Source organism: Alnus glutinosa, chromosome 8 (genome assembly GCF_958979055.1).
Source record: "Alnus glutinosa chromosome 8, dhAlnGlut1.1, whole genome shotgun sequence".
Lineage (NCBI taxonomy): Eukaryota > Viridiplantae > Streptophyta > Magnoliopsida > Fagales > Betulaceae > Alnus > Alnus glutinosa.
In genome coordinates, this window is record NC_084893.1 from 25,304,739 (window position 1) to 25,418,623 (window position 113,885).

The following is a 113,885-nucleotide window of genomic DNA, read 5'->3' on the forward strand; positions in this document are numbered from 1 at the left end:
GACCAAATTACATAAATTTTATCACTTTTTTCTCTCTTACTTCTGCTACTATTCCACTTTTATTTTATTTTAAATTTATACACAAATCTCAACATGGTATTCGAGCCACTTTCTTGTGGACTCTTGGTGTGTGTGTTTTTTTTTTTTTTTTTCCTGTGCATGCAGTTTTTCACAATTTTTTAGTCCTTCATGTGGATTCCAGTGTTTTTTCTGTTTTCAACCCCAACGTATTTTTGGGTTGATTCTTTTGTGAAAAAAAGAAAAGAAAAAAAAGAAAGAGAAAAGCACCCATCGGCCACTGATTGCAAAGAGCTCACACCAGAAACCACCAGATCCAGCCTTGCACCATTGCGCAACTGGCACCCGAGCCATCGGCCACCACCACCACCACCACCACCAACAAGAGAAAAGCACCCATCGGCCATCGGTTGCAAGGAGCTCACACCGGAAGCCACCAGATCTAGCCTTGCACCACCGCACAACTGACACCAGAGCCACCGGCCACCACCACCAAAGCTCCATATCGCAGACGCATCGTCGTTCACACTTCCATCCAGCCTAGACAACGCCGCTCAACCGCTTAGCCTATTGTGCCACCAACCAGTCCTCTGGCAATCTGCATCGCCAACAGTCCATACATGGGGTTATCTAATTCAGCCTAAGCCATCCAATCCAGGCGGATCAGTCCACGGCCAGCATGTCTTCCACCACATTGCTGTTCTTTGGCTTCTAAGCCGCCACTACTCATGACCAGTTGCTCAGAACCGGCCTTGGCCTAACAGTTGTGCCAAAACCAGAATCAGCTCACTGTTTGCCTCAACCGCGCCGCCACACACCGCCGAGGCTCCCTGCCCCTTTAGCCAAGCGTCATCCAACCGAATTAAGATCCCCTCAAATTTTTTGTCCGAATTTGATAAAATTCGGGCAGGTAGTTGTGAGTGAGCATTTATGAGACCCATCTGACCAAATAAAAGTTGGGCTGCCCAACTGCTTATCCGGTCAGGTGAATCTCATAAATGCTTACTCACAACAACCTGCCCGAATTGTATCAAATTCGAGCAAAGAATTTGAGGGAATCCTGATCCTATCCAACCGCCCAAATTACTCCATAGGATTTCTTTCATGCGCGTCATACCTGATTGCAACCCACGGCTCCATTGTCCTTCTCCTGTGCGTGCCACACTGGATCACAGCTCTGAGGTCCTAATCTCCTTTTGATATACTGTCCCACACCATATCATATTCTTCAGCCAAGCTCACAAGCTTAGAGTGCTTCTGCATGCTCCAGATCTGAACCTATCCAGTGGGTTCCGAAGAAAAAAAAAAAGAGCTGATCACATCATGCGTGCCCTGCGCAAGTTGAGTTCAATGTGCCAACTTGACATCTTTCTTTCTTTTTTTCTTTTTTTCTTTTTAATCTTTGGCCCACAGTCTGCCCTTTTTCAGTACTTGGCCCCAGTCGGCCCTATTCGAGACTGATTCAGATCAGCCAATTTGTTAATCGCCCAATTGGGCAAGCTCACACGCTTCAGGTGTGTCCGATTCAAGTGAGTCAACTCAATAACCATCCAAGTGGGCTCATCTTTTTTTTTTCTTGGCCCGTAGTTGATTCTAGGCCCACAGCACTTACCGATAACTGCTCAAGTGGGTTCATCATTTCTCTTTTTGTTTGTTCATGGCTCGTAATCGGCTCCATTTAAGTTTTTTTACCTGTAGTACGCCTCCTCTTTTTTTTTTTTTCAAAAAAAAAATAAAGAAAAAAGAAAGAAAGGAAGAAGAAGTGAATCATTCCTTTTTCAGTTTCAAGCTCAAGCCGGTGTTCATTAGTCTTCACCACTGGCTGTCACTTGCCGCTTGCCAACCTCTTGTCTTCTCCAGCAACATTCATTAGTCTTCACAACCGGCCTCCATTTTCTATTTTCAAATTCAAGCTTCTAAAATTTTATACCTTAAATTTAAGGGGATGTTAGAATATATTTAGAATATAATATTATTGATTTATATTTTCTAGTCTAAATCGATTTGTGTTTCATCGGATAAGTCGATTTAGGTTTACTTCTATAGGTCGACTTATTCAATTATAACTAGGGACCTACGAATTGTAAATAATCAAGTCATTGAGCACAATGTAGTCCTTTAAACTTTACCCTATGAACATAAGTTATAAATCAAACCATATAAATTCCATTTCTTTTATCTTTATTGTTCCTACTATTATTTCACTTTTATTTTATTTTAAATTTATACACAAATTTCAACCACCTGTAACGATGGAGAGCTGGACACTTTTTGTGAGGCAGATTTGACTGACTTCCTGGTCAATGGTCATTATCCTTATTTCCAATAAAAATCAATGTAATTTATTTACCCTTAATTTGGTGTACACTGCATCTATTTCTCTAACTGGGTTCCCAAAATTGATGGATCACGATTTTTTGTAAATTTTTTTTAACTGTTTAGATTTAATTTTATAATTTTTTTTAATAAAAAACTTCAAATAAAATCTCAATCTACAGAATATCACATGATTTTTTTTTAATTTTTTTTTTATTCTATTTTTTTTTTATCATAGATAAGAGTGCATGTATAGAAGAGAAATGTTATATGTATTTAAACTTTTACAAATGAAATTTTATTAAGATGATGTTGAGCTTATTCTTTAGTACTCGTAGTATTTTTTTTTAATTGTTTTGATAATTTCTAATTAATAAACTTCATATTATCTTAATAAAACACTCTTTGTAAAAATTAATAAGCTTCACCTCATCTAATTTTTATTGTACTTTTGTACCGATTTCATAATTGTGATGATGGCATGTTTGGATGTAAATATAATACAAAACAGCGTTTGAATTTTTTTAAAATTCGGATATATAATGCAACCGTATTAAATTCGAACTCGCTTCAAATTTCAAGCATATTTTTAATTGAGTAGTGATTCACTACCACTTAAATATACAACTTTTCACCACCTTGTCTATGTGGCAAAGTGGTCCCCCACTTTAATTTATTTTAAAAAAATAAAAAAACTCAAAAAGTTGTGGGGGACACCTTGCCAATATGGCAAGGTGGTGAAAAGTTGTATATTTAAGTGGCATTGGATCATTATTCTTTTTAATTTCAATGCATATTTTCAACTCCAACGCATGTCTACGTCTGCTTCTTACTTGTCCAAGGCGTCGGACGCGTAAATATACAGCTGGGTGTTAAACGCTCGGCCATCAGCAACGGTTTGCTACTGTCCACCATTGAAATCCTCGAGATCGCAACGACGACCTTCTCTTTCATCTCCATGGAACTCGAATCGTGCAGGCGAGTGAGCACGGGGACTGTTCCCTGCGCCACAACGAGTTCTATTTTCTTATTGTCCGCTTCGAGAAGCCTCAGCAATGAGTCCATCACCGAGCTCTTGGAATCGGTGGTCCCAATCTGCAACCGGGTTATAAGATTCCTTGGCTTGGCTCTCACGGCCTCTCTCTTCGACGAGGACGAGCTCGTACTCGGAACGCCACCGTCTTGGAGAACCCCGCTCCTGATCAAAATATCGTCGTCCTTAATTGACGCGACGATCGAGCTTGGCCAGGACAGAGTCGATGTTGCTCTGGGTCTTGAGCTTGCCTTCTAAGCAATCACGGGTCTGACATTTGTTGCAGAGTGAGATGGCGTTGTTCAGGGTGTGGGAAATTGAGTGAAGTAGGTCAAAAGAGAGAGAGGGTTGGTAGAGGAGGAGTCGGGGAAGTCGGCAAACTCGGTGAGCTGGGCTTGGAGCTCGGTAATCTTAGCTCTGATTAGAGACCATTTCCCTTTGAAGGCCTCTACGTGTGGGATACCATCTAGGAGGGACGAGAGGAGGTAGTTCGAGACGCTAATAGGGTGGCTTTCTGGTGCTTTCATGGCTGCCGAGCTCTGTTTTGAGCACACAGAGAAAGCCAGAAAAAGAAAGGGATACAAGAGTCAGTACATTTGTAGGGTTTAGAAAGAGAAAGAGATATGTGCGTGTTGTCGGTTGTGTTTGGGAAACGATGACGGAGCAGCAAGGAAATAGTGCAAAATGCCAAAAAAAAATAAAATAAAAAAAAAAAAATTCCGGATATTATTAGATGGTAGATTCATATTTATCTACGTTAATAAGTGTTTACTTATTTATAATTGACTCATATTTATTTATATTAAATAATAATTATTTTACAATAATTTTTGTAACTCCAATCATTGTACAGAAATTTTCATACTTTCAATTATTTTTTATTATGATTTTTCGTAAAAAAATACTCTCATATAATTATCACTTAAATATAATTTTAAATACAATTTAAATTTTATTAATTATTCAAACATCTTTATTTGACTTAAAATTACATAATAAATTATAATTAAATTCAAATTTTAAAAAATCGAAGCGCCAAACATAACATCATTCTTCCTTCTTCTTCTATATAATTCCAAATTTACAATCTCATGCCATTTCTCTTCCCGTAAATCTGGCCGGTGTCTATGGCCCTCAAGCTGTTGCAGTTTGAGCACAATGATTACAGAAGCTGACAAACTCGGACGGATGTCTATCAATTTACGTGACTTCCCAATATGTGGCCTGTATCACTTCTCCATCTTTCACGTAGTCCACATGAGTTGACATAAAAAGGCCACCACAAACACTTTCGCCATTTCTTCGACTTCTTGGACTGAAGGGGTACTCGATCGTGGACGCCAGGAAAGATCCTTCTTCTTCTTGGGTGGTCCTACTTGGGATCGAGTGGCTGTTAATCGTTTATCAAGTTTCCAACATTTTCTTACGAACGTATGTAAAAGTCACGCAGCAGAAGCGACTAATTATTAAAAGAAAAGAAGTTGGACCATTTCAATCCTAGAAAGCTAACATGCTAATTTTTGCCAATTTTCAAAATTCATTATTCAACTCCTCTTACATATAATCAACGCGTACTCTTTTTATAATTGTAAATACAATTTAAAAAGAGAGCTAGTATGGGTGTGTGATTTTTTATTTATTTTTTTTATATTGTTTTTAAAATTGTGAATACTGGAAAAAAAAAAAAAAAAAAGAAGAAAAAGAAAGAGATTTTGAAATTATATTTGGATGAGTAAAAAAATAAAATTGAAAAAAAGATGTTTTTGGAAAATAATTTGTGCGACTGATAAGGGGTTCAATCTCCTAAAGCTGAGACCACTATGAGCTCGTTCAACATGGCCTACCTGCATCAAACTGAATCATCATAATGGCATTTGCTATCATCCCACGGACAAAAGGGCCCCTTATCCCATTCCAGTTTAACCAATTCACAACAGCCAATGCAAACCAATACTTCGAATTTTGGGAAGAGAAACGATATTTTGTCATTCAAAGATATAATTATTGACTTTTTCTTTTTTATTATTGTTTATTATTTTTTTTATTTCCATTTATTTTTTTGAATTGTTTTTACAAAATTAGACCTCAACCCATTTACATGATGTTGTATTTTTTGTTTAATAAAAGAATAAAAAAATTAATAATTATGTCAATAATTATGTGATGGAGTGGTAACATATCATATCTATTTGAGAAAAAGCATACTAGTGCCAAAAATTCATGTGATAGCTACATATTCACAATTCTCTACTCAGCACAACTTGTGGCTTAAATCTAGCAACGGTCCAGATTTCACAATGAATCAAAAGTCAACACATCTATGGCACCGATTGATTGAAAATCTTTCAAAGCATCACCAGCTACAAAAAGACTGGAACACACAATATTTTCATATGTAGATTGTTTTAGATTTGGGAAAAGACGAAAAATATCACCTATTTTTTAACACACTGAGTTGGGTTGAGTAGCAAAATTCGGCTTTTAAATACAGGTTGGGTAAACCAGAATATAATTGAGTTAATTAGAAAATGGGCCCAAACATATTTTTAAAAAACTATTAAAAAATAGTTGAATATAATTTGACACCCAAACAAGCCATTTAAAGGAAAAGAAATTACTAATTATTAGAATCAATCTAAATATGGGCAATTTCTCAACTATAAAAAGTTTGTAAGCTTAGAGAATAATGGAATTCCTCCTTACTAATCTTAAGGAGATTTGATATGTATTTATAGGCAGCCATACAAACTTGTGATAATTACAATAAAGTGCTAATCAACTACGCTATCTTTACAATCATTATTTGCAAGGGATAATTACACCAATGGTTATTGGGGTTGGCCTAAATTACAAATCACTCTTTGTAGTACAGAAAGTTCATGAAGGGTTCTTGTGGTAAACTATAATTACGAATCATTCCCTAAACCCATTTTTCGTCCACCAAGTAAACATATTCCGTTAGTTTGCAACGTCACACCCAATACGAAATCGACACGTGTCCATAACAATAAAAAAGTTAAAAAAATTAAAAATATAAATAAATAAAACCTAAAAATTATTATTATTATTATTATTATTATTATTTTAAAAAAAGAAAATAGTGAATGGGTGGTTGCCAGTTTTGGGGGTGGCGCGCATATTTTTTATTGTAATGGATACGTGTCGATTTCCTATTGGGTTAACTTGGTGGACGGAAAACGAGTTTAGTGAATGATTCGTAATTATAGTTTATCACAAGGACCCTTCATGAACTTTTTGTACCATATAGAGTGATTTGTAATTTATGCCAACCCCAAGGACAACGATGCAATTATTCCAATTTTGCAGGAAGTTTATCTACATGAAGTGATAGTGTTTGATCTTGTATAGACTTCTATGCAGAGTTCTGTTTTGATTGGGAAATATGTTCAATACATCTCCTTAAATTCAACGATACGTAAAGGATGAACATAGAGTATTTGGATTGCAATGTGATAAAATGAGTAGAGACAAGAGGCTTAGTGAAAATTTATGCGATCTGGTCTTTGCTTGAGAGAAAACAAACCTTTAATTTTCGTGTAGCAACCTTGTCATGAACAAAATGAAAATCTATCTCAGTATGCTTTGTTCATACATGGAAAACCGAATTAGCCGATAGATAAGTGGCTCTTATGTTATTACACCAAAGAGCAATGCACAAAGGGTAGGGAACACCAAGTTCAGGAAGAAAAGAAGATAACCATATGAGTTTTGTCCTAGTGGAAGCAAGCACGGTACTCAGCCTCAAAGTTCGACCTACAGACCATGATTTGCTTCTTAGCAGACTAAGAGATCAAATTGAAGCCAAAATAAATACAATAACCACCTATAGATTTCCTATCATAAGGGAGACTTGCCCAATTCGCATCAAAATATCCGGAGAGAGTGGTGTGAGGTGACCATTGAATAAGAAGACCGTAAGCAACCGTTTCCTTTAAATAGGGAAGAAGGTTTTTTAACTACAGCCTAATGAGTATATACCATATGCTCAATTAAATTGATCAGTGAATAGTTAATTTATTCATTACAAATTAGAATGTCATTCATAAAACATGAGATTTGGAGCATAATCTCCAACAGTAACCACGTTTCAATCCATTCTAACGAACGACCCTGACGGAGTGACCTTTTTGTCATAAAATGAAAATTTGGTGTATTTTAATTAATGTCACACTTGATAGTTCATGGGGCCAACTCGAACTCAAAAACAAGTGGTAGTTTAGACGGTTAAAATATATTTACCCTACTCTTCTTCTTTTTTATTTTTATTTTATATATATATATTTTAATTTTTCTAATTGAATAAGGAAAGGGTTACAGGGTAGGATCCTTCCCACTTCTGATTTGAAGGGAATGAGTGGACGATCCTATAAATAAAAAGGGGGCGGGCTCTCCAACAATAAACCTAAAACAAATTAAAACAGTGCTAAAATAATTATAAATTAAGGGTAGGAAATGGGTCAAACAAATGACCCGGTCTTCTTAAAGGACTACACAAGGCGGTTACAGAAACTAAAGGGGTACAAATTAAAGTAAACCTATTTGAACCCTCACTTGGGAACAACAAAAACCACTAGAAGAAGGCTGAAGTGATAGAAGCGTATTGTTAGAGTCTGAATTTGGGACTGCAGAAGAGAGCGACACCAACAAAAAATCCAGTTACAAAAGTCTCCATTAATAGATAAAACCACATAAGAACTGGGGAAAAGTAACCCAAACAACACAAAAGCAGCAAAAACACATAAGAAATCCACTAAAAAACCAAGCAATAGAAAAAGCAACAAGAAAAAAAAAAAAAAAAAAAAAAAAAAAAAAAAAAGAACCCAAACTATAGCAGCACAGGTGGGAGGTACAATATTGAGGAGGCATAACACTGTCGAGTGCGTGGGATTTTAGTGTTACTCCAGACTGGAATCGACTATAGTCATCAACTATAGTTAAGAAATAATGATGACCATTCATTGAACCAACCGAGAATGGACCCTAGATATCACAATGAATAAGATCAAAAATAGAAGTTGAAACAGTAATACTATGGGAAAAAGATAAACGTTTCTGTTTAGCCAAAGGGCAAATGGTACAAGGAGTTGACATCAAATCACATGAAATGTGAGGATTATTTGAATGTAAAAGTTGAAGCCTAGAGGGAGACAAATGTCCCAACCTATAGTGCCAAATGTCTGTGGATACAGATTTAACAGTAGCAGAAAATTGAAAAGGTACAGGAAATTTACAAGAAAAAAATCATCCTTTGAAAGCACATCAGGATTTTCCAGCAAGTAGAACAGTCCATTTGCTTCTCTACCTACTCCAATCATCATCCATGTTGTTAGATTCTGTATGAAGCAGTAGTTAGCAAAGAAAAGAAAACAATAGTTAAAAGATCGGATTAGCTTGCTAACTGAAAGAAGATTGAATGAAAAGGAAGGAACACATAAAACATTGGTAAGTGTTAAATGTGTTGAGATTCTGACAGTACCAATATGAGTAACAAGGGCAAATTGACTATTGGGCAGTTTAACTTTGGTAGAAATAGTAGATGTGATGGAAGTGAATAAAGAAATGGAGTTGATCATATGATCAGTGGTTCCAGTGTCGATTATCCAAGTATGAGGTGTAGAAACAATAGAAGTATGACAAGAAGAAAAAACTGAATGCTTAGGGTCTAAGTATAATGAGGTACAATGAGCAAAAGGATTACCTTCAGTTGAAGGGATCAAACAGTCAGAGATAGTATTGGAAAGACTACCTGCTTGAAGGGCAGATGAGGAAGAAGAAGCTTGCATATTATGCATGAATGCCATCATTTGCTGAACTTGAGCTTGAGAAAATGGCATACTTGAATTATCTGCAGTTTGAACTTAATTAGCAAATGAAGTCCCAACAGACTTGTCTTTAGTGAACTTGAACCCGGGAGGAAAACCATGAATTCGATAGCACCACAGTGACTACAAACTGGTTTAGGCTTGCGGAAAGCCTGTTTAGCATTCTTAACATTGATAGCAGGAGAAGTAGATTTGCTTGTCATCAAAGCAGAACTCTCTCCAAACTGAGAAACTCCTGCAAATAACTCCTTTTGTCTCTCTTCTTGTAATACCAAAGAGAAGACCTTATTGATTCGGGGAAGTGGCTCAAGCAACAGAATTTGGCCACAAATATTAGAAAATGAATCATTTAAACCCATAAGAAAATGGAAAATGTATTCTTGATGATGAAAATCCATGATTGTTTTTGTATAACCACAAATACAGCGTCCGCAAGAACATTGAGGAATTGTTAGTTGTTAGTTGATAATGTAAACAGATTGTATAAAGATAGAGTCTCGTACAGATTATTATTCATTCAATACAAGAGAAAAGCTTTCTCCTCTGTTTTCTCTGTTCTTCTTCCATATTTGATATGATATCAGAGCAAAATCAATTCCCAAACACGGAAATCCCTAGTTTTTCTTCTCTCAATTCCGCTAAATTCTTTGATTCTTTGTTTCTTCATCATGGAGATAGTCCAAGTTCCATCCTTGTTTCTCAACCTTTGACGGGTGAGAATTTCAATTCTTGGAGTCGATCAATGTTGATGGCTCTGAGTGCCAAGAACAAACTTTGTCTGATTGATGGTTCACTGCGGAAACCTTTGGATTCATCAACAATTTTCAAGACTTGGACAAGATGCAATGACATGGTATTGAGTTGGATCATCAATTCGGTCTTGAAGGAGATTGCAGCAAGCATAATTTACATTGATAACGCTGAAGCTATGTGGAAAGACATAAAGGAACGATTTTCTCAAGGCAAAGGCCCTCGAATTTTCTAGCTTCAGAAGTCAATCGCTGCCATTACTCAAGGATCCAACTCGGTAAGCTTATACTATACCCAACTTAAGAGTGTTTGGGATGAGCTTTCAAATTACCGTCCAATTCCTCAGTGTTCTTGCGGACATTGTATTTGTGGTTATACTAAAACAATCATGGATTTCATCATCAATTATACATTTACCATTTTCTTATGGGTTTAAATGATTCATTTTTCTAATATTCATGGCCAAATTCTGTTGCTTGAGCCACTTCCCCCAATCAATAAGGTCTTCTCTTTGGTATTACAAGAAGAGAGACAAAATGAGTTATCTGTAGGAGTTTCTCTGTTTGGAGAGAGTTCTGCTTTGATGACAAGCAAATCTACTTCTCCTGCTGTCAATGTTAAGAATGCTAAACAAGCTTTCCGCAAGCCTAAACCAATTTGTAGTCATTGTGGTGTGACCAGGCATACCATTGAGAAATGCTATCGAAATCATGGTTTTCCTCCCCGGTTCAAGTTCACTAAAGACAAGTTTGTTGGGACTTCATTTGCTAATCAAGTTCAGACTACAGATAATTCAAGTATGCCATTTTCTCAAGCTCATGTTCAGAAAATGATGGCATTCATGCATAATATGCAAGCTTCTTCTTCCTCATCTGCCCTTTAAGCAGGTAGTCTTTCCAATACTATCTCTGACCGTTTGATCCCTTCAACTGAAGGTAATCCTTTTGCTCATTGTACCTCATTATTCTTAAACCCTAAGCATTCAGTTTTTTCTTCTTGTGATACTTCTATTGTTTCAACACCTCATACTTGGATAATCAAAACTGGAGCCACTGATCATATGATCAACTCCATTTCTTTATTCACTTCCATCACATCTACTATTTCTACCAAAGTTAAACTGCCCAATGGTCAATTTGCCCTTGTTACTCATATCAGTACTGTCAGAATCTCAGCACATTTAACACTTACCAATGTTTTATGTGTTCCTTCCTTTTTATTCAATCTTCTTTCAGTTAGCAAGTTAATCCGATCTTTTAACTATTGCTTTCTTTTCTTTGCTAACTACTGCTTCATACAGAATCTAACAACATGAATGACGATTGGAGTGGGTAGAGAAGTAAATGGACTGTTCTACTTGTTGGAAAATCCTGATGTGCTTTCAAAGGATGATTCTTTTTCTTGTAAATTTCCTATACCTTTTCAATTTTTCGCTACTGTTAAATCTGTATCCAAAGACATTTGGCACTATAGGTTGGGACATTTGTCTCTCTCTAGGCTTCAACTTTTACATTCAAATAATCCTCACATTTTATGTGATTTGATGTCAACTCCTTGTACCATTTGCCTTTTGGCTAAACAGAAACGTTTATCTTTTCCCCATAGTGTTACTGTTTCAACTTCTATTTTTGATCTTATTCATTGTGATATCTGGGGTGCTTTCTCGGTTGGTTCAAGGAATGGTCATCATTATTTCTTAACTATAGTTGATGACTATAGTCGATTTACATGGATTCGTTTATTACAATCCAAAGACCAGACCCGAAATTACTTTCAATCTTTCATTAATTTTTCTGAAACTCAGTTTAATTCAAGAATCAAAGTCCTACGTTCAGATCAGAATTCAACATGAGTGATTTCTATTCTGCTAAGGATATTCTACATCAACTTAGTTGTGTAGAATCTCCTCAGCAAAATTCTTTGGTTGAAAGAAAACGTCAACACCTTCTTCATGTAGCTCGTTCCCTTAGATTTCAAGCTAGTCTTCCTCTTAAATTTTGGGGAGATTGTCTTTTGACGGCTACTTATCTCATTAATCGTATTCCTAACCCAAACCTATCCAACAATTCTCCTTTTGAATTACTTCATGGTCTGTCTCCTACATATGATCATCTTAGAGTTTTTGGATGCCTTTGTTATGCATCTACTCTTTCTAGACACCGAACCAAATTTGATCCTAGAGCAAAACCTTTTGTCTTTCTTGGATATCCTTTTCAGCAAAAGGGTTACAAATTATTTGATATTCATACTCATTCTGTTTTGTTTCCCAAGATGTAATTTTTCATGAATCAATCTTTCCTTTTGCTGATGGTCTTCTCAACACTTCTTTTGATGGTGTTTTTCTTTCTCATCCTGTTTCTTCTGATCATATTTCTTTTGTTCTGCCACATGCTGTTCCAGATTTTCTAGATATTTCTTTCCTTCATTCTCCATCTACCTCCCCATCTGTACCTTCATCACAGCCTGCACCTCAATCATTACCTGAAACTCAAATTCAGCTTGTTCCTAGAAGATCATCTCGTATGAAACAAAAACCAGGTTATCTACAGCAGTACCATTGTCAGCTTGCTTCTCAATCTTCTTTATTTTTTGATTCTGTGTAGTTGGATTCAGGTAATTTGTACTCCCTTTCTTCATCTCTTTGTTATGATCAATTGTCTTCTTCTATTTGCAAGTTTCCTCCACCTATGAACCTCAATTTTTTCATCAAGCTAACAGATTTCAGCATTGGCGTGATGCCATGAATGTTGAAATTGCTGCTCTTGAGGACAATTAGACTTGGATTATAACTCCTTTGCCTCCTAATAAAGTTTCAATTGGATGTAAATGGGTTTATAAAGTGAAACTTAAAGCAGATGAGTCTATTGAATGTTATAAAGCCCAGTTAGTTGCCAAAGGATATACACAATGTGAAAGCTTAGACTATTATGAGACTTTCAACCCGGTTGCCAAACTCACCACAGTGAGAGTTCTCCTTGCTCTTGTTGCTTCTCACGGCTGGATCTTGCACCAGCTTGATGTTAATAACGCCTTTCTTCATGGTGAACTCAATGAGGAGGTTTACATGAAGTTACCACCGGGTTATGCTCTAAAGGGGGAGAACAAAGTGTGCAAACTCACTAAGTCATTGTATGGTCTCAAGCAAGCTTCACAGCAATGGTTTGCCAAATTCTCTACAACTTTACTTAATTATGGTTTTGTCCAGTCTAAATCTGATTATTCATTGTTTACTTGTTCTCAAGGCAGTACATTTCTTGTACTTCTTGTCTATGTGGACGACATTGTAATTGCTAGTAATAATGGTGATGCAATTACTCAGTTCATTTAGTTTCTGAATAATCAATTTAAGCTCAAAGATCTTGGTGCTTTGAAGTTCTTCCTTGGTTTGGAAATTGCTCGAACATCAAAGGGCATTTCCCTTTGCCAAAGAAAGTACACCTTAGAAATATTGGAGGATAGTGGTTTACTTGCAGCAAAACCCTACAAGTTTCCCATGGAAACTAATATGAAATTGTCTTGGCATAGTGGAGACCTTCTTGCGAATCCAGCTAGTTATCGAAGGCTTGTTGGAAGACTTCTTTATCTTACTATCACTCGCTCGGACATTTCATATTCAGTCTAGATTCTAAGTCAATTCATGGATACCCCTCGGCAGCCCCACATGGATGTAGCTACTCGAGTTCTTAGATACTTGAAATCTTCTCCTGGCCAAGGTCTGTTTTATCCATCTACTTCAGTCTCACATTTAAAAGCTTTTTGTGATTCAGATTGGGCTGGATGCTCTAATACTCGACGCTTAATCACTGGTTTATGTGTTTTTTTGGGAGATTCTTTGATTTCATGGAAGTCAAAGAAACAGCATACAGTCTCCCATTCTTCTGCAGCGAGTACCATTCTATGGCTGCCACAACTTGTGAGATTACTTGGTTGTTACACTTGCTTCATGATTTCCAGATTACTCATTCATAATTAGCTTTATTGTTTTGTGATAGCCAAGCAGCACTCCACATTGCTGCTAATCCAGTTTTCCATGAAAGAACCAAGCATATCGAACTGGATTGCCACTTGGTCTGAGATAAGATTCAAGAAAATATCATTCGGACACTTCATGTGAAATCTGTACATCAACTAGCTGATATATTTACTAAAGCTCTCGGTTCTCATTTCTTTCATCATTTGTTGTCCAAGATGAACATTATTAACATTTTTAATGATGTTTCATCTTGAGGGGGAGTTTTAGTGTTACTCAAGACTGGTATGTTAGTTAAATACCAGCTGGCAAGTTAGTTAAGATAGTTAAGCTAGTTGGTTAGTTGTTAGTTGATAATGTAAACAGATTGTACTCGAGTAGTTCATTATTTCTGTATAAAGATAGAGTCCTGTACAGATTATTATTCATTCAATACAAGAGAAACGCTTTCTCCTATGTTTTTCTTCTTTGTTTTCTCTGTTCTTCTTCCATATTTGATATGGGAAACACGCGTTGGCGAGTGAGATACAATTGCCGGCACGTGGGTGGCGCATCGACATTAGGCAGCGGCACAACGATTGGCTATAGGAAGTGAAGAGGTTGGGGAAGGATGCAGAGTGGAGCGTGTGAGGACGGGAGCGGCGAAACCGAGTAGATTTGGTTTGGAAGAAGGAGGTGATGCTGAGCTGGGCTATGTCATGGAAGAGACGACGACGAATGGAGGACTGGGATGATGGCATAGATCGTTTGTGGTGGAGGTGCGGAGGAGCAAGGCTAGATGGGCGGCACTGCTGGAGAGGGAGGATAAACACAAAAACAGTAGATGAAAAAGGAGAACAAATGAAGAAAAAAAAATAGAGGGAAGGGAGGTGGGAGGAAGAAAACTCCATCCCTTCCTCCAGGGGCGGAGCCAGGTTTCAAACATTGGGGGGGCCAAATTGAGAAAAAAAATTTTGGGGGGGCCAAAACTAAGAAAATAAAAAAAATAAGGGGTAAAATTTAATTTTTTTTTTTTTTTTTTTTTTTTTCAGATTTTTTTTTTTTGGGGGGAAATTCTTTGGCTTGGGGGGGCCCAGGCCCCCCCAAGCCAAAGAGTAGTTCCGCCCCTGCCTTCATCCGAAAAACCAGCAAGAAGCGGTGGAAAGCCTCACGATGGAGGTGGAAGTTTTCTCTACTAGAGGAAACGAGGAGCTTCTCTCTCTAGAAAGAGAGTTATGCTTTTTGTATATTTACCCCAATCAATTGAATTAATTTGTTGCCTAAATTGAAAATTAATTGTCAAAATCGGTCTACAGCTAATGGGTCCGCTCTCGCGCCACTCGAGCTAGCGGAGCATGGTTTTGCTCTGCTCCTTGAAGTGGCACTTGGGTGGAGCACACTGCTTCACTCTGCTCGAGCATCCACTTGAACGGTTGCTTAGGCAGAGCTCTTCGGGCTCCACTCAACATGACCGCTAGAGCACCCGTAAAGCGGTGCTTGAGCGGTGCCTTGTGTTTGCACCGAGAAAGGGGGTAGCTGTCTTACGTCATAAAGTTATAGAAAATGATATTTGGACACATACTTTATACATATATTGTACACACTCACAATAGGTGCGAGACCATATAGATAGGTCTCACACTTATTATGAACGTGTGTGTAATGTGCGTACAAGATATGTGTATATAAATATCACAACTCTAAAGTTATACCCTTTTCATATGAAATACATACATTAAAAGACAACACCGCGTCGTTCAGGTTTTGTCCTTTACCTTCTAAATCCCCAACTACTACTTGGTCTATGTTGAACATGTAACTTGGAAGCAGAGAGATCTAGAACTGGAAATCAATGAACACTCTTCCCTTTACGTTTATTGTTCTTAACTTAGTCTTTTTCTTCTTCCAAATCTCCTTAGCAGTAGACAGCATTACTCGATCAGAAACTATGACTGATGGCAGGACCTTAGTTTCCAAAGAAGGAAGCTTTGAACTTGGATTCTTTAGCCCTGGGAGTTCCACGAATCGTTACTTGGGAATTTGGTACAAGAACATCCCTGTCAGAGCTGTTGTTTGGGTTGCAAACCGGCGTAACCCAATCAATGACTCATCTGGGATTTTGATAATAAACGGCAGAGGCAATATTCTCCTCGTCAATCGCAGTAAGACGGTTGTTTGGAGTACAAACTCTTCGAAACAAGCTCAGAATCCAGTGTTGCAACTCTTAGATTCAGGAAATCTTGTCTTACGAGATGAGAAAGATGGAAATTCAGAAAACTATTTGTGGCAAAGCTTTGATTATCCATCGGATACATTGCTACCAGATATGAAGGTAGGATGGGACTCAAAGAGCGGTCTCAACAGGCGTCTATCGTCGTGGAAGAACTCAGACGATCCATCTCCGGGAAGCTTAGTTTGGGGGCTTGAACTGCATAACTACCCTGAGGCAGCTTTGTGGCGAGGCTCAGCAATACTATATCGCGCCGGCCCGTCGAACGGCATCGGAGTTAGTGGTTCACCAGATTTGAAGACAAATCCCGTTTTTGATTTCAAGATTGTCAACAATGCTGACGAGAGCTACTTCGTATACACTCTCAAAAATAAGACTGTTATCTCAAGACTAACTCTCAACGAAAGCCACGATGTCCTTCGACGCGAGACATGGATAGAAGCAGAGAAGATGTGGAAAACCTACGCGACATCGCCCAAAGACTACTGTGACGTCTATGGCCTTTGTGGTGCCTACGGAAATTGTATCATTAATGAATCTCCGGTCTGCCAATGTTTGAAAGGATTCAAGCCCAAGTCACAAGAAAAATGGGAATTAATGGACTGGTCTCAAGGATGTGTTCACAGTGAACCGTTGAGCTGCCAAGATAAACATAAACATGGGTTTGTCAAATTTGTTGGCTTGAAAGTCCCAGATACGACCCATTCATGGCTGAACGAAAGTATGAATCTCAAGGAATGCAGAGCAAAATGCTTGAACAACTGTTCATGTATGGCTTATACAAACTCAGATATAAGAGGAGGAGGCAGTGGCTGCGCCATGTGGTTTGGTGATCTAATTGATATTAGAGAATTTCCAGTGGCTGGGCAGGTTCTATACATTCGAATGCCCGCTTCAGAGATAGGTACGTATAATATCAATTTCATGTATTTTGATGGCATTTAAGTCAGATTATTATTTTAATTGATCAAGTATTTTAATAGCTGTGACTGAACTGTTTCTTATTTGATGTTTCAATACCTACCACGAAGAGAGGAAAGAGGATCCTAAGGTCAAGATAGCAGTGATAATTTTAGCCTCCGTTCTAGTAGTTTCTGCCATGATCTTCGTTGGCAATTACATTCTCAGAAGCAGGACAAAGTTAAAAGGTAAAATTACTTACTAATTAACCACAAAAAAAAAAAAAAAAAAAAAATTAACCACCTTTCTAGAACATGCATGTTGATATGTAAGTCTTTTAGTACTTAGAATGATCTTAATTTGTTCTCTGACTTTAATCTCCTTGTAATGCAATGGGTGTTATTCCAGGTGTGAGAGCCAAAAAAAATTAAGCCACATTGAAAACGTACATATCAGAAGAATGTGTGCTAAATGTAAAATAATTTCGGGGATTTGGGCAGAAATCTACTATCTTAAACTTTGAATAGTGTTATAATATTTTTTATTATGGTTGTATTGAAAAAATAACTCAGAATGTTACTTGTGAGGCCTGGGAATCATATACAAACTGAGGAGAAGCTTATTCAGAAAGTTAGTTGGGAAGTTAGAATGCGGATCATGTCTAAACGTACAGTCTAATGGCAGATTTTTTAGAAGCAGAGAAAACGAAGAGTAATGTTGTAATTGGGGTCTGTCGGATGGAATGTTTGGAGGGTTATTCATCGAAAAAAACAAAGAAAGAAAGAAAGATTTTTTGAAGGCCAGGGTAGCATTTCTTTTGGGTTTGTACACGTGAATACATGCATAAGCAATGGTACTTTGTGACACTTGTTTGTAGATAATAGTTGTTCAGTTTTGTTCGTTATTTGGATTTCAGAGTGTTTTTGTTTGTTTTCTGCTGTACGTTATGCAGCTGCCAAGTAGGAAAGTATTTTTTTGGGAAAAGAATATGCATTTTTTTTATATGACATGGGAGTTAAAAATTAGGGCCTTCTGATTGCAAAATGGGAGTCTGATAGGTTGCTTGTAACTGCGATTCAACTAATATGGATCAAGTCCAGGTGTATGAGCTTTGTTTCCCTTCTCATTTCTTATTCTTTAGTGAATTTTACTTTTTTTGGCCTATATTAGAGGAAATGGAGAGAAGTGGAATAATTGGTCAGAATGATGAAGGCCGAGATGAAGACATGGAGCTCCCATTTTTTGACCTTTCCACAATTACTAGAGCCACTGATGACTTTTCAATCGACAACAAGCTTGGAGAAGGTGGGTTTGGACCAGTATATAAGGTAAATATGCAATAATAAAACTGGGATACGAACAATAAGTACCAAGGAAGCACTTCTATTTATATTTTTTAAGTCTTTTTTGCAAATGGGAATTTTCAGGGTTTACTAGCAGATGGACAACAAATTGCTGTAAAGAGGCTTTCTATGTGTTCTGGACAAGGAGTGAACGAGTTCAAAAATGAAGTATTACTGATCGCCAAACTTCAGCACCGAAATCTAGTAAAGCTTCTTGGTTGTTGCATTCAGGGAGTAGAGAAAATGTTGGTCTATGAATACATGCCGAACAAGAGCTTGGACTTTTTCATTTTTGGTAGAATTTAACACATTTAACATATATGTAATCAGCTCATATACTTTTCTGCTTGTTGGTTGAGGACTTCGACAAAGTTTAATTAACTTGAATTGGAAACTTGCCAGATCAAACAAGAAGTCGACTACTAGATTGGCCTCGGCGCTTCCAAATTATTGGCGGGATTGCAAGGGGCCTTCTCTATCTTCACCAAGATTCCAGATTGAGGATCATACATAGAGATTTGAAGGCAAGTAATGTTTTACTTGATAGTGATATGAATCCCAAAATTTCAGACTTTGGCATGGCTAGAACTTTTGGAGGAGATCAGACCGAAGGAAACACAAATAAAGTGGTTGGAACTTAGTGAGTATAACTGACAAGTTATCTATATGGACCTACTATTCTTAATTCATTTGTCTCATTTTCTTAAAAATTAGTGATATTATGCAGTGGTTATATGGCACCAGAATATGCTTTTGATGGGCAATTTTCAACAAAATCTGACGTATTTAGCTTTGGTATCTTATTGCTGGAGATTGTGAGCGGAAAGAAAAATAGAGGGCTCTCTAATCAAGATCACAAACACAAACTAAACCTCGTCGCATATGTAAGTGTTCGACTTTTAGATTTCTCTTTTGGATGTTAGTTTTAGGATCTAAGATTACCATATTTGGTTTGATATATATTATCAATGTTATTATCATAATTGGTTGATTGTAATCAAATTTTTAGGATTTGATTAATTTGTTTGTATTCACTTCACCAATCACATTTTCCTTATAAATAAAAATTGGTCATTTGTATTGTAAAGACATCACAGACAATAAAAGCAAAATGTAGCCTTAAGAAAAAATTTCGAGTGGTGAGCGTAGGGCTCTAAGGCCGAACCATCTGAAAATCGTTGTGTTTTTTCTTCCTCTTCTTCAGCTATACTCTGTTCCATTTACATCTTACAAATTTCTACTACATTTCCCTATAGAAAAGAGTCATTTGTCTTGTACAAATATCCAGGTTAACAAGAGCAAAATGTAGCCCCAAGGACAATTCTCTTGTGGTGGATGTTAGTCTTTAAGGCTGAACCACCCAAATTAAAAATCAGTCTTTTCTTCCTCTTCTTGCGCTATAGTACTCTCTTCCATTTACATCTTCTTATAATTTCCTATATGGTATTGGAGCCTAAAACGACCAATGTTGCTCCTTCCTTTGTTTGCCATCTCTCTTTGACATTTTGGCGAACACATAAACCTCAGCCTCCCTTCTTCACACCGGTACGTCTGTCACAAACCAGCAAAATCAGCCATGTCCCAACAAAACAATAGCAAACGCTCAACCACCACCATCCATCCATTTGTTTCTGTCACAATCATACTACCCCATAATCACCTCACAAATCGTAGTAGCACCATTCAACCACAACAGCCGGTGAAAAAAAAAAGAAAAAAGAAAGAGAAAAAAGGTGGTCTATTGTTTCATGGGTTTGCTGACCGGATACGACCCCAATAACTGTCTTTCGGCCCATAATTGGCCTAGTTCGGCCTATAATTGGCTGAGTTTTGGCCTACATGTAACCCAATTTTAGCTCACAGTTGGCCTGGTTCGACCCATAGCTAGCATAATTTGTTTTTCATAGTTGGCTCAATTATGACCACAATTGGCCCAATTCGGCCATAGTTAGCTCAATTACGGCGGATAGTTGACCAAGTAGAAAATTGTAATATGATGTATGTCGAACAAAATGGTGGAAGCAAAAGGCAAAAAGAAGAACATAAGTATATTTGGAGCGGTTCGTCGTTAGAGGCCTACGCACACCACTGGGAAATTGTCCTAAGGATTACATTTTGCTTTTATTACCTTGGATGTCTTTACAATACAAATGATCCATTTTCATATGAAAAATGTGGTAGCTAGCTAGATTAAGTGAATACAAACAATTTAATCCAATCCTAGAAAGTTGATTACAATCAACCAATTATGGAAAATACATTCATAATGAAAATATCAAACCGAATATGGCCATCCTAAATTCTGACAGTTAGACCAATTATATACCGGCCGATGACAAATAGGTTTGACTACTTTTAGGCCTGGAGACTGTGGAAAGAAGGAAGACCTTTGGAAGTGATGGATGCATGCTTAGGGGACTCGGACTCTCAGCTGTCAGAAGTTTTGCGTTCCATCCATATTAGTCTCTTATGTGTGCAGCAACGTCCTGAAGATAGGCCAAGCATGTCTTCCGTAGTTCTGATGTTGGGTAGTGAGAGTTCATTGCCTCAACCCAAAGAACCTGGTTTTTTCATCGAGAATGATTCATATGAACCACATTCTTGTTCAAGTAAGCAAGAATCATCTACAACCAATGAAATAAGCATTACACTACTGGAGGCTCGATGAAGATTATTTATGTGGATAAGGTTATAGATATTGATGCAGGAAAAATGCTTGTTCTTGGTTGAAATGTGGAAATGTCATTGATAATGTTCCATCAATGTGTTGACACAGTTGCAGTTGCCCTTCTTCTTGTGGAATACAAATATTATATATTCAAGTCAACCGGCAAACGCCATAGTGTTCATATCATATGCCCTTCTAATTAATGCTCCATACTGGGAACTTGTGAGTGCTGAGCAAGGAGGACTGAAAATAGAAGTCAATAGGCATCATTTCTTTTATGTTTATGTTTTACTAATGTGATGGGGCTGTGGCTTTTAACATTTATCCTTACTTATTTACATTTTTACTTGTCCAAAATCTCATTTGAAGTTGATAGCATTCATCGAAAAAGTGAGAGATCGAACATGTTTTCTGTCTAGATGGTAAACGATCAAATGTAGAATAATGTTTTATGTTTGAATAACCCCGCTGAAATGTGGTTGCTTCCTTAGCATTCATATATAGATGTTTACAAGATAACTATATCATTTACAACTACAACACTTGATTTGCTGAACATTATCGGATCAGTTGAAGACTAGCTTCCTCTTGGATGCTGTCTGCAATCCTCGTGGAGGCTTCTCGATCTTCAAGGTTGCTGAGATGTCCTTCAATAGACCCTCGCAATCGCAACGGTAAAGAGACAACGTTTGATATACAGCTTTTAATATTTACCGGCACTTTACCATAAAATTATAAAAAGGGCCATAAAGCCATTAAGCAACAAAGGAAAGGTCCAAAAATACAATTCCAAATATTAACACTGTAATATATCCTTAGTCTTCGTCAACTTAGATGATTGCACATGGACTTTCCCATCAGTGAACGCTGATACCATTAACAGTGATTGAACACTTAACAACACAACAAGATTGATGTAAGGATGGTTTTCAATCAGACCTACTTTAATAAAAAAGTCATATCTCGTAATTTCAACAATGGATTGTGGCATACTTGGTGATGTTGAAAAGCTCATTTGAAGGGTTACGAGGTCATGTTTCATGAATTTTTGCTAAGTTTAATATTTACTGGGTTAAAACGAGCTATAAACAGTACACTGAAAAGCTGAATAGAATAACTCGTCCGTAGTTTATATTCGAACGAATTGGCTTAATAGTTTGTTCGATAACTCTTTGCAAAAACAAAAAACAATGAAAGTAAGATGGCAATCCCCAATTTTGGGGTTCGTATAGGAGGAAAGATTTTTCCATTTTATTTCAGGAATGCACTCGTCTGCAAAGCTAATTAGAACAAGGTTACAAACGAGCAAAAAGAAACACTCGCCTGCAAATCCCGTTCAAATGAGATTGCAAATGACCCATTCTATTGGGCTATTTTGGAAGCATAACCACTCTTCCGCAAACTCCTTTCAAATTAATGAGGTTACAGATAAGCAATTCTGCTTGGGCTAATTTTGAAAGCGGATTCCGAGGTTGTATACTTGTATGAGATTCCTTTAAGTTACATGCATATATATATATATACAATCTTCAGAAAAAAAGAATGTGTAATTTATGAGATTACAATCCGTGATCACCACACAAAAATCCCTCCAAAACTTGGAAAATCAATCTTGGATTCTTGTATTTAGTGCCCCTTTTTTTTTAAATTTTTTTTTTTTTTTTTTTTTTTTAAAATTTATTTCCTTTCCAAGTTTGCTTACCTATTATCTTCTATTTTATACTTTTCCTCCTGTAGAGTGTAGACATTAATTTCCTTTTCTTTTTAGTTCAATCATGTATAAATAGTAGGGTCACGTTTGTAAGAAAGAACTCGGACAATAAATCATTGAGACAAAAAAAAAAAAAAAAATAAATAAATAAATTTCACCATTATGTGACTTTTGGGCCAGGCCGTACGGTTGCAGGAAAAAAAAAAAAACCACTACCTGGCTGGCAATGTTGAAATTTCAGCAAAGTTCAGGAAGTCAATGCTAATTACTCACTCGTCAATGGTAGATTGCTTGTTCAGTGCATTTGTACAATCTAATTACTCCTTACCATGACTCTCAACTGTCTGTCGTGTAACCACAGAGCACGCTGACAAAAGAAAGCAATGAACATTTTTTCTTTATTGATTCCGATTACCAACTTACTTTTTTTCTTCAATGGATTCTCCCATGCCGTTGACACCATTTCTCAATCCCAATCCATCAGCGACGGCAGGACCTTGGTTTCCAAGGACGGAAGCTTCGAACTGGGGTTCTTCCGTCCAGGTAGTTCCACAAACCGTTATTTGGGAATTTGGTACAAAAATATCCCAGTTAAAACTGTTGTTTGGGTACAAACCGGCGCCACCCAATCAAGGACTTGTCCGGCGTGTTGATGGTAAACGGCTCAGGTAACCTCGTACTTCTCTACCAGAATAGGACTGTTGTTTGGTCGGCGAATTCAACGAAAGTGGCCCGGAATCCAATAGCACAGCTTTTAGACTCAGGAAATCTAGTTCTAAGAGATGAGGAAGAAGAGAATCCAGAAAACTCTCTGTGGCAAAGCTTTGACTATCCGTCTGATACATTGTTACAGGGGATGAAGCTCGGATGGGACTTAAGGACTGGTCTGGAAAGGCGCCTATCTGCATGGAAGATGGGACGATCCATCTCCTGGAGAACTTACCTGGGGTATCGAACTTCATAACTACCCTGAGACATTCATGAAGAAAGGCTCTCAGAAGTTCTTCCGAACCGGCCCGTGGAACGGCGTTCGTTACAGTGGTGCGCCGGAGTTGAAGGTCAACCCGGTTTTCGACTTCAATTTTGTCTCCAACAAAGACGAGGTGTACTACATATACCACATGATCAATAAGTCGGTAATCTCAAGACTAGTTTTGAACCAGACCCTTTCTTTGTATCAGCGCTACATATGGATCGAAGCAAATAAAACTTGGAGCCAGTATTTATCTGTGCCGAAAGACAGCTGCGACAGCTACAACCTTTGTGGTGCTTACGGAAATTGTATCATTAGTGAGTCGCCAATATGTCAATGTTTAGACGGATTCAAGCCCAAGTCACCAGATACATGGAATCCAGAGGACTGGTCTCAAGGATGTCAACGCAGTACCCAATTGAGCTGCCAGGGTAAACATAAAGACGGGTTCGTAAAACATGTTGGGCTCAAGTTGCCAGATACCACAAATTCTTGGGTGAATGGAAGTCTGGATCTCAAGGAATGCAGACAGAAGTGCTTGAGGAATTGTTCCTGTATGGCCTACACAGTCTTAGACATCAGAGGACGAGGTAGTGGTTGCGCCATCTGGTATGGTGATCTTGTTGATATTAGACAGTTTCCGGCTAATGGGCAGGATTTGTACATTAGAATGCCTGCTTCAGAGTCGGGTAAACCATTATTTCCACCATCTCTTGCTTGATTAAGTCGATTTATTGCAATTAAGATTGTAATCTAATGTTTTTCTTGCTATTTGAACAATCAATCATGAAGAGTTGAAGGAGAAGCAAAAGATGAAGGTGATAGTGATAATTGCAGCTGCCATTGGCGTAGTCTTTGGGGTGCTCTTAATCGCCTATTGCATTCGCAAAATCAGGACAAAGTACTTCAGAGGTAATAGTAAATATTTTTGCTGACCAGCTTCAGAAAAAATGATGTCAGACTGTTTAATTGAGCTTCTTATAAATGGACAGAGCCGCTAGTAAGATTATGAACATGTATTGAAGTTAAGATGGAAGGCCACTAGTCCTCTCTATATATAGACTTCTTATTGATAGAAGACTGGTGGTCGATAGAGAACTGGTGGTCTTCTATCTTATCTTCAATAACATGGAAATCTGTGATGTCCAGCCATTCGATCTGAATCAAAATTCATTGTGAGGTGGAAAAATCTCGGAAGCTTTTGGAAAGAGTAATGCAAATCAAACAGCGTCACTAGAAGCTCAATTAAACAGTCTGGCATGTGATTGTACGTCATTTCATCAAACTCATACAATGGTTCTGTTTCTTAGGAGAATCTGGTGTTTTTTTTTTTAAACTTAAAAAGAAGTATTTTGAGGTTACATAAACATAAAAAAACGTTTTTAGAGCTGTTTTCTAGTCGTGTCCATATTTAAGCATAAATTTTGTCAAAATATTGATACAAGAAATTTGGGGTGTATATGTCGGCGGGTATTCGGTATATATATACATGCGGATAAAGTTTGCAAAACTATTATACGCGTTTGTAGATTCGGATAGCGGTTTTAGGGTATGTGGATGCGGTTAATAATCATATCCGCATACCCTTTATATATAATATATGTATTTTATATATTACATTATATATTTGGGCAAAAAGAAAATAGAAATTTGAAATCTATATTTTTTCAAAAGATTAGGCTTTTTTTTTTTTTTTTTTTTTGCCTATTACCTAATATGTGGATAGCGGATAATAACTACATTTAATAACCGCAATAATTGTACATATGTAGTCAATAAAAACATGATACAAATGCGATATCTAAAAGTGATATATATCCGCATTATGCGGTTGCGGATGTTGTAAATAACTGCATCCGCAACTGCATGTATACCCCTACAAGAAACGTACATATCCCTTTGTTTTCGACTCCATAGTTTCCTTTGGTTTCAAAATGGTATATATTTTGTTTTGTTTGAGAGTAAGGAGTTTGCATAAGACCTCACACTTCCTTAGCTCACCGTGCTACTCTAGAAAAAAGGTTGTCAATAATGCTTTCCAACAGCACAAGTTTCACAAACCTCACTTTTTTCTTCAATAGCAGGAACAAATGTAAAATCTTCTATGCCACATATAAAATCACACCAATATACTTGTATTCACTTTGCACCGTACTCATCTATTGAGTTTGCATGTACTGATATTTATAAGGTTTTACAAGTGTAGTTTAACTACAATAGAACTCAAGAAAGCTATACATCAAAAGACTCGTAACTGTGATATAATTCAAACTGATCACTTGTTTTTCTAATCTCTTACCATTTGACTCTCGTATAGGTTTAGAATTGGTTTGGATATGTGTTGATTTGGATAACACGTGATATGCTTTAACACCACAACCATGATTTATAGAGCAAACTAGCTTTTAAAGCAAAATCTTTTTCATTCTTAAAAATGAGAGCAAAGCTTGTATAAATTGTAACTTCAACCACAACCATTCTTTGTTTTCCTTGGTCATAAATTGTACAATCATAATAACCATGCTTTAAGAGATGTCCAATACTAAGCATGTTTTAATCTAGTTCCAAAACAAATAGCATATATATATATATATATATATATCATGAATTCACTTTCTTCTTTTCTTTGTTTCAATTCCAATGCTATCTTTCCCTTTCACTTCTACCACTTCATCATTTCTCATATTTACTTTGGAATTGAAGGAAGTATACATGTCAAGAAAAATTTCTTTCTTCAGTGTCATATGGATATATGCTACATTAGTTGCTATCCAAAATCCATACACCATTCTTCTTTTTGAAAACATTTTGGCATGCATTTATAAGATAAGTTTCGTTCGCTTTTGATCCCTTCGATCAACTTCTTTCTCCTCACTGAAGTTTGTTTACCAATTATTTTTCAATTTACAATCTTTTTGCAAATAACCAAAATTCTTTTAAATAGTAACATGGAGGCTAGGCTTTTCCTTAAACCAATAATCATTCTCAATGGAATCGATCTTTTTACAAACATTACACCTTCATGAAGAGCCTTAAGCATTTGATTTTATGTCATAGTGAAATATCTGGATTCAGACCACAAGTTTAAAATAGTTCAATTCACCAAACAAATTGTTATCAAATTAATCACCAGAGATATTGTCACCACAATTAAAATAAACATAACATAAATTGATCAACACACAAATTTGTTGACGCATTAGAAACACTTTTGAAGACACACAATTTTGGAAGAAAAGAGGATTTGGTGTTAACAGCTTGATTCAAATAAGATTGTTCCTTCCCTTTCGGTGATAATTGCACTTATGAACATCCAGAGGAACTCAATTGCAAAGCCCCGTTTGGATGGGTCTACAACTGAGTCTCTCTAGAGGTCTCCCAATGTGACTCAGCCGCATTCCCGGCCGGAGAGGGTTGTAACCAAGCTTCTTGTGAGATCCCTTAATGAATCTTGGCAGTAACCCTGTCCGGACAGGAATGCGACTGAGGGTCTCGGTGGCTCAACCATTAATAGCGTTAGGCTACAACCGGTGTCCAGACGGTGTTGTGGTCGAGTCGTATTGTCCTCCAGTTTTGCCCTAGGGTTGTGCTAAATCACTCACCTAATGTTAACTCAAGTTAACCAAACCTAGCTCAATCTGACTAGAGTTGAGATCATATGAAAAACAGTGTTGTGACAATGCATTAACCATAACATAGTTTGAACATATTTGTTATAGTTGCCCTATTCTGATTTCTTATGTGAAACGTGAAGCACATTTTGGTTGTATCAGAGAAAGCGAAGAATGATGTGATCATAGGCCAGAACATTGAAGGCCAAAAAGAAGACCTGGAACTCCCCTTGTTCGACCTATCTACTATAACTAATGCCACTAACAACTTTTCAAGCAACAACAAGCTAGCTTGGTGAAGGTGGTTTTGGACCCGTATACAAGGTAAGTACTTTGCAACAAGTTGTATAAAGTCCTTAAGAAAAAGCAGCTCTTATCATATTCACTCTTAGTATAATCTATCTACAAATGTGAGTTTCTAGGGCACACTAGTAGATGGACAAGAAATTGCTGTGAAGAGGCTTTCACGGGGTTCTAAACAAGGACTAAATGAGTTCAAAAATGAAGTTATATTGTTCGCTAAACTGCAACACCGAAATCTTGTTAAGCTTTTGGTATGTTGCATTCAAGGAGAGGAGAAAATGCTAGTATATGAATACATGCCCAACATAAGCTTGGACTGCTTCATTTTTGGTTTGTACCCCTTCAATCTTCATTACCTAATTTTAACCAGGCTTCATGTTATGATTTCATGGTTAATCAAAGAAATTTTCGATTTCTTTCTCTCACTTTTTCCTGTTAAACATGTGATTAACATAAATGACATACTCGCCAGATCAAGCAAGAGCTAAAGTTTTAGGCTGGTCTATACGCTTCCATATTATTTGTGGAATTGCTCGGGGACTTCTTTATCTTCACGAAGATTCTAGACTTCGGATAATACATAGAGATCTTAAAGCAAGTAACATTTTACTTGATAGTAAGATGAATCCAAAAATTTCTGATTTCGGCTTGGCTAGAATTTGTGGAGGAGATCAAACTGAAGGAAGCACAAATAGAGTGATTGGAACTTAGTAAATATTCTAAACATGCTATATAAATGACTTTTTTTTATTTCTTTATTTTTTCTAATCATTTAGTCTCATTCTTGATGGTTTTTGATCTGCAGTGGTTATATGGCACCTGAATATGCCATTGATGGTCTATTCTCGGTAAAATCTGATGTTTTTAGCTTCGGGATATTGTTGCTCGAGATATTGAGTGGAAAAAGGAATAGAGGGGTTTTCCATTCAGACCAGAGTCTAAACCTTATTGGACGTGTGAGTGTTCAAAACAGTAAACAATTGATTTTACGTATAATGAAGTACTACTTATGAATGGTTTTCAAAATGTTTTAGGCATGGGAGTTGTGGAGAGAAGGCAGGCATTCCGAACTGATTGATGCGTGCTTGGGGGACTCGTGCACTTTTTCCGAGAGTTTACGTTGTCTCCATATCAGTCTCTTATGCGTGCAACAACATCCTGAGGAGAGGCCTAGCATGTTGTCTGTGGTTACGATGTTGAGCAGTAACAACTCATTACCTGAACCCAAAGAGCCTGGTTTCTACGCAGGAAAAAGTTCGCCTTGGGCATATTCTTCATCGGCCAACCAGCAATCATCTTCAACCAATTATATATCTGTAACACAGTTAGATGCTCGATAGAGGCTAGGATCATTTATTGCATGTATTATAAAACATATCCAGAATTAACTAGGAAAGTATCCAAAACATAACAAAAGTTATCCTTGATAAAAAAATTCAAAAAATTTAAAACTAAAAAGTTAGAGGAATTAAAAATTCAGAACTTAAAAATTACAAAAATTTAAAAACTAAATAAAAGAAAATTAAGAATCAAGAATGATTTTTTATTTTTAAAAATTAAACTTAATAAAAAGAAAAAGAAAAGAAAGGATAGTGGTCGAACCACTCCCATCTGTTTGGGGGTGGCTCAGAGACCTACAAAAGTCATCCATCCCCAAACGTTTTTTAGGTATCGATAAGCTACTCCTAAAACTCAAGGGCCACTCAAAAATTAAAAGCGTTTGGGGTTTTTTTAAAAATAAAATTGTAAAGTATTTATGTAAATTTAGTTTTAAAATTATAGTATTTTCATCATTTTATTATATATATATATATATATTAACGATTTTGACTAATAAAGATGGTTATTTGTAAAAGAAATGGCACTTTAATGCGGCTGGGTATTCAGTTGATAGGGCAACTTATAAGTGAGTGACTGAGTGGTAGTTCATAATTGGGAGAAACGATAATTAACCATTATTTTTTTTTAATAATTATATTTTGGGGAAAGTATGAAATTTCAAAGTAAAAATAGGTGTATCATGGGAAGAAAAATAGAAAAGTGGCCGTGTGCATTTAAATGCATGTTTGACGTAAATAGTGGGTTTTTGACCGGTGATTATAGTTTTTGACTTGTCTAAATGTCACTTTGGATAGTTTGGGGGTCTAAATGAAAAAGTGACGATAGTTTGATGGCATAAATGAGAAGTACTGGTCGTAATTTAGTAGGTCAAAAAGTGTATTTTTTTTTTTTTCCTAACTTTAGCTAACAAAGAGGCCATATAGTCGCATGTATTACCAAGTCAGTTTTTAAGAGATTTGTAATAAAATATATAGTATCTTTAGCAACACTCAAAGATACTAGTAAATTAAAATTTTATTACAAATTCTTTACGCATTGGCTTGTTGGTCCAAGTGACATTTTCCACGTCATCAAATTTAATTGTTGTTTAAATCAGGTTTCATGATTTCATTACCATGCTTATTTATACAAATTTTTTTACCAATAAAAATCTCTTGTATTGTAACATCATCAATTAATAAAGGCTTTGTTTGGCAAGAGAAATTTTTTTTTTCCCTTTCCCTTTTCACTTATCCCAAAAACAATCAACTTCAAAACATTCTAACTTTATATCATATTAATAATTTTTTATTATTATTTAAATATAAAAAATTTACTATAATACAAATTTTTTTAATTTTTTATACAAATTTTTTTATTTTATATCATATCTATCACTTTCAACTCTCCGGACAAATTTTTTCCCTTCCCTTGCTAAAGCTTTATGACTTAAGTCACCGACGACTGAACCACATAAAATCGTCAGACTCTCTTTTATTTTATTTTTGTATTTGGTTGTCTTTTCTTCACTAATTAAATTAAGGTTCACGAATGCGACAGTCTGCTTCAGTCTAAGAATGCGTGTTTACTTTCTAATTGATCCTTTGAATGAGCCTCAACTGTAAATTAAGCTCTGTGAACGCAAAGCCATGCAGATTTTTTCTCTTGTGATTGTGATTACCAACTTTCTTTTTTTCTGCTCTGGATCCTCCAATTTTGTTGACACCATTACTCGATCCCAGAACATCAGCGATGGCACGACCTTGGTTTCCAGGGATGGAAAAAGCTTTGAACTGGGGTTCTTCAGTCCAGGTAGTTCCACCAACCGTTATTTGGGGATTTGGTACAAGAATATCCCCGTTAAAACGGTTGTTTGGGTAGCAAATCGGCGAAACCCAATCAAGGACTTGTCCGGCGTGTTGATGGTAAACGGCTCAGGTAATCTTGTGCTTCTCTACCTGAACGGGAGTGTTGTGTGGTGGGCGAATTCAACGAAAGAGGCCCGGAATCCAATAGTACAGCTATTAGACTCGGGAAATCTAGTACTGAGAGATGAGAAAGAAGAAAATCCAGAAAACTGTCTGTGGCAGAGCTTTGACTATCCTTCTGATACAATTTTACCGGGGATGAAGCTCGGATGGGACTTTGGGACTGGTCTGAAACGGCGCCTGTCCGCATGGAAGAGTTCAGACGATCCATCTCCTGGAGACCTTTCTTTTGGTATTGAACCTTATAATTACCCTGAGTCTGTCATCAAGAAAGGCTCTAAGAACTACGTCCGGAACGGCCCATGGAATGGCCTTCATTGGAGTGGTTCAGCGGAGTTAGAGGGCACGCAGATTTTCAACTTCAGTTTTGTCTCCAATAAGGACGAGGTGTACTTCATGTACCACCCAATAAATAAGTCTCTGATCTCAAGAGGAGTTTTGAACCAAACTGTCAACTTGTATCAGCCCTACTTATGGATCGAAAAGGATCAAACTTGGGAGGGGTTTTCACCTATGCCAAGAGACAACGACTGTGACATGTATAACTATTGTGGCGCTTATGGAAATTGTGTCAGGGGTAAATTTCCTGTCTGTCAATGTTTACAAGGATTCAAGCCCAAGTCTAATGACAGCTCGAACCCAGAGAGCTGGTCTCAAGGATGTCTACGCAGTACGAAATTGAGCTGCCAGGATAAACATAGAGATGGGTTCCTAAAAGTTGGTGGGCTCAAATTGCCAGATACCATGCATTCTTGGTTGAATGCAAGTCTAAATCTCGAGCAATGTAGAGCCGCATGCTTGAGCAACTGTGCCTGTACGGCCTATACAAACTCAGACATCAGAGGAAGAGGTAGCGGCTGCGCCATCTGGTTTGGTGATTTACTTGATATTCGAAAGCTTACATATAATGAGCAGGATCTGTATATTCGAATGCCTGCTTCAGAGTTAGGTATGAGCCAATATATATGATGATCTTTACTCCTTATTTCCTCCCTTTTATTGCATTAAGTTCATTTAATTTCTTAGCCATATAGCTTTTCAATCTCTCTCTCTTTTTTTTTTTTTTTTTGCTTTGTGATTGTCAAATCAACCGTTGAAGAGGTGATAAACCACCAAAAGACGAAGGTGATAGTTATAGCTGTGGCTGCCATTGCCGTTGTCATTGGGGTGCTCTTAGTTGCCTATTGCATACGCAAAAGCAGGACAAACTTCAGAGGTAATTATATCACTTTCCTTCGACCACCTCCACAAAAGATGTTGCTAGATTTTTTAGTTGAACTTCTTAAAAATACTGTACAAGCGGCAGTTAATGAGAATATGAACAAAGAAATTAAGCTTTTAATGAAAATTTGTAGAAATTTTGTGGATGCTTTATGTTGTGCAAACAACAACATACACAATAAGACAAGAATTTGTGAGGTTCCCTCTATAAGAGGTACATCTAGACTCGAAACGTAGGCAATCACGAATAATATCACTAATCAAAGATAGACCCCGGCCATAATCAAGATTGTTTTAGCAGCATATGATAATAACATAAACTAAGATTTGAATATATAAAAAATAAAAAAAAAAATTCAAGAAGAGAGAAAATAACAAATATGGAAGAGAAAGATCGTAGTTGCTCTAAATAAGCAAACAAAGAAATAACTTTAGAAGACTGATATTTAATTTAAACTTCAAAACTTGATTGTTCCATTTAGTGTGTATCCCTTCTATAGGCTAAAATATGCTCCTAATTTAACAAGGAAAAAAAATAAATTCCTAATAGGAAAAGAAAAAACATAATCCCCATGAAAAAGGAAAAACTCAATTCTTATTGAAAAGGAAAACTAAAACATATATGCATAAATAAAATAAATTCACAATAAAGCCGGTCTTTGCCTGCATCAGTGTAACGACGCACCCCCAATGACACAATATTATCCGCTTTTGGCTCCCCAAACCAGACTTCCCAGGAGGTCACCCATCATGAAATTTCTCTCGCAGAAGCACGCTTAACTGCGGAGTTCTGATAGGTTCATGACCATCACGGCTTTAAAACGCGTTGTGTCATAAAGGGTGCATTTATACATATAAACACATCCTCATTCCCAGGCGATGTAGAACGTCACAATCACCCCCTCTTTGGACCTAGTGTCCCCGCTGGCGTCCCTCATTGGGCTTGTGCACACTCCCACCATCTCAGACTGGGCAATGGCTCTGATACCATTTGTAACGACCCACCCCTAATGACACAATATTGTCCGCTTTTGGCTCCCCAAACCAGACTTCCCAGGAGGTTACCCATCATGGGATTTCTCTCGCAGAAGCACGCTTAACTGCGGAGTTTTGATAGGTTCATGACCATCACGGCTTTAAAACGCGTTGTGTTATAAATGGTGTATTTATACATATAAACACATCCTCATTCTCAGGCGATGTGGGACGTCACAATTTTGTAACGACCCACCCCCAATGACACAATATTGTCCGCTTTTGGCTCCCCAAATCAGATTTTCCAGGAGGTCACCCATCATGGGATTGCTCTCGCAGAAGCACGCTTAACTGCGGAGTTCTGATAGGTTCATGACCATTACGGCTTTAAAACGCGTTGTGTCATAAATGTTGCATTTATACATATAAGCACATCTCCATTCTCAGGCGATGTGGGACGTCACAATCACCCTCTCTTAAGACCCAGCGTCCTCGCTGGCGACCCTCATGGGATCGCTCCATTCTTGGCGTCCCAGCGAGTGCTCGCCGGCGACCCTCATGGGCTTGTGCACGCTCCCACCATCTCAGGCTGGGCAATGGCTCTGATACCATTTGTAACGATCCACCCCCAATGACACAATATTGTTCGCTTTTAGCTCCCCAAATCAGACTTTCCAGGAGGTCACCCATCCTGGGATTGCTCTCACAGAAGCACGCTTAACTGCGGAGTTCTGATAGGTTCATGACCATCATGGCTTTAAAACACGTTGTGTCATAAATGATGCATTTATACATATAAGCACATCTCCATTCCCATGCGATGTGGGATGTCACAATCAGTCTCCCCAAGTTGGAAAGAACTCACCCTCGAGGTCAAGTCGTCTCTATCAGGATTAACAAAACATGGAGTCAAGTGCTTCGCGTTGAACACATCAGAGGTCTTTAAATGACTTAGAAGATGTAGATGGTATGCATTATCATTTATCTTATTCAGAATCTCACAAGGCCCAATCTTTCTCTCTCGTAACTTGTTATATTCACTGATGAGTTGTGAGGGCTCCCTTGGACCTCTATCAAATAAAGCATCATTTCACGAAATGTGCGACATCACTAGTTAGTTTGAGCCAACAATAGTCTGCTGATTGAGGCTAAAGTTTTGTCTCTCTCAAAAGTGACCTTGGGATGACGATGTCTTGGAAGAATTAATCTTCAAAGGGGCTACACAACATGTGAAAGAATTAATCTGCACTCCCTGGGTTAAAAGGGGTGTCGATCACAACTTGTGCAACAAAAACTTTTCTTATAGGACTCCTTTAATTACTTCTCAAACTTAGCTGCAAACCTACACACTTCATTAAAATTCCAAAAATGTTGTAATTATACCACATCACAATTTTTGTCAGGCATCGATCCCGCCAAGATAACGGCTATAGTTTCCTCATCAGGCTCCGCAACATCATACCTCAACATTAGATACTCAAATTCAATAATGTAATCCTCAACAGATAATTCCTTTTACTTAAAATAATGAAACTTAAGTAAACGATGTTGCCTGTAATTAGCTGGATGAAACTTCCTTTTGAGCACCTTTCGCGATCCCATGTCAGAATTCAATTCTCGCCTTTGCATGCTCTTTGCTTCATGTTTGCACTAAATTGAGTCATATTTCTTCAACTTGATTTGCCACAATTTCCAAACTTTCGCTCTACGATATGCATGCAACTAATCAATGAAATCTTCGGAATGTGCTCACCCTTTGAATTCTGAAATATCAAGTTTCATGCTGAATTCCCATTGAAATTCATAGTTTCTTTGAGAATGATTGGATGTCGGGTTATGATCACGATGAAAATGATTGATATCTTCTTCCTCATAATTTGAACCTTCCTCCTTTGATCCATGATTTAATGCATCATGTCTCAAAGGTTGAAGCAAGCCAACTGTTTTAAAAGTTGCTGCACTTGTCTTCGCAATTCTTCATTCTCAATGTTAAGTTACAAAGATCACACTCACAATTTGGCCTTTCAACTTCTAGCCCACATTGACCACAACCTCGATTGGTTATTACAACCAAAGCTCTGATATCGAAAAATATAGAGAAAAGCAAAACTAAAAGGATAGTACAAATTATCCAAACTTTGAGAATAATAATAATAAAGCCTCTCTTCCAACTAGTTTAAGATAATCCCCAAAATTACAAACAACGTACATCACAAATCATAATTATAATAACTCTCAAAATAACCCTTATTAACCTCAGCTCCGTGTCATCAGCCACGCATGGTTAAGTAGTGGCTGATGATTAGGTTGTGGTTGCGGATCCTAATTTGTATTTAATCCAAAGTTATCAGTTAATGTTGTCCTTTTTCTTATTTCTTATGTGAAATGTGAAGCCCATTTTGTTATATCAAAGAAAATGGAGAACGACGTAATCCTAGATCAGAACACTGAAGGCCAAACAGAAGACCTGGAACTCCCCTTGTATGACCTATCTACAGTAACCGATGCCACCAACAACTTTTCAGGCCACAACAAACTTGGTGAAGGTGGTTTTGGACCCGTATTCCGGGTAACTCTGCATCATCCTAGTATAATGATCACTAAAAGAGAAGAAGAAAAAAAATAGCTCTATTCATATTCAGCATTCATATAGATAATCTCTCTCTACAAATGTAAATTTTCAGGGTACACTGAAAGATGGGCGAGAAATTGCTATAAAAAGGCTTGCACGTAACTCTAGACAAGGATTGAATGAGTTTAAAAATGAAGTTATATTGATTGCCAAATTGCAACATCGAAATCTTGTTAGGCTTTTGGGATGCTGCATTCAAGGAGAGGAGAAAATGCTAATCTATGAATACATGCCCAATGGAAGCATGGACTTCTTCATTTTTGGTTGGAACTCCTCAATACCTTACAATTTAATTTAAGTAGACCTCATGCTATGTTTTTTATGGTAGTTTTAAAGAATTTTTTCAATTTCCAGTTTTACTCTTTATGCGAGATAGAGAATTAACATAAATGAGAAACTTGCTAGATCAAAAGAGAGCTAAAGTTTTAGGCTGGTCTATGCGCTTCCACATTATCTGTGGAATCGCTCGGGGGCTTCTTTATCTCCATGAAGATTCCAGACTAAGGATTATACACAGAGATCTCAAAGCAAGTAATGTCTTACTTGATAGTAATATGAATCCAAAAATTTCAGACTTCGGCATGGCTAGAATATGTGGAGAAGATCAGACAGAAGGAAACACAAACAGAGTGGTTGGAACTTAGTAAGTATAAACGTCATTAACATGCTTTGTAATTAACGTTTCTTTTTCTAATCAAGAAGTGTCAATCTTCATGATGTTCTGCAGTGGATATATGGCACCCGAATATGCCATTCATGGGTTATTCTCAATAAAATCCGATGTCTTTAGTTTTGGAATATTGTTGCTAGAGATATTAAGTGGAAAGAAGAGTCGAGGATTCTTCGATTCAAGCCAAAGTCTGAATCTTATCGGACACGTGAGTGTTCAAAAGAGTAGTTATCTTTCCATTTAACATTCAGTGAAGTCATGAAAGACGAATGACAGTACATTTTCCAATATGTTTTAGGCATGGAAACTATGGAGAGAAGGCAGGCCTTTAGAGCTGATCGATACGTGCCTAGGAGACGACTCATGCCCTCAGCTCCCACAGATTATACGCTGTGTCCATATCAGTCTCTTATGCGTGCAACAGCATCCTGAGGATAGGCCCAGCATGTCTTCTGTGGTTACGATGCTAAGCAGTGAGAGTACATTACCTGAACCTAAAGAGCCTGGTTTCCATGTTGGAAATAAATCACTTCCTGTGGAATATTCTTCATCCAGCAAGCAGCAATCATCTTCAACAAACGAGATATCTATTTCGCTGTTAGAGGCTCGATGAAGGATCATTTTATTATATGCATTATTTATACTTCGACATATCCTGGGATTGTCCAACATTAACTATCATTTCTGTTTCTACACAAACCAAGTATGTCCCTACTGCGTGCCAATTTGTTATCCCAACAATGAATGAAAATCTAAAAGGATAAAAGGAAATGGATATAACATCATAAGTTTGAAATTAGATGGCTATAATTTAGATAATTTTGAAAGTAGATTCACTCATCCGCAAATCACCTTCGAACGAGGTTGCATGAGATTCCTTGAAGTTACATATACGATCTTCAGCAAAAAAGAAAGAAAGTGTAATTTACGAGATTACAATCTGTCACCACACAAAAATCCCTCCAAAACTTGGGAAATCAATCTTGGATTCTTGTATTTATTGCCTTTTTTTTTAAAAAAAAAAAAATAAAAATAAAAATTTGATGAATCAAATCTCTTATAACGACCAAACAAAGAAACAAGATACACTTCCCAACAAAACACACTCGAAAAACAGAGCTACGCACAGTAGCTACAAACAACAGCAAAACCCAGCAACAAACTGGTCAAGCTTAGTTTCCCCACTAAGCAACAGAATCAGAAAAACAGAATTAAAGCTTCATAGAACAAAATCAGCTCCTGCAAAATGTACCCCCTGAACCAACAGAACCAACTAAACAAGAAGCAAGGATTGCAAACTCCATTTCTGAACCAGAAGAAAGCTGTTCACAATCTTCTTGGCCGAGCACCTAGCAAGCAACCTCGACCGAACCTCCCATTTCACTTGCTTAATCAGTGCCTCCTCAGAACGAGGGGAATTCCCATGTAATAGGTCATTCTGATGCCTCCAAAGGTGATAGATGGTGGCGCCAAAACAGAGCCTACAGATGGTAGCATATAAGCTTTTACCCTTCAAATGAGTTGCACACCAACTACCAACAGAGTCCCAGTCCACAGGAGGATCATACACTAAGCAATCAGCCATAATACTCCTCCAAACTCGACGGCTAAAGCTACAACTGAAGAAAAGGTGATCCCAGCTCTCCTGACAAGCAAACCAAGAAAGGCACAACGTGGAACCCGTGAACCCCCAAGTGCATATTTTCTCCTTGGTAATAAGGGCATCCCTAAACACCAACCACAAGATGAAAGCATGTTTAGGGATAGCCAGTGCATACAAAACAACATTATGCCATTCCACCTCTGCAAATCTGGGTTTAATCTGCTCCCATGTTTGAGAACAAGAATAAATCCCAGTAGAAGACTTCCAAATAGGAATATCCTCTCTCCCAATTCCAACTTCCGATAACCTACTCTGTATTTGCACCAAATTATCAGATATGGCACTAGACCAGTACCAAGTTCCATCACGAATAATAGAAGATACTCTAGGACCAACAGAACGACCAGCATCATATATGATTCGGTATCCATATTTATCAAAGAGACAACCTTCAGGATGCCGCACATCATATCACTGGAAAATCTTCCGGCAATACCCTACTTTGAATATTTTTATTTTTATTTTTGTATTTCCATTCCAAGTTTGAGTACAATTTACTTTCTATTTTCTATTTTTCCTTCTGTAGACATTAATTTCCTTTTCTTTTTAGTTCAATCATGTAATAAATAGTAGGGTCACGTTTGTAAGGAAGAACGTACTCTGACAATAGATTATGTGACTTTTGGACCTGGCCGTACGGTTGCAGGAAAAAAAAAACCACGACCTGGCTGGCAATGTTGAAATTTCAGCGCAGTCCAGCAAGTCAATGGTAATGGTACTCATCAATGGTAGACTGCTTGTTCGTTGCAATTACTCCTTATAATGACTCTCAACTATCTATCGTTTAACCACAGAGCACCCTGAGAAAAGAAAGCAATGAACATCGGCCTTGTTTGGCAAATGTTTGGATAGAATAGAGTGGTGAGTTGTCAATTTTGAAAGTAATAAAAAGTGATGATGTGATACAAAAAAAAAAAAAATTATATAGAAAGTAAAAAAGTTTTGTATTAAAGTGAATTTTTTTATTTGAATAATAATAAAAAAATTATTGATGTAATATAAAAAGTAAAAAAAAAAAGTGAGAATGTTTTGATGTGAATTGTTATTGAAAAATGTGAAAAAGTGAGGAAAAATAATAAGAATAGTGTGCTCCACTATCGTGTAATGGTATGTTGTTTGTCAAACATACCCATTTTTCTTTTGTGACTCCGATTACCAACTTACTTTTTTTCTTCAATGGATTCTCCCATGTTGTTGACACCATTTCTCAGTCCCAATCCATCAGCGACGGCAGGTGTAACAATCCACCACCAACGACACAATATTGTCCATTTTTTATTCTTTAAAACCAGATTTTTCAGGAGGTCACTCATCCCGATACTAGCCTCGCAGAAACACACTTAAGTGTGAAGTTCTGATAGATTTATAGTTATCAACTTATCACAGTTTTAAAAAGCGTTACGTCGAAAAATGTGCAAATATACATATAAGCACATACCAATTCTCATGGCCAAGCGATGTGGAACGTCATAGCAAACATACAAGACCTTGGTTTCGGAAGCTGTGAACTGGGGTTCTTCCGTCCAGGTAGTTCCACAAACCGTTATTTCAGAATTTGTGTAATAACTCCGACTTCCTTTCGAGGGTAAAATGGTCTTTTACTACATATGAGAATGGATGACTGGATAGAAATAATAAACACCCGAGTTTATATTTAATATTTTATTATTCATATTAAATACCCGCTTTTATATTTTATTAAATACCTACTTTTACATTTAATAATTTTTATATTAATATTAAATGCCGCTTTTACACTTAATATTTTATATTAATATTGAAGTACTCATTTTTTTTAGCCTTACATGTAAAATCCTAATTTTTTTTTTTAAAAAAATGTGATAATGTACGATCATATTATAAAACTAAAGAGATTACATAAAATCTTCATGAACAAAAGTCTGTAAGAATGGTGGACACACCTCCTTCCAGATCATTTCATGACAAACCATCAAAGCATGCTTAGCTAAACTCTGTGCCACTTTGTTAGCTTCCCTCTAAGTATGACTCACTAACCACTTTGAATGTTGTATTAGCCTCTCTTGCATTGCTTCTACCATCATTCTACAAGGCCTCCAGCAAGCTTCAGAGGAATTGATAGCCTTTACCACATTAAGCGAATCCCCTTCAAAAACTACTCTATGCACACCAATCTCTTCGCATAGCATAAAAGCTCGCCAAGTTACCATTGCCTTTGCTACCTCTAGGTCACAGATGAAAGGCATGGAAGAGGCCACAGCCACACAAAACTCCCCTTTATCATCCCGAGCTATGACCCCATTCCCATCCGTTTACCTGAATGATCCACAAAAGCAATTCAATTGAATTTCATAAAGCCCATTGGAGGCTTGCTCCATCGGGTATCTCCTTGATTCGTCAGGAGATTGGAGCTTGTTGCTTGACCTTTTGCTGCCACGAACTCTTCCAGAGAAGCCAACGCATGTTGCACTAGAAGGGCTGGTGGTGAAAACAAACCCTCAAACACAAAAGAATTCCTCCGAGCCCAAATGACCCTCGCCACCATAAATGCATGAATAAAATCTAGCTCGTCCAACTTCTCCTAGAGTGTTCTTAGTAGGGCCATACCATCATCTTCTACCAAAGACAGCTTCTAGATTTTACATGAGCTCTCTTGCCATATTGCCTGAGAATAGCAGCATCCCCAAAGAATATGGCCCATAGTCTCAATTTCCAGTTGGCATATTGGACATATTGGATCTAGGACTATATTTCATCGATGAAGGTTTGCCTTAGTTGGGAGGATATTCAAACTTACCTTCCATAGAAAATTTTTTAGAGCCCCAGGAACATCAAGAGCCCAAATGAATTTCCAGAATTTCCTCTCATCCCCTTTATTTGAGCTCTCTCCTTTCTCCTCTTCACATCGTTGATTCTCCATAAAATAAGCACTTCTCACTATGAAGACTCCCTGCTTTGACCCTGCCCAAACTAACGGGTCTCTCGGTAGCAAAGGGCTTAGTGGTATACTACAAATACTTGCCACCTCTGAGGGAGAGAAGATGGACAATAAAAGTTGTACATTCCACCTCCTGGAGATTGGTTCAATTAGTTCGGCGACTTTGGCTTTAGCATGAAGGATAGTCACAGGAGATTGCACTTGGCATGTACCAAAATCCGGAAGCCATTTATCCTTCCAAATTGAAATTTGCAAACCATTTCCTACCCGCCATTTCAATCCTGCTTCCAGAATATGCCGAGATTGAGAGATACTCTGCCAAGCATAAGAAGGCTTTCTTCCAACATTATCTTCCATAAATGAGACATCTGGGAAATACTTCTCTTTGAGAAATCCAGCCACCAATGACTCTGGGTTTTGTAAGATCCTCCATCCTTGTTTCGTAAGCAAAGCATGGTTGAAAGTTTCCAGTTTCCAGTTCCCTAAAGCCCATTCCTCCTCCTTGCTTAGATTTCCCCAATTTCTCCCAACTCAACCAGACCACTCTTTTATCCTTCTTCTGGGAGCTCCACCAAAAGCGACTCATAAGGGAGTTTAACTGAGCACACAGTGATTTAGGAAGCCGGAACATGCTCATGCTGAATGTCGGAATAGATTGGACAACGGCTTTGATTAAAACTTCTTTCCCTGCCTGCCATAGGAACCGCTCTTTCCACCCATCCAACCGTTTGCATACTCGCTCCTGAATTCCTACAAAAGTTTGACTTTTTGAACGTCCAATCATTGCTGGAAGTCCTAAGTACTTGTGATAATTAGTTATGGCTAGAATTCCCACCAAAGAACTAATGTGCTCCTTGAACTCCCTTTTAGTATTTTTGCTGAAGAAGATGGACGTTTTATCTGCATTCAATTTTTGCCCAGAAGCTCGTTCATACCTTTGTAAAATCTCATGACCGTTTTGCCACTCTGTTAGATTTGCACGACAAAAAAGTAAGCTGTCGCCGGCAAAAAAGAGGTGGCTAATCCGAGTCCCTTGAAAAGAGATTGGCACCCCTGAAATGCTACCTTCAATTTCAGCCCTTGTGAGCATAGCACTAAGCCCCTCCGCAACAAGAAGAAACATAAGGGGATAAGGGATCCCCTTGTCTGAGTCCCTTAGATGGATAGATTCGCCCCTCAGTGACTCTCTCTAGCTGGAGTTGCGTCTCTAGTAGCTTTTCCTCGAGCTCTTTTACTTTGAGGAGCAATGAATTCTTCTCAGTCTGCAAACTATTCAGATCATTAAGGTGCTGCTTTCGGCCTTCCCTCAGCTTCTCATACTCTATGTAGAGTGTCTTGTAGGCCTCCTTGAGCTCTTCCTCATTATCGCTATGCTCCGAGTAATACGAGTCTTCTTCTTCAACATGTGGGTCTACAAAGGCCAGAAATTTTTCAGACTCTGGAGCTTCTTTTTCTGACTCATCACTGAGAGTCACATGGTATGCTTTCCCCTTGCCCTTTTTAAGATTCCCGCAATCGGCCCGGATATGCCCAAAGCCTGAGCATTCAAAACATCGGGGTCCTCTGGGAACGTTCTTATCTTCTTCCTCAGGTTCAGCTTCTCTGGGAGATTTCTTTACTCTTTCAGAAAACTTCTTCTTGAACCGATCATCTTTCATTAGTCTTCTGAAATTTTTGGCTAACATAGCCACAACCTTTTCTTCATCTTCAGATGATGCTTCTACCTTCTTCTTGGAAGCCTTTAAAGCAATGGTTTTCAATTTCTTGACCGGGGGCAGAGACAGCTCATATGTTTGAAGAGATCCCACCAGCTCTTCAATCTTCATCTCCTCAAGATCCTTACTTTCTTCAATGGTGGTTACCTTGATTCTGAAACGCTCAGGCAAAGATCTTAGAATCTTTCGGATGAGTTTTACATCCGAGATAGGTTTCCCAAGACTCACCATGGAGTTCCTCAGGTCACTCATCTTGGAGTAAAACTCTCCAAAGGTCTCTTCTTCTAACATCTTAATTTCTTCAAATCTTGAAATCAACATTTGAAGTTTGGCAGATTTAACAAGTTTCGTGTCTTCATATGTTGTTTCCAAGATTTTCTATGCTTCTTTGGCTGATTCGCAGTTTGAAATTTTGGCGAATTCAGAAGGAGAAAGTGCTTAGCATAGAGCATGGAGGGCTTTATCATTGGAAAGTCGGGTGTTTTTTAGAGGGACTGTCTCGAGGGTTGTATCCTCTGGTTTAGTCCAACCAGTTTCAACAATACTCCAACAGTCAATAGATTTTAAAAAGAACCGCATCCGAGCTTTCCAATAGCCATAGTCCGAACCATCGAAGGTAGGAACAGAATTAAGAGTTTGAGACATAGTAGCAAATAGAAGTCAAAAATAAATGACACTCAAAGAATTTAATCTTCTCAGAGTATACCAAGCTCTGATACCAATTGAAAATCGAAATTGACTTCTAAAAGTAAAGTGTGTGCACAAGTGTCAACAAAAATTAAGTACAGCGGAAAATAAAAGACACACAGATTTTTGTTGACGAAGTGGAAACTCAATCAAGAGAAAAACCACTCCGGGGCAGCCAAACCCAAGAATTTCACTATTCAGAAGACAAAGCTAGATACAAGATAGTAACACTCACACAGTGGTCATACCTTGCTCTCTGACGTGTAACCCAACACGAATGCTTCCCAAGCAGGTCTCCTACCTGAAGGGGTCTTCAATGAAATTCTTTACCTTAGAGCCTACCTCTAAGATAGACTTCAGATGTAGCACAACACACTTGTAATGGCTTTAAAGGGATCTTGAACTTCTCGGAGCTCTTGTGGAATTCAATACCAAATTCTTGCAGTTCTCAATGCCCAGGGGCCTCTATTTATAGGCTGAGGTGCAGAATAGGTGATTGTAGTAATATGTACGGATACCGTCCGGACAGTGAACCAGAGCTGTCTGGACGGACAACTGTGCGACTGGATTTTCCAAAAATTTCGCTGAAAATCTTTCCTGTTTAAGAGCCGTGTCCGGACGGTAAGACACTGACGTCTGGACGGTCGCACGTCCGCTGCAAGTAATTTCCATATAAGGCTTCGCGCGTCCAGACTAAGGGGGATGAACGTCCGGACGGCAATTCTTCAACAAGCAATTTTCATATCTGCTATGCGTGCGTCCGGACCATGAGATGCAAACGTCCGGACGGTTAAAGTCGAATCGGCAATTTCCTTAACTGATGAGCGCGCGTCTGGACCAAATTCTTGCAGTTCTCAATGCCCAGGGGCCTCTATTTATAGGTTGAGGTGCAGAATAGGCGACTGTAGTAATATGTACGGATACCGTCCGGACAGTGAACCAGAGCTGTCTGGACGGACAACTGTGCGACAGGATTTTCCAAAAATTTCGCTGAAAATCTTTCCTGTTTAAGAGCCGCGTCCGGACGGTGAGACACTGACGTCTGGACGGTCGCACGTTCGCTGCAAGTAATTTCCATATAAGGCTTCGCGCGTCCAGACCAAGGGGGATGAACGTCCGGACGGCAATTCTTCAACAAGCAATTTCCATATCTGCTATGCGTGCGTCCGGACCATGAGAAGCAAATGTCCGGACGGTTAAAGTCGAATCAGCAATTTCCTTAACTGATGAGCGCGCGTCTGGACCAATGCTGACTGAAGTCCGGATGATGATATTTGAATTGCGATTCTTGCCTTTATGTATGAGTGCATCCGGACGGGAAACCACGTCGTCCGGACGGTGTATCAATCTTCCCATATCTTAACTTGGAAAGAATCTGAAGCTGATCGATCTCTGATGGACGTCCGGACGGGATGCTAAGAGGTCCGGATGGATGGAAGCTGGAACATAAGCTTCTCGATATAGTGGAGGGTCCGGACGGAAAGATACGTTGTCTAGACGGATGATGCTGGTCTGTCTGGCGTCCAGACGGAAAGATATGTCGTCAGGACGGATGGTGCTGGTCTGTTTGGCGTCTGGACGGTATGACACGTCGTCCGGACGAATAGAGCAATAGACAGATGGGCGTCCGGATGGGATAACACGTCGTCCAGACGGCTGACAGGGAATCTGGAATCTTCTATCTTTTTCGCAGTGCAGAGTCTTCTGAAAATGCTCTACCAAGTGGAATCCCTGTTTACAACATCTTTACACATAAGTGATTTTGTCCAAACACAGAATGAGGCCAAAATACTAACATTTCCTGTTCCATGAGGATAATGAGGCAGCACATCTCTCCATCATCTGTGCATTCAAAGAAAGTGGATTTTCACCAACTATATCTTTCTCCCATTCATTCTTGATGACCCCTGCACTCTTCTCATCTTCATTCTAGCAAGCTTCAAATTTAAAGCACTTAGATGGTCGACCCTTCCCTTGGAGAAACTGAACCCATAAAGGCTTGTGATCGGAGGTCCTTGCAGCTATAACTTCCATGACCACATTTGGGAATTGAGAGCACCATCCCGTAGTAGCCAAGGCACGATCTAGACGCTCCTTAATGAACTCATTGTCTTCACGGTAATTACAACAAGTTTATCGGGAGCCTTTATACCCCAAATCCCCCAACAAACATTCATCAATCACCTCACGGAAAGGAGCCATTTGAGCAGTACTCTTAGGAAGGCCTCCCTCATTCTTTGAGTTATCCAAAATTTTGTTGAAGTCACCCAAGCATAGCCAATCCAGGGAATTGATCTGGTCGATATGAGAGAGAAGTTTCCCGGAATCCTCCCAATAAACCGGGTTTGGGTGCCCATAAAATCCAGTAAGTAGCCAAGAGTAGTTAGATCCCCTCAGAGAAATCTTTGCTGAGATATGGTGTTGGGAATAGTTCAGAATCGTCACCTCCCTGTTATCCCTCCATAGCAATGCCAACCCCCCACTTTTTCCAACCGATTCAACTGTCAGTATACCTTCAAACCCCATGGAAACTCTTAACTTTTGCATCTTTTCGTTTCTAATTTTTGTCTCAATAAGAAACAAAATAGTAGGCCTCTTTTCCTTCACCAATAGGCGAAGATCACGAATTGTTCGAGGGTGCCCAACCCCTCGACAGTTCCAAGATAATAGACTCATTAGGTTTGGTAGGGCTGTTCAATAGCCACCGCCGATGATCCCATATCATTCGTTTGAACAGTACCATACCTCCTCTCCCTTTTCGTCTGAATTGGGTCGCCTTGCTCTAAGTCCAGCTCTGAATAACCCTTCTTCCCTAGAAGGATTCGAAGATCAGAAACCAGTTCCGGCTCCTTCTGGAATTGTATGATTGCTTCACCATTCTGCACTTCCACCTCTTTGAGCTCAGAAGCTGATCCCTCCTTGACAAATGATCCTTCGAGATACGTTGACGTAATTTGTGCATGACCAGTGGTTGGGCTTTTTTGCTGAGTAAAGGGATCCATCCTAGCACTTATGACAGGGACTTCTATAAGCTGGGCCGATGGCTTAGGCCGATACACTGGGCCTTTTGTGAACCCAGTCTTATTAACCGGGCCTTTAGATGCCTTCCCAATTTCCTTAGCACACCCTTTTCCCGCCCCTTCTGTGATCCGAATCTTTTCCTTTAAAAACCTCCAGTCATTTGAATCTTCAGTTACCAAAGTCTTGGCCGGCCTGCCTTTTAAATTCTGAGGAGTGTTTTCCATGATTTCCGTTTTTCCGCAAAGGGAAGTTTCCTTCTGAAGGTTTCGGATCAGCAACCGATTTGGACTCCAGGATTTCTGCCTTCGAATTAATTCCCATATGCGACATACCATTATGGGAAGATTTACCATTGTTGGACGGAACAGTGCCATCACTGTCGTCCTCCTCCTCCACCGGTGGCTGAGGTTGACCATCATCCTGGTTTCCTTCCACTTTCTCTGGAATTTTTGATTGATCTTCAACCCGAATCCAGGATCCCCACCCCCAGACCCCTACTTTATGGTTTGCTCGCTTCGAGGACAGAATAGGACAACCCGAAGTAGCATGAAGGATTCTCCTGCACTTGAAACAAAATGCTGGGAGTTTTTCATATTTGAGTTTAACCCAGTAAGAGGTCCCTTCCAGAGTTAGGGAACGCCCCCGATCTAAGGGCTGGAATAGATCAATCACCATTCTCAGCCGAAGGTATCATCCCCACCCCACATCATCATCTGCCACTTCTATTTCCTCTACTTTTCCCAAAGAAGCTCCAATCTTGGACCCAATTCCTCTGGTCATGAAGTCCATCGGCATATCATGGACCTGGATCCATATCGGAGTACGGTTAAAAGTCATCTGAGATGGAGATTTTTTGCCTTCGAGTTCTTCAATAATAAGGATGGTTCAATCGTAGGACCATGGACGCCCCTCAAGCACCCTTCTACGATCATTATCGTCCTCGAATTCGAACACCCATAAATTGTCTTGGATCTCTTTGTAGAACATGTCCCCGGCCAGCCTCCAAATATGAATGAGAAGTTTTCGAAAAACCTTCTTGTTAATTCTTTTCTGTACACCCATGCTTCCTACCAAGCATTTCTTACCCTTGGCTCGCATTTCTTCCACCTCTTCAACTTCTAATTGAATGCTCTTGCTTTCCCCTTCAGTGAGGGGAAAATTTCCCACCTTTTCCCCGTAGTCTCCAGCCATAGGATTTCTTTACAAAGAAATTTCTACGTGGAAGATCGGGACTAGTACACTCCTCTACTGTTAGCTGAGGGAGACAAAATGCAAGCCTTGAAAAAAAAGGATCTCGCCAAAACCCAAATCACGTTAACCGATTGAACCTGTCGCCGATTGATTGTATTCGGCCAATTTCCAATTCACTGACATTACTCCGAGAGACATTCCCCATCAAAATGTTTCTACTTGGAATGTAAAATCCTAATTGTCCAAACCCTAACAGCAACCAAGTGAGAAAACCCTAACCCTATAAATACATCTTTTAGCGGTCACTCTCTCCTCTCATCTCAGAATTTTGTTGCAAGCTGTATCTCCATCACTGTGCATGCAAAGGTATGCACAATTCTTTTCTCTTTTTCTTTTGGCTGCCTCTCTAATGTGTGTGAAATAGGAGTTGGTCATATCTAGTTTCATTGATTGAAACATTATTTATTTCTCTGTTTCTTTTTGTCTCATCCTTTCATAACCGTAGCAAGTCCCTGTACTTGGAGTTGTTCTCCTTCGCTTCCTTTCTTGTACAGCAGTCGGCATGTAGTAGTTTTGCTACAACCGAGGATTTATTTTGTTGTCGTCTTTTTTCATGTCTCTGTAGCAATGACTAGTTGTTTTTCTTTCTCTTCTTCTTTTCCTTTTTCTTTTTACAACGACAGCAGGTTTCTAGGCATGAATTGCTTTTTGCCTTTTTAGCTACAGCCGAGTGACATCCCTAAATGGTCCTTTGTTTGAAAATTTTTCTTTTCTCGTACTAGACTCATAGGAGTTAATTTTTGTTATGTTCCTTTCTCGGCTTATCCATATATAGCAAGTCTTGAGCTTGTATCCATAAGAGGTTTTTTTTTTTTTTTTTTTTTTTTTTTTTTTTTTTTTTTTTTTTTTTTTTTCCTTTTAGTCAATACAGGTGAATGCCACTTTGAGAATTGCCATTTGTTTGTTTGTTTGTTTTTGTTTGTTTTTGTTTTTTTTTTTTTTTTCTCTTCTTTTCTTTCTCTGTACTGACACTAGCCATTTCAAACTATGAGTTGTTTTATTTTTCCCTCGTCAATTTTAACAGTAGCCCGTAACAAGTCTTTCCATGGCATGCTTTTATTATTTATTTATTTTTTGTCTTAAATCTGTTTCACAGGGAAACAAAACAATTTTTAAGTCAAGTGTTTCTAACACTCCTATAAATTGCTTAAAATCATGGAGCTTTTAATAATTTATTTTGAGCATTTCATATATGTATAGCTATGAAATACCTGTGTTTTACAAAATTACAGTTGCTAACACGTGTTAATACTTTATTTAATATATGTTAACACGTGTACACAAATTGCAAAAGGGTTGAAATTGATAAGTTAATAATATACCAAATCAATTTAATTATTCTTCAAGAATCCATTCTCAATAGGCCAGCAAGATGAACCTTAGTGATGTCAATGTGTCGTCTAGTGACTAGCATGTGATATTAATTTATTTGAACCTGTATCAGGTAACTAGCTAGCTGTCGAGATATTCATTAGCAACAAGTACAGAGGTAAGGGATGCTCTACCCCTTCTAGAATTGTTTTATGTATTATTATTTTATCCATTTATCCTAGCATATTTGTGAATAATTATTCTCGCCATGTATTTAAAATTATATTGTTGCATAAAAGATTGTTTTAAAATAGTGTTGATATGAAGGTTGTCGGTGGAAATAATATTCTGGAATCAACGATTTTGAGAAAAACCTTAGTTCTAAAAGACTTTCCAATTATAGAAAATTATTTATATTATTTCCAAGATCGGAAGTCACTATTTTCTGAAAGCAATGAAAAGAGAAGTTTAAAAACCCTCCCGCACGTTGCCTCAAGAGTTACCAAGCATAGTGAAAAGAGTAAGAATAATTATGAAAAGTTGAAAGATTTTTATAAATGAGGAACGTGTGTGGAGGAGATTATGATTTTGTCCCCAGAGATATTCACAGAGGCTTAAGCTCGGTACCGTTGCTTGGATGGAAGCGCAATCGCTGAAGGACTTTGAGAAGGCAGTAATTCATCCCTCAGTCATGCTAAGTGCATTTTGATTAATTAGCTGACGGGCCAAGCCTGTGGCCACAGTTTACCTGCCTAGGTCGCATTGACCGCACAACCTTAGTACACAGGGCGTAACAGTTTACATGGGCTCTAAATATGAGGAGTTTTATTTATCAACCAGTAATTTTATGCTTTAAGCAAAATGCTGAACTTATATTTTGTATCTTGGAAATTTAGATTTCAAGTGTGCTACAATAATCGTTTTGAAGAAAATGAATTTAACTTAACGTTTTATGGTTAAGGATTACCTTACTAAGCATTTCTCGCTCACTCTTATTTTGTTTTTATTTTCAGGTTATGAGCAGAGATACCTAGGCGGCCGGAATGGGATATAGGCTAGCATTAGGGCATTGCATTTCATTTACCTTAATAAGTGCACCAGCACAATAAATTTAGTTTTAATTTGGATTTTCATTTATTTTATCGAACATAATTATTCTTTTCAAAATACTCGTTTCCGCATTTATTGAAGCTTTGAGTTTAAAATTATTTTTCTGGAAATTTATTTAATTCGGCATGTTAGCTAGGTTATCTGGTAGACTTTATGAATCTTTGTAGCTTTGTGCAAGAAAATGAACGAACCTAACCCTAACGGTTTGGGGGTGTTACAATTTGGTACAAGAATATATATCCCAGTTAAAACTGTTGTTTGGGTAGAAAACTGGCGCCACCCAATCAAGGACTTGTTCGGCGTGTTGATGGTAAATGGCTCAGGTAACCTCGTACTTCTCTACCAGAATAGAACTGTTGTTTGGTCGGCGAATTCAACTAAAGAGGTCCGGAATCCAATAGCACAGCTTCTAGACTTGGGAAATCTTGTACTAAGAGATGAGAATCCATAAAACTCTCTGTGGCAAAGCTTTGACTATCCTTCTGATACATTGTTACTGGGATGAAGCTCGAATGGGACTTAAGGACTGGTCTGGAAATTAGGCGCCTATCTGCATGGAAGAGTTCGGACGATCCATCTGCTGGAAAACTTAACTGGGGTATCGAACTTCATAACTACCCTCAGACATTCATGAAGAAAGGCTCTCAAAAGTTCTTCCGACCGGCCTGTGGAACACGTTCGTTCCAGACTTCAGATAATACATAGAGATCTTAAAAAAAAGTAACATTTTACTTGATAGTAAGATGAACCCAAAAATTTTAAATTTCGGCTTGGTTAGAATTTGTGGAGGAGAACATACTAAAGGAAGCATAAAGAGAATGGTTGGAACTTAGTAAGTATTCTAAACATGCTATATAATTGACCTCTTTTTATTTATTATTATTATTATTATTATTTGTCTAATCAACCCTTCATTCCTCTTTCCACCAGAAAATACACTCTACCTCCCTGAAGTATTAACCTATTGGCATTTTGATGTCCAATGTTTAAAAAACGACAAATGACCCCTAATGTAGCCAACTTTAATAACTATTACCTTCCGTCTAAGTTGTCCGTTAGTTTGGACGGAAAAAAGCATATGACCTTTTAAGGCCATGACATTTCAAATTTACCGTACCCCTCTGAAAATGAACCCGCCTGCGTTACTGTTAAGGCCCTGACGTTTCTTTTATTTGTAAAAGAATAAATAAATAAATAAATTAAATTGTAAGGGTATTTATGTAAATTTAGTTTTAAAATTATGGAATTTTCATCATTTAAAGTTTTTTTTTTTTATTTTGTTTTTTTGTTTTGTTAACGATTTTGACTAATAAATAGGGTTTTTTGTAAAAGAAATGGGCACTTTAATGCCGCTGGGTATTCGGTTCATAGGCCAACTTGTAAGTGAGTACTAGTAGATATTCATAATTGGGAGAAACGATAATTAATCCTTATTTTTTTAATAATTATATTGGGGGAAGTATGATATTTCAAAGTAAAAATAGGTGTATTATAGGAAGAACTTTAATGTTTGACGTCAATAGAGTGGGTTTTTTTTTTTTTTTTTTTTTTTTTGGGACAAGTGATGATAGTTTGACATGTCTAAATGTCGACTATTTTAGTAGTTTGGTTGAGTAAATGAAAAAGTAATGGTAGTTTGATGGGGTAAATGAGGTAGTTTGATGGGGTAAATGAGAAGTGGTTGTGTTTGGTAGGCCAAAGTGTATTTTTTTTCCCCAAAATTTAGCTAACAAAGTGGTCGTAGTCACATGGATTACCACGTTAGTTTGTAAGAGATTTGTAATAAAATATGTAGTATCCCTAGCAGCACTCAAAGATGTTAGCAAATTAAATCATTAGTTCTGCTAAGGCATTATAACTTTTACTACAAATTTCTTACGCATTGACTTGTCGGTCTAAGTGACATTTACTGCATCATCAAATTAAATTGTTGTTTATAATTAGATTTGATAATTTGATTATCGTGCTTATTTCCACAAATATTTCTACCAATAAAAATCTCTTAGTATTGTAACATCATCAATTAATAAAGAGTTGATTGAGATCTCCAGCAATTTCTTTGAAATTGCCTAGCCACAATTTCTCCAATCTAAGCCATCCATTTAAATCCATTTAAAATAACTGCTATTAAGACACCACCTCATCGATCCGCATTAACCTCAGAAAAAAAAACATCTTCTCCCTCCGCCAAGTACGGTCTACGGCCCCGTTTGAAAACCCCTTACCCTCCCCTCCCCTTGGGTTTTTTCTTTTGAATGATTGAAAATTAAAATTGATGTGATATAAAGTTGAAATAATTTATATGCAAAAGTGAAAAAAAAAAAAAAAAATTGTATTGTAGTGAATTTTTTATTTAAAAAGTAATAAAAAAATGTTGATGTGATATAAAAAGTGAAAAAAGTTAAAAATGTTTTGAAGTTTATGTTTTTTGGGAGAAGTGAAGGGAAGGGGAGGGGAGTGAAAAGTAATTTTCAATCGGGGACTACGTTTCTCTCTCTCTCTGTCATTCTTCTTCTCTCTTTTCTTTTTTCTTACCCATTCTCCATTCTTCTTTCCGCCAAAACATCTTCATCTTCATAAAAACCTTTTCTTCCTCAAAACTTTCCCCCAATTTTTCCCTCCTTCCTCACCCCACCGACGGCCATCCCCCCGGCAACCCTCCCTAAGCCGACCAGGAGCGCCGACCACCGTATTCTCTCTCTCTCTCTCTCTCTCTCTCTCTCTCTCTCTCTCATTTTTTTTTTATATAAAAAAAAAAAAATTCTCTTTTGCTTAGGGTTTGTTTGGATCTAAGCTTCTGATTCTCCTAAACGTTGCCAAAACCGTTGGATCTGAAGCTTCTTTTCCGTTTTCTTCAACTGGGTCTTAAATAAGTTCTTGTATTTTGGTCCTGAGCCTGAGATTCAAGCTCTTACCTTTTTCTATTTGAAAATGGTAGTGAGGTTCTGTTTGGTTCCATGAAAGATTGAGGGAAAAGAAACGAGAAGGGTAGATGCATAACGAGAGTTTGATACACCATTTCAATGAGGATTTTCCCCTGCTCTAGGGCTGTAGATATTGTGGGGTCAATTACACCATAGAAAAGGGAAATCACAATCTCAAGTACGACATAGCCCATTAGGCCATGCTTACAATTTTGAAAAGAGTGAACGAAAATGACCTATGTGTGAGAAAATTAATGTTCATCGTACGTAAATTAATGTTACTGGAAATTTCAACAAATATATATGTTCGGATGTCCTGTCTCGTGTTCAAACATAAATTATCACCGAAAGTACAAGTTGTATCCATTCTGAAAATTACAGATCGATGCCATTGCCAACCACAAATTCTATCTCAGGCTATATATATATATATATATATATATATATATATATATATATATATATATATATATATATATATATATATTCAGGCTATATATATATACATGGTGAAAAATTGAAAATATATTCCATTATTTATGCTGAAAACTAAAGGGTCTAGCTTCAGAATTGTCTGTGGACCACATTTAATCACAAGTAATAAGCATTATAAACCTACAACGTCCCTATCTAACTAACCTTTCCAATCACACCGAATACTTATTATTAATTTTTTTTTTTTTTTTTTTTTTTACACCATAGAAAAGTGGTATTAAAAAATAAAGCCACACAAAATCCATGACTAGCAAAAGATTTTCAGCAACAAAATAGTAAAAGTAATAGACCTATGACTTCTTATGGTTGGCTCTAGTCGCGAATCCCATGGGTATCAAAAGGTACCCATGATTAGGGAAGTAATCGAGCCGAGCCGAGTCGAGTTTGAAGATTTCAAGATTGGCTCGTTAATGAATCGAGCCTAAATAGTCGAGCTCGAATTCGAGCCGAGTTATAAATTGCATGGTCAAGCTTGGCTCGTTTAAAACTCGGGCGAGCTCGAGCTCAAGCTCGAGTTCGTTGAAAACGACATTCAAGCTGAGTTGGGTTACTCGACAAGTTCGACTCAACTAGAACTCGATGTAGACTATTAAATTTTTCAATGAGTGATCACCCAAGTTTATGAACAACCTCTATGCATTTATTAATAACATAAATATATAATATGTAACTATATAAGGCATATTATAAAATATAGTATATAATTCTAGTTTATAAGTAACAAATTAACAATATGTTATTACATATAACTAAAGAGTATAAATTACGGTATATGTATAATGTGAATAAATAGTAAGTCTAATATATTCTATATAACTAAGTAACTATAATATAAGTATAATATATAATTATTGTTAACCATGTGTGATGTGATATATGTTTGTGTATATGCATGCTAACTATTAATAACTTAATATGTTAATTTAACATACTAAATATTGTTATCAAAGTATTATAATTAATATGTAATACTATATATATTATACTATATTTACTATTTACTAATATATATGTAAGATATGAACGAGCTAATGAGTCGGACTAACGAGCCGGGCGAGCGATCTGGTCGAGCTTTAATCGAGTTGAGCTCGCGAGCCCCTATCGAGTTTTGTCGAGCGAGTCAGGTATGTATCACTTATTAATCGAGTGGGTTTCTATAGTAACGATCGAGTTTCTACAGTATCGAGTTCGAGTTCGAGTTCGGATCGAGCTAAACTGCGCGAGTATCGAGCGGGTATCGAACGGACTAGTTTATTTATATCCATACCCATGATTGTTCTTTTTCCTTCTTAGTATCTTTTGATAATGTAATTTTTCAAAATTGTAAGCATGGCCTAGATGGGTTATGTCGTACTTGAAAACATAAATAAAATTTTCGTTTTAAAAAAAATAAATAAAATTTTCCTTTTTTTTAAATAAAAATTTTCGTTTTTTTTTTCTTTAAAATCATTTTTTTTTCTTTTTTCAAATTTATAGGGATATTTTTTGTTTTATTGAAAAAATTTTAAAGTTATTTTTATCTTTTTACTGATCTTGAGGGACATTTTACAATTTTTTTGACAGTTTAAAAAAGATATTATCTCAAATAAAAATTTAAAAAAATATTATCAATTAGGTGATCATTTAAAGAAGAATGTAGAGTTTTTTCCTACATTATTTAGAACTTGGACTTTGCATTGGAAGCTCGGATATTGGAGGGCGACGGCAAGTTGGAGAGATAGGCATGCTGACTATTAGGGATTTGGCCTTTTTCTCACGAGGTGGGCCTTTTTCTCCTTTTCTTGGCGCTCTTCACGTAGCGGAGATTCCATTTGTTTCACTGTAAAAGGTGATTTATGACTTATATTTATGTTTCGTTTGTTTCGGCGTAAAATAATTTTTGAAAAATAATTTTAGTATTTTTTAGTGTTTGTTAAGGGCGAAAATAATAGTCAACCAGAAAATAATTTCTGTTTGACAAAAAATACTTAGTAAATTTCAAAAAATGATTTACACTTTTTAAAAACATAAATCATTTTTTGAAGACGTCAGACGCATTCGATCCCTATTAAACGATATAATCGACCTTCACTTCAAGCAGTCGACCATCATCGAAATCTTGCCGGTACCGAAATTCGACAGCATCCGGTCAATGTCGCCGGAATCCGGTCAGCCTAGATTTTGGCAATCGTATTCCGGCTGGCTGGCCGAATTTGGCCAGAACAGCCGGCTGACCGGACAGATCAGGCCAGAATGGCCGGATCCCTACCGACTGGCCGTGATCTGGCCAAAACGGCCAGAATCTCGTCTTCGATAATTTTTATATTATTTTACATTAATATCTATATGTTTTGAATAAAAATTGATTTTTATAAGTTAATATGATTGAATAAAAATATTAAAAATATTTGTGATTTTCCATACGCGCCAAACGCCGAAAAATGCTTTCGGCGAAAAATAATTTCCAGAAAAATGACTTCTCTGAAATCATTTTACGACGAAAACCATTTTACGTCGAAACAAACAGAGCATTAATGGAAAACTTTTCCTCCCAGCACTATCACCGTTTTGCGATTTTAGCTTCTAAAGTTAAAAAATGCCCACGTGATCGGATAAGTGGTTTGACAGTTAAAAATTTATTTGGTCAAAAATGTTTCATAAATGGTCTTTCATAATTACATGTTCAAATTCTCTTAAATTTAAACAAATAATTATAAAGAATCAGACATTAATGTGTCATTAAGTTTATCACTGAGGAGGGACATGACATGTGTCTTCACACATTGTCTCAGGCACAATTATTTGCAACCTAGTTGATACCAAACTCGTATCAATAACTGAATAAGAATCAATTATTTATTATATCTGCGTTGCAACCATAATCATTTCAAGTGAAAAGAGTATACTAACCACAACTGTCAAATTAAGGTCGTCTATTTTTATGTTAAAACATGAATTTATCAGAATACACAGCAGATAATAAATTTTGACATACTTATTGAAACACCAAAAAAAAAAAAAAAAAGGAAAAAAAAATTAAGATTAGGATTTAATAAATAAAGTCATAAATCAAATGAATAAAGCGTTTCGTACGATGAACATTAATTTTCTCACACATAAATCATTTTCGTTCTCTCTTTTCAAAATTGTAATAAGCATGGCCTAGATGGGTTATGTCGTACTTGAGATTGTGAATTTCCTTTTCTAAGGTGTAATTCACCCCACAATATCTATAGCCCTAGAGTAGGGGAAAATCCCCATTGAAATGGTGTTTCAAACTCTTGTTATGCATCTACCCTTCTCGTTCTTTTCCCTAAATCTTCCAGGAAACCAAACAGAACCTCACTACCATTTTCAAATAGAAAAAGGTAAGAGCTTGAATCTCAGGCACAGGACCAAAATACAAGAACTTATTTAAGACCCAGTTGAAGAAAACGGAAAAGAAGCTTCAGATCCAACGTTCTTGACAACGTTTAGGAGAATCAGAAGCTTAGATCCAAACAAAACCTAAGCAAGAGAGGAATTTTTTAAAAAAAAACAAACATGAGAGAGAGAGAGAGAGAGAATATGGTGGTTGGCGCTCCTGGTCGGCTGAGGGAGGCGAACTGCGGTGGGCGGTGCTCCGATGGGTGGCGGGGGGATGGCTGTCAGTGGGGTGAGAAAGGAGGGAAAAAATTGGGGGAAAGTTTTGGGGAAGAAAAGGGTTTTCTGAAGATGAAGATGTTTTGGGGGAAAGAAGAATGGAGAATGGGTAAGAAAAAAAAAAAAAAAAAAGGAAAATAACAAGAGAAGAAGAATGAGAGAGATAGACGCATACCGTACTTGGCGGAGGGAGAAGATGTTTTTTTCTGAGGTTGACGTGGATCGATGAGGTGGCGTCTTAATAGCCGTTATTTTAAATGGATTTAAATGGATGGCTTAGATTGGAGAAATTGTGGCTGGGCAATTTCTTTGAAATTCCCAGAGATCTCAATTTCTTTGAAATCGTCGGTCTCTCTTTTATTTTATTTTTGTATTTGGTTGTCTTCTCTTCACTAAATTAAGGTTCACAAATGCGACAGTCTGCTTCAGTCTAAGAATGCGTGTTTACAGTCTGCTTCAGTCTAAGCATGCGTGAGCCTCAACTGTAAATTAAGCTCTGTGAACACAAAGCTATGCAGATTTTTTCTTTTGTGATTGTGATTACCAACTTTCTTTTTTTCTGCTCTGGATTCTCCAATTTTGTTGACACCATTACTCGATCCCAGAACATCAGCGATGGCACGACCTTGGTTTCCAGGGATGGAAAAAGCTTTGAACTGGGGTTCTTCAGTCCAGGTAGTTCCACCAACCGTTATTTGGGGATTTGGTACAAGAATATCCCCGCTAAAACGGTTGTTTGGGTAGCAAATCGGCGAAACCCAATCACGGACTTGTCCGGCGTGTTGATGGTTAACGGCTCAGGTAATCTTGTGCTTCTCTACCGGAACGGGAGTGTTGTGTGGTGGGCGAATTCAACGTAAGAGGCCCGGAATCCAATAGTACAGCTTTTAGACTCGGGAAATCTAGTACTGAGAGATGAGAAAGAAGAAAATCCAGAAAACTGTCTGTGGCAGAGCTTTGACTATCCTTCTGATACACTTTTACCGGGGATGAAGTTCGGATGGGACTTCAGGGCTGGTCTGGAACGGTGCCTGTCCGCATGGAAGAGTTCAGACGATCCATCTCCTGGAGACCTTTCTTTTGGTATTGAACCTTATAATTACCCTGAGTCTGTCATCAAGAAAGGCTCTAAGAACTACGTCCGGAACGGCCCATGGAATGGCCTTCATTGGAGTGGTTCAGCGGAGTTAAAGGGCACGCAGATTTTCAACTTCAGTTTTGTCTCCAATAAGGACGAGGTGTACTTCATATACCACCCAAAAAATAAGTCTCTGATCTCAAGAGGAGTTTTGAACCAAACTGTCAACTTGTATCAGCCCTACTTATGGTTCGAAAAGGATCAAACTTGGAAGGGGTTTTCACCTATGCCAAGAGACAACGACTGTGACATGTATAACTATTGTGGCGCTTATGGAAATTGTGTCAGGGGTGAATTTCCTGTCTGTCAATGTTTACAAGGATTCAAGCCCAAGTCTAATGACAGCTCGAACCCAGAGAGCTGGTCTCAAGGATGTCTACGCAGTACGAAATTGAGCTGCCAGGATAAACATAGAGATGGGTTCCTAAAAGTTGGTGGGCTCAAATTGCCAGATACCATGCATTCTTGGTTGAATACAAGTCTAAATCTCGAGCAATGTAGAGCCCCATGCTTAGCTAAACTATGTGCCACTTTGTTAGCTTCCCTCTGACTATGACTCACTAACCACTTTGAATGTTGTATTAGCCTCTCTTGCATTGCTTCTACCATCATTCTACAAGGCCTCCAGCAAGCTTCAGAGGAATTGATAGCCTTTACCACATTAAGGGAATCCCCTTCAAAAACTGCTCTATGCACACCAATCTCTTCGCATAGCATAAAAGCTCGCCAAGCTACCATTGCCTCTGCTACCTCTAGGTCACAGATGAAAGACATGGAAGAGGCCACAGCCACACAAAACTCCCCTTTATCATCCCGAGCTTTGACCCCCACTCCCATCTGTTTACCTGAATGATCCACAAAAGCAACCCAATTGAATTTCATAAAGCCCATTGAAGGCTTGCTCCATCGGGTATCTCCTTGATTCGTCAGGAGATTGGAGCTTGTTGCTTGACCTTTTGCTGCCATGAACTCTTCCCGGGAAGCCAACGCCTGTTGCACTAGAAGGGCTGGTGGTGAAAACAAACCCTCAAACACAAAAGAATTCCTCCGCGCCCAAATGACCCTCGCCACCATAAATGAATGAATAAAATCTAGCTCGTCCAACTTCTCCTAGAGTGTTCTTAGTAGGGCCATACCATCATCTTCTACCAAAGACAGCTTCTAGATTTTACGTGAGCTCTCTTGCCATACTGCCTGAGAAGAGCAGCATCCCCAAAGAATATGGCCCACAGTCTCAGTTTCCAGTTGGCATATTGGACATATTGGATCTAGGACTATATTTCTTCGATGAAGGTTTGCCTTAGTTGGGAGGATATTAAACTTACCTTCCATAGAAATTTTTTTAGAGCCCCAGGAAAATCAAGAGCCCAAATGAATTTCCACAATTTCCTCTCATCCCCTTTATTTGAGCTCTCTCCTGAAATGCTCCCTTCAATTTCAGCCCTTGTGAGCATAGCACTAAGCCCCTCCGCAACAAGAAGAAACATAAGGGGATAAGGGATCCCCTTGTCTGAGTCCCTTAGATGGTTAGATTCACCCCTCAGTGACTCTCTCTAGCTGGAGCTGCGTCTCTAGTAGCTTTTCCTCGAGCTCTTGTACTTTGAACAGCAATGAACTCTTCTCGGTCTGCAAACTATTCAGATCATTAAGGTGCTGCTTTCGGCCTTCCCTCAGCTTCTCATACTCTATGTAGAGTGTCTTGTAGGCCTCCTTGAGCTCTTCCTCATTATCGCTATGCTCCGAGTAATATGAGTCTTCTTCTTCAACATGTGGGGCTACAAAGTCCAGAAAGTTTTCAGACTCTGGAGCTTCTTCTTCTGACTCATCACTGAGAGTCACATTGTATGCTTTCCCCTTGCCCTTTTTAAGATTCCCGCAATCGGCCCGGATATGCCCAAAGACTGAGCATTCAAAACATCGGGGTCCTCTGGGATCTTTCTTATCTTCTTCCTCAGGTTCAGCTTCTTTGGGAGATTTCTTTACTCTTTCAGAAAACTTCTTGAACCGATCATCTTTCATTAGTCTTCTGAAATTTTTGGCTAATATAGCCACAGCCTTTTCTTCATCTTCAGATGATGCTTCTACCTTCTTCTTGGAAGCCTTTAGAGCAATGGTCTTCAATTTCTTGACCGGGGGTAGAGACAGCTCATATGTTTGAAGAGATCCCACCAGCTCTTCAATCTTCATCTCCTAAAGATCCTTGCTTTCTTCAATGGTCGTTAACTTGATTCTGAAACGCTCAGGCAAAGATCTTAGAATCTTTCGGATGAGTTTTACATCCGAGATAGGTTTCCCAAGACTCACCATGGAGTTCCTCAGGTCACTCATCTTGGAGTAAAACTCTCCAAAGGTCTCTTCTTCCAACATCTTAATTTCTTAAAATCTTGAAATCAACATTTGAAGTTTGGCAGATTTAACAAGTTTCGTGCCTTCATATGTTGTTTCCAAGATTTTCCATGCTTCTTTGGCTGATTCGCAGTTTGGAAATTTTGGCGAATTCAAAAGGAGAAAGTGCTTGGCATAGAGCATGGAGGGCTTTATCTTTGGAAAGTCGGGCGTTTTTCAGAGGGACTGTCTCGAGGGTTGTATCCTCTGGTTTAGTCCAACCAGTTTCAACAATACTCCAACAGTCAATAGATTTTAAAAAGAACCGCATCCGAGCTTTCCAATAGCCATAGTTCGTACCATCGAAGGTAGGAACATAATTAAGAGTTTGAGACATAGTAGCAAATAGAAGTTAAAATAAATGACACTCAAGAATTTATTCTTCTCAGAGTATACCAAGCTCTGATACCAATTGAAAATCGAAATTGACTTCTAAAAGTAAAGTGTGTGCACAAGTGTCAACAAAAATTAAGCATAGCGGAAAATAAAAGACACATAGATTTTTGTTGACAAAGTGGAAACTCAATCAAGAGAAAAACCACTTCGGGGCAGCCAAACCCAGGAATTCTACTATTCAGAAGACAAAGCTAGATACAAGATAGTAACACTCACATTAACCCGATGCAGTGGTAGTACCTTGCTCTCTGACGTGTAACCCAACACGAATGCTTCCCAACCAGGTCTTCTACCTGAAGGGGTCTTCAATGGAATCCTTTACCTTAGAGCCGACCTCCAAGATAGACTTCAGATGTAGCACAACACACTTGTAACGGCTTCAGAGGGATCTTGAACTTCTCTGAGCTCTTGTGGAATTCAATACCGAATTCTTACAGTTCTCAATGCCCAAGGGCCTCTATTTATAGGCTGAGGTGCAGAATGGGCGACTGCAGTAATATGTACGGACGCCGTCCGGACGGTGAACCTGAGCCGTCTGGATGGACAACTGTGCGACAAGATTTTCCAAAAATTTCGCTGAAAATCTTTTCTGTTTAAGAGCCGCGTCCGGACGGTCGCACATCCGCTGCAAGTAATTTCCATATAAGGCTTCGCGCGTCCGGACCAAGGGGGATGAAAGTCCAGACGGCAATTCTTCAACACGCAATTTCCATATCTGCTATGCGTGCGTCCGAACCATGAGATGCAGACGTCCGGACGGTTGAAGTCGAATCGGCAATTTCCTTAACTGGACCAATGCTGACCAACATCCGGATTGTGATATTTGAATTACGATTCTTGCCTTATGTATGAGTGCGTCCGGACGGGAAACCACTCAGTCTAGACGGTGTATCAATCTTCCCATATCTGAACTTGGAAAGAATTTGAAGCTGATCGATCACTAATGGACGTCCGGACAGGATGCTGAGAGGTCCGGACGGATGCAAGCTGGAACATAAGCTTCTCGATACATTGGAGGGTCCGGACAGAAAGATACGTCGTCCGGACTGATGATGCTGGTCTGTGTGGCGTTAGGACGGTATGAAACTTCGTCTGGACGAATGGAGCAATGGACATATGGGCGTCTGGACGGGATAACACGTCTTTCGGACGGCTGACAAGGAATATGAAATCTTCTATCTTTTTCGCAGTGCAGAGTCTTCTGAAAATGCTCTGACAAGTGGAATCTTTGTTAACAGCATCTTTACACATAAGTGATTTTGTCCAAACACAGAATGATGCCAAAATACTAACAGTTCCTGTTCCATGAGGATAATGAGGCAGCACATCTCTCCATCTTCTGTGTAATCAAAGAAAGTGGATTTTCACCAACTATATCTTTCTCCCATTCATTCTTGATGACCCCAGCACTCTTCTCATCTTCATTCCAGCAAACTTCAAATTTAAAGCACTTAGATGGTCGACCCTTCCCTTGGAGAAACTGAACCCATAAAGGCTTGTGATCGGAGGTCCTTGCAGCTATAACTTCCATGACCACATTTGGGAATTGAGAGCACCATCCCGTAGTAGCCAAGGCACGATCTAGACGCTCCTTAATGAACTCATTGCCTTCACGGTAATTACAACAAGTTTATCGGGAGCCTTTATACCCCAAATCCCACAACAAACATTCATCAATCACCTCACGGAAAGGAGCCATTTGAGCAGTACTCTTAGGAAGGCCTCCCTCATTCTTTGAGTTATCCAAAATTTCGTTGAAGTCACCCAAGCCTTGCTAAACCAGGGAATTGATCTGGTCGATATGAGAGAGAAGTTTCCCGGAATCCTCCCAATAAACTGGGTTTGAGTGCCCACAAAATCCAGTAAGTAGCCAAGAGTAGTTAGATCCCCTCAGAGAAATCTTTGCTGAGATCTGGTGTTGGGAATAGTTCAGAATCGTCACCTCCCTGTTATCTCTCCATAGCAATGCCAACCCCCCACTTTTTCCAACCGATTCAACTGTCAGCATACCTTCAAACCCCATGGAAACTCTTAACTTTTGCATCTTTTCGTTTCTAATTTTTGTCTCAATAAGAAACAAAATAGTAGGCCTCTTTTCCTTCACCAATAGGCGAAGATCACAAATTGTTCGAGGGTGCCCAACCCCTTGACAGTTCCAAGATAATAGACTCATTGGGTTTGGCAGGGCTGTTCAATAGCCACCGCCGATGATCCCACATCATTCGTTTGAACAGTACCATACCTCCTCTCCGTTTTCGTTTGAATTGGGTCGCCTTGCTCTAAGTCCAGCTCTAAATAACCCCTCTTCCCTAGAAGGATTCGAAGATCAGAAACCAGTTCCGGCTCCTTCTGGAATTGTATGACGGCTTCACCATTCTGCACTTCCACCTCTTTGAGCTCAAAAGCTGACCCCTCCTTGACAAATGATCCTTCGAGATACGTTGACGTAATTTGTGCATGACCAGTGGTTGGGCTTTTTTGCTGAGTAAAGGGATCCATCCTAGCACTTATGACAGGGACTTCTATAAGCTGGGCCGATGGCTTAGGCTGATACACTGGGCCTTTTGTGAACCCAGTCTTATTAAACGGGCCTTTAGATGCCTTCCCAATTTCCTTAGCACACCCTTCTACGATCATTATTGTCCTCAAATTCGAACACCCATAAATTGTCTTGGATCTCTTTGTAGAACATGTCCCCGGCCAGCCTTCAAATATGAATGAGAAGTTTTCGAAAAACCTTCTTGTTAATTCTTTTCTGTACACCCATCCTTCCTACCAAGCATTTCTTACCCTTGGCTCGCAATTCTTCCACCTCTTCAACTTCTAATTGAATGCTCTTGCTTTCCCCTTCAGTGAGGGGAAAATTTCCCACCTTTTCCCCGTAGTCTCCAGCCATAGGATTTCTTTACAAAGAAATTTCTACATGGAAGATCGGGACTAGTACACTCCTCTACTGTTAGCTAGGGGAGACAAAACGCAAGCCTTGAAAAAAAGGATCTCGCCAAAACCCAAATCACGCTAACCGATTGAACGTGCCGCCGACTGATTGTATTCGGCCAATTTCCAATTCACTGACATTGCTCCGAGAAACATTCCCCATCAAAATGTTTCTACTTGGAATGTAAAATCCTAATTGTCAAAACCCTAACAGCAACCAAGTGAGAAAACCCTAACCCTATAAATACATCTTTTAGCGGTCACTCTCTCCTCTCATCTCAGAATTTTGTTGCAAGCCGTCTCTCCATCACTGTGCGTGCAAAGGTATGCACAATTCTTTTCTTTCTTTCTTTCTTTTCTTTTCTTTTTCTTTTTTTTTTTTTTTTTTTTTTTTTTTTTTTTTTTTTTTCGGCTGCCTCTCTAACGTGTGTGAAATAGGAGTTGGTCATATCTAGTTTCATTAATTGAAACATTATTTGTTTCTCTGTTTCTTTTTGTCTCATCCTTTCATAACCGTAGCAAGTCCTTATACTTGGAGTTGTTCTCCTTTTTCATGTCTCTGTAGCAATGACTAGTTGTTTTTCTTTCTCTTCTTCTTTTCCTTTTTCTTTTTACAACCACAGTAGGTGTAGGTTTCTAGGCATGAATTGCTTTTTGCCTTTTTAGCTACAAGCTGAGTGCCATCCCTAAATGGTCCTTTGTTTGAAAATTTTTCTTTTCTCGTACTAGACTCATAGGAGTTAATTTTTGTTATGTTCCTTTCTCGGCTTATCCATATATAGCAAGTCTTGAGCTTGTATCCATAAGAGTTTTTTTTTTTTTTTTACTCTTCCTTTTAGTCAATATAGCCGAATGCCACTTTGAGAATTGCCATTTGTTTGTTTTGTTTTTCTCTTCTTTTCTTTCTCTGTACTGACGCTAGCCATTTCAAACTATGAGTTGTTTTATTTTTCCCTTGTCTATTTTAACAGTAGCCCGTAACAAGTCTTTCCATGGTATGCTTTTATTATTTATTTATTTTTTTGTCTTAAATCTGTTTGACAGAGAAACAAAACAATTTTTAAGTCAAGTGTTTCTAACACTCCTATAAATTGCTTAAAATCAGGGAGCTTTTAATAATTTATTTTAAGCATTTCATATATGTATAGTTATGAAATGCCTGTGTTTTACAAAATTACAGTTGCTAACACGTGTTAATACTTTATTTAATATATGTTAACACGTGTACACAAATTGCAAAAGGGTTGAAATTGATATAAGTTAATAATATACCAAATCAATTTAATTATTCCTCAAGAATCCATTCTCAATAGGCTAGCAAGATGAACCTTAGTGATGTCAGTGTGTCGTCTAGTGACTAGCATGTGAAATTAATTTATTTGAACCTGCCTGTATCAGGTAACTAGCTAGCTGTCGAGATATTCATTAGCAGCAAGTAGAGAGGTAAGGGATGCTCTACCCCTTCTAAAATTGTTTTATGTATTATTATTTTATCCATTTATCCTAGCATATTTGTGAATAATTATTCTAGCCATGTATTTAAAATTATATTGTTGCATAAAAGATTGTTTTAAAATAGTGTTGATATGAAGGTTATTGGTGGAAATGATATTCTTGAAATCAATGATTTTGAGAAAAACCTTAGTTCTAAAAGACTTTCCAATTATAGAAAATTATTTATATTATTTCCAAGATGGGAAGTCACTATTTTCTGAAAACAATGAAAAGAGAAGTGTAAAAACCCTCCCACACGTTGCCTCAAGAGTTACCAAGCATAGTGAAAAGAGTAAGAATAATTATGAAAAGATGAAAGATTTTTATAAATGAGGAACGTGCGTGGAGGAGATTATGATTTTGGCCCCAGAGATATTCACAGAGGCTTAAGCTCAATACTGTTGCTTGGATGGAAGCGCAATTGCTGAAGGACTTTGAGAATGCAATAATTCATCCCTCGGTCATGCTAAGTGCACTTTGATTAATTAGCTGACGGGGCAGGCCTATGGCCACAGTTTACCTGCCTAGGTCGCATTGACCGCGTTACCCTAGTACACAGGGCGTAATAGTTTACATGGGCTCTAAATATGAGGAGTTTTATTTATCAACCAGTAATTTTATACTTTAAGCAAAATGCTGAACTTATATTTTGTATCTTAGAAATTTAGATTTCAAGTGTGCTATAATAATCGTTTTGAAGAAAATGAATTTAACTTAACGTTTTATGGTTAAGGATTACCTTACTAAGCATTTCTCACTCACTCTTATTTTGTTTTTATTTTCAGGTTATGAGCAGAGATACCTAGGTGGCCGGAATGGGATATAGGCTAGCATTAGGGCATTGCATTTCATTTACCTTAATAAGTGCACCAGCAAAATAAATTTAGTTTTAATTTGGATTTTCATTTATTTTATCGAACATAATTATTCTTTTCAAAATACTCGTTTCCGCATTTATTGAAGCTTTGAGTTTAAAATTATTTTTTCTGGAAATTTATTTAATTCGGCATGTTAGCTAGGTTATCTGGTAGACCTTTTGAATCTTTGCAGCTTTGTGCAAGAAAATGAACGAACCTAACCCTAGCGTTTTGGGAGCGTTACAATTTGGTACAAGAATATATATCCCAGTTAAAACTGTTGTTTGGGTAGCAAACTGGCGCCACCCAATCAAGGACTTGTTCGGCGTGTTGATGGTAAACGGCTCAGGTAACCTCATACTTCTCTACCAGAATAGGACTGTTGTTTGGTCGGCGAATTCAACTAAAGTGGCCCGGAATCCAATAGCACAGCTTCTAGACTTGGGAAATCTTGTACTAAGAGATGAGAATCCATAAAACTCTCTGTGGCAAAGCTTTGACTATCCTTCTGATACATTGTTACCGGGGATGAAGCTCGGATGGGACTTAAGGACTGGTCTGGAAATTAGGCGCCTATCTGCATGGAAGAGTTCGGACGATCCATTTGTCGGAGAACTTACCTGGGGTATCAAACTTCATAACTTCCCTCAGACATTCATGAAGAAAGGCTCTCAAAAGTTCTTTAGACCGGCCTGTGGAATGTGTTCGTTCCAGATTTCAGATAATACATAGAAATCTTAAAAAAAGTAACATTTTACTTGATAGTAAGATGAACCCAAAAATTTTAAATTTCGGCTTGGTTAGAATTTGTGGAGGAGAACATACTAAAGGAAGCACAAAGAGAATGGTTGGAACTTAGTAAGTATTCTAAACATGCTATATAATTGACCTCTTTTTATTTATTATTATTATTATTATTTTTTGTCTAATCAACCCTTCATTCCTCTTTCCACCAGAAAATACAATCTACCTCCCTGAAGTATTAACCTATTGGCATTTTGATGTCCAATGTTTAAAAAACGACAAATGACCCCAAATGTAGCCAACTTTAATAACTATTACCTTTCGTCTATGTTGTCCGTTAGTTTGGACCGAAAAAAGCAGATGACCTTTTAAGGCCTTGACGTTTCAAATTTACCGTACCCCTCTGAAAATGAACCCGACTATGTTACTGTTAAGGCCCTGACGTTTCTTTTATTTGTAAAAGAATAAATAAATAAATAAAATTGTAAGGGTATTTATGTAAATTTAGTTTTAAAATTATGGAATTTTCATCATTTAAAGTTTTTTTTTTTTGATTTTGTTTTTTTGTTTTGTTAACGATTTTGACTAATAAATAGGGTTTTTTGTAAAAGAAATGGGCACTTTAATGCCGCTGGGTATTCGGTTCATAGGGCAACTTGTAAGTGAGTACTGGTAGATATTCATAATTGGGAGAAACGATAATTAATCCTTATTTTTTTAATAATTATATCGGGGGAAGTATGATATTTCAAAGTAAAAATAGGTGTATTATAGGAGGACAAACAGAAAAGTGGTCATGTACATTTTAATGTTTGACGTCAATAGAGTGGTTTTTTTTTTTTTTTTTTTTGACAAGTGATGATAGTTTGACATGTCTAAATGTCGACTATTTTGGTAGTTTGGTGGGGTAAATGAAAAAGTGATGGTAGTTTGATGGCGTAAATGAGAAGTGGTCATGTTTGGTAGGCCAAAGTGTATTTTTTTTCCCAAAATTTAGCTAACAAAGTGGTCGTAGTCACATGGATTACCACGTTAGTTTGTAAGAGATTTGTAATAAAATATGTAGTATTCCTAGCAGCACTCAAAGATACTAGCAAATTAAATCATTAGTTCTGCTAAGGCATTATAACTTTTACTACAAATTTCTTACGCATTGACTTGTCGGTCTAAGTGACATTTACTACATCATCAAATTAAATTGTTGTTTATAATTAGAGTTGATTGAGATCCACAAATATTTCTACCAATAAAAATCTCTTACTATTGTAACATCATCAATTAATAAAGAGTTGATTGAGATCCCCAACAATTTCTTTGAAATTGCCTAGCCACAATTTCTCTAATCTAAGCCATCCATTTAAATCCATTTAAAATAACCGCTATTAAGGCACCACCTCATCGATTTGCATCAACCTCAGGAAAAAACATCTTCTCCCTTCGCCAAGTACTGTCTGCGTCTCTCTCTCTCTCTCTTTTTTTTTTTTTCTTACCCATTCTCTATTCTTCTTTCCCCCAAAACATCTTCATCTTCAGAAAAATCTTTTCTTCCCCAAAACTATCCCCCAATTTTTCCCTCCTTCCTCACCCCACCGACGGCCATCATCCCCCCGGCACCCATCGGAGCACCGCCCACCGCAGTTCGCCTCCCTAAGCCGACCAGGAGCGCCGACCACCATATTCTCTCTCTCTTTCTCTCTCTCTCTCTCTCTCATGTTTTTTTTTTTTTAAAAAAAATTCTCTCCTGCTTAGGGTTTGTTTGGATCTAAGCTTCTGATTCTCCTAAACGTTGCCAAGACCGTTGGATCTGAAGCTTCTTTTCCGTTTTCTTCAACTGGGTCTTAAATAAGTTCTTGTATTTTGGTCCTGAGCCTGAGATTCAAGCTCTTACCTTTTTCTATTTGAAAATGGTAGTGTGGTTCTGTTTGGTTCCCTGGAAGATTGAGGGAAAAGAACGAGAAGGTAGATGCGTAATGAGAATTTGAAACACCATTTCAATGGGGATTTTCCCCCGCTCTAGGGCTGTAGATGTTGTGGGGTCAATTACACCATAGAAAAGGGAAATCACAATCTCAAGTACGACATAACCCATCTAGGCCATGCTTACAATTTTTGAAAAGAGAGAAAGAAAATGACCTATGTGTGAGAAAATTAATGTTCATAGTACGAAACGCTTTATTCATTTGATTTATGACTTTATTTATTAAATCCTAATCTTAATTTTATTTTCGTTTTTTTTTTTTTTTTTGGTGTTTCAATAAGAATGTCAAAAATTTTTCTCTGCTGTGTATTCTGATAAATTCATGTTTTAACATAAAAATAGACTACCTTAATTTGAAAGTTGTGGTTAGTATACTCTTTTCACTTGAAATGATTATGATTGCAACGCAGATATAATAAATAATTGATTCTTATTCAGTTTATTGTTACGAGTTTGGTATCAATTAGGTTGCAAATAATTGTGCATGAGACAATGTGTGAAGACACATGTCATGTCCCTCCTCAGTGATAAACTTAATGACACATTAATGTCTGATTCTTTATAATTATTTGTTTGAATTTAAGAAAATTTGAAAATGTAATTATGAAAGACCATTTATAAGACATTTTTGACCAAATAAATCTTTAACTGTCAAACCACTTATCCGATCACGTGGACATTTTTTAACTTTATAAGCTAAAATCGCAAAACGGTGCTAGTACTAGGAGGAAAAGTTTTTCACTAATATTCCGTTTGTTTCGACATAAAATAGTTTTCGTCATAAAATGATTTCAGGGACGTCATTTTTCTGAAAAATATTTTTCGCCGAAAGTATTTTTTGGTGTTTGGCGCGTATGGAAAATCACAAATATTTTTAATATTTTTATTCAATCATATTAACCTATAAAAATCAATTTTTATTCAAAACATATAAATATTAATATAAAATAATATAAAAATTATTGAAGACGAGAATCCGTCACTGACCGACAGGATTCCAGCCAGTTTTACCATATTCCGCCATTTCGGCTACTATAGCCAGAATCCAAGATAAAAGCCGGAATCTGAATAGTTTCGTCGGAATCTGGGTTGGCCAAATTCCAGCCAAAAATTACTGGATTCCGGCCAAAACTGCCGGATTCCGGCATACTGGCGGGACTCCGGCATATGGTCGGAATCCGACCGTTCTGGCCAAATCCCGACCAGTCGGCAGGGATCCGGCCGTTCTGGCCTGATCTGTCCTGCTAGTCGGTCGTTCTGGCCAGATCCGGCCAGCCGACTGGAATACAGACGCTGGAATCTGGGCTGACCGGATTTCGGCGAAGATGGCCGGATTCCGTCGCCAGATTCTGGCGACATTGACCGGATGCTGTTGGATTTCAGTACTGGCAATATGTCAGTGATGGTCGACTGCTTGAAGTGAAGGTCGACTGTGTCGTTTAATAGGGGTCGAATGCGTCTTCAAAAAATGATTTACACTTTTAAAGAGGGTAAATCATTTTCTGAAATTTACTAAGCATTTTTTGTCAAACAGAAATCATTTTTCGGTTGACTATTATTTTCGCCCCTACCAAATACCGAAAAATACCAAAATTATTTTTAAAAAATCATTTTACGCCGCAACAAACGGAGCATAAATACAAGTCATAAATCACCTTTTACAGTGACACACAAATGGAATCTCCGCTACGTGAAGAGCGCCAAGAAAAGGAGAAAAAGGCCCACCTCGTGAGAAAAAGGCCAAATCCCTAATAGTCAGCATGCCTATCTCTCCAACTCGCCGTCGCCCTCCAATATCCGAGCTAAGTCCCTAATAGTCAGCATGCCTATCTCTCCAACTCGCCGTCGCCCTCCAATATCTCCAGTATCCAAGCTAAGTCCCTGATAGTCAGCATGCCTATCTCTCCAACTTGCCGTCGCCCTCCAATATCTCCAATATCCGAGCTAAGTCCCTAATAGTCAGCATGCCTATCTCTCCAACCTGCCGTCGCCCTCCAATATCCGAGCTTCCAATGCAAAGTCCAAGTTCTAAATAATGTTAGGAAAAAACTCTACATTCTTCTTTAAATGATCACCTAATTGGTAATATTTTTTTAAATTTTTATTTGAGATAATATCTTTTTTAAACTGTCAAAAAAAATTGTAAAATGTCCCTCGAGATTAGTAAAAAAGTAAAAATGACTTTAAAATTTTTTCAATAAAACAAAAAATATCCCTATAAATTTAAAAAAAGAAAAAAAGATGATTTTAAAGAAAAAAAAAACGAAAATTTTTTATTTAAAAAAAAGGAAAATTTTATTTAATTTTTTTAAAACGAAAATTTTATTTAAGTTTTCAAGTACGACATAACCCATCTAATTGTAGCCATGCTTACAATTTTGAAAAATTACATTATCAAAAGATTACTATGAAGGAAAAAGAACAATCATGGGTACCTTTTGTTACCCATGGGATTCGCGACTAGAGCCAACCATAAGAAGTCATAGGTCTATTACTTTTACTATTTTGTTGCTGAAAATCTTTTGCTAGTCATGGATTTTGTGTGGCTTTCTTTTTTAATACCTCTTTTTTATGGTGTAAAAAAAAAAAAAAAATTTAATAATAAGTATTCGGTGTGATTGGAAAGGTTAGTTAGATAGGGACGTTGTAGGTTTATAATGCTTGTTACTTGTGATTAAATGAGGTCCAGACAATTCTGAAGCTAGACCCTTTAGTTTTCAGCATAAATAATGGAATATATTTTCACCATGTATATATATATATATATAACCTGAGATAGAATTCGTGGTTGGCAATGGCATCGATCTGTAATTTTCAGAATGGATACAACTTGTACTTTCGGTGATAATTTATGTTTGAACGAGACAGGACATCCGAACATATATAGTTGTTGAAATTTCGAGTAACTTTCACAAATTCACAGTAAAAGCTCACGGGAATCTATGTTCGTCTTCAAGCGTTTCGTACGATGAACATTAATTTTCTCACACAAAGGTCATTTTCGTTCTCTCTTATCAAAATTGTAATAAGCATGGCCTAGATGGGTTATGTCGTACTTGAGATTATGAATTCCCTTTTCTATGATGTAATTGACCACACAACATCTATAGCCCTAGAGCAGGGGAAAATCCCCATTGAAATGGTGTTTCAAACTCTTGTTATGCATCTACCCTTCTCATGCTTTTCCCTCAATCTTCCAGGGAACCAAACAGAACCTCACTATCATTTTCAAATAGAAAAAGGTAAGAGCTTGAATCTCAAGCTCAGGACCAAAATACAAGAACTTATTTAAGACCCAGTTGAAGAAAACGGAAAAGAAGCTTCAGATCCAACGGTCTTGGCAATGTTTAGGAGAATCAGAGCTTAGATCCAAACAAACCCTAAGGACGAGAGAAATTTTTTTTATAAAAAATAACATGAGAGAGAGAGAGAGAGAGAATACGGTGGTCGGCGCTCCTGGTCCGCTGAGGGAGGTGAACTGCGGTGGGCGGTGCTCCGATGGGTGGCGTTTGGATGGCTGTCAGTGGGGTGAGGAAAGAGGGGAAAAATTGGGGGAAAGTTTTGGGGAAGAAAAGGTTTTTCTAAAGATGAAGATTTTTTGGGGGAAAGAAGAATGGAGAATGGGTAAGAAACAAAAAAAGAAAAAAAAAAAAAAGAAAAAGGAAAAGAACAGGAGAAGAAGAATGAGAGAGAGAGAGGCAGACCGTACTTGGCTAAGGTGACGTGGATTGATGAGGTGGTGTCTTAGTAGCCGTTATTTTAAATGGATGGCTTAGATTGGAGAAATTGTGGCTGGGCAATTTCTTTGAAATTGTCCGAGATCTCAGTCCAAGTCACCAACGACTGAACCACATAAAATCGTCAGTCTCTCTTTTATTTTATTTTTGTATTTGGTTGTCTTTTCTTCACTAAATTAAGGTCCACGAATGCGACAGCCTGCTTCAGTCTAAGCATGCGTGTTTACTTTCTAATTGATCCTTATAATGAGCCTCAACTGTCAATTAAGCTCTGTGAACACAAAGCTATGCAGATTTTTTCTTTTGTGATTGTGATTACCAACTTTCTTTTTTTCTGCTCTGGATTCTCCAATTTTGTTGACACCATTACTCGATCCCAGAACATCAGCGATGGCACGACCTTGGCTTCCAGGGATGGAAGCTTTGAACTGGGGTTCTTCAGTCCAGGTAGTTCCACCAACCGTTATTTGGGGATTTGGCACAAGAATATCCCCGTTAAAACGGTTGTTTGGGTAGCAAACCGGCGCAACCCAATCAAGGACTTGTCCGGCGTGTTGATGGTAAACGGCTCAGGTAATCTTGTGCTTCTCTACCAGAACGGGAGTGTTGTGTGGTGGGCCAATTCAACGAAAGAGGCCCGGAATCCAATAGTACAGCTTTTAGACTCGGGAAATCTAGTACTGAGAGATGAGAAAGAAGAAAATCCAGAAAACTGTCTGTGGCAGAGCTTTGACTATCCTTCTGATACACTTTTACCGGGGATGAAGCTCGGATGGGACTTTCGGACTGGTCTGGAACGGCGCCTGTCCGCATGGAAGAGTTCAGACGATCCATCTCCTGGAGACCTTTCTTTCGGTATTGAACCTCATAATTACCCTGACTGTGTCATGAAGAAAGGCTCTAAGAACTACTTCCGGACCGGCCCATGGAATGGCCTTCATTGGAGTGGTTCACCGGCGTTAAAGGGCACGCAGATTTTCAATATCAGTTTTGTCTCCAATAAGGACGAGGTGTACCTCATATACCACCCAATAAAAAAGTCTCTGATCTCAAGAGGAGTTTTGAACCAAACTGTCAACTTCTATCAGCTCTACATATGGATGGAAAACGTTCAAACTTGGAGCGGGTTTGCACCTCTGCCAAGAGAGAACGACTGTGACATGTATAACTATTGTGGCGCTAATGGAAATTGTGTCAGGGGTGAATTTCCTGTCTGTCAATGTTTACAAGGATTCAAGCCCAAGTCTAATGACAGCTCGAACCCAGAGAGCTGGTCTCAAGGATGTCTACGCAGTACGAAATTGAGCTGCCAGGATAAACATAGAGATGGGTTCCTAAAAGTAGGTGGGCTCAAATTGCCAGATACCATGCATACTTGGTTGAATACAAGTCTAAATCTCGAGCAATGTAGAGCCGCATGCTTGAGCAACTGTGCCTGTATGGCCTATACAAACTCAGACATCAGAGGAAGAGGTAGCGGCTGCGCCATCTGGTTTGGTGATTTACTTGATATTCGAAAGCTTACACATAATGAGCAGGATCTGTATATTCGAATGCCTGCTTCAGAGTTAGGTATGAGCCGATATATATGATGATCTTTACTCCTTATTTCCTCCCTTTTATTGCATTAAGTTCATTTTTTCTTAGCCATATAGCTTTTCAATCTCTCTCTCTTTTTTCTTTTTTTTTTGCTTTGTGATTGTCAAATCAACCGTTGAAGAAGTGATAAACCACCAAAAGACGACGGTGATCGTGATAGTGATAGCTGTAGCTGCCATTGCCGTTGTCATTGGGATGCTCTTAGTTGCATATTGCATACGCAAAAGCAGGACAAACTTCAGAGGTAATATCAGTTTCCTTCGACCACCTCCACAAAAGATGTTGCCAGATTTTTAATTGAACTTCTTATAAGTACTGTACAAGGCAGCTAATGAGAATATGAACAAAGAAATTAAGCTTTTAGTGAAAAAATTTGTAGAAGTTTTGTGAATGCTTTTTGTTGTGCAAACAACCACATACACAATAAGACAAGAATTTGTGCGGTTCGATCCCTTGATAAGAGGTACATCTATAAGTGTAAGCAATCACGAATAATATCTCTAATCAAAGATTGATCCCGGCCATAATTAAGATTGATTTGACAGCGTATGAAAATAACATAAACTAAGATTTGAATATATAAAAGAGAATTCAAGAATAGAGAAAATAACATATATAGAAAAGAAAGACCCTACTTGCTCCAAATAAGTAAATAAACAAATTACTAACTCTCGCTAAAAGACTGATATTTAATTTAAACTTCAAAACTTGATTGTTCCATTTAGTGTGTATCCCTTGTATAAGCTAAGAGCACTCTCATCAGTTTCCCAATCATTTTTCCTATATTTAGGGAACAAAATTATTTTTTGCTTCCATATAAAAAAAACAACCCACAACAGATTCTCTTAATTTTTCCTATATCAATTAAATACTATTTTTTACTCTTATTTTATTATTTTTTCTCTTTCTTACTTTTATTTTTTTATTCATTTTTTTTTTTCTCTCCTCTCTTGTTATCTTCGTCCTATCTCTCTCAAAACCCACCACCACCCCTTCTTCTCTTCTTTTCTTCTCCCTTTCTTCATCTTCCCGATCCTTCCTTTCTCTCTTCTCTATGACCTAAAACAAGTAGAGTGAGAACTCGGGAGAGAAAGCGAATTAGGGAGAGAGATCGAGAGAGAGAGCTTGAGGGAGAGAGATCAAATTAGAGAGAGAACTGGAGATGCAGAGAGACCCGTTGGTCTGATTTCCGGTGGCCTAAGAAGAGACGCGGTGAGAGGAAGGTCCGATCTCTGGTGGGTGATGCTGGGTCGATGCCGTCAAAGTTGAGGGCGCGATTCTGGTGGCTTGAGATGCGAACTTTCGGTGAAACAAGAGGAAATTTCCGATGGAATTTCGGATATTTCGAACTATGAAATTTCGATGGAATTCCTGTGGAATTCTGAACTATGAAATTTTCGGTGATTCTGAGGCTTGGGTCTTTACCGGAGTTGAAGAAATTTTTAATTTTGATTGAGTTTGAGCTTTGACGGGGTGGAGACAATGGAGGACAGGGAAGGTGGAAGGAGAGAGGAGAGAGGAAAGATGAGAGAAAGATGGTTTAATGGTTTATTTATTTATTAAAATATTAGGTTGGGAATCTACAGTAACCATGTATATTTACATGGTTACTGTAGATTCCCAAGGAGATTATGTAAATTTAGGGTGTTTGATGGGGGAGTGTTTTTTTTTTATTTTTTATTTTTATGAAATTTTTCCTAAATATAAGGAAGAGAAGCATTTTAGGGAGTCTGATAAGAGTGCTCTAAGAGCACTAGCAACAGATACCCAACCATTTTCCCTAAATTTAGGGAACAAAACCATTTTTTGCTTCTCTATCTAAAAACACTTCACAATAACTTCCCTTAATTTTTTCCTAAACGATTAAAATATTATTTTTACTTTTACTTCTTTTTTTTTTTTCTTTATTATTTCTTTTCTTTTCTCACAATCTCTCTCTCTCCATCGTCTCCCTTCTTCTGACTTCTCTCTCTCATTTCTGTCTTCGTCTCTTTCTCTTTTTTTTCTTTGTAAATTTTCTTCATCTCTTTCACTTCCTCTTTGACACCAACCACTGTCTTCATCTCTTTCACTTTTTTTTTTTTTTTTTCTTTGTAAATTTTCTTCATCTCTTTAACTTCCTCTTTGACACCAACCACAGAGAGAACATTTCTGAAGCCTTTGGTTATGGTTTTGGGTCTTCTTGAATTTGGGGGATCGGAGTATGTCTGCTGGTGTTGGTGTTATTGGGTTCATCATTTTTCTTTGGGGTAATTACCTTTTCCCTCCATGAACTTCCCAAAAATGCGCAATGCCCCCATGAACTACCAACTCGACCAAAATAGAGCATTCAACTACCAAAGACAACCATTTTCCCCCATTCCGTCAGTTAGAGGGGTTAAAAGAAACAGTCAACGGGTCATGTGCCGTTTTACATGTGGGCATGTTGGAAGATAGTGGTAGTTCAGAGGAAGATGGTTGTAGTTCATGGGGGGAAAGAAGAAGATGGTGGTAGTTCATGGGGGCAAAAGAGGAAGAAAATGAGGGTAAAACAGCGTGTGACGGTCACGTGACCCGTTGACCATTTGTTTTAACCTCTTTGACTGACGGAAGGGGGGAAAAGGGTTGTCTTTGGTAGTTGAATGCTCTATTTTGGTCGTGTTGGTAGTTCATGGGAGCATTGCGTATTTTTTGTAGTTCATGGGGGGAAAAGGTAATTACCCATTTTTCTTTTCTCAACTCTCTTTCTCAAACCTGTCTACGGGTGTTGATGTTATTGGGTTGTTTGATGCTGATTTTCTTTGGGTTGAATTTTTGGAGTGTTTATGACTTGATCTTTTCTTTCGGTGTTTATGACTTGAATTTTTGGGGTGTGCAAGAAGAAAGGGAATGAGTTGGTGCTATAGCTGTTGTTCAAGAATGGCTTTTGTTCAATCTATTGGAGTTTCATGGCTTGCTCCCCTCAGTAGCAAAAGAAAGAAGAAGAAGAAAGTGGGAGACGTGAGAGGAGAGAGGAGAGAGAGCCTTGCCGTGAAGGAGAGAGAGAGTCAGAGAATCGGATTTTTTTCATTAAAAAAAGTGATTGGAAGCTACAGTGCTACCCAACAAAAAATGTAAATTTGAGATATCTATTGTGGGGTGATTTTTGTGACTTTTTGTGAAATTTTCCCTATATTTAGGGAAGGGAACAAATATAGGGAGACTGGTACTAGTGCTCTAAGATATGCTCCTAACTTAACAAGGAAAAAATGAAAAAAAAAAAAAAAAAAAAAAAATCCTAATAAGAAAAGAAAAACGTAATCCTAATGAAAAATGAAAAACTCAATTCTTATTGAAAATGAAAACTAAAACATAATGCATAAATAAAATAAATTCACACTAAAGTCGGTCTTCTCCTGCATCAGTCTTCTAGGGTTGGAAAGAACTCGCCTTGAGTTCAAGTCGTCTCTATCAGCATCAACAAAACATGGAGGTAAGTGCTTCGTGCTGAACACATCAGAGATCGATCTTTAAATGATCACTTGGAAGACGTAGCGAGTATGCATTATCATTTATCTTCTTCAGAATCTCACAAGGCCCAATCTTTCTCTCTCGTAGCTTGTTATACTCACCAATGAAGAAGCGATCACGTGCAAGTACAACCCAAACCAAATTTGTAAGGGCATCCTTGGACTTCTGGCAAATAAAGCATCATTTCCTATAACGTGCCACATCACTAGTTAGCTTGGGCTAATAATAGTTTGATGATCGAGGCTAAAGTTTTGTCTCTCCCAAAGTGACCTTGGGATGACGATGTCTTGGAAGAATTAATCTTCAAAAGGGCTACACATCATGTGGAAGAATCAATCTGTACTCCCTGGGTTAAAAGGGGTGTCACAACTATACTTGTGGAACAAAACTTTTCTTATAGTACTCCTTTAATTACTTCTCAAACTTAGCTGCAAACCTACACACATCCTTAAAATTCCAAAAATGTCGTAATTATACCACATCACAACTTTTGTCAGGCATCCCGCCAAGATAATGGCTATATATAGTTTCCTCATCAGGGTCCGCAACATCATACCTAAACATTAGATACTCAAATTCAATAATATAATCCTCAACAGATAATTCCCTTTACTTAAAATAATGAAACTTAAGGAAATGATGTTGCCTGTAATTATTTGGAAGAAACTTCTTTTTGAGTACCTTCACATGCTCTTTGCTTCATGTTCGCACAAAATTGAGTCATATTTCTTCAACTTGATTGCCACAATTTCCAAAGTTTCGCTCTACGGTATGCAACTAATCAATGAAATCATCTGAATGTGCTCTCCCTTTGAATTCTGAAGTTTCATGCTGAATTCTCATTGAAATTCATAGTTTCTTTGAGAATGATTGGATGTCAGGCTATGATCACGTTGAAAATGATTGATATCTTCTTCCTCATAATTTGAACCTTCCTCCTTTGATCCATGATTTAATGCATCATGTCTCAAAGGTTGAAGCAAGCCAACTGTTTTAAAAGTTGCTGCACTTGTCTTCACAATTCTTCATTCTCAATTTTACGAAGATCACACTCACAATTTGGCCTTTCAACTTCTAGCCCACATTGACCACAACCTCGATTGGCCATTACAACCAAAGCTCTGATACGTACCGAAAAATATAGAGAAAAGGTAAACTAAACCGATAGTACAAATTATCCAAACTTTGAGAATAATAATAAAGCCTCAATTCCAACTAGTATAAGATAATCCCCAAAATTACAAACAACGTACATCACAAATCAAAATTATAATAACTCTCAAAATAACCCTTATTAACCGCCGTGTCATCAGCCATGCATGGTTAAATGGTTGATGATTAGGTTGTGGTTGCGGATCCTAATTTGTATTTAATGCAAAGTTATGAGTTAATGTTGTCCTTTTTTCTTATTTCTTATGTGAAATGTGAACCCCATTTTGTTATATCAGAGAAAATGGAGAACGATGTAATCCTAGATCAGAACACTGAAGGTCAAACAGAAGACCTGGAACTCCCCTTGTTTGACCTATCTACAGTAACCGATGCCACCGACAACTTTTCAGGCAACAACAAGCTTGGTGAAGGTGGTTTTGGACCCGTATTCCGGGTAACTCTGCAGCATCCTAGTAAAATGATCATTAAAAAAGAAGAAGAAAATAGCTAGCTCTAGTCATATTCAGCATTTATATAGATAATCTCTCTCTACAAATGTAAATTCCCAGGGCACACTGAAAGATGGACGAGAAATTGCTGTAAAGAGGCTTGCACGTAGCTCTGGACAAGGATTGAATGAGTTTAAAAATGAAGTAATATTGATTGCCAAATTGCAACATCGGAATCTTGTTAGGCTTCTGGGATGCTGCATTCAAGGAGAGGAGAAAATGCTAATCTATGAATACATGCCCAATAGAAGCATGGACTTTTTCATTTTTGGTTGGAACTCCGCAATACCTTACAATTTAATTTAAATAGACCTTATGTTACGTTTTTTATGGCAATTTAAATAATTTTTTCAATTTCCAATTTCATTGTTTATGTGAGACAGAGAATTAACATAAATGAAAAACTTGTCAGATCAAAAGAGAGCTAAAGTTTTAGGCTGGTCTATGCGCTTCCACATTATTTGTGGAATCGCTCGGGGGCTTCTTTATCTCCATGAAGATTCCAGACTAAGGATTATACACAGAGATCTCAAAGCAAGTAATGTCTTACTTGATAGTAATATGAATCCAAAAATTTCAGACTTCGGCATGGCTAGAATATGTGGAGAAGATCAGACTGAAGGAAACACAAACAGAGTGGTTGGAACTTAGTAAGTATAAATATCCTTAACATGCTTTGTAATTAACGTTTCTTTTTCTAATCAATAAGTATCAATCTTCATCATGATGTTCTGCAGTGGATATATGGCGCCCGAATATGCCATTCATGGGTTATTCTCAGTAAAATCTGATGTCTTTAGTTTTGGAGTATTGTTGCTAGAGATATTAAGTGGAAAGAAGAGTCGAGGATTCTTTGATTCAAGCCAAAGTCTGAATCTTATCGGACACGTGAGTGTTCAAAAGAGTAGTTATCTTTCCATTTAACATTCAGTGAAGTTATGAAAGACGAATGACAGTACATTTTCCAATATGTTTTAGGCGTGGAAACTATGGAGAGAAGGCAGGCCTTTAGAGCTGATCGATACGTGCCTAGGAGACGACTCATGCCCTCAGCTTCCACAGATTATACGCTGTGTCCATATCAGTCTCTTATGCGTGCAACAGCATCCTGAGGATAGGCCCAACATGTCTTCTGTGGTTACGATGCTAAGCAGTGAGAGTTCATTACCTGAACCTAAAGAGCCTGGTTTCCATGTTGGAAATAAATCACTTCCTGTGGAATATTCTTCATCCAGCAAGCAGCAATCATCTTCGAGAAACGAGATATCTATTTCGCTGTTAGAGGGGCGATGAAGGATCATTTTATTATATGCATTATTAATACTTGACATATCTGGGGACTGTCTAACATTAATTATCATTTCTGTTTCTACACAAATCAAGTATGTCCCTACTGCGTGCCAATTTGTTATCCCAACTATGAATGAAAAACTGGAAGGATAAAAGGAAATGGATATAACATCATATATAAGTTAAATTTGAAAGTAGACGGCTATAATTCAGACCACCAAAATAGGGCAAACAAAAAAAGGGTTTGACTCTGCTCACTTAGAGCATTCTTAGTAGCCTCATCAAATTTTACTCATTAAAACAGCTAAAAATCACTTTTCTCTATTCTGGTCAGCCATTTTTTTAAAGTTTCCACAGCAGTCTCATCAGTTTAACTATTCACTATGATCACTATTCCATTTAAATAATACTTTTTCTTTTTCTTTTTCTTTTTCATCTATTTAATCTTTTTTGAATTTTTGTCTTTTCCTGACGGTCATATTTTTGAATACTTGCCTTATTCTAATGGTCATATTTTTAAAAATTTGTCTTTTCCCAACGGTCATATTTATGAATATTCAATTTCTTAATACTAGAGAATGAAGTAATTTTGAAAGCTAATTAAAGCATGATGAAAGCAATTACAATCCCAAAGCTATCCAAATATTTGTTCCAGTCAATCTAAATGAAAGCCATTGCAAAATATGCCTAGAAACCCCTATCAAAATACGACTTCTACAAGGGCAGAAATCAAAAGTGCACATACAAGGACCGAGTTCAAAGGTGTGCATACAGGGACTGAACATTAAACTGCAATAAGAGAATTACAACACAACAAAGAGAGTACAAGCGCAAATCATGTCCACTTTCTTGATTCTTGACTCTCAATAATTTCCTTTTGGCGTGCCTTCCAACATTGTTGTTGTAGTTCGAACATCTTACTTGTATCAAGAATCATTGTTCTCTCGTCGCGATTCAATAGTTCCGATTGAAGCTTTTTCCTTTAAATATCCATCTTCTCTTCCCATTCCAACCCTTGCAAATGAAGCCTTTTCCTTTTCAATATCCATTATATTTTCTCGATCCATTTGTTCCAATTGAAGTTTTTTCCTTTCCATATCTCTTGCATATGAAGCTTTTCTTTTTCCAAGCGAATTATCTATTCTCCTTGAACACGCGCTTCCCCAAGACTTTCTATTTTTTTCTTCATGAATTCCACAACATCTTCGGAGGGATCCTCTTTCCTCTTTCTTTTTGCCTTTTCGGCTTTTCTGCCTATTGGTCTCTCAAAGTCTACATTGTTACCATGTGACACATTGTCCCCATCACCTTCATTGAATCTGGAGTATGAGTGACATTAGTAGATGTTTCCATAGATGATCTTCTTTGTTTGTCCTTGTTGCCATGGTGCAACCACTTCTGTTCCCCCTTTAATAAATTCCAACAACATTCATATGAAAAAGCTACATCGTTATTCTTTGAGCGATACACACACTTTGCCTTTTGAATCTAAAAATTGAAGTAAATAAAAAAATAATTAGTATCTTGTAACTATTGGTAATTTAATGTATGGAATACATGCTTTTAATATAAGTTATACCTTGTCATGCTCAGTAATACCACTTTGGTTGAGATGTTCAATCTGAGATAGGCACACAGTAAACTTAGTAACTGATTTTTGAATAATTGACCACCTATTCATTAGAGAGGTATAAGTTCGTTCAGAAGGGAACGCATTATGTTCATGGAAATATGTGTGAACTCTTTCCCAAAATTGGCGATGTTTTTTGTTAGCTCCTTGCACTGCATGCATGCCAACATTTAGCCACGACGATACCAATAGCTTGTCTTCCTCTATAGAAAAGTTGGTACCCATTGTGGTTTCTTAGTGCGAGCCATAACAACTTGGGGTTGAGAGTGATCAATGGACATTGAAGCTTGTTGAGATTCATCCAACAATGAGTTGTCCATTTCAGCATCTCCTTGTAAAAGATTTATGAATGACATATCTCTTTGTACTTGGGAATCCATCCTAAAATCACATATCAAGTATATCATTTCTAATTACATATCAAGTATGCAAAATAATGATTTCAAGTAATAACAATGTAGAAAGCAATCCCATCTCCCTTTTTCCTACATTACATGGAACCACGAAATTCAAGCCAATCAGTACTTATATAGAAGCAGTAAAATAGGCAAACGTTCAAACTAAACATAAGAGAAACCATTACAGACCATAGAACAACCAGACTGATTTTGTAAGAGCATGTTGAGGGTAATCTTTTGTTCCTAATAAGTGAGAGTACATCTCAAGATCAAGCCAACCATAATGGGAAGGTAAAAATTAAACCAAACGAGGTTGAATGGGCAAAGAATTTATAAAAAGAATTTAAACAAGGTATAACTAGGGTTATTTTAATACTTTAACATTAAGCATTTAGTTATATACTTTACAAATATATATATACTCGTCTCTTAGCATCAGTGAAGTAATTTATAGAGATGGTGGGATCAAAAGTCCAAAGTTTTGCAAACAAAATCAGTGAAAGTAAACAAACACACAGGCACACGCACATGCGCTTATTATGCAACATAAAAATATGAAATTTGAAGTTTCATAGCATATAGAATTTATAGATAATAGTTTAGAAATTTCACCATCACGTGGAACCCCAACTCAATCCTAATGACTAAAAGTTCTAGCTACTATACAGAGTATCAACTTTACTTTTGGAAATGAACTTAAACCCATAACCCTATGTTTGGTTTCTGGAAAGAAAATAGTAGAAAAATGCTAGAAAACAACATGAAACTAGGAATTTCCACTACGTTTCATTTCCTTTCATTTTCTCAGCTGCCAAATGTTCAAAAAATCAAAATCATCTCACCTCAATCAACTCAGACCACAAACCTCTGTTTGTTTGCTAGATACAAAAAATATCAAAAACATATACCGGTATATAGCTAAGGCAGCTAAGAAATTCAACCATTTCGTGTTCGTTTCTTTCTCAGTAACCAAACAGAACCACAAACTTGCTGCCCTGATTACATCGAATCTTAGGGTTTCCAGATCCTTCGAAAGAAAATTAACGAAAAAAAAAATACATAAATTAAGTAATCACGTAAAAGTGTGAAGAACCGCACCTCATCTTCACGGTTTCAGCAAAAACCACACGCTCAGAGAATCTTTTGGATTGCATAGAGAGCGAGAGCCAAGGAGCAGAGTCGGAGATGTAGGAGGAATATGTAAGAGAAGAGAAAATAAAGGGCTTTAGAGTGACGTTGGGGTCGACGGCGTCATGTTGATGAGCTTAGGGATGCTGTGCATGAGAGATGGGAGAAGAAAATGAAAAAAGAAAGGAAAAAAAATGTGCGGTGATCGTGTGAGAGAGAAAGGAGAAACAAAATTGATGAGAGTTGGTGAGTGAATACTTGTAGCGCCCCAGATTTTTAGGACATAAATTATAATGGTTTAAATTAATTTTAAAACATTTTTAATAAGGAAAAAGAATAAATGTGTATTTTTGTTTGTAGAAATGTTTATAGTTACCATTTGATAAAAACTCAAAACAGACCTTAAACTTTGGAATAACGAAAACAGGGTCAAACGAACTCCGTTTTGGTCGATTCAAAATTTTGAACGCTCGTCTTGAAGTCCTCTAGCTACCCTCCAAATTTCATAATTTTTGGACTCCATTTGATATCCGAAAACACCTGTGAAAAATATGACCTCTGATCTGGACGGAAATTCACATTATTCTTTAATGGGCTATCTTTGGACTTAACCCAACCCATTCCAATTGCTATCTACAAACCCAACCCACATTTCACATGTTAAATTCACATTATTCATTATTGGGCCATCTTTGAACTTAACCCAACCCATTCCAATTTCTATCTACAAACCCAACCCACCTTTGAGAAAATAGTAATTTCCTTGAGTGAGAAACTAGGCATAGTAAATTGGTCTAGCAATGAGAATGGTTAAATAATAATAATAATAATAATGTTAGAATAATATATTAAGGTTTGAGTGCATTGCGATAGGTAAATTTGAGTGCATTGTGATAGGTAAGGTTGAGTGCATTATGGTAGGTAAGTTTGAGTGCATTTTTGAGTGCATTGTGGTAGGTAAGTTTGAGTGTATTTTGAGTGCATTTTTTAGTGCATTTTTGAGTACATTGTGGTAGGTAAGTTTGAGTGCATTTTTGAGTGCATTGTGGTAGGTAAGGTTAATTCCCATCCATTGGATCAAAATGTGTCTACTTGATCCTAACCATTCATTCTCTTATAAATAGAACCCAAAATGGAAGACACAATACCCATCAAGCTTCATTCACACACACACCTAAAGGCCAAGAGAGAAAATTGTGGGATTTGTGTAGTTTTGTGTGGTTTAAGGCTTGAAGTGTGTGCAAGGAAGTATTTTGGTAAAAGCTCGATTCCGATGCTAATAGAAAGTCCAAGTAAGGGAACCCTCTACCCCTTCTCAAATTATTATATTATTTTAATTATTCCTTTATTTGCAAAATTTCAATTGACTATTTTGATTCGGTATTTCAAATTATTTTATTTATATAAAGGATTTGTTGGTTTTGATATGAAAGTTTTGAGTATAAAAATGATATTCTTGAAATCGTGATTTTGAGTAAAAAACCCTCCAACACGTTGCCCTATATATACTAGTAAAGAATGAGAAAGTTTTGTGAGAAGATATACAAGAAAAGAATGAGAAAGTTTTGGGAGAAAAACTCTTTGAGTTATATATAAAGGAGAAATATTTTTGAAAAGGGCACGTGTGTGGAGGAGACTATTATTTGGGCCCTAGACCCGCAGAGATTCGAGACCCTTCAAGATTTAGCTCGGTACCGTAGCTCGAGATGGAAGCGCACCCGCTGGTTCGCTCAGTGACAGCGGTATCTGTCTCTATGTCAGTCTAAGTGCACTTCAATTAATTAGTTGACGGGGGTGGGGCCTGTGGCCACAGGTAAACCGCGTTACTCACCCAAGGTCACAGCAACGACCGCGCAACCCTACGTACACAGGGCGTAATAGTGTATTGGGCATACTATGAGTAATGATTATTTCAAATATATATATATATATATATATATATATATATATATATATATATATATATATATATATATATATATATATATATATTATCTTGTGTACAAAAAGGGAGTTTTTGACAAATGTTTTGGAGATTTATAAAAGGGAGTTTTTGACAAATGTTTTGGAGATATTTAAAAGAAGTTTTTGACAATTGTTTGAAGATTTTCAAAAGAATTTAACTCAACTGTTTTATGGTTGAGGATTCCTTACTGAGCATGTTTTTTGTGCTCACCCCTTATTTTGTTTTTGTTTTCAGGTTATGAACAGAGAGACGTAGGTGGCCGGGATGGGATCTAGGAATGCATTAGGACATTTCATTTGTATTACCCCATAATTTTCAGTTATTGTATTTTTACAATTAAATGACCGTTTCCGCATTTATTAAAAACTCTGAGATTTTGAAACCATTATTATTTTTATTTATTTAAATCAGCATATTAGTTAAGATATTTGGCAGACCTTACGAATCTTTGCAGTTTAAAGAGAAAAGTGACGAACCTAACCCATAGCGGTTTGGGGGCGTTACAGTTTTGGTATCAGAGCAAAGGTTATAAGGTTCTGTAGACTTTAGGAGCTAGATCATTAAGATAGACTTAGTGAGGTAATGGGGAATCACATTCCGGCCTAGCAGAGTCCGTCCTTTCTTGTTTTGTATTCATTGCTAGGGAATCATTCCCTATTTTTTTGTTTAACACCTCGCTAAGGATTGCAGGGGAACAACGGAATACTACGCATGCACGTGTATATACTCTAACTCCAGATGATGTAGCCGCGTCAAACGAAGTAGTGACGGGTACACTTTTGATTTCATTCCACCAGGTTACTGTACTCTTTGACTCTGGTACAACGCATTCAATTATGTCATACTCTTTTTCACGAGACTATAACTTGATGTCTGAGTAGTTAGATGTAGACCTAGCAGTAGCTACCCCTGTAGGGAATTGTATCATAGCAGTTTGACTTTGTGAACCCTAGGATTGATCTTATTAAGGTTGAAGTCTCTAAGTTGGAATCAATACTAAGGAGTAAGTTATGATCAGTATCAAAGTATGATAGGTTTTCAAGACTTGTTAACTAAGTGTTAAGTTGTACAATCTTTCTCGAGGAATAGCAAATCTCATCGGTTATAAACCAACTTGTTTTGGATGATTAGGTATTGATGACCACAATATTTTGAGGTATAGTCATGATTTATGCAATGTTTTTAGAGATAAAGATTATAGAAATTCGAATGCTTAATAACTTGGCAGATTTATGGATATTAAGTCAATAAATATATTAAGCATCACGTAGATATTTTATGTGCTTAGTGATTATATTGAGGTTTAGAGATTTCTTGATTTACTATAGGATGTAAACAAAGATATTATGATCTGGAATCTGGTATTCTTTTGGAGATGGACACTTAATCTATAGATACTGATTCATGTGTTTTAAGGACATATAAGAGAATAAGTTGATCGAGTAAATTGAGGATATTTGGAGCAATTATATTTTTGTGATCAAATAACTTTAGTGAAGATAGAATATATTGAGGAATTATTGAAGCTTTCCAGAGGATAAGATAATCCACATGATAAGATGAATCTTTCGGAAGATCTTAAGTTTGAGAAATGCTCTAATTATCAATTTGAGGATGATTGAGGTAAACCATATCTTGATTTATAGTTGATGCTTAGTGTAATTTTCTGATGTGATTTACGTGTTTGAGGTCTAAGGAATGAACGACTATCATCTACTTGAAGATAGGAATGGTTAGACTTAGACTTATGTTAAAGAATTTCCTAATGGAAGGAAACTTCAACCCCTATTGATGAACATATATGGAGAATAGGTTATGATATACCACTTATATTGATGCCTAGTCGAATTTTAGAAAAGTGAGTAATGCTATGTGAAGGACAAAAGGAAGTTGTTCCTAAATCAGGCTACAGGAAAATGATAATTGATTATTAGATGTTGATAACACAGTGATTTTTGGAGATGACTGATTTATATATATTTGAGGAAATTAGTTGATCAAATGATTTAACGATTTTTGGAGAGATTATTTTCCCTATGCATCTGACGAACTTTGGAGAAGTTTATATATATTTGAGGTCTTTATGGAGCTTAAGTCAAATAAAATTTTGATCATGTGATTCATTGATTCTCTTAGATATCCTTGCTTGGCAGATAAGTTTATAATTAGCAGATCTGAGTATTGATTGACTGCATAACTAAGTTGGAGTAATACTAAGATTTTTAATCTATTGAAATTTGAGGATGATAGTAATTATGCAGAAATAGAAAGAAGAACATAGTACCATAAGGATTATACCCGAGCTTAAGATCATAGTTTAAAGGATTACAGACATATTAGAGGATAAGGACAGTATGTAGAGAATAAATTATTGTCTTACAAGATGAACCACTTTGGATTCAAAGAAAACCATGGACTTGCAAATCGGACCTTTTGCATCATTCCCGGAGAGTTCATACCTGCAGGTATTTCATAGTACTGCAGTTAGTTATTTATTTTTGTTAGTAAAGAACTACTAGATCAAATAGAATACCTGGCTAAGCCTCAGAGCGGAAAACCCTAAGATCTTGGACTGCACGCAAGAGATCCTGGTGTTGTTCTTGGAGACGATTAGTGTTCTGCTCCAAGTCAGCATACCTCTTTTCCAAATCTTTCGCATACGAATCTACCACCTTCTTCAGCTTTTTATTCTCTTGTTGAAGAACCCGATTTCTTCGCCTAAAATCCATATATATTCGCTGCAAAGTTGAAATTTGAGCTTTCTGCACTTGAATTTCATTTCCTCGAACTTGCAAACGTCGAGCCATATTTGCAACAGAGGAAGCGCCCTGAATACTGAAAGCCAAGGAGTCACTGATGGCTTGAGCATCAGTCCTATCCGCCAACAACTTTTCATCTCGGGGAGTCATGATGCCTTCAGCCACGGATGCAGCTACTGCATCATTCAGCATCACAGAGTCATTTGTTAGAAGAGGACCTCTCTGAGATAGGAACAAGGGACGCCAAATTTCTGGTACTACAGGCGCAGTATTTAGATCAAAATTATTTTGAGAGGATGAGGAAGCCATTTTTAGAAAAACTAAGGAAAATGATGATACTCCTCAAAGAACCTGAAGGAGAAAAGATAGAAATGAAGCGGTTATTGGAAAAGATCTGAAAGAAAAGAGAATTTAATCAGTGAACGAGACGCAGTCTAATCAACGTCATTCTGAGCGCAGCTGCCACTACCACTAGCAGACAGCTCTCGAATCACGAGCTCTCTTTCTTTTTCAACTTTCACCATTTTCACCTTCTCGAATTCCGAATTCACCCAAGACTTTTCCGGATTCCGCGCCGCACTTTTCGTACCTAGCAGACGTGGAAGAGCATTCCGAGAAAAGGATGGAGATATTGCGATCCACTGTCGACACCACTTGCACCGACCCTCCTCAAATCTCTTCTATAAATTCGCTCATCTTCTTCCTTGCAAAGCACACCTTTGAGCTCTCAACCCTTCATACTTTGAGAGCCAAAATTTTTCTTCTGGTCTGAGCTTTCATCGCTTCCTGAGAAGGAAGATGTAGTTTCATAACCAAATTCCAAAGTCTAAAGTTGGAAAAATGCAGCATCACAACCAGATTCACAAACAACGAAGCAAGACTATTCTTGATCATACTATCCAGAAGCAAGATTATTCTTGATCATGCAAGACCTTCTCTTCCTTCTCGTCACCGTAAGCTTTTCTGGCATCCACCCACAATCCGGTGATGACGATCTGTGACAGAAGAGAGAGAGCACTACGATATGAGTACCGCACTCATATCCTTTCCTGATTGCTTGCCTCGCCTCCCATCTTCCTCTCCTTCGAGGCTTCCATGTTCTCTTTTGGCAAGCTTTCCACCACGATTATCAGAAAACATCATCTGCACAAAGGAAAATGTTATATAAGAAATTTTTCCTGTAATGAGGATTTCTTAAATGAAGTTTAGATTTTCAATTATGATGATGTTTTGAAGTATGAATATGATATGTTTTGGCTGATTCGAGTACTTTTGAGTATATTGAAATTTTGATGAACTGTCGGGATTCTAAAGAAAGATTTCCAATCTGATTTATATGGAATGAGTTTGAGGTTTAAAAAATTAATATCAATTCTATGATAGTAGCTAGTGATTACGATTTTGATGATAGGTTAAGGCAATTCTGAATTTACGGAACTAGAAATATATGATTTTGTTATTGGAAGAATTTTGGTGTTATGGATATATGATTTGCACAATTATTGTTGGAAAACAACATGTTATGATTAAATCCCATTTTGAGGTTTATTTAGACCAGAATAATTTTTATGGGATAATACTGTGGAGACTAGGTTTCGATACATTTCTGATATTGATGCTTAGTTGATTTTTGGAAAGTGAGAAATACTACATGGCAGTAAATGGAATCAATTATATATTAGTTGATATGATTTAAGGAAAATGATTATGTTATTTGAGGTTTAAGTCTTGAATTTGAAATTTGCTGATTTACAGACTTGATGTTCATACTGGATGATCTTAGAATTTCTGCATCTTTATTAGATACTAAGTATACCGTTGATGATTAATTGATCTATACTTCGAGGTTAAATCTTGCAATGGAATGCAAGGATATTGCCTGATTTATAATTGGAGGTTTACCTATGATTGGAGACAAGATTTGGAAAATGATAGTGTCTTACACACTTTTTGTTGATAAAGGAAATAAAGATTTTATTGTAGGACCTGATCTTAAGCCTTTATACCTTTGTCATGATATTAAGGATAGTTATGATTGATTTGATTTACGTGTCTAGGATATGATCTATGTTTTTTTTGAGGTTTGAAGAATTAAGACTGTCTTACTTGAGGATAGGAACAGTTGAATTTAGTAATAACGTTTAAGGATTTTCTAATGGAAATGGAAACGATGTGGATAGTGATGGTTACATTGGAAGTCATAGTTATGACAAGATAGTATAAAGTATACTTTATTTTCTTTGTTAAGGGAAAACTTTATAGTTTACGAATTTCGGGGATGAAATTCTGTTAAGGGGGGAAGAATGTAGCGCCCCAGATTTTTAGGACATAAATTATAATGGTTTAAATTAATTTTAAAACATTTTTAATAAGGAAAAAGAATAAATGTGTATTTTTGTTTGTAGAAATGTTTATAGTTACCATTTGATAAAAACTCAAAACAGACCTTAAACTTTGGAATAACGAAAACAGGGTCAAACGAACTCCGTTTTGGTCGATTCAAAATTCTGAACGCTCGTCTTGAAGTCCTCTAGCTACCCTCCAAATTTCATAATTTTTGGACTCCATTTGATACCCGAAAACACCCGTGAAAAATATGACCTCTGATCTGGACGGAAATTCACATTATTCTTTAATGGGCTATCTTTGGACTTAACCCAACCCATTCCAATTGCTATCTACAAACCCAACCCACATTTCACATGTTAAATTCACATTATTCATTATTGGGCCATCTTTGAACTTAACCCAACCCATTCCAATTTCTATCTACAAACCCAACCCACCTTTGAGAAAATAGTAATTTCCTTGAGTGAGAAACTAGGCATAGTAAATTGGTCTAGCAATGAGAATGGTTAAATAATAATAATAATAATAATGTTAGAATAATATATTAAGGTTTGAGTGCATTGTGATAGGTAAATTTGAGTGCATTGTGATAGGTAAGGTTGAGTGCATTATGGTAGGTAAGTTTGAGTGCATTTTTGAGTGCATTGTGGTAGGTAAGTTTGAGTGCATTTTTGAGTGCATTGTGGTAGGTAAGTTTGAGTGTATTTTGAGTGCATTTTTGAGTGCATTTTTGAGTGCATTGTGGTAGGTAAGTTTGAGTGCATTTTTGAGTGCATTGTGGTAGGTAAGGTTAATTCCCATCCATTGGATCAAAATGTGTCTACTTGATCCTAACCATTCATTCTCTTATAAATAGAACCCAAAATGGAAGACACAATACCCATCAAGCTTCATTCACACACACACCTAAAGGCCAAGAGAGAAAATTGTGGGATTTGTGTAGTTTTGTGTGGTTTAAGGCTTGAAGTGTGTGCAAGGAAGTATTTTGGTAAAAGCTCGATTCCGATGCTAATAGAAAGTCCAAGTAAGGGAACCCTCTACCCCTTCTCAAATTATTATATTATTTTAATTATTCCTTTATTTGCAAAATTTCAATTGACTATTTTGATTCGGTATTTCAAATTATTTTATTTATATAAAGGATTTGTTGGTTTTGATATGAAAGTTTTGAGTATAAAAATGATATTCTTGAAATCGTGATTTTGAGTAAAAAACCCTCCAACACGTTGCCCTATATATACTAGTAAAGAATGAGAAAGTTTTGTGAGAAGATATACAAGAAAAGAATGAGAAAGTTTTGGGAGAAAAACTCTTTGAGTTATATATAAAGGAGAAATATTTTTGAAAAGGGCACGTGTGTGGAGGAGACTATTATTTGGGCCCTAGACCCGCAGAGATTCGAGACCCTTCAAGATTTAGCTCGGTACCGTAGCTCGAGATGGAAGCGCACCCGCTGGTTCGCTCAGTGACAGCAGTATCTGTCTCTATGTCAGTCTAAGTGCACTTCAATTAATTAGCTGACGGGGGTGGGGCCTGTGGCCACAGGTAAACCGCGTTACTCACCCAAGGTCACAGCAACGACCGCGCAACCCTACGTACACAGGGCGTAATAGTGTATTGGGCATACTATGAGTAATGATTATTTCAAATATATATATATATATATATATATATATATATATATATATATATATATATATATATATATATATATATATTATCTTGTGTACAAAAAGGGAGTTTTTGACAAATGTTTTGGAGATTTATAAAAGGGAGTTTTTGACAAATGTTTTGGAGATATTTAAAAGAAGTTTTTGACAATTGTTTGAAGATTTTCAAAAGAATTTAACTCAACTGTTTTATGGTTGAGGATTTCTTACTGAGCATGTTTTTTGTGCTCACCCCTTATTTTGTTTTTGTTTTCAGGTTATGAACAGAGAGACGTAGGTGGCCGGGATGGGATCTAGGAATGCATTAGGACATTTCATTTATATTACCCCATAATTTTCAGTTATTGTATTTTTACAATTAAATGACCGTTTCCGCATTTATTAAAAACTCTGAGATTTTGAAACCATTATTATTTTTATTTATTTAAATCAGCATATTAGTTAAGATATTTGGCAGACCTTACGAATCTTTGCAGTTTAAAGAGAAAAGTGACGAACCTAACCCATAGCGGTTTGGGGGCGTTACAATACTACTCATCAAAATTAGTGAGTATTTTCAATCACCAAAATTTTTTGGTTAAAGTGGTGACGTTGTTGGGAGTGATTTTTTAGTGTTTTCATCAAATTGGCTCACCAAAATAGATAAAAAAAAAAAAAAAAAAAAAAAAAAACTATTTTGATGAGGTTTCTAGGAATGCTCTTAGGTATGGCCCGTAGTTTGAAAGCTAAGGAATCATAGATGGAAATGCATTTCTCAATTTAAAAATTGAAACTTCACCCATTTCAAATCTACTAGTCTAGACAAATTAAAGTATGCGTACTTAAAGTTCCTGTACTTCATGGAAAATGATTATCTTCTCACCTATGATCTAGAAAAGGGACACTTGATGCACCCACATGGCCATATGTGTGTTAGAAAAATGACACTTTCCATGTTAGAACATATAACAACGATAATTTTTTATTTATTTTTATATCATAAATGGGAATTTGTTTATATTATTATCAGGTTTAATTGTAATCAAATATCATAGTTATCTTATCTTTATCTATTCCAATTCTACTGTACATGAGAGTCATTTGTAATGTGAATATCATGAGTAATAAGAGCGAAAATGTATCCCTGTTAGGTTATTCTCTAGTGATGAATGTAGGTGTTTAATACCAAACCACACAAAAATTCAATTGTGTCTATTTTCTATTTCTTCTACTATTTTCTTTATTTTTCATTTTATTATAAGTTTCTTCATTGTATGAAAGTATTTTGACTAATGTCAGTCTTCGATCCCAAATGATAATGTGGAGTCGATCTCTTTTTCTTCTTCTTTTCACGACAGTCCCTCTCTCCCGGGACCCTCACCGTCGTTCAATAATATTTTACCTTGGGTTCTTGTATTTCGAGAATCCTATCACACTTTTGAGCACGTCAATCGAAGCTCATTAGCAGATCTACACAACACCCAAAAACACAACCAAATTTGATGTTGCACCACGTGAACGTGCCACTAGGGTTGTAAGCAAGCAAAGCTACTCGTGAACATACTCGGACTCGGACCCGGCATAGCTCGGCTTGGGATCGGTTCATTTATTAAATGAATAGAGTTTGAACATTTTTTTAAGCTCGTTTACTAAACAAGCTGAACATGCCAAGGCTTGGCTCGGTTCGGGTTAGGCTCGTGAACAAAGTTCGTGGAAGCTTGACTCGACTCAATAGGCTCGTTCATATATATATCAAATAAGTATAATAAGTATATATTTAAAAGTAAGAATCTATACAACTAAAAGACTATTAGTCTTAGACAGCTAGACACTTAGTTGTCGTTAAGTGTTAACTCGTTAGCCTCTTTGGCTTCTAACTTTATCCGAATTCCAATACACCTCGAGATTCAATGATAGACAAATCTATATAAAATAATAATAATAATAATTAAAAAAAATGACAGGCAGTATCAAAATTTTAAAAGTATCATTTATTTGGCCGTTGGATCTTCAACGGCCAAATAAAGATGAAAAGCAAGATATTTTGTATTTTAGAGGTTTCAATGTTTCATGCTTAGAGAAGACTAGTAGAAGTCTAGAAGAGTCTTCGAGACCCAAGCATTTAATGCTCTCAACTACCCACTGACCCACACCCTACATTCAATGACATTTGCTATGCCTCTCTCTCACAAACATCTCTAAGAACATTCACAACAGTTTTCCAACCATTTTCCCTACACGTAAGGAACAAAACCATTTTTTTTTTTCTGTTAAAAAAAAACATCCCACAGCAGTTTCCATTCATTTTTTCCTATATCATTAATATATATATATATATATATATATATATATATATATACTTTTACTTTAATTAAAAGTAGGAAAAAGAAGATACAATAGGAGAGAGATAATATATTTTTTTACCTTTAATTAAAAGTAGGAAAGGAATAACTTGTTACTAAAAAAGAAGAAGAAGTATTCTGTGATTTTTCTCTAATCCTTCTCTAGGGTGTAGAGATGTGGTTTCTCTAGTCCTTTCTCGGACGTAGAGCTGAAGCGGTGGTTTTGAATTTCTCATTGACGTATATAGTGCAACTACCTCTTCTTGTCTGGGTTTTGTTGGTTGTGATGGAAGAGATTTCAGCCATGTGGGGAAAACTTTCGTTGAGAGAGGAGGAAACGGTAGGGGTGTCTCTGGAGACTCCGGAGATAGTCCCTATGGTAAACCGAGGCAGATCGTGTTTGGTGGGTAAATTGGTGGATGACAGAATAATTCCCAAGGAGTTCTATAAGGCTCCGCTGATGTGAGCTTGGAAACCTGCAGGGTCGGCGTCGTTTAAAGTGATTGGCGAAAACATGTTCATCGTGGAGTTTGAGTACGACTGGGACAAATCCCGGATTATGGAGGGAAGGCCATGGTTGTTTGATGGTAATCTGGTGTCTCTGGCTGAGTTTGACGGACTTACACCACCGGCAAAGATTAATTTCGACAGGGCCTCGTTTTGGATCAGGATGTACAATTTACCTCTGGCTTGCATGGGAAGGAATACTGGTCAGAAGATTGGCGCTACCGTAGCTGTGGTGGAAAAGGTAGATGTGCTTGAGAAGGAGGCTAGTTGGGGAGAATATTTGAGGGTGAAGATTCTGATTGATTTGTCTAAACCTTTGGCCAGGGGGAGAATGCTCCACTTACTAGATAGGTCTACTTGGGTGGCTTTCAAATATGAAAAGTTACCCAAGTTTTGCTTTACTTGTGGTATGATCAAGCACAGCCGCATGGGGTGTGAGAGGTCTGGAAATCGCACGAAGACACGAGATGCAGAAGAACAACAGTATGGGCCGTGGCTCCGCGTTCAGTTTCCTCCGCGCAGGGGAATGGGTGGCGAGAATCGTTTTGGGGGTTATTGGCACGAAGGACACCCGAGCCACGAGCAGCATTGGAGGGTGGCTGGAAAATTCAATGACACCCCTCCGACTAGTCCTCCAGGGGAGGGGCAGTGGTTAGGTGACGACTGGGAGCCTTCCGCACCAAACCCTAGTTTACCACATATGGCTCCAGCTATGGAAGGTGAGAAGATACGGCGGGACGATTTTGCTGCGGAGGATGCGCCCCTGACAATAGTGTGGAATTCTCGCGAGATTGAGGGAGAACTCAAAAGGAAAGATGGGAGGTCTTTAGAAGGAAAGAAGCTGGTGCATGAAGGGGTCGTGGGAGATTTAAATATGGAAGGGAGTGGGCCAGCTGGAGGGTCAGATTTAGAAGTGGAGAGGCCTGCGGTAAAAAAGAAAAAGCAGTTTTTGGGCCGCTGGGATTCAGAATTGGGCCAGATGGTGTACGAGTGTATCAATGAGGACTCTAGCACAATCATGCTGGAGAGGGACCCCTGCAGTGATACCTATTATCCACGTGTTGTCACTAGAAGTAAAGAGAAAGGCTTGGTTGTCTCCAACTTAAGTGAGGAAACTGGTAATATTGCGAGGAAGCTTCCAGATGACGATCTAAGCTACTCTAACAAGAAGGTGCGGGTAAAGCCCACAGAAGCACAATTGCCGACCACCCCTCAAGAAGCACGAACTAAGGCACCTAATGGCTCGGTGTCCAACTAGAAGAAAAGGGCTAAACAGGGTGCAACCACTACACAGCTTAATGATCAGAAGGGTGCTAATGATAATGGAAGCAAGGAGGATCAGAGAGAGTTGGAGGGGGTTGATTATCAATCAAAAAAAGGTAGGAAATTTGTGGAAGCACAACCTTGTTGCACTCATGAAATGGCAGTGGCTGTGGAACAGCCCTGCTAAGCCCAATGATTGTCTTGAGTTGGAATTGTCGGGGGCTTGGGAACCCCGGCCAGTTCGGATACTCCACCATTTGGTGCGAGCAAAGAAGCCCAGCCTGGTTTTCTTGATGGAAACCAAGCTTAGATGGAGTAAGATGGAGGCCAAAAAATCAAGACTTGGCATTGAGGGTCTGTTTGTGGTTGATTGTCACGGACACAGTGGAGGCTTAGCCCTGATATGGAATCGGGAAGCTCATGCGAGTATACAAAATTTTAGCAGAGGTCATATAAGTGCTGTAGTTCAGTCCGGGAGTGCAGGAAAGGAATGGAAATTCACGGGCTTTTATGGTAACCCGAATGTGGCCAAGAGACCCGACTCGTGGGCTTTACTCAGGCATCTTTCACGCCTGACTCCCGAACCTTGGCTCTGCGTTGGTGATTTCAATGAAATAACCACTGCCGCGGAGAAATCTAGCTCTACTATTCGGCCTCCTAACCAAATGCAAGCTTTAAGCAGGCTTTGGAGGACAGTCATTTAGCTGACTTAGGCTTCTCTAGCCCTAAGTTTACATGGTGTAACAGGAGAAGTGGCAGTACTTATAATAGGGAGAGGCTGGACAAGGCAGTGGCAAATGTGAGCTGGACTTTGATGTTTGATGTGGTGGGAGTCAGTGTTCTGGCACGGAGCATTTCAAATCACCACTGCATTGTGGTGGATTTTTCCAATAGCAGAGATATCAGTTGGAATAAGAGCAGATTTTTCAAATATGAGGCTAGCTGGACAAAATAGAAAGAGCATAAGGAAATCATTAAACAAGTGTGGAGGGTCAAACAGAAGGCTCAAGACCCGTGGCATATATTCCATAACAAGTTATATAGCTGTCGAAGTTCCTTGAAACATTGGGTGAGAAAACAAGCCAACTCAGTAGAACAGCGGATCCAGTCTATAGAACAGGAGCTTCACCAACTGCAGGAGCAAGAGCTAATGGAGCGTCCTGTGTCTGAAGCCTCTCTTAAAGATGAAATGCATAACTTGTTGGAACAGAAGAGCTGAAGTGGAAGCAAAGAGCAAAAAAAAATTGGCTGCGAAACGGAGACCGCAATTCCCAAGTTTTTCCATGCATTTGCTAACCAGAGGCACGGCCGGGGCAGGATATCAGAAATCAAAGATAAGGATGGCAGACCATGTGGATCTAAAGAAGAAATTGAGAATGCATTCTTGTCTTACTTCCAAGAGCTTTTCACTGGTGGAACAAATCTGGAGGTGTCTGCTTGTACTGAGGCACTGGACTGCAAGGTGACTGAGTCTATGAATCAGAAATTGGTGGCAGCATTAATAATGTAGGAGATTTCGGTGGCTTTAAACCAGATGCCTCCCCTTAAGGCCCCGGGGCCCGATGATTTTTCTGCGTGTTTCTACCAACATAATTGGGCCACCGTTCACCCTGAGGTTTGCTCTGCTATTTTACACTTCCTCAATACTGGTATTATGGATGCTAGGATCAATATTACTCATATAGCTTTTATTCCTAAAAATGTGTCCCGTGCCTCTGTCATGGATTTTCGTCCTATTAGTTTATGTAATGTAATCTATAAGCTGATTTCAAAAGTTTTGGCTAATAGATTGAAGGTTGTTTTGCCCGATATTATTTCTCCCACACAAAGTGCTTTCATCCCAAGTTGATTGATCACAGATAATATCCTAGCTGCCTATGAGACAATGCATTCCATACAGTCTAGAATGTGGAGTAAGACTGGATATATGGGCCTTAAACTGGACATGAGTAAGGCATATGATCGAGTCGAATGGGAGTTTTTGGAGGCAGCTATGAGGCGGTTGGGCTTTGATGACAAATGGGTGAATCTAGTAATGACTTGTATCCGGACAGTGACCTATTCGGTGGTGGTTAATGGTAATCCAGTGGGTAACATTCAGCCTTCTTAAGGCATAAGGCAGGGAGATCCTATCTCACCTTATCTTTTCCTCATTTGTGCCGAGGCCCTCAGTGCATTTCTCCATAAGGCGGAGCAAAAAGGAATCATAACTGGGGTCCCTACCTCCCCTAAGGGCCCCCGACTAAGCCACCTTTTCTTTGCTGACGATAGCATGTTGTTTTGTAGATCAAATTTTGTGGAATGGAGAAGACTAATCAGAATCCTGGGGACTTACGAGGCGGGATCAGGGCAAAAGCTAAACTTGAATAAAACTTCAATTTTTTCAGCCACAATACAAGCTTTGAGAGAGAGCAAGAGATCGTTTCATTGTCAGGCCTGACAGAAGCACATCGTATTGACAAGTACTTGGGGTTACCATCTTTTGTGGGTAAGTCTAGAAAATTGGCTTTCCATGACATAATTGACAAAGTTGTACAAAGGCTTGGAAACTGGAAGGTGAAATTTTTATCACAAGCCGGGAAGGAGGTTCTGTTGAAGGCGGTGATCCAGGCCATCCCGACTTATTGCATGGGGGTGTTCCAGCTTCCTATCTCCTTTTGCAAAGAGCTTAACCAAATGATGCAGAAATTTTGGTGGAACCATATGTCCCAAATGTCCAAAATTCATTGGATGAGCTGGGAAAAAATGGGTAGATCAAAAGCTATTGGAGGACTTGGGTTTAGAGACTTGGTGCTTTTCAATAAATCCATGCTCGCCAAGCAAGGATGGCGAATCTTGCAGGAGCCTCCCTCTCTGACGGCGCAAATACTTAAAGCAAAGTACTTTCCAAAGACCTCTTTCTTGCAGGCATCATTGTGGTCTAGGCCCTCCTTTGCATGGTGGAGTATTTTTAATGCTCGATCATTACTGAGTAAAAGGTTGGTGTGGAGAGTGGGAGATGGAAAAGCTATTAAAGTGTGGGGGGAGCAATGGCTACCTACGCCAACCACGTTTACCGTTCAGTCTCCTCCAAGAATTCTAGATGAAAATGCTCTTGTAGCTGAACTGATAAACACAGAGACGCAGGGTTGGAAAGTTGATCTAATAAGGGCAGTTTTTGGGGAGGAAGAGGCTACGGTTACCATTAATAGTCCTCTTAGTCCGATGTTACCACGTGACCGGTTTATATGGAGGGACACGGAGAATGGCGTTTTCATCGTTAGAAGTGCGTATCACTTGGGAAAGGAGCTACAAGATCAAGAAGGAGGCCAATGTTCTCAAGGGCACAAGGGACAGGAGGTATGGAAAGCTATTTGGTCTTTGGAAGTCCCAAACTCGGTAAAGCTTTTTATGTGGAAGGCCTGTAACGATTTATTGCCAACCAAGGCCAACCTTTTTAAAAGAAAGGTAGTAGAAGATAAGAATTGCCCATGCTGCACTTTAGAAGAGGAGACTACTTCTCATGCCCTATGGTCCTGCCTTGCTGCAAGGGATGTTTGGGGAAGTCATCTTTCTGTGTTTCAAAAATGCTACTGTGAAGGTGCTTCGTTTAGATCTTTAGTTGAGCATTGTATGGGAAAAATGAGCAAGGAGGACCTCGATCTTTTGGCAGTATTAGCCCGACGGATATGGCTTCGGAGGAACACGTTGGTGTTTGAGGAAACTTTTGTCCACCCTGATACCGTGTACAAAGAAGGGGCAACCTCACTGAGTGAATTCAAAAGATGCACTGGGAAGGAATGTATAGAACTCTTACCAAGGGGTACAGAATCTCTCTCTCGCCATCCTTCCTGGACTCCACCTCCCAGTGGTGTTTTCAAAATAAATTGGGATGCCTCATTGAGCTTGAAAAAAGGATGGCTTGGGATTGGAGTGATCGTCAAAGACTGCAATGGTGTATGCTTAGGGGCTAGGAGTGTGACAAAGCAAGTGAAGGTAGATCCCAAGACAGCTGAGGTTATTGCGGCTCTATTTGCAGTGCAATTCAGTAAAGAAGTGGACTTCTTAGATGTAGTTTTTGAAGGTGATGCAGCCCAAGTGGTCAAAGAAATAAATTCTGGGCCTCCTTATGTTTCACGAGTTGGCCATTTTTTAGAAAATATCCATCTTGAGAAGGGTTGTTTCCGGTCGGTGAGCTTTGCCTATATCGCCCGCGAATGTAATGCTGCAGCCCATGTTTTAGCTAGGGAGGCCTCTAGTAATAATGTAGACATATGTTGATTGGAAGAGACTCCAAGGAGTGTTCGTGATATTGTTTTTAGGGATTCTTTGTGTCCCTAGATCCTTTGTTTTGATAGGATCAATTTTTGTTTTTATGAGAAATGAAAGTGGCGATGATTATTCTGTTAAAAAAAAAGTAGGAAAGAAAAATAAAGTAGGAGAGAGATAACATATTTTATGAATAAACAATTAAATGGGAAGGGAATAGTGCTTCCCAATGCATTGGCAAGCATTATTCACTTCACAGGGAAACGAAAATTTTGGGGAAATTGCTGTGGAGGGGTTTTTGTAACTTTCTTGAAATTTTCCCTAAAACTTAGGGAACAGACCCCATATAGGAAAACTGTTGTGAATGCTTTAAGACTCTAACCCTCACAGGCAGTAGTTTTTTCTCAAGAATCTCAACCCCTATCTCAGCCTCTCTCATCTTCTCTCTGTTCAATTAGATCTTGAAGCTTTACATCTACAATTTGGCAGTCAAATCTTGAGCATGAGAATGACAACCTATCTTGGGCTCACCCGCACCACGAATCGCACACTTCAGTTTCATCATATTATGGGTTGTATAAATATTTCATATTTTTTTGTTATTTGTTCTTTGTTACTCTGTTCGGTTACTCTCTTGTAGAAAGAACTCTGAGATTTGAGTGATTTCTCAAAAAATTTCATAAGTGTTATGATTTGTTTGGTGAATCTCTCTTTCTGCTTCATCCTCGTAGCCTATCTTCTCATGTTTTTTGTTACTCGGTTCAGTTACTCTCTTGTAGAAAGAATTCTGAGATTTAAGTGCTTTCTCCAAAAATCTCATAGGCGTTATGATTTGTTTGGTGAATCTCTCTTTCTCCTTCATCCTCTTACCCTATTTTCTGAAGTTGTTCATCTTCTGTGCCTAAAAATAAAAATAAAAAAGAGCTCGAGCTTGGGCTCGACTCGAGCTCATTTATTTGATAAATGCTTAACGAGTTCAAGCTGAGTTCGAACCACTTGAAAAGTTAACGAGCCGAGCTCGAACATAAATTATGAAAATTTTACCGAGCTTGAACACACCAAAAATTCAATGAGTCAAGTTCAAACATCCAAAGCTTGACTCGGCTTGGTTCATATACATCCCTACGCGCCACCAAAAGCTTTTGTCAATCATGCCACACGCCAGTATATATCTTTATCCTTCATTATTTTAAACGACATGTCGTTTAGGTGGGTCAACATATATGACTCCTAAATGACAAGTTGTTTAATTAGCTCCTGTAAATATATATATATTGAAGAGATGTTGAGTGTAGATGTTGAGGGTAGTGCAAATATTTTTTAATCACAAAAATAACTGCCATAAATACATTTGTGGTGCCAAAATAAATAATGTTGGCACGGTTTGCAAAAAGTAGTATTAAAAAAATTATAACATTGTCTTTTTGGCTGTTTAAATCTAAAGAGAATATTTGACAAATGCATGTTAAGTTTAACATTTGCTAAAAAGTTTGTTGAAAAAACTAAAGACTCCTTTGTGTGTGTGTGTGATCAACCAATCAACCAAAATATAAAATGCGGAAAGTAAATAATACAAATATTTTGGTAATGAAGTGAAAACTCTTTGTACCAAAGAGAAAAACCATTACGGGGCAGCCAAACCTAAGAAATCTACTATTCAGAAGAAAAAGTTAGTTACAAAGCAGTCAGACTCACATACCTAATGCAGTAGTCGTACATTTAACTCTGAGACGTACTTATGCATGAACGTCTCTCAACCAGACTTCTTGTCTAAAGAATTCTTCAATGGACTCCTTTAACTTGAGTTCATTTCTAAGTTAGACTTCAAACAGTTGATCAAATCATATATGTACTCTAAGAGAGTTAATACATCTAACAATATTTGTCTACACACCCTCTCTTAGCACGCATGAATTCTATACTAATTCTTCCAAATACCCAGCCTTCAAGCCTCTTTAAATAGGCTCCAGAAATCCTAATTTTACACAAACTTGGATTTCCATAGGCGGCGTCCGGACGGTACTTGTGGCGTTCTGACCTTTACTTAAATCTTCAGTAAGTTTCTGAGGCGTATCCGGACTGGTAACCTTGGTGTCCGAACGATATCATGAAAACCTTTTCTTTGTCCGCAATCAATCGCATTTTTCGTCCAAATCCTGTGCAAACGGAGACTTATTGACTTCAGCATTTTTTGGGCTGTCTAGACCTCTTTCAAAACTTGAGCTACTGACTCCATCGTTTGTTGTAATGTTCGGACCCTAATTGAGCACTGAGTTTCTGACTTGGGTGCCCGGACGATCTGTAGAGAAAACCGACTTTCTGAGTTATAAATCTTCTAGATTCTTTCCTTCACCAGGATATTTCCTTCTTAGTGAAATTATGTGCAGATTACTTATTTGTTCAGCCCTTTCCATCTTGGAATTAAATATTCTGCAACAATTCTTATGGAGTCCTCTGGAATTACGATGTTCTTTGTTATGGAAATCCTAGATATGGAGGTGTTTTTGTTAACCAGAATGTAGCCAATAAAAATAAACTAACATTTGTTATATGGACACTTTTATGGTTTTTGTTAAAAAATATAAATAAAAACTGAATATAAAGAAGTCATTGTGAGTCAGGGCCACCACTCGAAGTGTTGCTAGGATCCTACTACCTCTTGTATGTAAACCCTAGCTAGCTTAAAAAACAGGGTTAAACACATTTTTGTTCCATGTGGTTTGACTTTTTTATTTTTTGTCCTCAATTCTTTAATTTTTATCACAGATGGTACCTGGATTATGGGAAAAGATGAAGAAATAAAAAGCTTTAAAAATTAATAAAAAAAAATTGAAAAAATTGAAAAATTGAAAATAATAAAACTTTAAAAAAAAGTATTAAAAACATAAAAATAAAAAAATAAAAAAAGAAAAAAGAAAAAGAAAAAGAAAAAGAAAAGCCACCCCTTCTCTTCTTCTTCTTCTTCTTCTTCTTCTTTTTTTTTTTTTTTTTTTTTTCTCAATTTTTATCTCGAGAGTAGACAATCTCTTTTTTCTTTTTCTTTTTCAACTTTTTTCTTGATAATAGACACGTGGACTACCATTAGTTTTTGGATTGAAATTTGGACAGAGGTACCATCTTCGTTTTTTTGTATAGCATATACACCATCTGTGATAAAAATTGAAGTACATGAGCTAAAAAATAAAAAAAATCCAACCACATATACCAATACCCTAATACCCTATTTAACCCTAAAAAGAATTCCCTCCTCGTGTCTTCTGGACTTGCATGCCTAAGTCAGCCAGCTAAAGGTAAAACCTAAGCCTTGAAATCTCCCCATTGTCAAATTCTGTGCTTTAATTTATCCTTAATTTCAAACATAATAAATTCATTTGCGAAGAATTTTTAGCAATGAATTAAACGCTACTCGATCCGCTAATTAATCAATCTTGACAACTGTGCTCCGCTTTATACCTACCATTTTCTTCATCATTTATCTAATTGGCCACCGAAGTTCATGATCGTATCAATCTAGCTTGCCTCTCCTCTTTTTTACCGAGCGTAATGCCTCCTTCTCGTTCTTATCAATAAGATTAATGTTATTAATTACATTTTTATTTTAATATTATCACATAATGCTAATATGACGCTTTTAATCAACTCTTTAATTTTTTTTTTAAAAATAATAATAATAATTAGTTAAAACTGGCATGTCAGCATTGTGAGATAATTATGAAACAAAATTATAATTTCTAGCATTTCTTTCCTAATTAATAAACACGGAGAGGTCATTATTCAACTTGAATTTTCCTAATAGGTGGAACCGTGGAAGTACTTCACCAACTATATATATATAGTAGAACTATAGTAGAAATAAGTTGGATGAGTAATATTAGAAAGACGATTTTTTTTCTTTTTGTGTCGTCTCAAAATTGATGTGTCCTTTAAATTTATTATTGGATTTGTGATAGACCACTATTAGATTTTGATCCAAAAAACTTTTAAAATTACCATTGGATCAAATAAAGGCTAATAGTACTCTATCACAAATCAAATTATGATTCTAAAAGTCAAATCAATTTTTTTTTTTAAAAAAAATATAAATATTTCTTTTAGTCTTGCTTTCTGTTGGAGAAATAATTAGCACCAAAGACATGTGGGCCTAAGGTAGTATCGGGGGCCGAGCCCATCGGGTTTGCCCGGCCAAACCAGACCTAAGTACAAGACCATTCGTTTATCTCCAAAAAGACGGATATTCAGAATATATCAAAATAGGCTTCTATCCCATCAAATATGGGATAAGGTACTTAATAGAATGACATTAGCTAAAGAGAGTGTCATGTCCAGTTTGGACTCTACTACCCAATTTGAATTCTATGAAGATAAGATTAAAGACTATATGATCTAGGACTCAGACTCCTAATTAGATTATGCTCCAAGCACTCCAGTAGTTTTATAACTGCGAACTGTGAGTCTATAAATAAGACTACTGCGTCAGGTATTTTAAGAACAAGCACATTCTCTAAGCTTTTGAGATTACAGATATTTTCCAGAAAATTAGTTTGAACTGACTTAGGCATCGGAGTGGGGTCCGGTCGGCACCCCATAGTCTGACGAGCCGTTTATTATTTTGCAGATTACGAGGAGAGCGAAGATTAAGGAAGGCAACGAATCACAAGGCAACACGTCACCGTACAGGAAACTGTACCAACAGTTTGGCACCGTCTGTGGGAACGATTATTCGTTTCTCATAAAAAAAATCCGCAATGGTGACTACGCGACGATTCTCGTCTTTAAAAATCACGGCTCAGATTGGCCGGATTTTTCTTTGTTGAAGATCCTCAATATGCGTCCACTGACATAAAATTAAAGTTCTCTATGGATATGCAAGTCAGATCTGAAACTATGAAATTTGAGAGTTTTTGGATGTTTCATGTACTGTCGCCCGGATCGATTCCATGGACTCCTGAAACGACGCAGTCAAAGCATCCATATTTTGTCTTCATCAAAAAATTGAGATAAGTTCATTATACAATTACTCAACAACTCCTTTGTTTAATTGATATTCAAGAGATGTCAGACCCAATCTCAAGAATAATAAAAATATCCTGATGAAGCATGTTTATCTCTTTATTGTGATTCACAACATCCAATTATGTCAAAAATAAAAAAAGGCACGTTACTGCTTAGCTTTAGCAGTTTAGCGTATGCAAGTGCTTTGCTATTTCCTTTTTGGCAAAGATAAAAACAAAAGGTTGTAGCATGGCATTAGAAAACTTCTTTTCAATTGTTGTTTTCTAAAATCAAATAGAGTGATATGGAATTGAAGACCACGTCAAGGTCCCATGTCAAAAAGCAAAAAGAAAGTTGACCAAGTCTTGGTGCTATTCTACATATTTTCTCATATTCATGATTATTAATTGTTAGACCCTTCTATAACATGACCGAGAACCTTAAAAGGAAAGGTTGCATTTAATGTTTTTGAATAGAGATCTCACCAAAATTATCTGAGTCAGAAAATTCTGAGAAAATATATGATTGTGAGAAAATATCTATGAGCAAAACATGAGACGACCTCTCCATGCCTATGCTTTGTTAAACTTCCTGTGCAGGTCGATCTTTTTTGGCTACAGGAGTCAAGAGCCCATTGAGGAATTTTTGCTGGCAACTGACTAAGGGGCTAGAAAAACCCAATAGTCCATGACAGATCTTTACAGATCTACGTTCATACATATCAGATAATGTTCAACTGTACGTGGGGTATTAGTTCTCAATTGACAGGAAGGCCCTCGAATCCTCCGTATCGTCCGAGGCCGACTGATCGATCAATCCTCTGAGACTTGTTGCACCTACACACAGCCCCGACTAGTCTCCATCGAGCTCATGGACTCCCAGAGGTCCCAGTAATGGCCACGTGGAGCCAGAACTCCCCGACACTTTGGGTCTTCGCCCAATAAAATGTTGGAGCCCCAAACGGTATTGTTTTCTTCTGGTTCTCAAAGCTTGGCAGAGAAAAAAGATCGAAAAGAATGGAGGGGAGTTATTATAATTTATGTATGAATAAACTGATGAACTCCGTGACTAGTTCTACCAAGATTCAGATAGAACCTAGAAGCATCTATATCCACCGAGGCCCAAAATAAGGTCCTTAAAATTTTGGCTTTAAAAAAAAGAAAAGAAAAGAAAGTCCCAAAATTCAGAAGAAACACTCGTCACTGGGAGATCCAATAGGAGTCGAAATCACCAGAAGGCGAGACCAAAACTTGCACGGCCTCTAAATATGCGTTTCAGTCCGAGCTCCAAAGGAAGATCCACGCCGGCTCATCCCCAGTCAAGTTCAGATCCTCGCTAATGATGTCGAGTCAGGTAATGAAGAATCCCCCACCACGAACGTCCTCGAATCCTTAGCTCAGAAAAACCACCGGCTTCATGGAACCAAGTCAAAGAAAACCCGAGACTTCATATGAGATACTTCTACAGCCTAAGCCAAAAGTCCGAGACTCCGAGCATTAAGTCACGACTCGCCGAGCGTTGTTGGAGAATGGAGCCACCTCGATGATTGGGCAAGCTCTTCCAGGCCTTTATCTACCTTTGCTGCGTTAGCATACCCACCGGCCACTAGTCGGCAGCAACCCAGGTTGTGAAAGTGTCATTCCAAAGGTTGGACCAATCAGACAGGCCAGTCCAGCGCCCAAAAACTCAATTGAGAGGGTTAGATCGGACCTTGGAATGGAGAGAAAGAAGAACCGATGATTCTACCCGATCCAGTCCCAAGATCTCTTCTCCTAACCGAACCTAGAGCATTTCAAAATTATAGACATCTCAGAGCATGCCCAGACCCGCACCATCTTCTCAACTGGCTCATGTCCATGGAACCGAGCTCTGGCTGTGACTCACCGAAGCCTGAACCAGATTTGGAACCGGGCACCATGGACAACATCCGACCCAACCCGCCCGACTCAGTTCTTGACAGGAAGGCTGAGTATCGCGATTGCTTGCAAGCAACTGAGATGGAGTGATTACACGAGTAGTGTGTTGTCCAGTAATTGTTCCTACAGGAAAAACCAATGTTCATAGATTGGATGTGTAGGAGAATTTGTGGGTCTCCATAACAGAAAATCGGCGAAATCAGGGAGAACCAGAATTCCTTCTAATCAATTCCAGTGGGTCGGATGAAGAATTGCCGCGTTGTCACGCAGAGCCCAATCCCGAAAGTGATCAACAGAACGGTGCTGGCTAGAAGATTCTGGATATCCGAGGACCCAGACCTTCAAGGCAACGACGACTTGGAAGAGAACGTGTTCATATTAGGTTCCACGTGGCACGGATCGGTCGTGAGCACAAGGTGTCCTTGTGTGTCGGGCAGTCATGGATCCACAAGCCCTTTAGGCCTGTGTGATGGGCGATCTTGGGCAGCAAAGTTCGAACCAGCTTGTCCCCACCACAAGACGGTAGTGGCCCGGTGAAGAAGAAGAAGCTAGTTCACCGCAAATCAAGGCCAAAGGCGAGCAAGGCGCGTAGGTGGCTCAGAGATCTTGAGGCCAGTGGCTGGGAATGTTCAGAGATTCCCATCCTCTACGACTCTTCCTTCGTTGACAACCCCAACAACCACAAGAACTGGGCGCCCCACTCTTACCTTCCAAGCAAGGCTGCTTATCTCCTTGGAATAGTACTAGAACGGGAGACACGAGACCCCTCCAAGCATAATTTGTGATTTGTGTTATGACCAAATTCATCAGGTTGTGGCTTGAGACACCTGGATCAAAAAATAGAAGCCTGCTTGTCCAAGTATAATATGGGCTTCAAGATATAGCCTTGCAGTGATGTGATTCGACAGATGGGTTGGATGCTCCAAAATTCTAGTTGGGCATGCATTACGGTTGTAAAAATAAAGGCAATCATGTAGAGGTTTTAATTGGGCAGGAAGGCCTTAGAGACTGAGTTCAAAAAACAAAAAAACAAAAAAAAAAGTCCGAGGTGTTTAATCCCGAGGTGGTCACCCTCCAAAAAGATAGATCCGAGGTGTTTTGCCGATGAGGAAAGTTAGATTCGAGGGTGTTCTACCAAGGTGAAAAGATAGATCCGAGGTGAAAAGTTAGATCCGAGGGTATTTTACCGAGAACAAGAGATAGATCCGAGGGTGTTCTACCAAGGTGAAAAGATAGATCCGAGGGTGTTTTACCGAGAACAAAAGTTAGACCCGAGGGTATCATACCGAGAAGAAAGTATATTCCGAGAAGTTTGATCCGAGGGCATTCTACCAAGGAGAAAAGCTAGACGCGAGGGTGTTTTACTGAGACGAAAAGTACGTACCGAGACGACACATACCGAGAGTATTATTCCGAGGGTACTATCCCGAAGACCCTATGCCCGAGCTTCTAGTTCAAAATACCATAGTCCGAAGACCCTTCTAGATTTGCCATCCTTCGAAGTGCATAGTCACATGCTGATGGACCAATCTGAACCGAGGGTCCAACTTAAGGAACTCTCTCAAAGAGCCCTATATCGAGGGGCGTGCAAGATAAGGAATTCCAAGTAAGACAGTTCATCTTTATCGAATTCACCAGATAAGTTCATACTCTTCTTTTACAAACATGATTCATGTTAAAGTAAGGATAAATGTTGGTTTTTATCAATCAAGAAAAAATATATATATGCATGCACTTGTACGCTTTGCTGAAATATATATATATATTTTGATAAAATAGACTCATGTGTTGAGGCTTCACTCCTGTCGTGAGTGAAAGGATCACAAAATCATCCCGACGGATGAAAAGAATATATGGTGCTACTGTGCATTCTGCTATTTTGTTTTAGTATATGCAGTGCTTCGTTAACCCTTTTTGCAGAAAAGATACGGGGAGATAACCCCTACAACAAATTATACAAGGAAAGTCTCTGGGTTAGTCCAACACCGAGAGCCAGGGAGACACCCCTGTAAAGAAAACAAGGAAAGTCTCTCGGTTAGTCCAACACCAAGAGCCAGGGAGACAACCCTGCAGAGAAAACAAGGAAAGCCTCTCGGTTAGTCCAACAACGAGAGCCAGGGAGATAACCCTGCAGAGAAAACAATGAATGCCTCTCAGTTAGTCCAACACCGAGAGCAAGGAAGAACAAAGAGTCCCCAGGTATTGATCGATCTCTGCTAAGAATAAAGCAGCAGTCCGAGACAGAATGGAAGCACTTCTTCATCAAACTTCTCCAAAGATGATCAAGCTACATCAGCGTCCATCTGACTCCTCACCTCGAACGACTCGAAAGAGTTATGGTGGGGATGTTCAGGAAAGAAATCCGCCCGAATCCTTTGCTCGAACAACCCGAAAAGGTCATGGAAAGGATACAAAGGGTTGAAACCCCTCGGTTGGGGGTTTCCGAAGGATGAGGACTAGAATCCGCCCGATTCCTTTCCTCGAACAACCTGCAAGGGTCATGGAAAGGAGACAAAGGGTTGAAACCCCTCGGTTGGGGGTTTCCGAAGGATAAGGCTAAGGATATCCAAAGAAGAATCCACCCGGATCCTTTCCTCGAACAGCCCGAAAGGGTCATGGAAAGGATACTGAGGGTTGAAACCTCCCTGTTGGAGGTTTCTGAAGGATAAGATGATGGATATCCCGATTAGAATCCGCCTGAATCCTTTCCTCGAACAACCCGAAAGGGCCATGGAAAGGATTCAATGGGAAGAAACCCCTTGGTTGGGGGTTTCCGAAGGGATAAGATTAAGAATTGGCCCGAGTCCTTTCCTCGGACGACCCGAAAGGGTTATGGAAAGGATACCAAGGCGAGATTAGAGATTTCAGAAAGATAAAGCTTCAGGATGACAAAGACTCATGAAGGTAAAGATTCAGGAAGATAAAGCTGTTACAAAGGAAGGTAAAGCTCAGCGACCTGACTATCCGCCTCAAACGACTTAGCCCGCAGTCGCGGACTAAAGTTATGGGGGGTAGCTCAGATGGTAAAGCTTCAGTATGACAGAGCTTCAGGAAAGATTCAGAATGATAAAGCTTCAGGAAAGATCTAGGAAGATAGAGCTTCAGGGAGATAAAGCTTCAGAACGACAAAGCTTTAGGATGACAAAGCTTCAGAATGATAAAGCTTCAAGAAGGTAAAGCTTCAGGAAGGTATGAGGATAAAAACTCTTTAAAAAATCATCAAGTAAGACTCAACACTTTGATGCAAATATTTTTTCTATTCTCCTCTGTAAAATTTTTCAACAAACCGATTGTTTGTTCAAAATTTTTTGGGGTAGCTTAAGTTTCAAAAAATTAGACCAGTTCTTCCCTCGGAAAAAACTGACACAAACCGATTGTTTGTTCGAGTTTTGGGGGTAACTCTAGTATAAAAAGTAAGATTTATAAGAAACCGAGATATGTCTCGGAAGAACTTTTTGAGTGAGAAACTTTAAATTTTTTTCCAGGTAAAGATGTTCAATTCAGTTTGAAAAATTATGATGTTCTACAGCTAGTAAGATAAGGAAAGTGAAAGTCAAAATGTCCAAGACTTCCATTCATTAACATTGAAATTTTGTTTATTACAAAAAAAAAAATTTTACATGAAAAAGAAAAGATACATTTGAAAAGGAAAGTTCAAGTATTTACAGGTTGAAGCCCTGAGACTCACTCCGAACTCCGAGATCTCTTTTACACCATCGTCCAGGATACCAAGAGGACTTGACTATCCGCCTCGAACGACGTAGCCCGCGGTTGCGGACTAAAGTTATGGGGGGTAGCTCAACAAAGTTAAAGGTTCTACAAAGGGAAAATCACCGAAGCTACACCAAACTCTCAAATTAAGATCTCTCAGGAGCAACTCGAACAAAGATACAGGGAGACAACCCCTATAACAAACCATACGGGGATATCACCTCTACAAAAAAATAACCAAGTAAGTTCATCGCTTTTAAAAGATTTTTTCCTATCCTCCTCGGTCATAACTTACACAAACCGATTGTTTGTTCAAGTTAAGGAGGATAACTCAAAAAAGATTTTTCACTCCTAGTCACGGAGTTCAAAACAAAAGATTTTTCCCTCCTAGTCCCGGAGGTTGAAACAAAAAGATTTTTCCCTCTTAGTCTCAGAGGTTGAACAAAAGATTTTTCCCTCCTCGGCTCAGGAGGTTGAACAAAAGATTTTTTTTCCCTCCTAGTCCCGGAGGTCGAAACAAAAAGATTTTTGAAACAAAAGATTTTTCTTACCCTTCTCGGAGTTAACTTACTTAAACCGATTGTTTGTTCAAGTTATTAGAGGATAAGTGAGAATTGATTTGTTATGGAAAGTTTTTCCATAACAAAGAATTCAAACATTACAAAGTTCATAAATAAAGATATTCATAGGTGAGACCAAGCTAGATGGTGTTCAGATTAGAAGATTCGGTACGCCAAGCACAAAACCTCGGGCCAGCAAAAGCCCCTAGTCGTTATAAGTCTCGGACAACCAAAGCCTCAACGCTAGTCTGGGCCTCCGAAGCCCCCAAGAGAGATTTTTGTGGAAGCGATCTACGAAGCGCTATCGATGAAGAAGCTTCGGGTATGTTAAGCCTTTTCTTCAACGGTTTACCATTTTTTGTTAGACAGAACCTTGATCTCAGGAAAGTTGTACGCAAAGTGTTCTCTCAGAGTGGCATTTCACCACAATCTTGGTGAAATCAACTACATCAGTCCGATCCATCTCCTACCGAGAGTAGGAAATCATTTTTACAACTTTGGCCCTACCGACAATATTATGTAGAGGTATTTATGAAGAAGATATCTATGAGAAGTTGCTATTAGTACTATGACAGATCACAAGTTGGATCCACTCAACCCGATCCAAGGAGGAGATAAACATTTACCAACTACTTCAGGGAAATCAGGTATCAGTTATCCCTGATAGAATTGGGATAGGACTTATGGTCCAATCAGATAAGAAGAATAATCAGATCAGAAGTCTAAGAAGATATCAGATTAGAAGTCAAATAAAGGATCAGAGTCCAATTAGAACTCTGACATCAATTCTAGATCTCGATTAGAACTCTGACAGCAGTTCTAGATCGACAAGGAGCAGGAATTCTAATCCTTCCAGAGATTCGAGGCATTATTCGTCATAATTACTTTGAAAGAGGCGGCAATTGTCAGATACAGATTATGGAAGATCCAGATTCAGAAATTGAGGTACTTAATTCTCTTATATTCTAAATTAAAATAAGAGAATTAGGGGGGTAACTGTTGGAGAAATAATTAGCACCAAAGACATGTGGGCCTAAGGTAGTATCGGGGGCCGAGCCCATCGGGTTTGCCTGGCCAGACCAGACCTAAGTACAAGACCATTCGTTTATCTCCAAAAAGACGGATATTCAGAATATATCAAAATAGGCTTCTATCCCATCAAATATGGGATAAGGTACCTAATAGAATGACATTAGCTAAAGAGAGTGTCATGTCCAGTTTGGACTCTACTACCCAATTTGAATTCTATGAAGATAAGATTAAAGACTATATGATCTAGGACTCAGACTCCTAATTAGATTATGCTCCAAGCACTCCAGTAGTTTTATAACTGCGAACTGTGAGTTTATAAATAAGACTACTGCGTCAGGTATTTTAAGAACAAGCACATTCTCTGAGCTTTTGAGATTACAGATATTTTCCAGAAAATTAGTTTGAACTGACTTAGGCATCGGAGTGGGGTCCGGTCGGCACCCCATAGTCCGACGAGCCGTTTATTATTTTGCAGATTACGAGGAGAGCGAAGATTAAGGAAGGCAACGAATCACAAGGCAACACGTCACCGTACCGGAAACTGTACCAACACTTTCTTTC

The 113,885-nt window shown here is 38.0% G+C and overlaps 3 protein-coding genes and 2 pseudogenes across 7 annotated transcripts; 4 read left to right on the forward strand and 1 right to left on the reverse strand.

The window, feature by feature from the left end:
• Nucleotides 1-3,117: 3,117 nt before the first annotated feature.
• On the reverse strand, nucleotides 3,118-3,910 carry LOC133875904 (uncharacterized; annotated as a pseudogene).
• Nucleotides 3,911-15,673: 11,763 nt separating this feature from the next.
• Nucleotides 15,674-21,372, forward strand: LOC133875897 (G-type lectin S-receptor-like serine/threonine-protein kinase At4g27290). Its single transcript, XM_062314169.1, has 7 exons — nucleotides 15,674-17,043; nucleotides 17,171-17,287; nucleotides 18,210-18,367; nucleotides 18,467-18,677; nucleotides 18,785-19,022; nucleotides 19,110-19,266; nucleotides 20,742-21,372. Exons 1-7 carry the CDS (start codon nucleotides 15,762-15,764, stop codon nucleotides 21,048-21,050), a joined length of 2,472 nt encoding a protein of 823 aa, XP_062170153.1. The 5' UTR covers nucleotides 15,674-15,761; the 3' UTR covers nucleotides 21,051-21,372.
• A 1,676-nt stretch (nucleotides 21,373-23,048) lies between these two features.
• On the forward strand, nucleotides 23,049-29,045 carry LOC133875898 (G-type lectin S-receptor-like serine/threonine-protein kinase At4g27290; annotated as a pseudogene).
• A 1,538-nt stretch (nucleotides 29,046-30,583) lies between these two features.
• On the forward strand, nucleotides 30,584-80,962 carry LOC133875894 (G-type lectin S-receptor-like serine/threonine-protein kinase At4g27290). Of its 5 annotated transcripts, none has more exons than XM_062314161.1 (7): nucleotides 30,584-31,905; nucleotides 32,056-32,172; nucleotides 79,372-79,529; nucleotides 79,645-79,855; nucleotides 79,997-80,234; nucleotides 80,322-80,472; nucleotides 80,563-80,962. In XM_062314161.1, the coding sequence occupies exons 1-7, from the start codon at nucleotides 30,618-30,620 to the stop codon at nucleotides 80,875-80,877; spliced, it is 2,478 nt and encodes an 825-aa protein (XP_062170145.1). In that variant the 5' UTR covers nucleotides 30,584-30,617; the 3' UTR covers nucleotides 80,878-80,962. The 5 variants fall into 5 exon arrangements, with proteins under 5 accessions (XP_062170145.1, XP_062170144.1, XP_062170142.1 ...); XM_062314160.1 differs by lacking the exon at nucleotides 32,056-32,172 and adding an exon at nucleotides 74,556-74,678; XM_062314158.1 differs by lacking the exons at nucleotides 30,584-31,905; nucleotides 32,056-32,172 and adding exons at nucleotides 73,016-74,407; nucleotides 74,556-74,678.
• LOC133875903 (G-type lectin S-receptor-like serine/threonine-protein kinase SD1-1) lies at nucleotides 35,541-37,093 on the forward strand. Its single transcript, XM_062314175.1, has 5 exons — nucleotides 35,541-35,721; nucleotides 35,837-36,047; nucleotides 36,190-36,427; nucleotides 36,512-36,662; nucleotides 36,753-37,093. Exons 1-5 carry the CDS (start codon nucleotides 35,569-35,571, stop codon nucleotides 37,065-37,067), a joined length of 1,068 nt encoding a protein of 355 aa, XP_062170159.1. The 5' UTR covers nucleotides 35,541-35,568; the 3' UTR covers nucleotides 37,068-37,093.
• Nucleotides 80,963-113,885: the final 32,923 nt, after the last annotated feature.

Bases quoted from the DNA above. Each gene is read 5' to 3' on its own strand.
- LOC133875897 (XM_062314169.1), top strand. From the start codon at position 15,762: ATGAACACTCTTCCCTTTACGTTTATTGTTCTTAACTTAGTCTTTTTC. The intron at 18,368-18,466 runs GTAAATATGCAA...GGGAATTTTCAG, and splicing joins GGTTTGGACCAGTATATAAG to GGTTTACTAGCAGATGGACA. The intron at 18,678-18,784 runs GTAGAATTTAAC...GAAACTTGCCAG, and splicing joins CTTGGACTTTTTCATTTTTG to ATCAAACAAGAAGTCGACTA.
- LOC133875903 (XM_062314175.1), top strand. From the start codon at position 35,569: ATGGAGAACGACGTAATCCTAGATCAGAACACTGAAGGCCAAACAGAA. The intron at 36,048-36,189 runs GTTGGAACTCCT...GAAACTTGCTAG, and splicing joins CATGGACTTCTTCATTTTTG to ATCAAAAGAGAGCTAAAGTT. The intron at 36,663-36,752 runs GTGAGTGTTCAA...AATATGTTTTAG, and splicing joins GTCTGAATCTTATCGGACAC to GCATGGAAACTATGGAGAGA.
- LOC133875894 (XM_062314158.1), top strand. From the start codon at position 73,051: ATGCGTGTTTACTTTCTAATTGATCCTTATAATGAGCCTCAACTGTCA. The intron at 80,235-80,321 runs GTAAGTATAAAT...GATGTTCTGCAG, and splicing joins AACAGAGTGGTTGGAACTTA to TGGATATATGGCGCCCGAAT. The intron at 80,473-80,562 runs GTGAGTGTTCAA...AATATGTTTTAG, and splicing joins GTCTGAATCTTATCGGACAC to GCGTGGAAACTATGGAGAGA.